Raw genomic sequence first — 144,179 nt, 5'->3', positions numbered from 1 at the left:
CGTTTGCTGCCCTTCATTCTGAGGATCGTTCATTCTTGTCCGGTTAACTCCGCCCACAGTTTTCGAGATATCGACTCCGTTCAAAGTTTGTTTCGTAGAGCTGCCCTGTGGGATGCGGGCTTGTATACAGCTTTTGGAAAAGTTGCATAGTTTTCGCACAGTAACCATTTGAAGTTTCATCTTTACTCCCATAGGAATGAATGGAAAAATGTCCATAAACTTTTGTCAAACTTTCAAACTGCTGTCACACGGTCAGTTTTCGAGCTAGAGACACCAGAATTCAAACGGGCAGACCCGAGGGTCCACGGTCCCACCACGTAAAATTAAGAGCCGATAGCCCACCCGCTTCATGACCTTTGACCCCGTTTTCCATTCACGGCCTACAGAACTCCACAGAGTCCAATGTAAACTGCTGTGGGAGAGTGCTCTCTTAACATCCCACTACCGACAGCTTAGCAGTAAACTCCTTCACCATAAGCGTCGCCTAGTGACCCACGTGGGTTTGCCGTATCGAGGACCTCGCTTTAAGCGGCAGGGGTTTAGGCGGCGCAACATCTCGCGTTTCCTCCTGGAAATGCAGACCTCTAGTGTTACGTTTGCTGCCCTTCATTCTGAGGATCGTTCGTTCTTGTCCGGTTAACTCCGCCCACAGTTTTCGAGATATCGACTCCGTTCAAAGTTTGTTTCGTAGAGCTGCCCTGTGGGATGCGGGCTTGTATACAGCTTTTGGAAAAGTTGCATAGTTTTTGCACAGTAAGCATTTGAAGTTTCATCTTTTCTCCCATAGGAATGAATGGAAAAATGTCCATAAACTTTTGTCAAACTTTCAAACTGCTGTCACACGGTCAGTTTTCGAGCTAGAGACACCAGAACTCAAACGGGCAGACCCGAGAGTCCACGGTCCCACCACGTGAAATTATAGGCCGATACCCCGCCCGCTTCATGACCTTTGACCCCGTTTTCCATTCACGGCCTACAGAGCTCCATAGAGTCCAATGTAAACTGCTGTGGGAGAGTGCTCTCTTAACATCCCACTACCGACAGCTTAGCAGTAAACTCCTTCACCATAAGCGTCGCCTAGTGACCCACGCGGGTTTACCGTATCGAGGACCTCGCTTTAAGCGGGAAAGACGCGGATCGGGGGACGGGGGTTTCGGCGGCGCAACATCTCGCGTTTCCTCCTGGTGTTACGTTTGCTGCCCTTCATTCTGAGGATCGTTCGTTCTTGTCCGGTTAACTCCGCCAACAGTTTTCGAGATATCGACTCCGTTCAAAGTTTGTTTCGTAGAGCTGCCCTGTGGGATGCGGGCTTGTATACAGCTTTTGGAAAAGTTGCATAGTTTTCGCACAGTAAGCATTTGAAGTTTCATCTTTACTCCCATAGGAATGAATGGAAAAATGTCCATAAACTTTTGTCAAACATTCAAACTGCTGTCACACGGTCAGTTTTCGAGCTAGAGACACCAGAATTCAAACGGGCAGACCCGAGAGTCCACGGTCCCGCCACGTGAAATTATAGGCCGATAGCCCACCCGCTTCATGACCTTTCACCCCGTTTTCCTTTCACGGCCTACAGAGCTCCATAGAGTCCAATGTAAACTGCTGTGGGAGAGTGCTCTCTTAATATCCCACTACCAACAGCTTAGCAGTAAACTCCTTCACCATAAGCGTCGCCTAGTGACCCACGCGGGTTTACCGTATCGAGGACCTCGCTTTAAGCGGGAAAGACGCGGATCGGGGGACGGGGGTTTCGGCGGCGCAACATCTCGCGTTTCCTCCTGGAAATGCAGACCTCTAGTGTTACGTTTGCTGCCCTTCATTCTGAGGATCGTTCATTCTTGTCCGGTTAACTCCGCCCACAGTTTTCGAGATATCGACTCCGTTCAAAGTTTGTTTCGTAGAGCTGCCCTGTGGGATGCGGGCTTGTATACAGCTTTTGGAAAAGTTGCATAGTTTTTGCACAGGAAGCCTTTGAACTTTCATCTTTACTCCCATAGGAATGAATGGAAAAATGTCCATAAACTTTTGTCAAACTTTCAAACTGCTGTCACACGCTCAGTTTTCGAGCTAGAGACACCAGAACTCAAACGGGCAGACCCGAGGGTCCAAGGTCCCACCACGTAAAATTATAGGCCGATAGCCCACCCGCTTCATGACCTTTGACCCCGTTTTCCATTCACGGCCTACACAGCTCCATAGAGTCCAATGTAAACTGCTGTGGGACAGTGCTCTCTTAACATCCCACTACCAACAGCTTAGCAGTAAACTCCTTCACCATAAGCGTCGCCTAGTGACCCACGCGGGTTTACCGTATCGAGGACCTCGCTTTAAGCGGTAAAGACGCGGATCGGGGGGCGGGGGTTTAGGCGGCGCAACATCTCGCGTTTCCTCCTGGAAATGCAGACCTCTAGTGTTACGTTTGCTGCCCTTCATTCTGAGGATCGTTCACTCTTGTCCGGTTAACTCCGCCCACAGTTTTCGAGATATGGACTCCGTTCAAAGTTTGTTTCGTAGAGCTTCCCTGTGGGATGCGGGCTTGTATACAGCTTTTTGAAAAGTTACATAGTTTTCGCACAGTAAGCATTTGAAGTTTCATCTTTACTCCCATAGGAATGAATGGGAAAATGTCCATAAACTTTTGTCAAACTTTCAAACTGCTGTCACACGGTCAGTTTTCGAGCTAGAGACACCAGAATTCAAACGGGCAGACCCGAGGGTCCACGGTCCCAGCACGTGAAACTATAGGCCGATAGCCCACCCGCTTCATGACCTTTGACCCCGTTTTCCTTTCACGGCCTACTGAGCTCCATAGAGTCCAATGTAAACTGCTGTGGGAGAGAGCTCTCTTAACATCCCACTACCGACAGCTTAGCAGTAAACTTCTTCACCATAAGCGTCGCCTAGTGACCCACGCGGGTTTACCGTATCGAGGACCTCGCTTTAAGCGGGAAAGACGCGGATCGGGGGACGGGGGTTTAGGCGGCGCAACATCTCGCGTTTCCTCCTGGAAATGCAGACCTCTAGTGTTACGTTTGCTGCCCTTAATTCTGAGGATCGTTCATTCTTGTCCGTTTAACTCCGCCCACAGTTTTCGAGATATCGACTCCGTTCAAAGTTTGTTTCGTAGAGCTGCCCTGTGGGATGCGGGCTTGTATACAGCTTTTGGAAAAGTTGCATAGTTTTCGCACAGGAAGCATTTGAAGTTTCATCTTTACTCTCATAGGAATGAATGGAAAAATGTCCATAAACTTTTGTCAAACTTTCAAACTGCTGTCACACGCTCAGTTTTCGAGCTACAGACACCAGAATTCAAACGGGCAGACCCGAGAGTCCACGGTCCCGCCACGTGAAATTATAGGCCGATACCCCGCCCGCTTCATGACCTTTGACCCCGTTTTCCATTCACAGCCTACAGAGCTCCATAGAGTCCAATGTAAACTGCTGTGGGAGAGTGCTCTCTTAACATCCCACTACCAACAGCTTAGCAGTAAACTCCTTCACCATAAGCGTCGCCTAGTGACCCACGCGGGTTTACCGTATCGAGGACCTCGCTTTAAGCGGGAAAGACGCGGATCGGGGGACGGGGGTTTCGGCGGCGCAACATCTCGCGTTTCCTCCTGGAAATGCAGACCTCTAGTGTTACGTTTGCTGCCCTTCATTCTGAGGATCGTTCATTCTTGTCCGGTTAACTCCGCCCACAGTTTTCGAGATATCGACTCCGTTCAAAGTTTGTTTCGTAGAGCTGCCCTGTGGGATGCGGGCTTGTATACAGCTTTTGGAAAAGTTGCATAGTTTTTGCACAGGAAGCCTTTGAACTTTCATCTTTACTCCCATAGGAATGAATGGAAAAATGTCCATAAACTTTTGTCAAGCTTTCAAACTGCTGTCACACGCTCAGTTTTCGAGCTAGAGACACCAGAACTCAAACGGGCAGACCCGAGGGTCCAAGGTCCCACCACGTAAAATTATAGGCCGATAGCCCACCCGCTTCATGACCTTTGACCCCGTTTTCCATTCACGGCCTACACAGCTCCATAGAGTCCAATGTAAACTGCTGTGGGACAGTGCTCTCTTAACATCCCACTACCAACAGCTTAGCAGTAAACTCCTTCACCATAAGCGTCGCCTAGTGACCCACGCGGGTTTACCGTATCGAGGACCTCGCTTTAAGCGGTAAAGACGCGGATCGGGGGGCGGGGGTTTAGGCGGCGCAACATCTCGCGTTTCCTCCTGGAAATGCAGACCTCTAGTGTTACGTTTGCTGCCCTTCATTCTGAGGATCGTTCACTCTTGTCCGGTTAACTCCGCCCACAGTTTTCGAGATATGGACTCCGTTCAAAGTTTGTTTCGTAGAGCTTCCCTGTGGGATGCGGGCTTGTATACAGCTTTTTGAAAAGTTACATAGTTTTCGCACAGTAAGCATTTGAAGTTTCATCTTTACTCCCATAGGAATGAATGGGAAAATGTCCATAAACTTTTGTCAAACTTTCAAACTGCTGTCACACGGTCAGTTTTCGAGCTAGAGACACCAGAATTCAAACGGGCAGACCCGAGGGTCCACGGTCCCAGCACGTGAAACTATAGGCCGATAGCCCACCCGCTTCATGACCTTTGACCCCGTTTTCCTTTCACGGCCTACTGAGCTCCATAGAGTCCAATGTAAACTGCTGTGGGAGAGAGCTCTCTTAACATCCCACTACCGACAGCTTAGCAGTAAACTTCTTCACCATAAGCGTCGCCTAGTGACCCACGCGGGTTTACCGTATCGAGGACCTCGCTTTAAGCGGGAAAGACGCGGATCGGGGGACGGGGGTTTAGGCGGCGCAACATCTCGCGTTTCCTCCTGGAAATGCAGACCTCTAGTGTTACGTTTGCTGCCCTTAATTCTGAGGATCGTTCATTCTTGTCCGTTTAACTCCGCCCACAGTTTTCGAGATATCGACTCCGTTCAAAGTTTGTTTCGTAGAGCTGCCCTGTGGGATGCGGGCTTGTATACAGCTTTTGGAAAAGTTGCATAGTTTTCGCACAGGAAGCATTTGAAGTTTCATCTTTACTCTCATAGGAATGAATGGAAAAATGTCCATAAACTTTTGTCAAACTTTCAAACTGCTGTCACACGCTCAGTTTTCGAGCTACAGACACCAGAATTCAAACGGGCAGACCCGAGAGTCCACGGTCCCGCCACGTGAAATTATAGGCCGATACCCCGCCCGCTTCATGACCTTTGACCCCGTTTTCCATTCACAGCCTACAGAGCTCCATAGAGTCCAATGTAAACTGCTGTGGGAGAGTGCTCTCTTAACATCCCACTACCAACAGCTTAGCAGTAAACTCCTTCACCATAAGCGTCGCCTAGTGACCCACGCGGGTTTACCGTATCGAGGACCTCGCTTTAAGCGGGAAAGACGCGGATCGGGGGACGGGGGTTTCGGCGGCGCAACATCTCGCGTTTCCTCCTGGAAATGCAGACCTCTAGTGTTACGTTTGCTGCCCTTCATTCTGAGGATCGTTCATTCTTGTCCGGTTAACTCCGCCCACAGTTTTCGAGATATCGACTCCGTTCAAAGTTTGTCTCGTAGAGCTTCCCTGTGGGATGCGGGCTTGTATACAGCTTTTGGAAAAGTTGCATAGTTTTCGCACAGTAAGCATTTGAAATTTCGTGTTTTCTCCCATAGGAATGAATGGAAAAATGTCCATAAACTTTTGTCAAACTTTCAAACTGCTGTCACACGCTCAGTTTTCGAGCTAGAGACACCAGAATTCAAACGGGCAGACCCGAGAGTCCACGGTCCCGCCACGTGAAATTATGGGCCGATAGCTCACCCGCTTCATGACCTTTGACCCCGTTTTCCATTCACGGCCTACAGAGCTCCACAGAGTCCAATGTAAACTGCTGTGGGACAGTGCTCTCTTAACATCCCACTACCAACAGCTTAGCAGTAAACTCCTTCACCATAAGCGTCGCCTAGTGACCCACGCGGGTTTACCGTATCGAGGACCTCGCTTTAAGCGGTAAAGACGCGGATCGGGGGGCGGGGGTTTAGGCGGCGCAACATCTCGCGTTTCCTCCTGGAAATGCAGACCTCTAGTGTTACGTTTGCTGCCCTTCATTCTGAGGATCGTTCACTCTTGTCCGGTTAACTCCGCCCACAGTTTTCGAGATATGGACTCCGTTCAAAGTTTGTTTCGTAGAGCTTCCCTGTGGGATGCGGGCTTGTATACAGCTTTTTGAAAAGTTACATAGTTTTCGCACAGTAAGCATTTGAAGTTTCATCTTTACTCCCATAGGAATGAATGGGAAAATGTCCATAAACTTTTGTCAAACTTTCAAACTGCTGTCACACGGTCAGTTTTCGAGCTAGAGACACCAGAATTCAAACGGGCAGACCCGAGGGTCCACGGTCCCAGCACGTGAAACTATAGGCCGATAGCCCACCCGCTTCATGACCTTTGACCCCGTTTTCCTTTCACGGCCTACTGAGCTCCATAGAGTCCAATGTAAACTGCTGTGGGAGAGAGCTCTCTTAACATCCCACTACCGACAGCTTAGCAGTAAACTTCTTCACCATAAGCGTCGCCTAGTGACCCACGCGGGTTTACCGTATCGAGGACCTCGCTTTAAGCGGGAAAGACGCGGATCGGGGGACGGGGGTTTAGGCGGCGCAACATCTCGCGTTTCCTCCTGGAAATGCAGACCTCTAGTGTTACGTTTGCTGCCCTTAATTCTGAGGATTGTTTATTCTTGTCCGTTTAACTCCGCCCACAGTTTTCGAGATATCGACTCCGTTCAAAGTTTGTTTCGTAGAGCTGCCCTGTGGGATGCGGGCTTGTATACAGCTTTTGGAAAAGTTGCATAGTTTTCGCACAGGAAGCATTTGAAGTTTCATCCTTACTCTCATAGGAATGAATGGAAAAATGTCCATAAACTTTTGTCAAACTTTCAAACTGCTGTCACACGCTCAGTTTTCGAGCTACAGACACCAGAATTCAAACGGGCAGACCCGAGAGTCCACGGTCCCGCCACGTGAAATTATAGGCCGATACCCCGCCCGCTTCATGACCTTTGACCCCGTTTTCCATTCACAGCCTACAGAGCTCCATAGAGTCCAATGTAAACTGCTGTGGGAGAGTGCTCTCTTAACATCCCACTACCAACAGCTTAGCAGTAAACTCCTTCACCATAAGCGTCGCCTAGTGACCCACGCGGGTTTACCGTACCGAGGACCTCGCTTTAAGCGGGAAAGACGCGGATCGGGGGGCGGGGGTTTAGGCGGCGCAACATCTCGCGTTTCCTCCTGGAAATGCAGACCTCTAGTGTTACGTTTGCTGCCCTTCATTCTGAGGATCGTTCACTCTTGTCCGGTTAACTCCGCCCACAGTTTTCGAGATATGGACTCCGTTCAAAGTTTGTTTCGTAGAGCTTCCCTGTGGGATGCGGGCTTGTATACAGCTTTTTGAAAAGTTACATAGTTTTCGCACAGTAAGCATTTGAAGTTTCATCTTTACTCCCATAGGAATGAATGGGAAAATGTCCATAAACTTTTGTCAAACTTTCAAACTGCTGTCACACGGTCAGTTTTCGAGCTAGAGACACCAGAACTCAAACGGGCAGACCCGAGGGTCCACGGTCCCACCACGTAAAATTATGGGCCGATAACCCACCCGCTTCATGACCTTTGACCCCGTTTTCCTTTCACGGCCTACAGAGCTCCATAGAGTCCAATGTAAACTGCTGTGGGAGAGTGCTCTCTTAACATCCCACTACCGACAGCTTAGCAGTAAACTCCTTCACCATAAGCGTCGCCTAGTGACCCACGCGGGTTTACCGTATCGAGGACCTCGCTTTAAGCGGGAAAGACGCGGATCGGGGGAAGGGGGTTTAGGCGGCGCAACATCTCGCGTTTCCTCCTGGAAATGCAGACCTCTAGTGTTACGTTTGCTGCCCTTCATTCTGAGGATCGTTCGTTCTTGTCCGGTTAACTCCGCCCACAGTTTTCGAGATATCGACTCCGTTCAAAGTTTCATTCGTAGAGCTTCCCTGTGGGATGCGGGCTTGTATACAGCTTTTGGAAAAGTTACATAGTTTTCGCACAGTAAGCATTTGAAGTTTCATCTTTACTCCCATAGGAATGAATGGAAAAATTTCCATAAACTTTTGTCAAACTTTAAAACTGCTGTCACACGGTCAGTTTTCGAGCTAGAGACACCAGAATTCAAACGGGTAGACCCGAGGGTCCACGGTCCCACCACGTAAAATTATGGGCCGATAGCCCGCCCGCTTCATGACCTTTGACCCCGTTTTCCTTTCACGGCCTACACAGCTCCATAGAGTCCAATGTAAACTGCTGTGGGAGAGTGCTCTCTTAACATCCCACTACGGACAGCTTAGCAGTAAACTCCTTCACCATAAGCGTCGCCTAGTGACCCACGCGGGTTTACCGTATCGAGGACCTCGCTTTAAGCGGGAAAGACGCGGATCGGGGGACGGGGGTTTAGGCGGCGCAACATCTCGCGTTTCCTCCTGGAAATGCAGACCTCTAGTGTTACGTTTGCTGCCCTTCATTCTGAGGATCGTTTGTTCTTGTCCGGTTAACTCCGCCCACAGTTTTCGAGATATCGACTCCGTTCAAAGTTTCATTCGTAGAGCTTCCCTGTGGGATGCGGGCTTGTATACAGCTTTTGGAAAAGTTGCATAGTTTTCGCACAGTAAGCATTTGAATTTCATCTTTTCTCTCATAGGAATGAATGGAAAAATGTCCATAAACTTTTGTCAAACTTTCAAATTGCTGTCACACGGTCATTTTTCGAGCTACAGACACCAGAATTCAAACGGTCAGACCCGAGGGTCCACGGTCCCACCACCTGAAATTATAGGCCGATAGCCCACCCGCTTCATGACCTTTGACCCCGTTTTCCATTCACGACCTACAGAGCTCAATAGAGTCCAATGTAAACTGCTGTGGGAGAGTGCTCTCTTAACATCCCACTACCAACGGCTTAGCAGTAAACTCCTTCACCATAAGCGTCGCCTAGTGACCCACGCGGGTTTACCGTACCGAGCACCTCGCTTTAAGTGGGAAAGACGCGGATCGGGGGGCGGGGGTTTAGGCGGCGCAACATCTCGCGTTTCCTCCTGGAAATGCAGACCTCTAGTGTTACGTTTGCTGCCCTTCATTCTGAGGATCGTTCACTCTTGTCCGGTTAACTCCGCCCACAGTTTTCGAGATATGGACTCCGTTCAAAGTTTGTTTCGTAGAGCTTCCCTGTGGGATGCGGGCTTGTATACAGCTTTTTGAAAAGTTACATAGTTTTCGCACAGTAAGCATTTGAAGTTTCATCTTTACTCCCATAGGAATGAATGGGAAAATGTCCATAAACTTTTGTCAAACTTTCAAACTGCTGTCACACGGTCAGTTTTCGAGCTAGAGACACCAGAACTCAAACGGGCAGACCCGAGGGTCCACGGTCCCACCACGTAAAATTATGGGCCGATAACCCACCCGCTTCATGACCTTTGACCCCGTTTTCCTTTCACGGCCTACAGAGCTCCATAGAGTCCAATGTAAACTGCTGTGGGAGAGTGCTCTCTTAACATCCCACTACCGACAGCTTAGCAGTAAACTCCTTCACCATAAGCGTCGCCTAGTGACCCACGCGGGTTTACCGTATCGAGGACCTCGCTTTAAGCGGGAAAGACGCGGATCGGGGGAAGGGGGTTTAGGCGGCGCAACATCTCGCGTTTCCTCCTGGAAATGCAGACCTCTAGTGTTACGTTTGCTGCCCTTCATTCTGAGGATCGTTCGTTCTTGTCCGGTTAACTCCGCCCACAGTTTTCGAGATATCGACTCCGTTCAAAGTTTCATTCGTAGAGCTTCCCTGTGGGATGCGGGCTTGTATACAGCTTTTGGAAAAGTTACATAGTTTTCGCACAGTAAGCATTTGAAGTTTCATCTTTACTCCCATAGGAATGAATGGAAAAATTTCCATAAACTTTTGTCAAACTTTAAAACTGCTGTCACACGGTCAGTTTTCGAGCTAGAGACACCAGAATTCAAACGGGTAGACCCGAGGGTCCACGGTCCCACCACGTAAAATTATAGGCCGATAGCCCGCCCGCTTCATGACCTTTGACCCCGTTTTCCTTTCACGGCCTACACAGCTCCATAGAGTCCAATGTAAACTGCTGTGGGAGAGTGCTCTCTTAACATCCCACTACCGACAGCTTAGCAGTAAACTCCTTCACCATAAGCGTCGCCTAGTGACCCACGCGGGTTTACCGTATCGAGGACCTCGCTTTAAGCGGTAAAGACGCGGATCGGGGGGCGGGGGTTTAGGCGGCGCAACATCTCGCGTTTCCTCCTGGAAATGCAGACCTCTAGTGTTACGTTTGCTGCCCTTCATTCTGAGGATCGTTCATTCTTGTCCGGTTAACTCCGCCCACAGTTTTCGAGAAATCGACTCCGTTCAAAGTTTCATTCGTACAGCTTCCCTGTGGGATGCGGGCTTGTATACAGCTTTTGGAAAAGTTACATAGTTTTAGCACAGTAAGCATTTGAAGTTTCAACTTTTCTCCCATAGGAATGAATGGAAAAATGTCCATAAACTTTTGTCAAACATTCAAACTGCTGTCACACGGTCAGTTTTCGAGCTAGAGACACCAGAACTCAATCGGGCAGACCCGAGGGTCCACGGTCCCACCACGTAAAATTATGGGCCGATAGCCCACCCGCTTCTTGACCTTTGACCCCGTTTTCCATTCACGGCCTACAGAGCTCCATAGAGTCCAATGTAAACTGCTGTGGGACAGTGCTCTATTAACATCCCACTACCGACAGCTTAGCAGTAAACTCCTTCACCATAAGCGTCGCCTAGTGACCCACGCGGGTTTACCGTATCGAGGACCTCGCTTTAAGCGGGAAAGACGCGGATCGGGGGGCGGGGGTTTAGGCGGCGCAACATCTCGCGTTTCCTCCTGGAAATGCAGACCTCTAGTGTTACGTTTGCTGCCCTTCATTCTGAGGATCGTTCATTCTTGTCCGGTTAACTCCGCCCACAGTTTTCGAGATATCGACTCCGTTCAAAGTTTGTCTAGTAAAGCTGCCCTGTGGGATGCGGGCTTGTATACAGCTTTTGGAAAAGTTACATAGGTTTCGCACAGTAAGCATTTGAAGTTTCATCTTTACTCCCATAGGAATGAATGGGAAAATGTCCATAAACTTTTGTCAAACTTTCAAACTGCTGTCACACGGTCAGTTTTCGAGCTAGAGACACCAGAATTCAAACGGGCAGACCCGAGGGTCCACGGTCCCAGCACGTGAAACTATATGCCGATAGCCCACCCGCTTCATGACCTTTGACCCCGTTTTCCTTTCACGGCCTACTGAGCTCCATAGAGTCCAATGTAAACTGCTGTGGGAGAGAGCTCTCTTAACATCCCACTACCGACAGCTTAGCAGTAAACTCCTTCACCATAAGCGTCGCCTAGTGACCCACGCGGGTTTACCGTATCGAGGACCTCGCTTTAAGCGGGAAAGACGCGGATCGGGGGACGGGGGTTTAGGCGGCGCAACATCTCGCGTTTCCTCCTGGAAATGCAGACCTCTAGTGTTACGTTTGCTGCCCTTCATTCTGAGGATCGTTCATTCTTGTCCGGTTAACTCCGCCCACAGTTTTCGAGATATCGACTCCGTTCAAAGTTTGTTTCGTAGAGCTTCCCTGTGGGATGCGGGCTTGTATACAGCTTTTGGAAAAGTTACATAGTTTTCGCACAGTAAGCATTTGAAGTTTCATCTTAACTCCCATAGGAATGAATGGAAAAATGTCCATAAACTTTTGTCAAACTTTCAAACTGCTGTCACACGGTCAGTTTTCGAGCTAGAGACACCAGAACTCAAACGGGCAGACCCGAGAGTCCACGGTCCCACCACGTGAAATTATAGGCCGATACCCCGCCCGCTTCATGACCTTTGACCCCGTTTTCCATTCACGGCCTACAGAGCTCCATAGAGTCCAATGTAAACTGCTGTGGGAGAGTGCTCTCTTAACATCCCACTACCGACAGCTTAGCAGTAAACTCCTTCACCATAAGCGTCGCCTAGTGACCCACGCGGGTTTACCGTATCGAGGACCTCGCTTTAAGCGGGAAAGACGCGGATCGGGGGACGGGGGTTTCGGCGGCGCAACATCTCGCGTTTCCTCCTGGAAATGCAGACCTCTAGTGTTACGTTTGCTGCCCTTCATTCTGAGGATCGTTCATTCTTGTCCGGTTAACTCCGCCCACAGTTTTCGAGATATAGACTCCGTTCAAAGTTTGTCTCGTAGAGCTGCCCTGTGGGATGCGGGCTTGTATACAGCTTTTGGAAAAGTTACATAGTTTTCGCACAGTATGCATTTGAAGTTTCATCTTTTCTCCCATAGGAATGAATGGAAAAATGTCCATAAACTTTTGTCAAACTTTAAAACTGCTGTCACACGGTCAGTTTTCGAGCTAGAGACGCCAGAATTCAAACGGGCAGACCCGAGAGTCCACGGTCCCACCACGTGAATTTATGGGCCGATAGCCCACCCGCTTCATGACCTTTGACCCCGTTTTCCTTTCACGGCCTACAGAGCTCCATAGAGTCCAATGTAAACTGCTGTGGGAGAGTGCTCTCTTAACATCCCACTACCGACAGCTTAGCAGTAAACTCCTTCACCATAAGCGTCGCCTAGTGACCCACGCGGGTTTACCGTATCGAGGACCTCGCTTTAAGCGGGAAAGACGCGGATCGGGGGGCGGGGGTTTAGGCGGCGCAACATCTCGCGTTTCCTCCTGGAAATGCAGACCTCTAGTTATGTTGCGCAAGCTGCTTCAGCAGCGCGCAATATACTGTTCTTCTTAAGTCATATTATTATTATTTTTATTATTATTATTATTATTTTTATTATTCCGCGTTTCCTTGTCCGCCTAACTAGTCCCGCAGCTTTCGAGCTATCGTCTCCGTTCCACCTGGAAATCGTGCGTCCTATAGCGACGATGTGGGCTTGTATACAGCTTTCCGATACCCGCACTCGTTCGTCCGCTACACTCGTTTATCGCTCCGTTTTTCCCCAGTCATTTCTATGGAATTAATTTTCAAAGTGCTCTAACTCGGTCATTTTTCAAGCTACGGACACGGGATTTCAGACGGTCGGACCCGGGCGTACCGGCTCCCATCACTTCCGTTTTCGGAATTTTTGCACTCATCCTTCCCTTTCTTTTCCTCCTTCAAAATCCCTCCATTCATTTCAATGGGAGGCTCTTAGAGTGGGGGTGATGTCATCCACTGTAGTTTCAGTGGCCAAAGCCGTTTTTTCACTTTTCAGCCGAACAAATCGCCATAACTTCCTTATAGTTTCACCTAGAAACTTCATTTAAATTTTAAATGGTAGAGAAACTTGTCCTTTCTAAGACCTCTAAATTTGAACATTATTGAAAATACGGTTTTTGAGTTATGAATTTTTGTTCAGCACTAGGGACGGTTTCGGCTCCCATAGGGTTCAATGTATTTTTGGAGCAGCTCAGAGTGCGGTTTCTAAAATGTTCTCCTGTTTTTAACTCGTCATAACATGCTCAATTCTCACTTAATCTGCAAATTTTTTATACCATATCGATCCCCAGACTCTCCTTGTCGCAACGGTATATACGGTTAAGTGATGTGGGGAAAACTTTCCGAGCTATAAGCATTTGTTCGGAGGGTGGGTACGCTCCCATAGGAACCCATTGAAATTATTTTTTTTCTTTTTCAATTTTCTGCCGAACATTTCACCATAACTTCCTTATACTTTCACCTACAGACTTCATTTAAATTTTAAATGGTAGAGAAATGTCCCCTTTCTCAAACTTGTAAGTTTCAGACCGTTTGATAATACCGTTCTTGAGTTATGAATTTTTGTTTGACACTTGGGAGGGTTTTCCTCCCATAGAGCTCAATGTATTTTAAGAGCGGCTCGGCACGCAGATTTTCAAAACTTTGCCTGTTTTTAACTCGTAATTACACCATCAAATCTCGCTCAAAGTGCAAAAATTTTTACACCATCTCGAGCACCAGACTCTCCTTGTCGCTACGGTATGCTTCGTTCATTTTTGGACCTGGAAAAGTTTTGGAGATATTTGAGGTTTTTTGGAGGGTGCCCCACCGGTCGAAATTCATTGAATCATGAGTCTGTCAGTTGTATTCTGTGAGCGTGCGTGTGAGAGAGAGAGAGGGGGGAGGGGGAGGGGCAGAGGCAGACACTGACGGGGAGGGCTGTGAGGGCCACAGAAATACACAGGCAGTCTGTAACACTTTAAAGGTCATTTTTAAGGGGGACGTCTTAATTATCCAGGGTTTCTTAAGGTGGAATTTTTAAATAATACCTCATTCACAATATACTGGCTGTCTTCAACATTTTAAGACGCGGATCGGGGGGCAGGGGTTTAGGCGGCGCAACATCTCGCGTTTCCTCCTGGAAATGCAGACCTCTAGTGTTACGTTTGCTGCCCTTCATTCTGAGGATCGTTCATTCTTGTCCGGTTAACTCCGCCCACAGTTTTCGAGATATCGACTCCGTTCAAAGTTTGTTTCGTAGAGCTTCCCTGTGGGATGCGGGCTTGTATACAGCTTTTGGAAAAGTTACATAGTTTTCGCACAGTAAGCATTTGAAGTTTCATCTTAACTTCCATAGGAATGAATGGAAAAATGTCCATAAACTTTTGTCAAACTTTCAAACTGCTGTCACACGGTCAGTTTTCGAGCTAGAGACACCAGAACTCAAACGGGCAGACCCGAGAGTCCACGGTCCCACCACGTGAAATTATAGGCCGATACCCCGCCCGCTTCATGACCTTTGACCCCGTTTTCCATTCACGGCCTACAGAGCTCCATAGAGTCCAATGTAAACTGCTGTGGGAGAGTGCTCTCTTAACATCCCACTACCGACAGCTTAGCAGTAAACTCCTTCACCATAAGCGTCGCCTAGTGACCCACGCGGGTTTACCGTATCGAGGACCTCGCTTTAAGCGGGAAAGACGCGGATCGGGGGACGGGGGTTTCGGCGGCGCAACATCTCGCGTTTCCTCCTGGAAATGCAGACCTCTAGTGTTACGTTTGCTGCCCTTCATTCTGAGGATCGTTCATTCTTGTCCGGTTAACTCCGCCCACAGTTTTCGAGATATCGACTCCGTTCAAAGTTTGTTTCGTAGAGCTTCCCTGTGGGATGCGGGCTTGTATACAGCTTTTGGAAAAGTTACATAGTTTTCGCACAGTAAGCATTTGAAGTTTCATCTTAACTCCCATAGGAATGAATGGAAAAATGTCCATAAACTTTTGTCAAACTTTCAAACTGCTGTCACACGGTCAGTTTTCGAGCTAGAGACACCAGAACTCAAACGGGCAGACCCGAGAGTCCACGGTCCCACCACGTGAAATTATAGGCCGATACCCCGCCCGCTTCATGACCTTTGACCCCGTTTTCCATTCACGGCCTACAGAGCTCCATAGAGTCCAATGTAAACTGCTGTGGGAGAGTGCTCTCTTAACATCCCACTACCGACAGCTTAGCAGTAAACTCCTTCACCATAAGCGTCGCCTAGTGACCCACGCGGGTTTACCGTATCGAGGACCTCGCTTTAAGCGGGAAAGACGCGGATCGGGGGACGGGGGTTTCGGCGGCGCAACATCTCGCGTTTCCTCCTGGAAATGCAGACCTCTAGTTATGTTGCGCCTGCTGCTGTAAGCAGCGGCGCGATATATTGTTATCCGTAAGTCATATTATTATGTTGCGCCTGCTGCTTTAAGCAGCGGCGCAATATATTGTTCTTCTTAAGTCATATTATTATTATTTTTATTCTTATTATTCCGCGTTTCCTTGTCCGCCTAACTAGTCCCGCAGCTTTCGAGCTATCGACTCCGTTCCACCTGGAAATCGTGCGTCCTATAGCGACGATGTGGGCTTGTATACAGCTTTCCGATACCCGCACTCGTTCGTCCGCTACACTCGTTTATCGCTCCGTTTTTCCCCAGTCATTTCTATGGAATTAATTTTCAAAGTGCTCTAACTCGGTCATTTTTCAAGCTACGGACACGGGATTTCAGACGGTCGGACCCGGGCGTACCGGCTCCCATCACTTCCGTTTTCAGATTTTTTGCACTCATCCTTCCCTTTCTATTCCTCCTTCAAAATCCCTCCATTCATTTCAATGGGAGGCCCTTAGAGTGGGGGTGATGTCATCCACTGTAGTTTCAGTGGCCAAAGCCGTTTTTTCACTTTTCAGCCGAACAAATCGCCATAACTTCCTCATACTTTCACCTACAAACTTCATTTAAATTTTAAATGGTAGAGAAACTTGTCCTTTCTAAGACCTCTAAATTTGAACATTATTGAAAATACGGTTTTTGAGTTATGAATTTTTGTTCGGCACTAGGGAGGGTTTCGGCTCCCATAGGGTTCAATGTATTTTTGGAGCAGCTCAGAGTGCCGTTTCTAAAAATTTCTCCTGTTTTTAACTCGTCATAACATGCTCAATTCTCACTTAATCTGCAATTTTTTTATACCACATCGATCCCCAGACTCTCCTTGTCGCAACGGTATATACAGTTAAGTGATGTGGGGAAAACTTTCCGAGCTATAAGCATTTGTTCGGAGGGTGGGTACGCTCCCATAGGAACCCATTGAAATTTTTTTTTTTCTTTTTCAATTTTCTGCCGAACATTTCACCATAACTTCCTTATACTTTCACCTACAGACTTCATTTAAACTTTAAATGGTAGAGAAATTTCCCCTTTCTCACACTTGTAAGTTTCAGACCGTTTGAGAATACCGTTCTTGAGTTATGAATTTTTGTTTGACACTTGGGAGGGTTTTCCTCCCATAGAGCTCAATGTATTTTAAGAGCGGCTCGGCACGCAGATTTTCAAAACTTTGCCTGTTTTTAACTCGTAATTACACCATCAAATCTCGCTCAAAGTGCAAAAATGTTTACACCATCTCGAGCACCAGACTCTCCTTGTCGCTACGGTATGCTTCGTTCATTTTTGGACCTGGAAAAGTTTTTGAGATATTTGAGGTTTTTTGGAAGGTGCGCCACGGGTCGAAATTCATTGAATCATGAGTCTGTCAGTTGTATTCTGTGAGCGTGCGTGTGAGAGAGAGAGAGGGGGGAGGGGGAGGGGCAGAGGCAGAGACTGACAGGGAGAGCTGTGAGGGCCACAGAAATACACAGGCAGTCTGTAACACTTTAAAGGTCATTTTTAAGGGGGACATCTTAATTATCCAGGGTTTCTTAAGGTGGAATTTTTTAAGAATACCTCATTTACAATATACTGCCTGTCTTTTCGACATTTTAAGCTTTATTTAAAGTGGTCATTTTTAAAGGTGGACGTGTCAATACAACTGTGGGTTTCTTAAGGTGGAATTTTTATTAAGGTGGTATTTAAAATGTATTGGCCATCTTTTTTTGCTTTTAAGACTCTTTTGGCCTGTGATGTGGACATTTCAATACAATTCTGGGTTTCTTAAGGTGGAATTGTTTTTAAAGGTGGAATTCAAAATGTATCGTTTTCCATTCACGGCCTACAGAGCTCCATAGAGTCCAATGTAAACTGCTGTGGGACAGTGCTCTCTTAACATCCCACTACCGACAGCTTAGCAGTAAACTCCTTCACCATAAGCGTCGCCTAGTGACCCACGCGGGTTTACCGTATCGAGGACCTCGCTTTAAGCGGGAAAGACGCGGATCGGGGGACGGGGGTTTAGGCGGCGCAACATCTCGTGTTACGTTTGCTGCCCTTCATTCTGAGGATCGTTCATTCTTGTCCGGTTAACTCCGCCCACAGTTTTCGAGATATCGACTCCGTTCAAAGTTTGTTTCGTAGAGCTGCCCTGTGGGATGCGGGCTTGTATACAGCTTTTGGAAAAGTTGCATAGTTTTTGCACAGTAAGCCTTTGAAGTTTCATCTTTTCTCCCATAGGAATGAATGGAAAAATGTCCATAAACTTTTGTCAAACTTTCAAACTGCTGTCACACGGTCAGTTTTCGAGCTACAGACACCAGAACTCAAACGGGCAGACCCGAGGGTCCACGGTCCCGCCACGTAAAGTTATGGGCCGATAGCCCACCCGCTTCATGACCTTTGACCCCGTTTTCCTTTCACGGCCTACAGAGCTCCATAGAGTCCAATGTAAACTGCTGTGGGAGAGTGCTCTCTTAACATCCCACTACCAACAGCTTAGCAGTAAACTCCTTCAGCATAAGCGTCGCCTAGTGACCCACGCGGGTTTACCGTATCGAGGACCTCGCTTTAAGCAGGAAAGACGCGGATCGGGGGGCGGGGGTTTAGGCGGCGCAACATCTCGCGTTTCCTCCTGGTGTTACGTTTGCTGCCCTTCATTCTGAGTATCGTTCGTTCTTGTCCGGTTAACTCCGCCCACAGTTTTCGAGATATCGACTCCGTTCAAAGTTTCATTCGTACAGCTTCCATGTGGGATGCGGGCTTGTATACAGCTTTTGGAAAAGTTACATAGTTTTTGCACAGTAAGCATTTGAAGTTTCATCTTTACTCTCATAGGAATGAATGGAAAAATGTCCATAAACTTTTGTCAAACTTTCAAACTGCTGTCACACATTCAGTTTTCGAGCTACAGACACCAGAATTCAAACGGGCAGACCCGAGAGTCCACGGTCCCGCCACGTGAAATTATAGGCCGATACCCCGCCCGCTTCATGACCTTTGACCCCGTTTTCCATTCACGGCCTACACAGCTCCATAGAGTCCAATGTAAACTGCTGTGGGTGACTGCTCTCTTAACATCCCACTACCAACAGCTTAGCAGTAAACTCCTTCACCATAAGCGTCGCCTAGTGACCCACGCAGGTTTACCGTATCGAGGACCTCGCTTTAAGCGGGAAAGACGCGGATCGGGGGGCAGGGGTTTAGGCGGCGCAACATCTCGCGTTTCCTCCTGGAAATGCAGACCTCTAGTGTTACGTTTGCTGCCCTTCATTCTGAGGATCGTTCATTCTTGTCCGGTTAACTCCGCCCACAGTTTTCGAGATATCGACTCCGTTCAAAGTTTGTTTCGTAGAGCTTCCCTGTGGGATGCGGGCTTGTATACAGCTTTTGGAAAAGTTGCATAGTTTTAGCACAGTAAGCATTTGAAGTTTCAACTTTTCTCCCATAGGAATGAATGGAAAAATGTCCATAAACTTTTGTCAAACTTTCAAAGTGCTGTCACACGGTCAGTTTTCGAGCTAGAGACACCAGAACTCAAACGGGCAGACCCGAGGGTCCACGGTCCCACCACGTAAAATTATGGGCCGATAGGCCACCCGCTTCATGACCTTTGACCCCGTTTTCCATTCACGGCCTACAGAGCTCCATAGAGTCCAATGTAAACTGCTGTGGGACAGTGCTCTATTAACATCCCACTACCGACAGCTTAGCAGTAAACTCCTTCACCATAAGCGTCGCCTAGTGACCCACGCGGGTTTACCGTATCGAGGACCTCGCTTTAAGCGGGAAAGACGTGGATCGGGGGGCAGGGGTTTAGGCGGCGCAACATCTCGCGTTTCCTCCTGGAAATGCAGACCTCTAGTGTTACGTTTGCTGCCCTTCATTCTGAGGATCGTTCATTCTTGTCCGGTTAACTCCGCCCACAGTTTTCGAGATATCGACTCCGTTCAAAGTTTGTTTCGTAGAGCTTCCCTGTGGGATGCGGGCTTGTATACAGCTTTTGGAGAAGTTACATAGTTTTTGCACAGTAAGCATTTGAAGTTTCATCTTTACTCTCATAGGAATGAATGGAAAAATGTCCATAAACTTTTGTCAAACTTTCAAACTGCTGTCACACGCTCAGTTTTCGAGCTACAGACACCAGAATTCAAACGGGCAGACCCGAGAGTCCACGGTCCCGCCACGTGAAATTATAGGCCGATACCCCGCCCGCTTCATGACCTTTGACTCCGTTTTCCATTCACAGCCTACAGAGCTCCATAGAGTCCAATGTAAACTGCTGTGGGAGAGAGCTCTCTTAACATCCCACTACCGACAGCTTAGCAGTAAACTTCTTCACCATAAGCGTCGCCTAGTGACCCACGCGGGTTTACCGTATCGAGGACCTCGCTTTAAGCGGGAAAGACGCGGATCGGGGGACGGGGGTTTAGGCGGCGCAACATCTCGCGTTTCCTCCTGGAAATGCAGACCTCTAGTTATTATTATTATCATTCTTATTATTCCGCGTTTCCTTGTCCGCCTAACTAGTCCCGCAGCTTTCGAGCTATCGACTCCGTTCCACCTGGAAATCGTGCGTCCTATAGCGACGATGTGGGCTTGTATACAGCTTTCCGATACCCGCACTCGTTCGTCCGCTACACTCGTTTATCGCTCCGTTTTTCCCCAGTCATTTCTATGGAATTAATTTTCGAACTGCTCTAACTCGGTCAATTTTCAAGCTACGGACACGAGATTTCAGACGGTCGGACCCGGGCGCACCGTGACCCGTCACTTCCGTTTTCGGACCTCTCGCACTCATCCCTCTCTTTCTATTCCTCCTTGAATATCCCTCCATTCACTTGTATGGAAGACATTTAGAGTGGGTGACATCATAGACACTCTGGGTTCACTGGCCAAAACCGTTTTTTCACTTTTCAGCCGAACAATTCACCATAACGTTCTCATACTTTCACCTAAAAACTTCATTTAAATTTTAAATGATAGAGAAACTTGTCCTTTCTAGCATCTGTAAATTTGAACGTAATCGATAATACGGTTTTTGAGTTATGAATTTTTGTTCGGCACTAGGGAGGGTTTTGGCTCCCATAGAGTTCAATGTATTTTTGGAGCGGCTCAGAGTGCGGTTTCTAAATTTTTCTCCTGTTTTTAACTCGTCATAACACGGTCAATTCTTGCTCAAACTGCTAATTTTTTATACCAGCTTCTTCCTTAGACTCTCCTTGTCGCAACGGTATATGCAGTTTAGCCATTTGGGATATCATTTCTGAGCTATAAGCATTTGTTCGGAGGGTGGGTACGCTCCCATAGGAATACATTGAAATGAATATGCCTGTCCTTTTTCGATATTCAACTTTTAGCCGAACATTTTGCCATAACTTCCTTATACTTTCACCTACAGACTTCATTTTACTTTCAAATGGTAGAGAAACTTCTCCTTTCTAAAATATGTAGATTTGAAATCATTTGAAGATACGGTTCTGGAGTTATGAAGATTTGTTTGGCAGTAGGACGTTTCGGCTCCCATAGAGTTCAATGTATTTTCAGAAAGCCAAATTTTCTCAAATTTGCCCTTTTTTAACTCATTTTTACACCATCAATTCTCGCTCAAACTGAAAAAATTTTTACACCATCTCGAGCGCCAGACTCTCCTTGTCGCTACGGTATGCTTCGTTCAATTTTGGTTGGGAAAAGTTTTCGAGCTACGGGTGATTTTTTGGAGGGTGCTCCCCGGTCGAAATTCATTGAATCATGAGTCTGTCAGTTGTATTCTGTGAGCGTGCGTGTGAGAGAGAGACAGAGGGGGGAGGGGGAGGGGCAGAGTCAGAGACTGACGGGGAGAGCTGTGAGGGCCACAGAAATACACAGGCAGTCTGTAACACTTTAAAGGTCATTTTTAAGGGGGACGTCTTAATTATCCAGGGTTTCTTAAGGTGGAATTTTTTAAGAATACCTCATTCACAATATACTGCCTGTCTTTTCGACATTTTAAGCTTTATTTCAAGTGGTCATTTTTAAAGGTGGACGTGTCAATACAACTGTGGGTTTCTTAAGGTGGAATTTTTATTAAGGTGGTATTTAAAATGTATTGGCCATCTTTTTTGCTTTTAAGACTCTTTTGGCCTGTGATGTGGACATTTCAATACAATTCTGGGTTTCTTAAGGTGGAATTGTTTTTAAAGGTGGAATTCAAAATTTATCGTTTTCTATTCACGCCCTACTGAGCTCCATAGAGTCCAATGTAAACTGCTGTGGGAGAGTGCTCTCTTAACATCCCACTACCAACAGCTTAGCAGTAAACTCCTTCACCATAAGCGTCGCCTAGTGACCCACGCGGGTTTTCCCTACCTACGACTTCGCTTTAAGCGGGAAAGACGCGGATCGGGGGACGGGGGTTTTGGCGGCGCAACATCTCGCGTTTCCTCCTGGAAATGCAGACCTCTAGTGTTACGTTTGCTGCCCTTCATTCTGAGGATCGTTCGTTCTTGTCCGGTTAACTCCGCCCACAGTTTTCGAGATATCGACTCCGTTCAAAGTTTGTTTCGTAGAGCTTCCCTGTGGGATGCGGGCTTGTATACAGCTTTTGGAAAAGTTGCATAGTTTTCGCACAGTAAGCATTTGAAGTTTCATCCTTACTCCCATAGGAATGAATGGAAAAATGTCCATAAACTTTTGTCAAACTTTTAAACTGCTGTCACACGGTCAGTTTTCGAGCTAGAGACACCAGAACTCAAACGGGCAGACCCGAGGGTCCACGGTCCCACCACGTGAAACTATAGGCCGATAGCCCACCCGCTTCATGACCTTTAACCCCGTTTTCCTTTCACGGCCTACACAGCTCCATAGAGTCCAATGTAAACTGCTGTGGGAGAGTGCTCTCTTAACATGCCACTACCGACAGCTTAGCAGTAAACTCCTTCACCATAAGCGTCGCCTAGTGACCCACGCGGGTTTACCGTATCGAGGGCCTCGCTTTAAGCGGGAAAGACGCGGATCGGGGGACGGGGGTTTAGGCGGCGCAACATCTCGCGTTTCCTCCTGGAAATGCAGACCTCTAGTGTTACGTTTGCTGCCCTTCATTCTGAGGATCGTTCATTCTTGTCCGGTTAACTCCGCCCACAGTTTTCGAGATATCGACTCCGTTCAAAGTTTGTTTCGTAGAGCTGCCCTGTGGGATGCGGGCTTGTATACAGCTTTTGGAAAAGTTGCATAGTTTTCGCACAGGAAGCATTTGAAGTTTCATCTTTACTCCCATAGGAATGAATGGAAAAATGTCCATAAACTTTTGTCAAACTTTCAAACTGCTGTCACACGGTCAGTTTTCGAGCTAGAGACACCAGAACTCAAACGGGCAGACCCGAGGGTCCACGGTCCCACCACGTGAAATTATGGGCCGATAGCCCACCCGCTTCATGACCTTTGACCCCGTTTTCCATTCACGGCCTACAGAGCTCCATAGACTCCAATGTAAACTGCTGTGGGAGAGAGCTCTCTTAACATCCCACTACCAACAGCTTAGCAGTAAACTCCTTCACCATGAGCGTCGCCTAGTGACCCACGCGGGTTTACCGTATCGAGGACCTCGCTTTAAGCGGGAAAGACGTGGATCGGGGGGCAGGGGTTTAGGCGGCGCAACATCTCGCGTTTCCTCCTGGAAATGCAGACCTCTAGTGTTACGTTTGCTGCCCTTCATTCTGAGGATCGTTCATTCTTGTCCGGTTAACTCCGCCCACAGTTTTCGAGATATCGACTCCGTTCAAAGTTTCATTCGTAGAGCTTCCCTGTGGGATGCGGGCTTGTATACAGCTTTTGGAAAAGTTGCATAGTTTTCGCACAGTAAGCATTTGAAGTTTCGTGTTTTCTCCCATAGGAGAGAATGGAAAAATGTCCATAAACTTTTGTCAAACTTTCAAACTGCTGTCACACGGTCAGTTTTCGAGCTAGACACACCAGAATTCAAACGGGCAGACCCGAGAGTCCACGGTCCCGCCACGTGAAATTATGGGCCGATAGCCCACCCGCTTCATGACCTTTGACCCCGTTTTCCATTCACGGCCTACAGAGCTCCATAGAGTCCAATGTAAACTGCTGTGGGAGAGTGCTCTCTTAACATCCCACTACCAACAGCTTAGCAGGTAACTCCTTCACCATAAGCGTCGCCTAGTGACCCACGCGGGTTTACCGTATCGAGGACCTCCCTTTAAGCGGGAAAGACGCGGATCGGGGGACGGGGGTTTAGGCGGCGCAACATCTCGCGTTTCCTCCTGGAAATGCAGACCTCTAGTGTTACGTTTGCTGCCCTTCATTCTGAGGATCGTTCGTTCTTGTCCGGTTAACTCCGCCCACAGTTTTCGAGATATCGACTCCGTTCAAAGTTTCATTCGTAGAGCTTCCCTGTGGGATGCGGGCTTGTATACAGCTTTTGGAAAAGTTGCATAGTTTTAGCACAGTAAGCATTTGAAGTTTCATCTTTTGTCCCATAGGAATGAATGGAAATATGTCCATAAACTTTTGTCAAACTTTCAAACTGCTGTCACACGCTCAGTTTTCGAGCTAGAGACACCAGAATTCAAACGGGCAGACCCGAGAGTCCAAGGTCCCACCACGTGAAATTATAGGCCGATACCCCGCCCGCTTCATGACCTTTGACCCCGTTTTCCATTCACGGCCTACAGAGCTCCATAGAGTCCAATGTAAACTGCTGTGGGAGAGTGCTCTCTTAACATCCCACTACCGACAGCTTAGCAGTAAACTCCTTCACCATAAGCGTCGCCTAGTGACCCACGCGGGTTTACCGTATCGAGGACCTCGCTTTAAGCGGGAAAGACGCGGATCGGGGGGCAGGGGTTTAGGCGGCGCAACATCTCGCGTTTCCTCCTGGAAATGCAGACCTCTAGTGTTACGTTTGCTGCCCTTCATTCTGAGGATCGTTCGTTCTTGTCCGGTTAACTCCGCCCACAGTTTTCGAGATATCGACTCCGATCAAAGTTTCATTCGTAGAGCTTCCCTGTGGGATGCGGGCTTGTATACAGCTTTTGGAAAAGTTGCATAGTTTTAGCACAGTAAGCATTTGAAGTTTCATCTTTTGTCCCATAGGAATGAATGGAAATATGTCCATAAACTTTTGTCAAACTTTCAAACTGCTGTCACACGCTCAGTTTTCGAGCTAGAGACACCAGAATTCAAACGGGCAGACCCGAGAGTCCAAGGTCCCACCACGTGAAATTATAGGCCGATACCCCGCCCACTTCATGACCTTTGACCCCGTTTTCCATTCACGGCCTACAGAGCTCCATAGAGTCCAATGTAAACTGCTGTGGGAGAGTGCTCTCTTAACATCCCACTACCGACAGCTTAGCAGTAAACTCCTTCACCATAAGCGTCGCCTAGTGACCCACGCGGGTTTACCGTATCGAGGACCTCCCTTTAAGCGGGAAAGACGCGGATCGGGGGACGGGGGTTTAGGCGGCGCAACATCTCGCGTTTCCTCCTGGAAATGCAGACCTCTAGTGTTACGTTTGCTGCCCTTCATTCTGAGGATCGTTCATTCTTGTCCGGTTAACTCCGCCCACAGTTTTCGAGATATCGACTCCGTTCAAAGTTTGTTTCGTAGAGCTTCCCTGTGGGATGCGGGCTTGTATACAGCTTTTGGAAAAGTTGCATAGTTTTTGCACAGGAAGCATTTGAACTTTCATCTTTACTCCCATAGGAATGAATGGAAAAATGTCCATAAACTTTTGTCAAACTTTCAAACTGCTGTCACACGCTCAGTTTTCGAGCTAGAGACACCAGAACTCAAACGGGCAGACCCGAGGGTCCAAGGTCCCACCACGTGAAATTATAGGCCGATAGCCCACCCGCTTCATGACCTTTGACCCCGTTTTCCATTCACGGCCTACACAGCTCCATAGAGTCCAATGTAAACTGCTGTGGGACAGTGCTCTCTTAACATCCCACTACCAACAGCTTAGCAGTAAACTCCTTCAGCATAAGCGTCGCCTAGTGACCCACGCGGGTTTACCGTATCGAGGACCTCGCTTTAAGCGGTAAAGACGCGGATCGGGGGGCGGGGGTTTAGGCGGCGCAACATCTCGCGTTTCCTCCTGGAAATGCAGACCTCTAGTGTTACGTTTGCTGCCCTTCATTCTGAGGATCGTTCGTTCTTGTCCGGTTAACTCCGCCCACAGTTTTCGAGATATCGACTCCGTTCAAAGTTTCATTCGTAGAGCTTCCCTGTGGGATGCGGGCTTGTATACAGCTTTTGGAAAAGTTGCATAGTTTTAGCACAGTAAGCATTTGAAGTTTCATCTTTTCTCCCATAGGAAATAATGGAAATATGTCCATAAACTTTTGTCAAACTTTCAAACTGCTGTCACACGCTCAGTTTTCGAGCTAGAGACACCAGAATTCAAACGGGCAGACCCGAGAGTCCAAGGTCCCACCACGTGAAATTATAGGCCGATACCCCGCCCGCTTCATGACCTTTGACCCCGTTTTCCATTTACGGCCTACAGAGCTCCATAGAGTCCAATGTAAACTGCTGTGGGAGAGTGCTCTCTTAACATCCCACTACCGACAGCTTAGCAGTAAACTCCTTCACCATAAGCGTCGCCTAGTGACCCACGCGGGTTTACCGTATCGAGGACCTCGCTTTAAGCGGGAAAGACGCGGATCGGGGGGCGGGGGTTTAGGCGGCGCAACATCTCGCGTTTCCTCCTGGAAATGCAGACCTCTAGTGTTACGTTTGCTGCCCTTCATTCTGAGGATCGTTCATTCTTGTCCGGTTAACTCCGCCCACAGTTTTCGAGATATAGACTCCGTTCAAAGTTTGTCTCGTAGAGCTGCCCTGTGGGATGCGGGCTTGTATACAGCTTTTGGAAAAGTTACATAGTTTTCGCACAGTATGCATTTGAAGTTTCATCTTTTCTCCCATAGGAATGAATGGAAAAATGTCCATAAACTTTTGTCAAACTTTAAAACTGCTGTCACACGGTCAGTTTTCGAGCTAGAGACGCCAGAATTCAAACGGGCAGACCCGAGAGTCCACGGTCCCACCACGTGAATTTATGGGCCGATAGCCCACCCGCTTCATGACCTTTGACCCCGTTTTCCTTTCACGGCCTACAGAGCTCCATAGAGTCCAATGTAAACTGCTGTGGGAGAGTGCTCTCTTAACATCCCACTACCGACAGCTTAGCAGTAAACTCCTTCACCATAAGCGTCGCCTAGTGACCCACGCGGGTTTACCGTATCGAGGACCTCGCTTTAAGCGGGAAAGACGCGGATCGGGGGGCGGGGGTTTAGGCGGCGCAACATCTCGCGTTTCCTCCTGGAAATGCAGACCTCTAGTTATGTTGCGCAAGCTGCTTCAGCAGCGCGCAATATACTGTTCTTCTTAAGTCATATTATTATTATTTTTATTATTATTATTATTATTTTTATTATTCCGCGTTTCCTTGTCCGCCTAACTAGTCCCGCAGCTTTCGAGCTATCGTCTCCGTTCCACCTGGAAATCGTGCGTCCTATAGCGACGATGTGGGCTTGTATACAGCTTTCCGATACCCGCACTCGTTCGTCCGCTACACTCGTTTATCGCTCCGTTTTTCCCCAGTCATTTCTATGGAATTAATTTTCAAAGTGCTCTAACTCGGTCATTTTTCAAGCTACGGACACGGGATTTCAGACGGTCGGACCCGGGCGTACCGGCTCCCATCACTTCCGTTTTCGGAATTTTTGCACTCATCCTTCCCTTTCTTTTCCTCCTTCAAAATCCCTCCATTCATTTCAATGGGAGGCTCTTAGAGTGGGGGTGATGTCATCCACTGTAGTTTCAGTGGCCAAAGCCGTTTTTTCACTTTTCAGCCGAACAAATCGCCATAACTTCCTTATAGTTTCACCTAGAAACTTCATTTAAATTTTAAATGGTAGAGAAACTTGTCCTTTCTAAGACCTCTAAATTTGAACATTATTGAAAATACGGTTTTTGAGTTATGAATTTTTGTTCAGCACTAGGGACGGTTTCGGCTCCCATAGGGTTCAATGTATTTTTGGAGCAGCTCAGAGTGCGGTTTCTAAAATGTTCTCCTGTTTTTAACTCGTCATAACATGCTCAATTCTCACTTAATCTGCAAATTTTTTATACCATATCGATCCCCAGACTCTCCTTGTCGCAACGGTATATACGGTTAAGTGATGTGGGGAAAACTTTCCGAGCTATAAGCATTTGTTCGGAGGGTGGGTACGCTCCCATAGGAACCCATTGAAATTATTTTTTTTCTTTTTCAATTTTCTGCCGAACATTTCACCATAACTTCCTTATACTTTCACCTACAGACTTCATTTAAACTTTAAATGGTAGAGAAATTTCCCCTTTCTCACACTTGTAAGTTTCAGACCATTTGAGAATACCGTTCTTGAGTTATGAATTTTTGTTTGACACTTGGGAGGGTTTTCCTCCCATAGAGCTCAATGTATTTTAAGAGCGGCTCGGCACGCAGATTTTCAAAACTTTGCCTGTTTTTAACTCGTAATTACACCATCAAATCTCGCTCAAAGTGCAAAAATTTTTACACCATCTCGAGCACCAGACTCTCCTTGTCGCTACGGTATGCTTCGTTCATTTTTGGACCTGGAAAAGATTTGGAGATATTTGAGGTTTTTTGGAGGGTGCCCCACCGGTCGAAATTCATTGAATCATGAGTCTGTCAGTTGTATTCTGTGAGCGTGCGTGTGAGAGACAGAGAGGGGGGAGGGGGAGGGGCAGAGTCAGAGACTGAGGGGAAGAGCTGTGAGGGCCACAGAAATACACAGGCAGTCTGTAACACTTTAAAGGTCATTCTTAAGGGGGACGTCTTAATTATCCAGGGTTTCTTAAGGTGGAATTTTTAAAGAATACCTCATTCACAATATACTGGCTGTCTTTTCGACATTTTAAGCTTTATTTAAAGTGGTCATTTTTAAAGGTGGACGTGTCAATACAACTGTGGGTTTCTTAAGGTGGAATTTTTATTAAGGTGGTATTTAAAATGTATTGGCCATCTTTTTTTGCTTTTAAGACTCTTTTGGCCTGTGATGTGGACATTTCAATACAATTCTGGGTTTCTTAAGGTGGAATTGTTTTTAAAGGTGGAATTCAAAATGTATCGTTTTCCATTCACGGCCTACAGAGCTCCATAGAGTCCAATGTAAACTGCTGTGGGAGACTGCTCTCTTAACATCCACTACCGACAGCTTAGCAGTAAACTCCTTCACCATAAGCGTCGCCTAGTGACCCACGCGGGTTTACCGTATCGAGGACCTCGCTTTAAGCGGGAAAGACGCGGATCGGGGGGCAGGGGTTTAGGCGGCGCAACATCTCGCGTTTCCTCCTGGAAATGCAGACCTCTAGTGTTACGTTTGCTGCCCTTCATTCTGAGGATCGTTCATTCTTGTCCGGTTAACTCCGCCCACAGTTTTCGAGATATCGACTCCGTTCAAAGTTTGTTTCGTAGAGCTTCCCTGTGGGATGCGGGCTTGTATACAGCTTTTGGAAAAGTTGCATAGTTTTCGCACAGTAAGCATTTAAAGTTTCATCTTTACTCCCGTAGGAATGAATAGAAAAATGTCCATAAACTTTTGTCAAACTTTCAAACTGCTGTCACACGCTCAGTTTTCGAGCTAGAGACACCAGAAGTCAAACGGGCAGACCCGAGGGTCCACGGTCCCACCACGTAAACTTATGGGCCGATAGCCCACCTGCTTCATGACCTTTGACCCCGTTTTCCTTTCACGGCCTACTGAGCTCCATAGAGTCCAATGTAAACTGCTGTGGGAGACTGCTCTCTTAACATCCCACTACCAACAGCTTAGCAGTCAACTCCTTCACCATAGCGTGGCCTAGTGACCCACGAGGGTTTCCGTACCGAGGACCTCGCTTTAAGCGGAAAAGACGCGGATCGGGGGACGGGGGTTTAGGCGGCGCAACATCTCGCGTTTCCTCCTGGAAATGCAGACCTCTAGTGTTACGTTTGCTGCCCTTAATTCTGAGGATCGTTCATTCTTGTCCGGTTAACTCCGCCCACAGTTTTTGAGATATCGACTCCGTTCAAAGTTTCATTCGTAGAGCTTCCCTGTGGGATGCGGGCTTGTATACAGCTTTTGGAAAAGTTACATAGTTTTCGCACAGGAAGCATTTGAAGTTTCGTGTTTTCTCCCATAGGAATGAATGGAAAAATGTCCATAAACTTTTGTCAAACTTTCAAACTGCTGTCACACTGTCAGTTTTCCAGCTACAGACACCAGAACTCAAACGGGCAGACCCGAGGGTCCACGGTCCCACCACGTGAAATTATAGGCCGATAGCCCACCCGCTTCATGACCTTTGACCCCGTTTTCCTTTCACGGCCTACAGAGCTCCTTAGAGTCCAATGTAAACTGCTGTGGGAGAGAGCTCTCTTAACATCCCACTACCGACAGCTTAGCAGTAAACTCCTTCACCATAAGCGTCGCCTAGTGACCCACGTGGGTTTACCGTACCGAGGACCTCGCTTTAAGCGGGAAAGACGCGGATCGGGGGACGGGGGTTTAGGCGGCGCAACGTCTCGCGTTTCCTCCTGGAAATGCAGACCTCTAGTGTTACGTTTGCTGCCCTTCATTCTGAGGATCGTTCATTCTTGTCCGGTTAACTCCGCCCACAGTTTTCGAGATATCGACTCCGTTCAAAGTTTGTCTCGTAGAGCTGCCCTATGGGATGCGGGCTTGTATACAGCTTTTGGAAAAGTTGCATAGTTTTCGCACAGTAAGCATTTAAAGTTTCATCTTTACTCCCGTAGGAATGAATAGAAAAATGTCCATAAACTTTTGTCAAACTTTCAAACTGCTGTCACACGCTCAGTTTTCGAGCTAGAGACACCAGAAGTCAAACGGGCAGACCCGAGGGTCCACGGTCCCACCACGTAAACTTATGGGCCGATAGCCCACCTGCTTCATGACCTTTGACCCCGTTTTCCTTTCACGGCCTACTGAGCTCCATAGAGTCCAATGTAAACTGCTGTGGGAGACTGCTCTCTTAACATCCCACTACCAACAGCTTAGCAGTCAACTCCTTCACCATAGCGTGGCCTAGTGACCCACGAGGGTTTCCGTACCGAGGACCTCGCTTTAAGCGGAAAAGACGCGGATCGGGGGACGGGGGTTTAGGCGGCGCAACATCTCGCGTTTCCTCCTGGAAATGCAGACCTCTAGTGTTACGTTTGCTGCCCTTAATTCTGAGGATCGTTCATTCTTGTCCGGTTAACTCCGCCCACAGTTTTTGAGATATCGACTCCGTTCAAAGTTTCATTCGTAGAGCTTCCCTGTGGGATGCGGGCTTGTATACAGCTTTTGGAAAAGTTACATAGTTTTCGCACAGGAAGCATTTGAAGTTTCATCTTTACTCCCATAGGAATGAATGGAAAAATGTCCATAAACTTTTGTCAAACTTTAAAACTGCTGTCACACGGTCAGTTTTCGAGCTAGAGACACCAGAACTCAAACGGGCAGACCCGAGGGTCCACGGTCCCAGCACGTGAAACTATGGGCCGATAGCCCACCCGCTTCATGACCTTTGACCCCGTTTTCCTTTCACGGCCTACAGAGCTCCATAGAGTCCAATGTAAACTGCTGTGGGAGAGTGCTCTCTTAACATCCCACTACCGACAGCTTAGCAGTAAACTCCTTCACCATAAGCGTCGCCTAGTGACCCACGCGGGTTTACCGTATCGAGGACCTCGCTTTAAGCGGGAAAGACGCGGATCGGGGGACGGGGGTTTCGGCGGCGCAACATCTCGCGTTTCCTCCTGGAAATGCAGACCTCTAGTTATGTTGCGCCTGCTGCTTTAAGCAGCGGCGCAATATATTGTTATCCGTAAGTCATATTATTATTATTATTCTTATTATTCCGCGTTTCCTTGTCCGTCTAACTAGTCCCGCAGCTTTCGAGCTATCGACTCCGTTCCACCTGGAAATCGTGCGTCCTATAGCGACGATGTGGGCTTGTATACAGCTTTCCGATACCCGCACTCGTTCGTCCGCTACACTCGTTTATCGCTCCGTTTTTCCCCAGTCATTTCTATGGAATTAATTTTCAAAGTGCTCTAACTCGGTCATTTTTCAAGCTACGGACACGGGATTTCAGACGGTCGGACCCGGGCGTACCGGCTCCCATCACTTCCGTTTTTGGAATTTTTGCACTCATCCTTCCCTTTCTTTTCCTCCTTCAAAATCCCTCCATTCATTTCAATGGGAGGCTCTTAGAGTGGGGGTGATGTCATCCACTGTAGTTTCAGTGGCCAAAAGCCGTTTTTTCACTTTTCAGCCGAACAAATCACCATAACTTCCTTATAGTTTCACCTAGAAACTTCATTTAAATTTTAAAAGGTAGAGAAACTTGTCCTTTCTAAGACCTCTAAATTTGAACATTATTGAAAATACGGTTTTTGAGTTATGAATTTTTGTTCGGCACTAGGGAGGGTTTCGGCTCCCATAGGGTTCAATGTATTTTTGGAGCAGCTCAGAGTGCGGTTTCTAAAATTTTCTCCTGTTTTTAACTCGTCATAACATGCTCAATTCTCACTTAATCTGCAAATTTTTTATACCATATCGATCCCCAGACTCTCCTTGTCGCAACGGTATATATGGTTAAGTGATGTGGGGAAAACTTTCCGAGCTATAAGCATTTGTTCGGAGGGTGGGTACGCTCCCATAGGAACCCATTGAAATTATTTTTTGTCTTTTTCAATTTTCTGCCGAACATTTCACCATAACTTCCTTATACTTTCACCTACAGACTTCATTTAAACTTTAAATGGTAGAGAAATTTCCCCTTTCTCACACTTGTAAGTTTCAGACCGTTTGAGAATACCGTTCTTGAGTTATGAATTTTTGTTTGACACTTGGGAGGGTTTTCCTCCCATAGAGCTCAATGTATTTTAAGAGCGGGTCGGCACGCAGATTTTCAAAACTTTGCCTGTTTTTAACTCGTAATTACACCATCAAATCTCGCTCAAAGTGCAAAAATTTTTACACCATCTCGAGCACCAGACTCTCCTTGTCGCTACGGTATGCTTCGTTCATTTTTGGACCTGGAAAAGTTTTTGAGATATTTGAGGTTTTTTGGAAGGTGCGCCACCGGTCGAAATTCATTGAATCATGAGTCTGTCAGTTGTATTCTGTGAGCGTGCGTGTGAGAGAGAGAGAGGGGGGAGGGGGAGGGGCAGAGTCAGAGACCGAGGGGGAGAGGTATGAAGGACATAGGCAGTGTCTAACACTTTAAAGGTCATTTTTAAGGGGGACGTCTTAATTATCCAGGGTTTCTTAAGGTGGAATTTTTAAAGAATACCTCATTCACAATATACTGGCTGTCTTTTCGACATTTTAAGCTTTATTTAAAGTGGTCATTTTTAAAGGTGTACGTGTCAATACAACTGTGGGTTTCTTAAGGTGGAATTTTTATTAAGGTGGTATTTAAAATGTATTGGCCATCTTTTTTTGCTTTTAAGACTCTTTTGGCCTGTGATGTGGACATTTCAATACAATTCTGGGTTTCTTAAGGTGGAATTGTTTTTAAAGGTGGAATTCAAAATGTATCGTTTTCCATTCACGGCCTACAGAGCTCCATAGAGTCCAATGTAAACTGCTGTGGGAGAATGCTCTCTTAACATCCCACTACCAACAGCTTAGCAGTAAACTCCTTCACCATAAGCGTCGCCTAGTGACCCACGCGGGTTTACCGTATCGAGGACCTCGCTTTAAGCGGGAAAGACGCGGATCGGGGGGCAGGGGTTTAGGCGGCGCAACATCTCGCGTTTCCTCCTGGTGTTACGTTTGCTGCCCTTCATTCTGAGGATCGTTCATTCTTGTCCGGTTAACTCCGCCCACAGTTTTCGAGATATAGACTCCGTTCAAAGTTTGTTTCGTAGAGCTTCCCTGTGGGATGCGGGCTTGTATACAGCTTTTGGAAAAGTTGCATAGTTTTTGCACAGTAAGCATTTGAAGTTTCATCTTTACTCCCATAGGAATGAATGGAAAAATGTCCATAAACTTTTGTCAAACTTTAAAACTGCTGTCACACGCTCAGTTTTCGAGCTAGAGACACCAGAACTCAAACGGGCAGACCCGAGGGTCCACGGTCCCACCACGTAAAATTATGAGCCAATAGCCCACCCGCTTCATGACCTTTGACCCCGTTTTCCTTTCACGGCCTACAGAGCTCCATAGAGTCCAATGTAAACTGCTGTGGGAGAGTGCTCTCTTAACATCCCACTACCAACAGCTTAGCAGTAAACTCCTTCACCATAAGCGTCGCCTAGTGACCCACGCGGGTTTACCGTATCGAGGACCTCGCTTTAAGCGGGAAAGACGCGGATCGGGGGGCAGGGGTTTAGGCGGCGCAACATCTCGCGTTTCCTCCTGGAAATGCAGACCTCTAGTTATGTTGCGCCTGCTGCTTTAAGCAGCGGCGCAATATATTGTTCTTCTTAAGTCATATTATTATTTTTATTATTTTTATTATTCCGCGTTTCCTTGTCCGCCTAACTAGTCCCGCAGCTTTCGAGCTATCGACTCCGTTCCACCTGGAAATCGTGCGTCCTATAGCGACGATGTGGGCTTGTATACAGCTTTCCGATACCCGCACTCGTTCGTCCGCTACACTCGTTTATCGCTCCGTTTTTCCCCAGTCATTTCTATGGAATTAATTTTCAAAGTGCTCTAACTCGGTCATTTTTCAAGCTACGGACACGGGATTTCAGACGGTCGGACCCGGGCGTACCGGCTCCCGTCACTTCCGTTTTCGGAATTTTTGCACTCATCCTTCCCTTTCTATCACTCCTTCAAAATCCCTCCATTCATTTCAATGGGAGGCTCTTAGAGTGGGTGACATCATACACTGTAGATTCCTTCTCAGAAAACGGGTTTTTCACTTTTCAGCTGAACAAATCGCCATAACTTCCTCGTACTTTCACCTAGAAACTTCATTTAAATTTTAAATGGTAGAGAAACTTGTCCTTTCTAATACCTCTAAATTTGAATATTATTGAAAATACGGTTTTTGAGTTATGCCTTTTTGTTCGGCACTAGGGACGGTTTCGGCTCCCATAGGGTTCAATGTATTTTTGGAGCGGCTCAGAGTGCGCTTTCTAAAATTTTCTCCTGTTTTTAACTCGTCATAACATGCTCAATTCTCACTTAATCTGCAATTTTTTATATCATATCGATCCCCAGACTCTCCTTGTCGCAACGGTATATACGGTTAAGTGATGTGGGGAAAACTTTCCGAGCTATAAGCATTTGTTCGGAGGGTGGGTACGCTCCCATAGGAACCCATTGAAATTTTTTTTTTTCTTTTTCAATTTTCTGCCGAACATTTCACCATAACTTCCTTATACTTTCACCTACAGACTTCATTTAAACTTTAAATGGTAGAGAAATTTCCCCTTTCTCACACTTGTAAGTTTCAGACCGTTTGAGAATACCGTTCTTGAGTTATGAATTTTTTTTCCACACTTGGGAGGGTTTTCCTCCCATAGAGCTCAATGTATTTTAAGAGCGGGTCTGCACGCAGATTTTCAAAACTTTGCCTGTTTTTAACTCGTAATTACACCATCAATTCTCGCTCAAAGTGCAAAAATTTTTACACCATCTCGAGCACCAGACTCTCCTTGTCGCTACGGTATGCTTCGTTCAATTTTGGTTGGGAAAAGTTTTCGAGCTACGGGTGATTTTTTGGAGGGTGCTCCACCGGTCGAAATTCATTGAATCATGAGTCTGTCAGTTGTATTCTGTGAGCGTGCGTGTGAGAGAGAGAGAGGGGGGAGGGGCAGTGGCAGAGGCAGAGACCGAGGGGGAGAGGTATGAAGGACAGACATACATAGGCAGTGTCTAACACTTTAAAGGTCATTTTAAGGGGGACGTCTTAATTATCCAGGGTTTCTTAAGGTGGAATTTTTTTTTAGAATACCTCGTTCACAATATACTGGCTGATCATTTCAACATTTTAACCTTTATTTCAAGTGGTCATTTTTAAAGGTGGACGTCTCAATACAATTGTGGGTTTCTTAAGGTGGAATTTTATTAAGGTGGTATTTAAAATGTATTGGCCATCTTTTTGGCTTTGAAGACTCTTTTGGCCTGCAATGTGGACATCTCAATACAATTCTGGGTTTCTTAAGGTGGAATTGTTTTTAAAGGTGGAATTCAAAATGTATCGTTTTCCATTCACGCCCTACAGAGCTCCATAGTGTCCAATGTAAACTGCTGTGGGAGAGTGCTCTCTTAACATCCCACTACCAACAGCTTAGCAGTAAACTCCTTCACCATAAGCGTCGCCTAGTGACCCACGCGGGTTTACCGTATCGAGGACCTCGCTTTAAGCAGGAAAGACGCGGATCGGGGGGCAGGGGTTTAGGCGGCGCAACATCTCGCGTTTCCTCCTGGAAATGCAGACCTCTAGTTATGTTGCGCCTGCTGCTTTAAGCAGCGGCGCAATATATTGTTATCCGTAAGTCATATTATTATTATGTTGCGCCTGCTGCTTTAAGCAGCGGCGCAATATATTGTTATCCGTAAGTCATATTATTATTATTTTTATCATTATTTTTATTATTCCGCGTTTCCTTGTCCGCTTAACTAGTCCCGCAGCTTTCGAGCTATCGACTCCGTTCCACCTGGAAATCGTGCGTCCTATAGCGACGATGTGGGCTTGTATACAGCTTTCCGATACCCACACTCGTTCGTCCGCTACACTCGTTTTTCGCTCTGTTTTTCCCCAGTCATTTCTATGGAATTAATTTTCAAAGTGCTCTAACTCGGTCATTTTTCAAGCTACGGACACGGGATTTCAGACGGTCGGACCCGGGCGTACCGGCTCCCATCACTTCCGTTTTCGGAATTTTTGCACTCATCCTTCCCTTTCTTTTCCTCCTTCAAAATCCCTCCATTCATTTCAATGGGAGGCTCTTAGAGTGGGGGTGATGTCATCCACTGTAGTTTCAGTGGCAAAAAGCCGTTTTTTCACTTTTCAGCCGAACAAATCGCCATAACTTCCTCATAGTTTCACCTAGAAACTTCATTTAAATTTTAAATGGTAGAGAAACTTGTCCTTTCTGAGACCTCTAAATTTGAACATTATTGAAAATACGGTTTTTGAGTTATGAATTTTTGTTCGGCACTAGGGACGGTTTCGGCTCCCATAGGGTTCAATGTATTTTTGGAGCAGCTCAGAGTGCGGTTTCTAAAATTTCCTCCTGTTTTTAACTCGTCATAACATGCTCAATTCTCACTTAATCTGCAAATGTTTTATACCATATCGATCCCCAGACTCTCCTTGTCGCAACGGTATATACGGTTAAGTGGTGTGAGGAAAACTTTCCGAGCTATAAGCATTTGTTCGGAGGGTGGGTACGCTCCCATAGGAACCCATTGAAATTATTTTTTTTCTTTTTCAATTTTCTGCCGAACATTTCACCATAACTTCCTTATACTTTCACCTACAGACTTCATTTAAATTTTAAATGGTAGAGAAATTTCCCCTTTCTCAAACTTGTAAGTTTCAGACCGTTTGAGAATACCGTTCTTGAGTTATGAATTTTTGTTTGACACTTGGGAGGGGTTTCCTCCCATAGAGCTCAATGTATTTTAAGAGCGGGTCGGCACGCAGATTTTCAAAACTTTGCCTGTTTTTAACTCGTAATTACACCATCAAATCTCGCTCAAAGTGCAAAAATTTTTACACCATCTCGAGCACAAGACTCTCCTTGTCGCTACGGTATGCTTCGTTCAATTTTGGTTGGGAAAAGTTTTCGAGCTACGGGTGATTTTTTGGAGGGTGCTCCCCGGTCGAAATTCATTGAATCATGAGTCTGTCAGTTGTATTCTGTGAGCATGCGTGTGAGAGAGACAGAGGGGGGAGGGGGAGGGGCAGAGGCAGAGACTGAGGGGAAGAGCTGTGAGGGCCACAGAAATACACAGGCAGTCTGTAACACTTTAAAGGTCATTTTTAAGGGGGACGTCTTAATTATCCAGGGTTTCTTAAGGTGGAATTTTTAAAGAATACCTCATTCACAATATACTGGCTGTCTTTTCGACATTTTAAGCTTTATTTCAAGTGGTCATTTTTAAAGGTGGACGTGTCAATACAACTGTGGGTTTCTTAAGGTGGAATTTTTATTAAGGTGGTATTTAAAATGTATTGGCCATCTTTTTTTGCTTTTGGCCTGTGATGTGGACATTTCAATACAATTCTGGGTTTCTTAAGGTGGAATTGTTTTTAAAGGTGGAATTCAAAATTTATCGTTTTCTATTCACGCCCTACTGAGCTCCATAGAGTCCAATGTAAACTGCTGTGGGAGAGTGCTCTCTTAACATCCCACTACCAACAGCTTAGCAGTAAACTCCTTCACCATAAGCGTCGCCTAGTGACCCACGCGGGTTTACCGTATCGAGGACCTCGCTTTAAGCGGGAAAGACGCGGATCGGGGGACGGGGGTTTAGGCGGCGCAACATCTCGTGTTACGTTTGCTGCCCTTCATTCTGAGGATCGTTCATTCTTGTCCGGTTAACTCCGCCCACAGTTTTCGAGATATCGACTCCGTTCAAAGTTTCATTCGTAGAGCTTCCCTGTGGGATGCGGGCATGTATACAGCTTTTGGAAAAGTTGCATAGTTTTCGCACAGTAAGCATTTGAAATTTCATCTTTTCTCTCATAGGAATGAATGGAAAAATGTCCATAAACTTTTGTCAAACTTTCAAATTGCTGTCACACGGTCATTTTTCGAGCTACAGACACCAGAATTCAAACGGTCAGACCCGAGGGTCCACGGTCCCACCACCTGAAATTATAGGCCGATAGCCCACCCGCTTCATGACCTTTGACCCCGTTTTCCATTCACGGCCTACTGAGCTCCATAGAGTCCAATGTAAACTGCTGTGGGAGAGTGCTCTCTTAACATCCCACTACCGACAGCTTAGCAGTAAACTCCTTCACCATAAGCGTCGCCTAGTGACCCACGCGGGTTTACCGTATCGAGGACCTCGCTTTAAGCGGGAAAGACGCGGATCGGGGGGCGGGGGTTTAGGCGGCGCAACATCTCGCGTTTCCTCCTGGAAATGCAGACCTCTAGTGTTATGTTTGCTGCCCTTCATTCTGAGGATCGTTCATTCTTGTCCGGTTAACTCCGCCCACAGTTTTCGAGATATCGACTCCGTTCAAAGTTTCATTCGTAGAGCTTCCCTGTGGGATGCGGGCTTGTATACAGCTTTTGGAAATGTTACATAGTTTTCGCACAGTAACCATTTGAAGTTTCATCTTTACTCCCATAGGAATGAATGGAAAAATGTCCATAAACTTTTGTCAATCTTTCAAACTGCTGTCACACGGTCAGTTTTCGAGCTAGAGACACCAGAACTCAAACGGGCAGACCCGAGGGTCCACGGTCCCTCCACGTAAAATTATGGGTCGATAGCCCACCCGCTTCATGACCTTTGACCCCGTTTTCCATTCACGGCCTACACAGCTCCATAGAGTCCAATGTAAACTGCTGTGGGAGAGTGCTCTCTTAACATCCCACTACCGACAGCTTAGCAGTAAACTCCTTCACCATAAGCGTCGCCTAGTGACCCACGCGGGTTTACCGTATCGAGGACCTCGCTTTAAGCGGGAAAGACGCGGATCGGGGGGCGGGGGTTTAGGCGGCGCAACATCTCGCGTTTCCTCCTGGAAATGCAGACCTCTAGTTATGTTGCGCAAGCTGCTTCAGCAGCGCGCAATATACTGTTCTTCTTAAGTCATATTATTATTATTATTATTATTCTTATTATTCCGCGTTTCCTTGTCCGCCTAACTAGTCCCGCAGCTTTCGAGCTATCGACTCCGTTCCACCTGGAAATCGTGCGTCGTATAGCGACGATGTGGGCTTGTATACAGCTTTCCGATACCCGCACTCGTTCGTCCGCTACACTCGTTTATCGCTCCGTTTTTCCCCAGTCATTTCTATGGAATTAATATTCGAACTGCTCTAACTCGGTCAATTTTCAAGCTACGGACACGAGATTTCAGACGGTCGGACCCGGGCGCATCGTGACCCGTCACTTCAGTTTTTGGACCTCTCGCACTCATCCTTCTCTTTCTATTCCTCCTTGAATATCCCTCCATTCACTTGTATGGAAGACATTTAGAGTGGGTGACATCATAGACACTCTGGGTTCACTGGCCAAAACCGTTTTTTCACTTTTCAGCCGAACAATTCGCCATAACGTCCTCATACTTTCACCTAGAAACTTCATTTAAATTTTAAATGGTAGATAAACTTGTCCTTTCTAGCATCTGTAAATTTGAACATAATCGAAAATACGGTTTTTGAGTTATGAATTTTTGTTCGGCACTAGGGAGGGTTTTGGCTCCCATAGAGTTCAATGTATTTTTGGAGCGGCTCAGAGTGCGGTTTCTAAATTTTTCTCCTGTTTTTAACTTGTCATAACACGGTCAATTCTCGCTCAAACTGCTAATTTTTTATACCAGCTTCTTCCTTAGACTCTCCTTGTCGCAACGGTATATGCAGTTTAGCCATTTGGGATATCATTTCTGAGCTATAAGCATTTGTTCGGAGGGTGGGTACGCTCCCATAGGAATACATTGAAATGAATATGCCTGTCCTTTTTCGATATTCAACTTTTAGCCGAACATTTTGCCATAACTTCCTTATACTTTCACCTACAGACTTCATTTTACTTTCAAATGGTAGAGAAACTTCTCCTTTCTAAAATATGTAGATTTGAAATCATTTGAAGATACGGTTCTGGAGTTATGAAGATTTGTTTGGCAGTAGGACGTTTCGGCTCCCATAGAGTTCAATGTATTTTCAGAAAGCCAAATTTTCTCAAATTTGCCCTTTTTTAACTCATTTTTACACCATCAATTCTCGCTCAAACTGAAAAAATTTTTACACCATCTCGAGCGCCAGACTCTCCTTGTCGCTACGGTATGCTTCGTTCAATTTTGGTTGGGAAAAGTTTTCGAGCTACGGGTCATTTTTTGAAGGGTCCCCCCGGTCGAAATTCATTGAATCCTGAGTCTGTCAGTTGTATTCTGTGAGCGTGCGTGTGAGAGAGAGAGAGGGGGGAGGGGGAGGGGGAGGGGCAGAGGCAGACACTGACCGGGAGAGGTGTGAGGGCCACAGAAATACACAGGCAGTCTGTAACACTTTAAAGGTCATTTTTAAGGGGGACGTCTTAATTATCCAGGGTTTCTTAAGGTGGAATTTTTAAAGAATACCTCATTCACAATATCCTGGCTGTCTTTTCGACATTTTAAGCTTTATTTCAAGTGGTCATTTTTAAAGGTGGACGTGTCAATACAACTGTGGGTTTCTTAAGGTGGAATTTTTATAAAGGTGGTATTTAGAATGTATTGGCCATCTTTTTTTGCTTTTAAGACTCTTTTGGCCTGTGATGTGGACATTTCAATACAATTCTGGGTTTCTTAAGGTGGAATTGTTTTTAAAGGTGGAATTCAAAATGTATCGTTTTCTATTCACACCCTACAGAGCTCCATAGCGTCCAATGTAAACTGCTGTGGGAGAGTGCTCTCTTAACATCCCACTACCGACAGCTTAGCAGTAAACTCCTTCACCATAAGCGTCGCCTAGTGACCCACGCGGGTTTACCGTATCGAGGACCTCGCTTTAAGCGGTAAAGACGCGGATCGGGGGGCGGGGGTTTAGGCGGCGCAACATCTCGCGTTTCCTCCTGGAAATGCAGACCTCTAGTTATTTTTATTATTATTTTTATTATTCCGCGTTTCCTTGTCCGCTTAACTAGTCCCGCAGCTTTCGAGCTATCGACTCCGTTCTACCTGGAAATCGTGCGTCCTATAGCGACGATGTGGGCTTGTATACAGCTTTCCGATACCCGCACTCGTTCGTCCGCTACACTCGTTTTTCGCTCTGTTTTTCCCCAGTCATTTCTATGGAATTAATTTTCAAAGTGCTCTAACTCGGTCATTTTTCAAGCTACGGACACGGGATTTCAGACGGTCGGACCCGGGCGTACCGGCTCCCATCACTTCCGTTTTCGGAATTTTTGCACTCATCCTTCCCTTTCTTTTCCTCCTTCAAAATCCCTCCATTCATTTCAATGGGAGGCTCTTAGAGTGGGGGTGATGTCATCCACTGTAGTTTCAGTGGCAAAAAGCCGTTTTTTCACTTTTCAGCCGAACAAATCGCCATAACTTCCTCATAGTTTCACCTAGAAACTTCATTTAAATTTTAAATGGTAGAGAAACTTGTCCTTTCTGAGACCTCTAAATTTGAACATTATTGAAAATACGGTTTTTGAGTTATGAATTTTTGTTCGGCACTAGGGACGGTTTCGGCTCCCATAGGGTTCAATGTATTTTTGGAGCAGCTCAGAGTGCGGTTTCTAAAATTTTCTCCTGTTTTTAACTCGTCATAACATGCTCAATTCTCACTTAATCTGCAAATGTTTTATACCATATCGATCCCCAGACTCTCCTTGTCGCAACGGTATATATGGTTAAGTGATGTGAGGAAAACTTTCCGAGCTATAAGCATTTGTTCGGAGGGTGGGTACGCTCCCATAGGAACCCATTGAAATTATTTTTTTTCTTTTTCAATTTTCTGCCGAACATTTCACCATAACTTCCTTATACTTTCACCTACAGACTTCATTTAAATTTTAAATGGTAGAGAAATTTCCCCTTTCTCACACTTGTAAGTTTCAGACCGTTTGAGAATACCGTTCTTGAGTTATGAATTTTTGTTTGACACTTGGGAGGGTTTTCCTCCCATAGAGCTCAATGTATTTTAAGAGCGGCTCGGCACGCAGATTTTCAAAACTTTGCCTGTTTTTAACTCGTAATTACACCATCAAATCTCGCTCAAAGTGCAAAAATTTTTACACCATCTCGAGCACCAGACTCTCCTTGTCGCTACGGTATGCTTCGTTCATTTTTGGACCTGGAAAAGTTTTTGAGATATTTGAGGTTTTTTGGAAGGTGCGCAACCGGTCGAAATTCATTGAATCCTGAGTCTGTCAGTTGTATTCTGTGAGCGTGCGTGTGAGAGAGAGAGAGGGGGGAGGGGGAGGGGCAGAGGCAGAGACTGACGGGGAAGAGGTGTGAGGGCCACAGAAATACACAGGCAGTCTGTAACACTTTAAAGGTCATTTTTAAGGGGGACGTCTTAATTATCCAGGGTTTCTTAAGGTGGAATTTTTTAAGAATACCTCATTCACAATATACTGCCTGTCTTTTCGACATTTTAAGTTTTATTTAAAGTGGTCATTTTTAAAGGTGGACGTGTCAATACAACTGTGGGTTTCTTAAGGTGGAATTTTTATTAAGGTGGTATTTAAAATGTATTGGCCATCTTTTTTGCTTTTAAGATTCTTTTGGCCTGTGATGTGGACATTTCAATACAATTCTGGGTTTCTTAAGGTGGAATTGTTTTTAAAGGTGGAATTCAAAATGTATCGTTTTCTATTCACGCCCTACTGAGCTCCATAGAGTCCAATGTAAACTGCTGTGGGAGAGTGCTCTCTTAACACCCCACTACCAACAGCTTAGCAGTAAACTCCTTCACCATAAGCGTCGCCTAGTGACCCACGCGGGTTTACCGTATCGAGGACCTCGCTTTAAGCGGGAAAGACGCGGATCGGGGGACGGGGGTTTAGGCGGCGCAACATCTCGCGTTTCCTCCTGGAAATGCAGACCTCTAGTGTTACGTTTGCTGCCCTTCATTCTGAGGATCTTCATTCCTTGTCCGGTTAACTCCGCCCACAGTTTTCGAGATATCGACTCCGTTCAAAGTTTGTTTCGTAGAGCTTACCTGTGGGATGCGGGCTTGTATACAGCTTTTGGAAAAGTTGCATAGTTTTTGCACAGTAAGCATTTGAAGTTTCATCTTTACTCCCATAGGAATGAATGGGAAAATGTCCATAAACTTTTGTCAAACTTTCAAACTGCTGTCACACGCTCAGTTTTCGAGCTAGAGACACCAGAATTCAAACGGGCAGACCCGAGAGTCCAAGGTCCCACCACGTGAAACTATAGGCCGATAGCCCACCCGCTTCATGACCTTTGACCCCGTTTTCCATTCACGGCCTACACAGCTCCATAGAGTCCAATGTAAACTGCTGTGGGAGAGTGCTCTCTTAACATCCCACTACCGACAGCTTAGCAGTAAACTCCTTCACCATAAGCGTCGCCTAGTGACCCACGCGGGTTTACCGTATCGAGGACCTCGCTTTAAGCGGGAAAGACGCGGATCGGGGGGCGGGGGTTTAGGCGGCGCAACATCTCGCGTTTCCTCCTGGAAATGCAGACCTCTAGTTATGTTGCGCCTGCTGCTTTAAGCAGCAGCGCGCAATATATTGTTCTTCTTAAGTCATATTATTATGTTGCGCCAGCTGCTTTAGCAGCGCGCAATATATTGTTCTTCTTAAGTCATATTATTATTATTTTTATTCTTATTATTCCGCGTTTCCTTGTCCGCCTAACTAGTCCCGCAGCTTTCGAGCTATCGACTCCGTTCCACCTGGAAATCGTGCGTCCTATAGCGACGATGTGGGCTTGTATACAGCTTTCCGATACCCGCACTCGTTCGTCCGCTACACTCGTTTATCGCTCCGTTTTTCCCCAGTCATTTCTATGGAATTAATTTTCAAAGTGCTCTAACTCGGTCATTTTTCAAGCTACGGACACGGGATTTTAGACGGTCGGACCCGGGCGTACCGGCTCCCATCACTTCCGTTTTCGGAATTTTTGCACTCATCCTTCCCTTTCTATACCTCCTTCAAAATCCCTCCATTCATTTCAATGGGAGGCCCTTAGAGTGGGGGTGATGTCATCCACTGTAGTTTCAGTGGCCAAAGCCGTTTTTTCACTTTTCAGCCTAACAAATCGCCATAACTTCCTCATACTTTCACCTAGAAACTTCATTTAAATTTTAAATGGTAGAGAAACTTGTCCTTTCTAAGACCTCTAAATTTGAACATTATTGAAAATACGGTTTTTGAGTTATGAATTTTTGTTCGGCACTAGGGAGGGTTTCGGCTCCCATAGGGTTCAATGTATTTTTGGAGCAGCTCAGAGTGCGGTTTCTAAAAATTTCTCCTGTTTTTAACTCGTCATAACATGATCAATTCTCACTTAATCTGCAATTTTTTTATACCACATCGATCCCCAGACTCTCCTTGTCGCAACGGTATATACGGTTAAGTGATGTGGGGAAAACTTTCCGAGCTATAAGCATTTGTTCGGAGGGTGGGTACGCTCCCATAGGAACCCATTGAAATTTTTTTTTTTCTTTTTCAATTTTCTGCCGAACATTTCACCATAACTTCCTTATACTTTCACCTACAGACTTCATTTAAACTTTAAATGGTAGAGAAATTTCCCCTTTCTCACACTTGTAAGTTTCAGACCGTTTGAGAATACCGTTCTTGAGTTATGAATTTTTGTTTGACACTTGGGAGGGTTTTCCTCCCATAGAGCTCAATGTATTTTAAGAGCGGGTCTGCACGCAGATTTTCAAAACTTTGCCTGTTTTTAACTCGTAATTACACCATCAAATCTCGCTCAAAGTGCAAAAATTTTTACACCATCTCGAGCACAAGACTCTCCTTGTCGCTACGGTATGCTTCGTTCAATTTTGGTTGGGAAAAGTTTTCGAACTACGGGTGATTTTTTGGAGGGTGCTCCCCGGTCGAAATTCATTGAATCGTGAGTCTGTCAGTTGTATTCTGTGAGCGTGCGTGTGAGAGAGACAGAGGGGGGAGGGGGAGGGGCAGAGGCAGACACTGACGGGGAGAGCTGTGAGGGCCACAGAAATACACAGGCAGTCTGTAACACTTTAAAGGTCATTTTTAAGGGGGACGTCTTAATTATCCAGGGTTTCTTAAGGTGGAATTTTTTAAGAATACCTCATTCACAATATACTGGCTGTCTTTTCAACATTTTAAGACGCGGATCGGGGGGCGGGGGTTTAGGCGGCGCAACATCTCGCGTTTCCTCCTGGAAATGCAGACCTCTAGTGTTACGTTTGCTGCCCTTCATTCTGAGGATCGTTCGTTTTTGTCCGGTTAACTCCGCCCACAGTTTTTCGAGATATCGACTCCGTTCAAAGTTTGTTTCGTAGAGCTTCCCTGTGGGATGCGGGCTTGTATACAGCTTTTGGAAAAGTTACATAGTTTTCGCACAGTAACCATTTGAAGTTTCATCTTTACTCCCATAGGAATGAATGGAAAAATGTCCATAAACTTTTGTCAAACTTTCAAAGTGCTGTCACACGGTCAGTTTTCGAGCTACAGACACCAGAATTCAAACGGGTAGACCCGAGGGTCCACGGTCCCACCACGTAAAATTATGGGCCGATAGCCCGCCCGCTTCATGACCTTTGACCCCGTTTTCCTTTCACGGCCTACACAGCTCCATAGAGTCCAATGTAAACTGCTGTGGGAGAGTGCTCTCTTAACATCCCACTACCGACAGCTTAGCAGTAAACTCCTTCACCATAAGCATCGCCTAGTGACCCACGCGGGTTTACCGTATCGAGGACCTCGCTTTAAGCGGGAAAGACGCGGATCGGGGGGCAGGGATTTAGGCGGCGCAACATCTCGCGTTTCCTCCTGGAAATGCAGACCTCTAGTTATGTTGCGCCTGCTGCTTTAAGCAGCGGCGCAATATATTGTTATCCGTAAGTCATATTATTATTATTTTTATTATTATTTTTATTATTCCGCGTTTCCTTGTCCGCTTAACTAGTCCCGCAGCTTTCGAGCTATCGACTCCGTTCCACCTGGAAATCGTGCGTCCTATAGCGACGATGTGGGCTTGTATACAGCTTTCCGATACCCGCACTCGTTCGTCCGCTACACTCGTTTTTCGCTCTGTTTTTCCCCAGTCATTTCTATGGAATTAATTTTCAAAGTGCTCTAACTCGGTCATTTTTCAAGCTACGGACACGGGATTTCAGACGGTCGGACCCGGGCGTACCGGCTCCCATCACTTCCGTTTTCGGAATTTTTGCACTCATCCTTCCCTTTCTTTTCCTCCTTCAAAATCCCTCCATTCATTTCAATGGGAGGCTCTTAGAGTGGGGGTGATGTCATCCACTGTAGTTTCAGTGGCAAAAAGCCGTTTTTTCACTTTTCAGCCGAACAAATCGCCATAACTTCCTCATAGTTTCACCTAGAAACTTCATTTAAATTTTAAATGGTAGAGAAACTTGTCCTTTCTGAGACCTCTAAATTTGAACATTATTGAAAATACGGTTTTTGAGTTATGAATTTTTGTTCGGCACTAGGGACGGTTTCGGCTCCCATAGGGTTCAATGTATTTTTGGAGCAGCTCAGAGTGCGGTTTCTAAAATTTTCTCCTGTTTTTAACTCGTCATAACATGCTCAATTCTCACTTAATCTGCAAATGTTTTATACCATATCGATCCCCAGACTCTCCTTGTCGCAACGGTATATACGGTTAAGTGATGTGAGGAAAACTTTCCGAGCTATAAGCATTTGTTCGGAGGGTGGGTACGCTCCCATAGGAACCCATTGAAATTATTTTTTTTCTTTTTCAATTTTCTGCCGAACATTTCACCATAACTTCCTTATACTTTCACCTACAGACTTCATTTAAATTTTAAATGGTAGAGAAATTTCCCCTTTCTCACACTTGTAAGTTTCAGACCGTTTGAGAATACCGTTCTTGAGTTATGAATTTTTGTTTGACACTTGGGAGGGTTTTCCTCCCATAGAGCTCAATGTATTTTAAGAGCGGCTCGGCACGCAGATTTTCAAAACTTTGCCTGTTTTTAACTCGTAATTACACCATCAAATCTCGCTCAAAGTGCAAAAATTTTTACACCATCTCGAGCACCAGACTCTCCTTGTCGCTACGGTATGCTTCGTTCATTTTTGGACCTGGAAAAGTTTTTGAGATATTTGAGGTTTTTTGGAAGGTGCGCAACCGGTCGAAATTCATTGAATCCTGAGTCTGTCAGTTGTATTCTGTGAGCGTGCGTGTGAGAGAGAGAGAGGGGGGAGGGGGAGGGGCAGAGGCAGAGACTGACGGGGAAGAGGTGTGAGGGCCACAGAAATACACAGGCAGTCTGTAACACTTTAAAGGTCATTTTTAAGGGGGACATCTTAATTATCCAGGGTTTCTTAAGGTGGATTTTTTTAAGAATACCTCATTCACAATATACTGCCTGTCTTTTCGACATTTTAAGCTTTATTTAAAGTGGTCATTTTTAAAGGTGGACGTGTCAATACAACTGTGGGTTTCTTAAGGTGGAATTTTTATTAAGGTGGTATTTAAAATGTATTGGCCATCTTTTTTGCTTTTAAGATTCTTTTGGCCTGTGATGTGGACATTTCAATACAATTCTGGGTTTCTTAAGGTGGAATTGTTTTTAAAGGTGGAATTCAAAATGTATCGTTTTCTATTCACGCCCTACTGAGCTCCATAGAGTCCAATGTAAACTGCTGTGGGAGAGTGCTCTCTTAACATCCCACTACCAACAGCTTAGCAGTAAACTCCTTCACCATAAGCGTCGCCTAGTGACCCACGCGGGTTTACCGTATCGAGGACCTCGCTTTAAGCGGGAAAGACGCGGATCGGGGGACGGGGGTTTAGGCGGCGCAACATCTCGCGTTTCCTCCTGGAAATGCAGACCTCTAGTGTTACGTTTGCTGCCCTTCATTCTGAGGATCTTCATTCCTTGTCCGGTTAACTCCGCCCACAGTTTTCGAGATATCGACTCCGTTCAAAGTTTGTTTCGTAGAGCTTACCTGTGGGATGCGGGCTTGTATACAGCTTTTGGAAAAGTTGCATAGTTTTTGCACAGTAAGCATTTGAAGTTTCATCTTTACTCCCATAGGAATGAATGGGAAAATGTCCATAAACTTTTGTCAAACTTTCAAACTGCTGTCACACGCTCAGTTTTCGAGCTAGAGACACCAGAATTCAAACGGGCAGACCCGAGAGTCCAAGGTCCCACCACGTGAAACTATAGGCCGATAGCCCACCCGCTTCATGACCTTTGACCCCGTTTTCCATTCACGGCCTACACAGCTCCATAGAGTCCAATGTAAACTGCTGTGGGAGAGTGCTCTCTTAACATCCCACTACCGACAGCTTAGCAGTAAACTCCTTCACCATAAGCGTCGCCTAGTGACCCACGCGGGTTTACCGTATCGAGGACCTCGCTTTAAGCGGGAAAGACGCGGATCGGGGGGCGGGGGTTTAGGCGGCGCAACATCTCGCGTTTCCTCCTGGAAATGCAGACCTCTAGTTATGTTGCGCCTGCTGCTTTAAGCAGCAGCGCGCAATATATTGTTCTTCTTAAGTCATATTATTATGTTGCGCCAGCTGCTTTAGCAGCGCGCAATATATTGTTCTTCTTAAGTCATATTATTATTATTTTTATTCTTATTATTCCGCGTTTCCTTGTCCGCCTAACTAGTCCCGCAGCTTTCGAGCTATCGACTCCGTTCCACCTGGAAATCGTGCGTCCTATAGCGACGATGTGGGCTTGTATACAGCTTTCCGATACCCGCACTCGTTCGTCCGCTACACTCGTTTATCGCTCCGTTTTTCCCCAGTCATTTCTATGGAATTAATTTTCAAAGTGCTCTAACTCGGTCATTTTTCAAGCTACGGACACGGGATTTTAGACGGTCGGACCCGGGCGTACCGGCTCCCATCACTTCCGTTTTCGGAATTTTTGCACTCATCCTTCCCTTTCTATACCTCCTTCAAAATCCCTCCATTCATTTCAATGGGAGGCCCTTAGAGTGGGGGTGATGTCATCCACTGTAGTTTCAGTGGCCAAAGCCGTTTTTTCACTTTTCAGCCTAACAAATCGCCATAACTTCCTCATACTTTCACCTAGAAACTTCATTTAAATTTTAAATGGTAGAGAAACTTGTCCTTTCTAAGACCTCTAAATTTGAACATTATTGAAAATACGGTTTTTGAGTTATGAATTTTTGTTCGGCACTAGGGAGGGTTTCGGCTCCCATAGGGTTCAATGTATTTTTGGAGCAGCTCAGAGTGCGGTTTCTAAAAATTTCTCCTGTTTTTAACTCGTCATAACATGATCAATTCTCACTTAATCTGCAATTTTTTTATACCACATCGATCCCCAGACTCTCCTTGTCGCAACGGTATATACGGTTAAGTGATGTGGGGAAAACTTTCCGAGCTATAAGCATTTGTTCGGAGGGTGGGTACGCTCCCATAGGAACCCATTGAAATTTTTTTTTTTCTTTTTCAATTTTCTGCCGAACATTTCACCATAACTTCCTTATACTTTCACCTACAGACTTCATTTAAACTTTAAATGGTAGAGAAATTTCCCTTTTCTCACACTTGTAAGTTTCAGACCGTTTGAGAATACCGTTCTTGAGTTATGAATTTTTGTTTGACACTTGGGAGGGTTTTCCTCCCATAGAGCTCAATGTATTTTAAGAGCGGGTCTGCACGCAGATTTTCAAAACTTTGCCTGTTTTTAACTCGTAATTACACCATCAAATCTCGCTCAAAGTGCAAAAATTTTTACACCATCTCGAGCACAAGACTCTCCTTGTCGCTACGGTATGCTTCGTTCAATTTTGGTTGGGAAAAGTTTTCGAACTACGGGTGATTTTTTGGAGGGTGCTCCCCGGTCGAAATTCATTGAATCGTGAGTCTGTCAGTTGTATTCTGTGAGCGTGCGTGTGAGAGAGAGAGAGGGGGGAGGGGGAGGGGCAGAGGCAGAGACTGACGGGGAAGAGGTGTGAGGGCCACAGAAATACACAGGCAGTCTGTAACACTTTAAAGGTCATTTTTAAGGGGGACGTCTTAATTATCCAGGGTTTCTTAAGGTGGAATTTTTTAAGAATACCTCATTCACAATATACTGGCTGTCTTTTCAACATTTTAAGACGCGGATCGGGGGGCGGGGGTTTAGGCGGCGCAACATCTCGCGTTTCCTCCTGGAAATGCAGACCTCTAGTGTTACGTTTGCTGCCCTTCATTCTGAGGATCGTTCGTTTTTTTCCGGTTAACTCCGCCCACAGTTTTTCGAGATATCGACTCCGTTCAAAGTTTGTTTCGTAGAGCTTCCCTGTGGGATGCGGGCTTGTATACAGCTTTTGGAAAAGTTACATAGTTTTCGCACAGTAACCATTTGAAGTTTCATCTTTACTCCCATAGGAATGAATGGAAAAATGTCCATAAACTTTTGTCAAACTTTCAAAGTGCTGTCACACGGTCAGTTTTCGAGCTACAGACACCAGAATTCAAACGGGTAGACCCGAGGGTCCACGGTCCCACCACGTAAAATTATGGGCCGATAGCCCGCCCGCTTCATGACCTTTGACCCCGTTTTCCTTTCACGGCCTACACAGCTCCATAGAGTCCAATGTAAACTGCTGTGGGAGAGTGCTCTCTTAACATCCCACTACCGACAGCTTAGCAGTAAACTCCTTCACCATAAGCATCGCCTAGTGACCCACGCGGGTTTACCGTATCGAGGACCTCGCTTTAAGCGGGAAAGACGCGGATCGGGGGGCAGGGATTTAGGCGGCGCAACATCTCGCGTTTCCTCCTGGAAATGCAGACCTCTAGTTATGTTGCGCCTGCTGCTTTAAGCAGCGGCGCAATATATTGTTATCCGTAAGTCATATTATTATTATTTTTATTATTATTTTTATTATTCCGCGTTTCCTTGTCCGCTTAACTAGTCCCGCAGCTTTCGAGCTATCGACTCCGTTCCACCTGGAAATCGTGCGTCCTATAGCGACGATGTGGGCTTGTATACAGCTTTCCGATACCCGCACTCGTTCGTCCGCTACACTCGTTTTTCGCTCTGTTTTTCCCCAGTCATTTCTATGGAATTAATTTTCAAAGTGCTCTAACTCGGTCATTTTTCAAGCTACGGACACGGGATTTCAGACGGTCGGACCCGGGCGTACCGGCTCCCATCACTTCCGTTTTCGGAATTTTTGCACTCATCCTTCCCTTTCTTTTCCTCCTTCAAAATCCCTCCATTCATTTCAATGGGAGGCTCTTAGAGTGGGGGTGATGTCATCCACTGTAGTTTCAGTGGCAAAAAGCCGTTTTTTCACTTTTCAGCCGAACAAATCGCCATAACTTCCTCATAGTTTCACCTAGAAACTTCATTTAAATTTTAAATGGTAGAGAAACTTGTCCTTTCTGAGACCTCTAAATTTGAACATTATTGAAAATACGGTTTTTGAGTTATGAATTTTTGTTCGGCACTAGGGACGGTTTCGGCTCCCATAGGGTTCAATGTATTTTTGGAGCAGCTCAGAGTGCGGTTTCTAAAATTTCCTCCTGTTTTTAACTCGTCATAACATGCTCAATTCTCACTTAATCTGCAAATGTTTTATACCATATCGATCCCCAGACTCTCCTTGTCGCAACGGTATATACGGTTAAGTGATGTGAGGAAAACTTTCCGAGCTATAAGCATTTGTTCGGAGGGTGGGTACGCTCCCATAGGAACCCATTGAAATTATTTTTTTTCTTTTTCAATTTTCTGCCGAACATTTCACCATAACTTCCTTATACTTTCACCTACAGACTTCATTTAAATTTTAAATGGTAGAGAAATTTCCCCTTTCTCAAACTTGTAAGTTTCAGACCGTTTGAGAATACCGTTCTTGAGTTATGAATTTTTGTTTGACACTTGGGAGGGGTTTCCTCCCATAGAGCTCAATGTATTTTAAGAGCGGGTCGGCACGCAGATTTTCAAAACTTTGCCTGTTTTTAACTCGTAATTACACCATCAAATCTCGCTCAAAGTGCAAAATTTTTTACACCATCTCGAGCACAAGACTCTCCTTGTCGCTACGGTATGCTTCGTTCAATTTTGGTTGGGAAAAGTTTTCGAGCTACGGGTGATTTTTTGGAGGGTGCTCCCCGGTCGAAATTCATTGAATCATGAGTCTGTCAGTTGTATTCTGTGAGCATGCGTGTGAGAGAGACAGAGGGGGGAGGGGGAGGGGCAGAGGCAGAGACTGAGGGGAAGAGCTGTGAGGGCCACAGAAATACACAGGCAGTCTGTAACACTTTAAAGGTCATTTTTAAGGGGGACGTCTTAATTATCCAGGGTTTCTTAAGGTGGAATTTTTAAAGAATACCTCATTCACAATATACTGGCTGTCTTTTCGACATTTTAAGCTTTATTTCAAGTGGTCATTTTTAAAGGTGGACGTGTCAATACAACTGTGGGTTTCTTAAGGTGGAATTTTTATTAAGGTGGTATTTAAAATGTATTGGCCATCTTTTTTTGCTTTTGGCCTGTGATGTGGACATTTCAATACAATTCTGGGTTTCTTAAGGTGGAATTGTTTTTAAAGGTGGAATTCAAAATTTATCGTTTTCTATTCACGCCCTACTGAGCTCCATAGAGTCCAATGTAAACTGCTGTGGGAGAGTGCTCTCTTAACATCCCACTACCAACAGCTTAGCAGTAAACTCCTTCACCATAAGCGTCGCCTAGTGACCCACGCGGGTTTACCGTGTCGAGGACCTCGCTTTAAGCGGGAAAGACGCGGATCGGGGGGCAGGGGTTTAGGCGGCACAACATCTCGCGTTTCCTCCTGGTGTTACGTTTGCTGCCCTTCATTCTGAGGATCGTTCATTCTTGTCCGGTTAACTCCGCCCACAGTTTTCGAGATATCGACTCCGTTCAAAGTTTGTTTCGTAGAGCTGCCCTGTGGGATGCGGGCTTGTATACAGCTTTTGGAAAAGTTGCATAGTTTTTGCACAGGAAGCCTTTGAACTTTCATCTTTACTCCCATAGGAATGAATGGAAAAATGTCCATAAACTTTTGTCAAACTTTCAAACTGCTGTCACACGCTCAGTTTTCGAGCTAGAGACACCAGAACTCAAACGGGCAGACCCGAGGGTCCAAGGTCCCACCACGTAAAATTATAGGCCGATAGCCCACCCGCTTCATGACCTTTGACCCCGTTTTCCATTCACGGCCTACACAGCTCCATAGAGTCCAATGTGAACTGCTGTGGGACAGTGCTCTCTTAACATCCCACTACCAACAGCTTAGCAGTAAACTCCTTCACCATAAGCGTCGCCTAGTGACCCACGCGGGTTTACCGTATCGAGGACCTCGCTTTAAGCGGTAAAGACGCGGATCGGGGGGCGGGGGTTTAGGCGGCGCAACATCTCGCGTTTCCTCCTGGAAATGCAGACCTCTAGTGTTACGTTTGCTGCCCTTCATTCTGAGGATCGTTCATTCTTGTCCGGTTAACTCCGCCCACAGTTTTCGAGATATCGACTCCGTTCAAAGTTTGTTTCGTAGAGCTTCCCTGTGGGATGCGGGCTTGTATACAGCTTTTGGAAAAGTTGCATAGTTTTCGCACAGTAAGCCTTTGAAGTTTCATCTTTAACTCCCATAGGAATGAATGGGAAAATGTCCATAAACTTTTGTCAAACTTTAAAACTGCTGTCACACAGTCAGTTTTCGAGCTAGAGACACCAGAATTCAAACGGGCACACCCGAGAGTCCACGGTCCCACCACGTGAATTTATGGGCCGATAGCCCACCCGCTTCATGACCTTTGACCCCGTTTTCCTTTCACGGCCTACAGAGCTCCATAGAGTCCAATGTAAACTGCTGTGGGAGAGTGCTCTCTTAACATCCCACTACCGACAGCTTAGCAGTAAACTCCTTCACCATAAGCGTCGCCTAGTGACCCACGCGGGTTTACCGTATCGAGGACCTCGCTTTAAGCGGGAAAGACGCGGATCGGGGGGCGGGGGTTTAGGCGGCGCAACATCTCGCGTTTCCTCCTGGAAATGCAGACCTCTAGTGTTACGTTTGCTGCCCTTCATTCTGAGGATCGTTCATTCTTGTCCGGTTAACTCCGCCCACAGTTTTCGAGATATCGACTCCGTTCAAAGTTTGTTTCGTAGAGCTTCCCTGTGGGATGCGGGCTTGTATACAGCTTTTGGAAAAGTTGCATAGTTTTCGCACAGTAAGCCTTTGAAGTTTCATCTTTTCTCCCATAGGAATGAATGGGAAAATGTCCATAAACTTTTGTCAAACTTTAAAACTGCTGTCACACAGTCAGTTTTCGAGCTAGAGACACCAGAATTCAAACGGGCACACCCGAGAGTCCACGGTCCCACCACGTGAATTTATGGGCCGATAGCCCACCCGCTTCATGACCTTTGACCCCGTTTTCCTTTCACGGCCTACAGAGCTCCATAGAGTCCAATGTAAACTGCTGTGGGAGAGTGCTCTCTTAACATCCCACTACCGACAGCTTAGCAGTAAACTCCTTCACCATAAGCGTCGCCTAGTGACCCACGCGGGTTTACCGTATCGAGGACCTCGCTTTAAGCGGGAAAGACGCGGATCGGGGGGCGGGGGTTTAGGCGGCGCAACATCTCGCGTTTCCTCCTGGAAATGCAGACCTCTAGTGTTATTACGTTTGCTGCCCTTCATTCTGAGGATCGTTCATTCTTGTCCGGTTAACTCCGCCCACAGTTTTCGAGATATCGACTCCGTTCAAAGTTTGTTTCGTAGAGCTTCCCTGTGGGATGCGGGCTTGTATACAGCTTTTGGAAAAGTTGCATAGTTTTCGCACAGTAAGCCTTTGAAGTTTCATCTTTTCTCCCATAGGAATGAATGGGAAAATGTCCATAAACTTTTGTCAAACTTTAAAACTGCTGTCACACAGTCAGTTTTCGAGCTAGAGACACCAGAATTCAAACGGGCACACCCGAGAGTCCACGGTCCCACCACGTGAATTTATGGGCCGATAGCCCACCCGCTTCATGACCTTTGACCCCGTTTTCCTTTCACGGCCTACAGAGCTCCATAGAGTCCAATGTAAACTGCTGTGGGAGAGTGCTCTCTTAACATCCCACTACCGACAGCTTAGCAGTAAACTCCTTCACCATAAGCGTCGCCTAGTGACCCACGCGGGTTTACCGTATCGAGGACCTCGCTTTAAGCGGGAAAGACGCGGATCGGGGGGCGGGGGTTTAGGCGGCGCAACATCTCGCGTTTCCTCCTGGAAATGCAGACCTCTAGTGTTACGTTTGCTGCCCTTCATTCTGAGGATCGTTCATTCTTGTCCGGTTAACTCCGCCCACAGTTTTCGAGATATCGACTCCGTTCAAAGTTTGTTTCGTAGAGCTTCCCTGTGGGATGCGGGCTTGTATACAGCTTTTGGAAAAGTTGCATAGTTTTCGCACAGTAAGCCTTTGAAGTTTCATCTTTTCTCCCATAGGAATGAATGGGAAAATGTCCATAAACTTTTGTCAAACTTTAAAACTGCTGTCACACAGTCAGTTTTCGAGCTAGAGACACCAGAATTCAAACGGGCACACCCGAGAGTCCGCGGTCCCACCACGTGAATTTATGGGCCGATAGCCCACCCGCTTCATGACCTTTGACCCCGTTTTCCTTTCACGGCCTACAGAGCTCCATAGAGTCCAATGTAAACTGCTGTGGGAGAGTGCTCTCTTAACATCCCACTACCGACAGCTTAGCAGTAAACTCCTTCACCATAAGCGTCGCCTAGTGACCCACGCGGGTTTACCGTATCGAGGACCTCGCTTTAAGCGGGAAAGACGCGGATCGGGGGGCGGGGGTTTAGGCGGCGCAACATCTCGCGTTTCCTCCTGGAAATGCAGACCTCTAGTGTTACGTTTGCTGCCCTTCATTCTGAGGATCGTTCATTCTTGTCCGGTTAACTCCGCCCACAGTTTTCGAGATATCGACTCCGTTCAAAGTTTCATTCGTAGAGCTTCCCTGTGGGATGCGGGCTTGTATACAGCTTTTGGAAAAGTTAAATAGTTTTCGCACAGTAAGCATTTGAAGTTTCATATTTTCTCCCATAGAAATGAATGAAAAAATGTCCATAAACTTTTGTCAAACTTTCAAACTGCTGTCACACGGTCAGTTTTCGAGCTAGAGACACCAGAACTCAAACGGGCAGACCCGAGGGTCCACGGTCCCTCCACGTAAAATTATGGGCCGATAGCCCACCCGCTTCATGACCTTTGACCCCGTTTTCCATTCACGGCCTACAGAGCTCCATAGAGTCCAATGTAAACTGCTGTGGGAGAGTGCTCTCTTAACATCCCACTACCGACAGCTTAGCAGTAAACTCCTTCACCATAAGCGTCGCCTAGTGTTACGTTTGCTGCCCTTCATTCTGAGGATCGTTCATTCTTGTCCGGTTAACTCCGCCCACAGTTTTCGCGATATCGACTCCGTTCAAAGTTTGTTTCGTAGAGCTGCCCTGTGGGATGCGGGCTTGTATACAGCTTTTGGAAAAGTTGCATAGTTTTTGCACAGGAAGCCCTTGAACTTTCATCTTTACTCCCATAGGAATGAATGGAAAAATGTCCATAAACTTTTGTCAAACTTTAAAACTGCTGTCACACGGTCAGTTTTCGAGCTAGACACACCAGAATTCAAACGGGCAGACCCGAGGGTCCACAGTCCCACCACGTAAAATTATGGGCCGATAGCCCAACCACGTCATGACCTTTGACCCCATTTTCCATTCATGGCCTACACAGCTCCATAGAGTCCAATGTAAACTGCTGTGGGAGAGTGCTCTCTTAACATCCCACTACCAACAGCTTAGCAGTAAACTCCTTCACCATAAGCGTCGCCTAGTGACCCACGTGGGTTTACCGTGTCGAGGACCTCGCTTTAAGCGGGAAAGACGCGGATCGGGGGGCAGGGGTTTAGGCGGCGCAACATCTCGCGTTTCCTCCTGGAAATGCAGACCTCTAGTGTTACGTTTGCTGCCCTTCATTCTGAGGATCGTTCATTCTTGTCCGGTTAACTCCGCCCACAGTTTTCGAGATATCGACTCCGTTCAAAGTTTCATTCGTAGAGCTGCCCCGTGGGATGCGGGCTTGTATACAGCTTTTGGAAAAGTTGCATAGTTTTCGCACAGTAAGCATTTGAAGTTTCGTGTTTTCTCCCATAGGAATGAATGGAAAAATGTCCATAAACTTTTGTCAAACTTTCAAACTGCTGTCACACGCTCAGTTTTCGAGCTAGAGACACCAGAATTCGAACGGGCAGACCCGAGAGTCCACGGTCCCACCACGTGAAATTATGGGCCGATAGCCCACCCGCTTCATGACCTTTGACCCCGTTTTCCATTCACGGCCTACAGAGCTCCATAGAGTCCAATGTAAACTGCTGTGGGAGAGTGCTCTCTTAACATCCCACTACCAACAGCTTAGCAGTAAACTCCTTCACCATAAGCGTCGCCTAGTGACCCACGCGGGTTTACCGTATCGAGGACCTTGCTTTAAGCGGGAAAGACGCGGATCGGGGGGCAGGGATTTAGGCGGCGCAACATCTCGCGTTTCCTCCTGGAAATGCAGACCTCTAGTGTTACGTTTGCTGCCCTTCATTCTGAGGATCGTTCATTCTTGTCCGGTTAACTCGGCGCACAGTTTTCGAGATATCGACTCCGTTCAAAGTTTGTTTCGTAGAGCTGCCCTGTGGGATGCGGGCTTGTATACAGCTTTTGGAAAAGTTGCATAGTTTTCGCACAGTAACCATTTGAAGTTTCATCTTTACTCCCATAGGAATGAATGGAAAAATGTCCATAAACTTTTGTCAAACTTTCAAACTGCTGTCACACGGTCAGTTTTCGAGCTAGAGACACCAGAATTCAAACGGGCAGACCCGAGGGTCCACGGTCCCACCACGTAAAATTAAGAGCCGATAGCCCACCCGCTTCATGACCTTTGACCCCGTTTTCCATTCACGGCCTACAGAGCTCCACAGAGTCCAATGTAAACTGCTGTGGGAGAGTGCTCTCTTAACATCCCACTACCGACAGCTTAGCAGTAAACTCCTTCACCATAAGCGTCGCCTAGTGACCCACGTGGGTTTGCCGTATCGAGGACCTCGCTTTAAGCGGGAAAGACGCGGATTGGGGGGCGGGGGTTTAGGCGGCGCAACATCTCGTGTTACGTTTGCTGCCCTTCATTCTGAGGATCGTTCGTTCTTGTCCGGTTAACTCCGCCCACAGTTTTCGAGATATCGACTCCGTTCAAAGTTTGTTTCGTAGAGCTTCCATGTGGGATGCGGGCTTGTATACAGCTTTTGGAAAAGTTACATAGTTTTCGCACAGTAAGCCTTTGAAGTTTCATCTTTTCTCCCATAGGAATGAATGGAAAAATGTCCATAAACTTTTGTCAAACTTTCAAACTGCTGTCACACGGTCAGTTTTGGAGCTAGAGACACCAGAACTCAAACGGGCAGACCCGAGGGTCCACGGTCCCCCCACCTGAAATTATAGGCCGATAGCCCACCCGCTTCATGACCTTTGACCCCGTTTTCCATTCACGGTCTACACAGCTCCATAGAGTCCAATGTAAACTGCTGTGGGAGAGTGCTCTCTTTACATCCCACTACCGACAGCTTAGCAGTAAACTCCTTCACCATAAGCGTCGCCTAGTGACCCACGCGGGTTTACCGTATCGAGGACCTCGCTTTAAGCGGGAAAGACGCGGATCGGGGGACGGGGGTTTAGGCGGCGCAACATCTCGCGTTTCCTCCTGGAAATGCAGACCTCTAGTGTTACGTTTGCTGCCCTTCATTCTGAGGATCGTTCATTCTTGTCCGGTTAACTCCGCCCACAGTTTTCGAGATATCGACTCCGTTCAAAGTTTCATTCGTAGAGCTGCCCTGTGGGATGCGGGCTTGTATACAGCTTTTGGAAAAGTTGCATAGTTTTCGCACAGTAAGCATTTGAAGTTTCGTGTTTTCTCCCATAGGAATGAATGGAAAAATGTCCATAAACTTTTGTCAAACTTTCAAACTGCTGTCACACGCTCAGTTTTCGAGCTAGAGACACCAGAATTCAAACGGGCAGACCCGAGAGTCCACGGTCCCACCACGTGAAATTATGGGCCGATAGCCCACCCGCTTCATGACCTTTGACCCCGTTTTCCATTCACGGCCTACAGAGCTCCATAGAGTCCAATGTAAACTGCTGTGGGAGAGTGCTCTCTTAACATCCCACTACCAACAGCTTAGCAGTAAACTCCTTCACCATAAGCGTCGCCTAGTGACCCACGCGGGTTTACCGTATCGAGGACCTTGCTTTAAGCGGGAAAGACGCGGATCGGGGGGCAGGGATTTAGGCGGCGCAACATCTCGCGTTTCCTCCTGGAAATGCAGACCTCTAGTGTTACGTTTGCTGCCCTTCATTCTGAGGATCGTTCATTCTTGTCCGGTTAACTCCGCCCACAGTTTTCGAGATATCGACTCCGTTCAAAGTTTGTTTCGTAGAGCTGCCCTGTGGGAAGCGGGCTTGTATACAGCTTTTGGAAAAGTTGCATAGTTTTCGCACAGTAACCATTTGAAGTTTCATCTTTACTCCCATAGGAATGAATGGAAAAATGTCCATAAACTTCAATACTTTAAGCAGCGGCGCAATATATTGTTATCCGTAAGTCATATTATTATTATTTTTATTATTATTTTTATTATTCCGCGTTTCCTTGTCCGCTTAACTTGTCCCGCAGCTTTCGAGCTATCGACTCCGTTCCACCTGGAAATCGTGCGTCCTATAGCGACGATGTGGGCTTGTATACAGCTTTCCGATACCCGCACTCGTTCGTCCGCTACACTCGTTTTTCGCTCTGTTTTTCCCCAGTCATTTCTATGGAATTAATTTTCAAAGTGCTCTAACTCGGTCATTTTTCAAGCTACGGACACGGGATTTCAGACGGTCGGACCCGGGCGTACCGGCTCCCATCACTTCCGTTTTCGGAATTTTTGCACTCATCCTTCCCTTTCTTTTCCTCCTTCAAAATCCCTCCATTCATTTCAATGGGAGGCTCTTAGAGTGGGGGTGATGTCATCCACTGTAGTTTCAGTGGCAAAAAGCCGTTTTTTCACTTTTCAGCCGAACAAATCGCCATAACTTCCTCATAGTTTCACCTAGAAACTTCATTTAAATTTTAAATGGTAGAGAAACTTGTCCTTTCTGAGACCTCTAAATTTGAACATTATTGAAAATACGGTTTTTGAGTTATCAATTTTTGTTCGGCACTAGGGACGGTTTCGGCTCCCATAGGGTTCAATGTATTTTTGGAGCAGCTCAGAGTGCGGTTTCTAAAATTTTCTCCTGTTTTTAACTCGTCATAACATGCTCAATTCTCACTTAATCTGCAAATTTTTTATACCATATCGATCCCCAGACTCTCCTTGTCGCAACGGTATATACGGTTAAGTGATGTGAGGAAAACTTTCCGAGCTATAAGCATTTGTTCGGAGGGTGGGTACGCTCCCATAGGAACCCATTGAAATTATTTTTTTTCTTTTTCAATTTTCTGCCGATCATTTCACCATAACTTCCTTATACTTTCACCTACAGACTTCATTTAAATTTTAAATGGTAGAGAAATTTCCCCTTTCTCAAACTTGTAAGTTTCAGACCGTTTGAGAATACCGTTCTTGAGTTATGAATTTTTGTTTGACACTTGGGAGGGTTTTCCTCCCATAGAGCTCAATGTATTTTAAGAGCGGGTCGGCACGCAGATTTTCAAAACTTTGCCTGTTTTTAACTCGTAATTACACCATCAAATCTCGCTCAAAGTGCAAAAATTTTTACACCATCTCGAGCACAAGACTCTCCTTGTCGCTACGGTATGCTTCGTTCAATTTTGGTTGGGAAAAGTTTTCGAGCTACGGGTGATTTTTTGGAGGGTGCTCCCCGGTCGAAATTCATTGAATCATGAGTCTGTCAGTTGTATTCTGTGAGCATGCATGTGAGAGAGACAGAGGGGGGAGGGGGAGGGGCAGAGGCAGAGACTGAGGGGAAGAGCTGTGAGGGCCACAGAAATACACAGGCAGTCTGTAACACTTTAAAGGTCATTTTTAAGGGGGACGTCTTAATTATCCAGGGTTTCTTAAGGTGGAATTTTTAAAGAATACCTCATTCACAATATACTGGCTGTCTTTTCGACATTTTAAGCTTTATTTAAAGTGGTCATTTTTAAAGGTGGACGTGTCAATACAACTGTGGGTTTCTTAAGGTGGAATTTTTATTAAGGTGGTATTTAAAATGTATTGGCCATCTTTTTTTGCTTTTGGCCTGTGATGTGGACATTTCAATACAATTCTGGGTTTCTTAAGGTGGAATTGTTTTTAAAGGTGGAATTCAAAATTTATCGTTTTCTATTCACGCCCTACTGAGCTCCATAGAGTCCAATGTAAACTGCTGTGGGAGAGTGCTCTCTTAACATCCCACTACCAACAGCTTAGCAGTAAACTCCTTCACCATAAGCGTCGCCTAGTGACCCACGCGGGTTTACCGTATCGAGGACCTCGCTTTAAGCGGGAAAGACGCGGATCGGGGGACGGGGGTTTAGGCGGCGCAACATCTCGTGTTACGTTTGCTGCCCTTCATTCTGAGGATCGTTCGTTCTTGTCCGGTTAACTCCGCCCACAGTTTTCGAGATATCGACTCCGTTCAAAGTTTCATTCGTAGAGCTTCCCTGTGGGATGCGGGCTTGTATACAGCTTTTGGAAAAGTTACATAGTTTTCGCACAGTAAGCATTTGAAGTTTCATCTTTACTCCCATAGGAATGAATGGAAAAATTTCCATAAACTTTTGTCAAACTTTAAAACTGCTGTCACACGGTCAGTTTTCGAGCTAGAGACACCAGAATTCAAACGGGTAGACCCGAGGGTCCACGGTCCCACCACGTAAAATTATGGGCCGATAGCCCGCCCGCTTCATGACCTTTGACCCCGTTTTCCATTCACGGCCTACACAGCTCCACATAGTCCAATGTAAACTGCTGTGGGACAGTGCTCTCTTAACATCCCACTACCAACAGCTTAGCAGTAAACTCCTTCACCATAAGCGTCGCCTAGTGACCCACGCGGGTTTACCGTGTCGAGGACCTCGCTTTAAGCGGGAAAGACGCGGATCGGGGGGCAGGGGTTTAGGCGGCACAACATCTCGCGTTTCCTCCTGGTGTTACGTTTGCTGCCCTTCATTCTGAGGATCGTTCATTCTTGTCCGGTTAACTCTGCCCACAGTTTTCGAGATATCGACTCCGTTCAAAGTTTGTTTCGTAGAGCTGCCCTGTGGGATGCGGGCTTGTATACAGCTTTTGGAAAAGTTGCATAGTTTTTGCACAGGAAGCCTTTGAACTTTCATCTTTACTCCCATAGGAATGAATGGAAAAATGTCCATAAACTTTTGTCAAACTTTCAAACTGCTGTCACACGCTCAGTTTTCGAGCTAGAGACACCAGAACTCAAACGGGCAGACCCGAGGGTCCAAGGTCCCACCACGTAAAATTATAGGCCGATAGCCCACCCGCTTCATGACCTTTGACCCCGTTTTCCATTCACGGCCTACACAGCTCCATAGAGTCCAATGTGAACTGCTGTGGGACAGTGCTCTCTTAACATCCCACTACCAACAGCTTAGCAGTAAACTCCTTCACCATAAGCGTCGCCTAGTGACCCACGCGGGTTTACCGTATCGAGGACCTCGCTTTAAGCGGTAAAGACGCGGATCGGGGGGCGGGGGTTTAGGCGGCGCAACATCTCGCGTTTCCTCCTGGAAATGCAGACCTCTAGTGTTACGTTTGCTGCCCTTCATTCTGAGGATCGTTCATTCTTGTCCGGTTAACTCCGCCCACAGTTTTCGAGATATCGACTCCGTTCAAAGTTTGTTTCGTAGAGCTTCCCTGTGGGATGCGGGCTTGTATACAGCTTTTGGAAAAGTTGCATAGTTTTCGCACAGTAAGCCTTTGAAGTTTCATCTTTTCTCCCATAGGAATGAATGGGAAAATGTCCATAAACTTTTGTCAAACTTTAAAACTGCTGTCACACAGTCAGTTTTCGAGCTAGAGACACCAGAATTCAAACAGGCACACCCGAGAGTCCACGGTCCCACCACGTGAATTTATGGGCCGATAGCCCACCCGCTTCATGACCTTTGACCCCGTTTTCCTTTCACGGCCTACAGAGCTCCATAGAGTCCAATGTAAACTGCTGTGGGAGAGTGCTCTCTTAACATCCCACTACCGACAGCTTAGCAGTAAACTCCTTCACCATAAGCGTCGCCTAGTGACCCACGCGGGTTTACCGTATCGAGGACCTCGCTTTAAGCGGGAAAGACGCGGATCGGGGGGCGGGGGTTTAGGCGGCGCAACATCTCGAGTTTCCTCCTGGAAATGCAGACCTCTAGTGTTACGTTTGCTGCCCTTCATTCTGAGGATCGTTCGTTCTTGTCCGGTTAACTCCGCCCACAGTTTTCGAGATATCGACTCCGTTCAAAGTTTCATTCGTACAGCTTCCCTGTGGGATGCGGGCTTGTATACAGCTTTTGGAAAAGTTACATAGTTTTAGCACAGTAAGCATTTGAAGTTTCAACTTTTCTCCCATAGGAATGAATGGAAAAATGTCCATAAACTTTTGTCAAACATTCAAAGTGCTGTCACACGGTCAGTTTTCGAGCTAGAGACACCAGAACTCAAACGGGCAGACCCGAGGGTCCACGGTCCCACCACGTAAAATTATGGGCCGATAGGCCACCCGCTTCATGACCTTTGACCCCGTTTTCCATTCACGGCCTACACAGCTCCATAGAGTCCAATGTAAACTGCTGTGGGAGAGTGCTCTCTTAACATCCCACTACCAACAGCTTAGCAGTAAACTCCTTCACCATAAGCGTCGCCTAGTGACCCACGCGGGTTTACCGTACCGAGGACCTCGCTTTAAGCGGGAAAGACGCGGATCGGGGGGCAGGGGTTTCGGCGGCGCAACATCTCGCGTTTCCTCCTGGAAATGCAGACCTCTAGTTATGTTGCGCCTGCTGCTGTAAGCAGCGGCGCGATATATTGTTATCCGTAAGTCATATTATTATTATTTTTATTATTATTTTTATTATTCCGCGTTTCCTTGTCCGCTTAACTAGTCCCGCAGCTTTTGAGCTATCGACTCCGTTCCACCTGGAAATCGTGCGTCCTATAGCGACGATGTGGGCTTGTATACAGCTTTCCGATACCCGCACTCGTTCGTCCGCTACACTCGTTTTTCGCTCTGTTTTTCCCCAGTCATTTCTATGGAATTAATTTTCAAAGTGCTCTAACTCGGTCATTTTTCAAGCTACGGACACGGGATTTCAGACGGTCGGACCCGGGCGTACCGGCTCCCATCACTTCCGTTTTCGGAATTTTTGCACTCATCCTTCCCTTTCTTTTCCTCCTTCAAAATCCCTCCATTCATTTCAATGGGAGGCTCTTAGAGTGGGGGTGATGTCATCCACTGTAGTTTCAGTGGCAAAAAGCCGTTTTTTCACTTTTCAGCCGAACAAATCGCCATAACTTCCTCATAGTTTCACCTAGAAACTTCATTTAAATTTTAAATGGTAGAGAAACTTGTCCTTTCTGAGACCTCTAAATTTGAACATTATTGAAAATACGGTTTTTGAGTTATGAATTTTTGTTCGGCACTAGGGACGGTTTCGGCTCCCATAGGGTTCAATGTATTTTTGGAGCAGCTCAGAGTGCGGTTTCTAAAATTTTCTCCTGTTTTTAACTCGTCATAACATGCTCAATTCTCACTTAATCTGCAAATTTTTTATACCATATCGATCCCCAGACTCTCATTGTCGCAACGGTATATACGGTTAAGTGATGTGAGGAAAACTTTCCGAGCTATAAGAATTTGTTCGGAGGGTGGGTACGCTCCCATAGGAACCCATTGAAATTATTATTTTTCTTTTTCAATTTTCTGCCGAACATTTCACCATAACTTCCTTATACTTTCACCTACAGACTTCATTTAAATTTTAAATGGTAGAGAAATTTCCCCTTTCTCAAACTTGTAAGTTTCAGACCGTTTGAGAATACCGTTCTTGAGTTATGAATTTTTGTTTGACACTTGGGAGGGTTTTCCTCCCATAGAGCTCAATGTATTTTAAGAGCGGGTCGGCACGCAGATTTTCAAAACTTTGCCTGTTTTTAACTCGTAATTACACCATCAAATCTCGCTCAAAGTGCAAAAATTTTTACACCATCTCGAGCACAAGACTCTCCTTGTCGCTACGGTATGCTTTGTTCATTTTTGGTTGGGAAAAGTTTTCGAGCTACGGGTGATTTTTTGGAGGGTGCTCCCCGGTCGAAATTCATTGAATCATGAGTCTGTCAGTTGTATTCTGTGAGCATGCGTGTGAGAGAGACAGAGGGGGGAGGGGGAGGGGCAGAGGCAGAGACTGAGGGGAAGAGCTGTGAGGGCCACAGAAATACACAGGCAGTCTGTAACACTTTAAAGGTCATTTTTAAGGGGGACGTCTTAATTATCCAGGGTTTCTTAAGGTGGAATTTTTAAAGAATACCTCATTCACAATATACTGGCTGTCTTTTCGACATTTTAAGCTTTATTTAAAGTGGTCATTTTTAAAGGTGGACGTGTCAATACAACTGTGGGTTTCTTAAGGTGGAATTTTTATTAAGGTGGTATTTAAAATGTATTGGCCATCTTTTTTTGCTTTTGGCCTGTGATGTGGACATTTCAATACAATTCTGGGTTTCTTAAGGTGGAATTGTTTTTAAAGGTGGAATTCAAAATTTATCGTTTTCTATTCACGCCCTACTGAGCTCCATAGAGTCCAATGTAAACTGCTGTGGGAGAGTGCTCTCTTAACATCCCACTACCAACAGCTTAGCAGTAAACTCCTTCACCATAAGCGTCGCCTAGTGACCCACGCGGGTTTACCGTATCGAGGACCTCGCTTTAAGCGGGAAAGACGCGGATCGGGGGACGGGGGTTTAGGCGGCGCAACATCTCGCGTTTCCTCCTGGAAATGCAGACCTCTAGTGTTACGTTTGCTGCCCTTCATTCTGAGGATCTTCATTCCTTGTCCGGTTAACTCCGCCCACAGTTTTCGAGACATCGACTCCGTTCAAAGTTTCATTCGTAGAGCTTCCTTGTGGGATGCGGGCTTGTATACAGCTTTTGGAAAAGTTGCATAGTTTTCGCACAGTAAGCATTTGAAGTTTCATCTTTTCTCCCATAGGAATGAATGGAAAAATGTCCATAAACTTTTGTCAAACTTTCAAACTGCTGTCACACGCTCAGTTTTCGAGCTAGAGACACCAGAACTCAAACGGGCAGACCCGAGAGTCCACGGTCCCCCCACGTGAAATTATGGGCCGATAGCCCACCCGCTTCATGACCTTTGACCCCGTTTTCCATTCACGGCCTACAGAGCTCCATAGAGTCCAATGTAAACTGCTGTGGGAGACTGCTCTCTTAACATCCCACTACCGACAGCTTAGCAGTAAACTCCTTCACCATAAGCGTGGCCTAGTGACCCACGCGGGTTTACCGTATCGAGGACCTCGCTTTAAGCGGGAAAGACGCGGATCGGAGGGCAGGGGTTTAGGCGGCGCAACATCTCGCGTTTCCTCCTGGAAATGCAGACCTCTAGTTATGTTGCGCCTGCTGCTTTAAGCAGCGGCGCAATATATTGTTATCCGTAAGTCATATTATTATTATTTTTATTATTATTTTTATTATTCCGCGTTTCCTTGTCCGCTTAACTAGTCCCGCAGCTTTCGAGCTATCGACTCCGTTCCACCTGGAAATCGTGCGTCCTATAGCGACGATGTGGGCTTGTATACAGCTTTCCGATACCCGCACTCGTTCGTCCGCTACACTCGTTTTTCGCTCTGTTTTTCCCCAGTCATTTCTATGGAATTAATTTTCAAAGTGCTCTAACTCGGTCATTTTTCAAGCTACGGACACGGGATTTCAGACGGTCGGACCCGGGCGTACCGGCTCCCATCACTTCCGTTTTCGGAATTTTTGCACTCATCCTTCCCTTTCTTTTCCTCCTTCAAAATCCCTCCATTCATTTCAATGGGAGGCTCTTAGAGTGGGGGTGATGTCATCCACTGTAGTTTCAGTGGCAAAAAGCCGTTTTTTCACTTTTCAGCCGAACAAATCGCCATAACTTCCTCATAGTTTCACCTAGAAACTTCATTTAAATTTTAAATGGTAGAGAAACTTGTCCTTTCTGAGACCTCTAAATTTGAACATTATTGAAAATACGGTTTTTGAGTTATGAATTTTTGTTCGGCACTAGGGACGGTTTCGGCTCCCATAGGGTTCAATGTATTTTTGGAGCAGCTCAGAGTGCGGTTTCTAAAATTTTCTCCTGTTTTTAACTCGTCATAACATGCTCAATTCTCACTTAATCTGCAAATGTTTTATACCATATCGATCCCCAGACTCTCCTTGTCGCAACGGTATATACGGTTAAGTGATGTGAGGAAAACTTTCCGAGCTATAAGCATTTGTTCGGAGGGTGGGTACGCTCCCATAGGAACCCATTGAAATTATTTTTTTTCTTTTTCAATTTTCTGCCGAACATTTCACCATAACTTCCTTATACTTTCACCTACAGACTTCATTTAAATTTTAAATGGTAGAGAAATTTCCCCTTTCTCACACTTGTAAGTTTCAGACCGTTTGAGAATACCGTTCTTGAGTTATGAATTTTTGTTTGACACTTGGGAGGGTTTTCCTCCCATAGAGCTCAATGTATTTTAAGAGCGGCTCGGCACGCAGATTTTCAAAACTTTGCCTGTTTTTAACTCGTAATTACACCATCAAATCTCGCTCAAAGTGCAAAAATTTTTACACCATCTCGAGCACCAGACTCTCCTTGTCGCTACGGTATGCTTCGTTCATTTTTGGACCTGGAAAAGTTTTTGAGATATTTGAGGTTTTTTGGAAGGTGCGCAACCGGTCGAAATTCATTGAATCCTGAGTCTGTCAGTTGTATTCTGTGAGCGTGCGTGTGAGAGAGAGAGAGGGGGGAGGGGGAGGGGCAGAGGCAGAGACTGACGGGGAAGAGGTGTGAGGGCCACAGAAATACACAGGCAGTCTGTAACACTTTAAAGGTCATTTTTAAGGGGGACGTCTTAATTATCCAGGGTTTCTTAAGGTGGAATTTTTTAAGAATACCTCATTCACAATATACTGCCTGTCTTTTCGACATTTTAAGCTTTATTTAAAGTGGTCATTTTTAAAGGTGGACGTGTCAATACAACTGTGGGTTTCTTAAGGTGGAATTTTTATTAAGGTGGTATTTAAAATGTATTGGCCATCTTTTTTGCTTTTAAGATTCTTTTGGCCTGTGATGTGGACATTTCAATACAATTCTGGGTTTCTTAAGGTGGAATTGTTTTTAAAGGTGGAATTCAAAATGTATCGTTTTCTATTCACGCCCTACTGAGCTCCATAGAGTCCAATGTAAACTGCTGTGGGAGAGTGCTCTCTTAACATCCCACTACCAACAGCTTAGCAGTAAACTCCTTCACCATAAGCGTCGCCTAGTGACCCACGCGGGTTTACCGTATCGAGGACCTCGCTTTAAGCGGGAAAGACGCGGATCGGGGGACGGGGGTTTAGGCGGCGCAACATCTCGCGTTTCCTCCTGGAAATGCAGACCTCTAGTGTTACGTTTGCTGCCCTTCATTCTGAGGATCTTCATTCCTTGTCCGGTTAACTCCGCCCACAGTTTTCGAGATATCGACTCCGTTCAAAGTTTGTTTCGTAGAGCTTACCTGTGGGATGCGGGCTTGTATACAGCTTTTGGAAAAGTTGCATAGTTTTTGCACAGTAAGCATTTGAAGTTTCATCTTTACTCCCATAGGAATGAATGGGAAAATGTCCATAAACTTTTGTCAAACTTTCAAACTGCTGTCACACGCTCAGTTTTCGAGCTAGAGACACCAGAATTCAAACGGGCAGACCCGAGAGTCCAAGGTCCCAACACGTGAAACTATAGGCCGATAGCCCACCCGCTTCATGACCTTTGACCCCGTTTTCCATTCACGGCCTACACAGCTCCATAGAGTCCAATGTAAACTGCTGTGGGAGAGTGCTCTCTTAACATCCCACTACCGACAGCTTAGCAGTAAACTCCTTCACCATAAGCGTCGCCTAGTGACCCACGCGGGTTTACCGTATCGAGGACCTCGCTTTAAGCGGGAAAGACGCGGATCGGGGGGCGGGGGTTTAGGCGGCGCAACATCTCGCGTTTCCTCCTGGAAATGCAGACCTCTAGTTATGTTGCGCCTGCTGCTTTAAGCAGCAGCGCGCAATATATTGTTCTTCTTAAGTCATATTATTATGTTGCGCCAGCTGCTTTAGCAGCGCGCAATATATTGTTCTTCTTAAGTCATATTATTATTATTTTTATTCTTATTATTCCGCGTTTCCTTGTCCGCCTAACTAGTCCCGCAGCTTTCGAGCTATCGACTCCGTTCCACCTGGAAATCGTGCGTCCTATAGCGACGATGTGGGCTTGTATACAGCTTTCCGATACCCGCACTCGTTCGTCCGCTACACTCGTTTATCGCTCCGTTTTTCCCCAGTCATTTCTATGGAATTAATTTTCAAAGTGCTCTAACTCGGTCATTTTTCAAGCTACGGACACGGGATTTTAGACGGTCGGACCCGGGCGTACCGGCTCCCATCACTTCCGTTTTCGGAATTTTTGCACTCATCCTTCCCTTTCTATACCTCCTTCAAAATCCCTCCATTCATTTCAATGGGAGGCCCTTAGAGTGGGGGTGATGTCATCCACTGTAGTTTCAGTGGCCAAAGCCGTTTTTTCACTTTTCAGCCTAACAAATCGCCATAACTTCCTCATACTTTCACCTAGAAACTTCATTTAAATTTTAAATGGTAGAGAAACTTGTCCTTTCTAAGACCTCTAAATTTGAACATTATTGAAAATACGGTTTTTGAGTTATGAATTTTTGTTCGGCACTAGGGAGGGTTTCGGCTCCCATAGGGTTCAATGTATTTTTGGAGCAGCTCAGAGTGCGGTTTCTAAAAATTTCTCCTGTTTTTAACTCGTCATAACATGATCAATTCTCACTTAATCTGCAATTTTTTTATACCACATCGATCCCCAGACTCTCCTTGTCGCAACGGTATATACGGTTAAGTGATGTGGGGAAAACTTTCCGAGCTATAAGCATTTGTTCGGAGGGTGGGTACGCTCCCATAGGAACCCATTGAAATTTTTTTTTTTCTTTTTCAATTTTCTGCCGAACATTTCACCATAACTTCCTTATACTTTCACCTACAGACTTCATTTAAACTTTAAATGGTAGAGAAATTTCCCCTTTCTCACACTTGTAAGTTTCAGAACGTTTGAGAATACCGTTCTTGAGTTATGAATTTTTGTTTGACACTTGGGAGGGTTTTCCTCCCATAGAGCTCAATGTATTTTAAGAGCGGGTCTGCACGCAGATTTTCAAAACTTTGCCTGTTTTTAACTCGTAATTACACCATCAAATCTCGCTCAAAGTGCAAAAATTTTTACACCATCTCGAGCACAAGACTCTCCTTGTCGCTACGGTATGCTTCGTTCAATTTTGGTTGGGAAAAGTTTTCGAACTACGGGTGATTTTTTGGAGGGTGCTCCCCGGTCGAAATTCATTGAATCGTGAGTCTGTCAGTTGTATTCTGTGAGCGTGCGTGTGAGAGAGAGAGAGGGGGGAGGGGGAGGGGCAGAGGCAGAGACTGACGGGGAAGAGGTGTGAGGGCCACAGAAATACACAGGCAGTCTGTAACACTTTAAAGGTCATTTTTAAGGGGGACGTCTTAATTATCCAGGGTTTCTTAAGGTGGAATTTTTTAAGAATACCTCATTCACAATATACTGGCTGTCTTTTCAACATTTTAAGACGCGGATCGGGGGGCGGGGGTTTAGGCGGCGCAACATCTCGCGTTTCCTCCTGGAAATGCAGACCTCTAGTGTTACGTTTGCTGCCCTTCATTCTGAGGATCGTTCGTTTTTGTCCGGTTAACTCCGCCCACAGTTTTTCGAGATATCGACTCCGTTCAAAGTTTGTTTCGTAGAGCTTCCCTGTGGGATGCGGGCTTGTATACAGCTTTTGGAAAAGTTGCATAGTTTTCGCACAGTAAGCATTTGAAGTTTCATCTTTTCTCCTATAGGAATGAATGGAAAAATGTCCATAAACTTTTGTCAAACTTTCAAACTGCTGTCACACGCTCAGTTTTCGAGCTAGAGACACCAGAACTCAAACGGGCAGACCCGAGAGTCCACGGTCCCCCCACGTGAAATTATGGGCCGATAGCCCACCCGCTTCATGACCTTTGACCCCGTTTTCCATTCACGGCCTACAGAGCTCCATAGAGTCCAATGTAAACTGCTGTGGGAGACTGCTCTCTTAACATCCCACTACCGACAGCTTAGCAGTAAACTCCTTCACCATAAGCGTGGCCTAGTGACCCACGCGGGTTTACCGTATCGAGGACCTCGCTTTAAGCGGGAAAGACGCGGATCGGGGGGCAGGGGTTTAGGCGGCGCAACATCTCGCGTTTCCTCCTGGAAATGCAGACCTCTAGTGTTACGTTTGCTGCCCTTCATTCTGAGGATCGTTCATTCTTGTCCGGTTAACTCCGCCCACAGTTTTCGAGATATCGACTCCGTTCAAAGTTTCATTCGTACAGCTTCCCTGTGGGATGCGGGCTTGTATACAGCTTTTGGAAAAGTTGCATAGTTTTCGCACAGTAAGCATTTGAAGTTTCGTGTTTTCTCCCATAGGAATGAATGGAAAAATGTCCATAAACTTTTGTCAAACTTTCAAACTGCTGTCACACGCTCAGTTTTCGAGCTAGAGACACCAGAATTCAAACGGGCAGACCCGAGCGTCCACGGTCCCGCCACGGGAAATTATGGGCCGATAGCCCACCCGCTTCATGACCTTTGACCCCGTTTTCCATTCACGGCCTACAGAGCTCCATAGAGTCCAATGTAAACTGCTGTGGGAGAGTGCTCTCTTAACATCCCACTACCGACAGCTTAGCAGTAAACTCCTTCACCATAAGCGTCGCCTAGTGACCCACGCGGGTTTACCGTATCGAGGACCTCGCTTTAAGCGGGAAAGACGCGGATCGGGGGACGGGGGTTTCGGCGGCGCAACATCTCGCGTTTCCTCCTGGAAATGCAGACCTCTAGTTATGTTGCGCCTGCTGCTTTAAGCAGCGGCGCAATATATTGTTATCCGTAAGTCATATTATTATTATTTTTATTATTATTTTTATTATTCCGCGTTTCCTTGTCCGCTTAACTAGTCCCGCAGCTTTCGAGCTATCGACTCCGTTCCACCTGGAAATCGTGCGTCCTATAGCGACGATGTGGGCTTGTATACAGCTTTCCGATACCCGCACTCGTTCGTCCGCTACACTCGTTTTTCGCTCTGTTTTTCCCCAGTCATTTCTATGGAATTAATTTTCAAAGTGCTCTAACTCGGTCATTTTTCAAGCTACGGACACGGGATTTCAGACGGTCGGACCCGGGCGTACCGGCTCCCATCACTTCCGTTTTCGGAATTTTTGCACTCATCCTTCCCTTTCTTTTCCTCCTTCAAAATCCCTCCATTCATTTCAATGGGAGGCTCTTAGAGTGGGGGTGATGTCATCCACTGTAGTTTCAGTGGCAAAAAGCCGTTTTTTCACTTTTCAGCCGAACAAATCGCCATAACTTCCTCATAGTTTCACCTAGAAACTTCATTTAAATTTTAAATGGTAGAGAAACTTGTCCTTTCTGAGACCTCTAAATTTGAACATTATTGAAAATACGGTTTTTGAGTTATGAATTTTTGTTCGGCACTAGGGACGGTTTCGGCTCCCATAGGGTTCAATGTATTTTTGGAGCAGCTCAGAGTGCGGTTTCTAAAATTTTCTCCTGTTTTTAACTCGTCATAACATGCTCAATTCTCACTTAATCTGCAAATTTTTTATACCATATCGATCCCCAGACTCTCCTTGTCGCAACGGTATATACGGTTAAGTGATGTGAGGAAAACTTTCCGAGCTATAAGCATTTGTTCGGAGGGTGGGTACGCTCCCATAGGAACCCATTGAAATTATTTTTTTTCTTTTTCAATTTTCTGCCGATCATTTCACCATAACTTCCTTATACTTTCACCTACAGACTTCATTTAAATTTTAAATGGTAGAGAAATTTCCCCTTTCTCAAACTTGTAAGTTTCAGACCGTTTGAGAATACCGTTCTTGAGTTATGAATTTTTGTTTGACACTTGGGAGGGTTTTCCTCCCATAGAGCTCAATGTATTTTAAGAGCGGGTCGGCACGCAGATTTTCAAAACTTTGCCTGTTTTTAACTCGTAATTACACCATCAAATCTCGCTCAAAGTGCAAAAATTTTTACACCATCTCGAGCACAAGACTCTCCTTGTCGCTACGGTATGCTTCGTTCAATTTTGGTTGGGAAAAGTTTTCGAGCTACGGGTGATTTTTTGGAGGGTGCTCCCCGGTCGAAATTCATTGAATCATGAGTCTGTCAGTTGTATTCTGTGAGCATGCGTGTGAGAGAGACAGAGGGGGGAGGGGGAGGGGCAGAGGCAGAGACTGAGAGGAAGAGCTGTGAGGGCCACAGAAATACACAGGCAGTCTGTAACACTTTAAAGGTCATTTTTAAGGGGGACGTCTTAATTATCCAGGGTTTCTTAAGGTGGAATTTTTAAAGAATACCTCATTCACAATATACTGGCTGTCTTTTCGACATTTTAAGCTTTATTTAAAGTGGTCATTTTTAAAGGTGGACGTGTCAATACAACTGTGGGTTTCTTAAGGTGGAATTTTTATTAAGGTGGTATTTAAAATGTATTGGCCATCTTTTTTTGCTTTTGGCCTGTGATGTGGACATTTCAATACAATTCTGGGTTTCTTAAGGTGGAATTGTTTTTAAAGGTGGAATTCAAAATTTATCGTTTTCTATTCACGCCCTACTGAGCTCCATAGAGTCCAATGTAAACTGCTGTGGGAGAGTGCTCTCTTAACATCCCACTACCAACAGCTTAGCAGTAAACTCCTTCACCATAAGCGTCGCCTAGTGACCCACGCGGGTTTACCGTATCGAGGACCTCGCTTTAAGCGGGAAAGACGCGGATCGGGGGACGGGGGTTTAGGCGGCGCAACATCTCGTGTTACGTTTGCTGCCCTTCATTCTGAGGATCGTTCGTTCTTGTCCGGTTAACTCCGCCCACAGTTTTCGAGATATCGACTCCGTTCAAAGTTTCATTCGTAGAGCTTCCCTGTGGGATGCGGGCTTGTATACAGCTTTTGGAAAAGTTACATAGTTTTCGCACAGTAAGCATTTGAAGTTTCATCTTTACTCCCATAGGAATGAATGGAAAAATTTCCATAAACTTTTGTCAAACTTTAAAACTGCTGTCACACGGTCAGTTTTCGAGCTAGAGACACCAGAATTCAAACGGGTAGACCCGAGGGTCCACGGTCCCACCACGTAAAATTATGGGCCGATAGCCCGCCCGCTTCATGACCTTTGACCCCGTTTTCCATTCACGGCCTACACAGCTCCACATAGTCCAATGTAAACTGCTGTGGGACAGTGCTCTCTTAACATCCCACTACCAACAGCTTAGCAGTAAACTCCTTCACCATAAGCGTCGCCTAGTGACCCACGCGGGTTTACCGTGTCGAGGACCTCGCTTTAAGCGGGAAAGACGCGGATCGGGGGGCAGGGGTTTAGGCGGCACAACATCTCGCGTTTCCTCCTGGTGTTACGTTTGCTGCCCTTCATTCTGAGGATCGTTCATTCTTGTCCGGTTAACTCTGCCCACAGTTTTCGAGATATCGACTCCGTTCAAAGTTTGTTTCGTAGAGCTGCCCTGTGGGATGCGGGCTTGTATACAGCTTTTGGAAAAGTTGCATAGTTTTTGCACAGGAAGCCTTTGAACTTTCATCTTTACTCCCATAGGAATGAATGGAAAAATGTCCATAAACTTTTGTCAAACTTTCAAACTGCTGTCACACGCTCAGTTTTCGAGCTAGAGACACCAGAACTCAAACGGGCAGACCCGAGGGTCCAAGGTCCCACCACGTAAAATTATAGGCCGATAGCCCACCCGCTTCATGACCTTTGACCCCGTTTTCCATTCACGGCCTACACAGCTCCATAGAGTCCAATGTGAACTGCTGTGGGACAGTGCTCTCTTAACATCCCACTACCAACAGCTTAGCAGTAAACTCCTTCACCATAAGCGTCGCCTAGTGACCCACGCGGGTTTACCGTATCGAGGACCTCGCTTTAAGCGGTAAAGACGCGGATCGGGGGGCGGGGGTTTAGGCGGCGCAACATCTCGCGTTTCCTCCTGGAAATGCAGACCTCTAGTGTTACGTTTGCTGCCCTTCATTCTGAGGATCGTTCATTCTTGTCCGGTTAACTCCGCCCACAGTTTTCGAGATATCGACTCCGTTCAAAGTTTGTTTCGTAGAGCTTCCCTGTGGGATGCGGGCTTGTATACAGCTTTTGGAAAAGTTGCATAGTTTTCGCACAGTAAGCCTTTGAAGTTTCATCTTTTCTCCCATAGGAATGAATGGGAAAATGTCCATAAACTTTTGTCAAACTTTAAAACTGCTGTCACACAGTCAGTTTTCGAGCTAGAGACACCAGAATTCAAACGGGCACACCCGAGAGTCCACGGTCCCACCACGTGAATTTATGGGCCGATAGCCCACCCGCTTCATGACCTTTGACCCCGTTTTCCTTTCACGGCCTACAGAGCTCCATAGAGTCCAATGTAAACTGCTGTGGGAGAGTGCTCTCTTAACATCCCACTACCGACAGCTTAGCAGTAAACTCCTTCACCATAAGCGTCGCCTAGTGACCCACGCGGGTTTACCGTATCGAGGACCTCGCTTTAAGCGGGAAAGACGCGGATCGGGGGGCGGGGGTTTAGGCGGCGCAACATCTCGAGTTTCCTCCTGGAAATGCAGACCTCTAGTTATGTTGCGCCTGCTGCTTTAAGCAGCGGCGCAATATATTGTTATCCGTAAGTCATATTATTATTATTTTTATTATTATTTTTATTATTCCGCGTTTCCTTGTCCGCTTAACTAGTCCCGCAGCTTTCGAGCTATCGACTCCGTTCCACCTGGAAATCGTGCGTCCTATAGCGACGATGTGGGCTTGTATACAGCTTTCCGATACCCGCACTCGTTCGTCCGCTACACTCGTTTTTCGCTCTGTTTTTCCCCAGTCATTTCTATGGAATTAATTTTCAAAGTGCTCTAACTCGGTCATTTTTCAAGCTACGGACACGGGATTTCAGACGGTCGGACCCGGGCGTACCGGCTCCCATCACTTCCGTTTTCGGAATTTTTGCACTCATCCTTCCCTTTCTTTTCCTCCTTCAAAATCCCTCCATTCATTTCAATGGGAGGCTCTTAGAGTGGGGGTGATGTCATCCACTGTAGTTTCAGTGGCAAAAAGCCGTTTTTTCACTTTTCAGCCGAACAAATCGCCATAACTTCCTCATAGTTTCACCTAGAAACTTCATTTAAATTTTAAATGGTAGAGAAACTTGTCCTTTCTGAGACCTCTAAATTTGAACATTATTGAAAATACGGTTTTTGAGTTATGAATTTTTGTTCGGCACTAGGGACGGTTTCGGCTCCCATAGGGTTCAATGTATTTTTGGAGCAGCTCAGAGTGCGGTTTCTAAAATTTTCTCCTGTTTTTAACTCGTCATAACATGCTCAATTCTCACTTAATCTGCAAATTTTTTATACCATATCGATCCCCAGACTCTCCTTGTCGCAACGGTATATACGGTTAAGTGATGTGAGGAAAACTTTCCGAGCTATAAGCATTTGTTCGGAGGGTGGGTACGCTCCCATAGGAACCCATTGAAATTATTTTTTTTCTTTTTCAATTTTCTGCCGATCATTTCACCATAACTTCCTTATACTTTCACCTACAGACTTCATTTAAATTTTAAATGGTAGAGAAATTTCCCCTTTCTCAAACTTGTAAGTTTCAGACCGTTTGAGAATACCGTTCTTGAGTTATGAATTTTTGTTTGACACTTGGGAGGGTTTTCCTCCCATAGAGCTCAATGTATTTTAAGAGCGGGTCGGCACGCAGATTTTCAAAACTTTGCCTGTTTTTAACTCGTAATTACACCATCAAATCTCGCTCAAAGTGCAAAAATTTTTACACCATCTCGAGCACAAGACTCTCCTTGTCGCTACGGTATGCTTCGTTCAATTTTGGTTGGGAAAAGTTTTCGAGCTACGGGTGATTTTTTGGAGGGTGCTCCCCGGTCGAAATTCATTGAATCATGAGTCTGTCAGTTGTATTCTGTGAGCATGCGTGTGAGAGAGACAGAGGGGGGAGGGGGAGGGGCAGAGGCAGAGACTGAGGGGAAGAGCTGTGAGGGCCACAGAAATACACAGGCAGTCTGTAACACTTTAAAGGTCATTTTTAAGGGGGACGTCTTAATTATCCAGGGTTTCTTAAGGTGGAATTTTTAAAGAATACCTCATTCACAATATACTGGCTGTCTTTTCGACATTTTAAGCTTTATTTAAAGTGGTCATTTTTAAAGGTGGACGTGTCAATACAACTGTGGGTTTCTTAAGGTGGAATTTTTATTAAGGTGGTATTTAAAATGTATTGGCCATCTTTTTTTGCTTTTGGCCTGTGATGTGGACATTTCAATACAATTCTGGGTTTCTTAAGGTGGAATTGTTTTTAAAGGTGGAATTCAAAATTTATCGTTTTCTATTCACGCCCTACTGAGCTCCATAGAGTCCAATGTAAACTGCTGTGGGAGAGTGCTCTCTTAACATCCCACTACCAACAGCTTAGCAGTAAACTCCTTCACCATAAGCGTCGCCTAGTGACCCACGCGGGTTTACCGTATCGAGGACCTCGCTTTAAGCGGGAAAGACGCGGATCGGGGGACGGGGGTTTAGGCGGCGCAACATCTCGTGTTACGTTTGCTGCCCTTCATTCTGAGGATCGTTCGTTCTTGTCCGGTTAACTCCGCCCACAGTTTTCGAGATATCGACTCCGTTCAAAGTTTCATTCGTAGAGCTTCCCTGTGGGATGCGGGCTTGTATACAGCTTTTGGAAAAGTTACATAGTTTTCGCACAGTAAGCATTTGAAGTTTCATCTTTACTCCCATAGGAATGAATGGAAAAATTTCCATAAACTTTTGTCAAACTTTAAAACTGCTGTCACACGGTCAGTTTTCGAGCTAGAGACACCAGAATTCAAACGGGTAGACCCGAGGGTCCACGGTCCCACCACGTAAAATTATGGGCCGATAGCCCGCCCGCTTCATGACCTTTGACCCCGTTTTCCATTCACGGCCTACACAGCTCCACATAGTCCAATGTAAACTGCTGTGGGACAGTGCTCTCTTAACATCCCACTACCAACAGCTTAGCAGTAAACTCCTTCACCATAAGCGTCGCCTAGTGACCCACGCGGGTTTACCGTGTCGAGGACCTCGCTTTAAGCGGGAAAGACGCGGATCGGGGGGCAGGGGTTTAGGCGGCACAACATCTCGCGTTTCCTCCTGGTGTTACGTTTGCTGCCCTTCATTCTGAGGATCGTTCATTCTTGTCCGGTTAACTCCGCCCACAGTTTTCGAGATATCGACTCCGTTCAAAGTTTGTTTCGTAGAGCTGCCCTGTGGGATGCGGGCTTGTATACAGCTTTTGGAAAAGTTGCATAGTTTTTGCACAGGAAGCCTTTGAACTTTCATCTTTACTCCCATAGGAATGAATGGAAAAATGTCCATAAACTTTTGTCAAACTTTCAAACTGCTGTCACACGCTCAGTTTTCGAGCTAGAGACACCAGAACTCAAACGGGCAGACCCGAGGGTCCAAGGTCCCACCACGTAAAATTATAGGCCGATAGCCCACCCGCTTCATGACCTTTGACCCCGTTTTCCATTCACGGCCTACACAGCTCCATAGAGTCCAATGTGAACTGCTGTGGGACAGTGCTCTCTTAACATCCCACTACCAACAGCTTAGCAGTAAACTCCTTCACCATAAGCGTCGCCTAGTGACCCACGCGGGTTTACCGTATCGAGGACCTCGCTTTAAGCGGTAAAGACGCGGATCGGGGGGCGGGGGTTTAGGCGGCGCAACATCTCGCGTTTCCTCCTGGAAATGCAGACCTCTAGTGTTACGTTTGCTGCCCTTCATTCTGAGGATCGTTCATTCTTGTCCGGTTAACTCCGCCCACAGTTTTCGAGATATCGACTCCGTTCAAAGTTTGTTTCGTACAGCTTCCCTGTGGGATGCGGGCTTGTATACAGCTTTTGGAAAAGTTACATAGTTTTCGCACAGTAAGCATTTGAAGTTTCGTGTTTTCTCCCATAGGAATGAATGGAAAAATGTCCATAAATTTTTGTCAAACTTTCAAACTGCTGTCACACGGTCAGTTTTCGAGCTAGAGACACCAGAACTCAAACGGGCAGACCCGAGGGTCCACGGTCCCACCACGTGAATTTATGGGCCGATAGCCCACCCGCTTCATGACCTTTGACCCCGTTTTCCTTTCACGGCCTACAGAGCTCCATAGAGTCCAATGTAAACTGCTGTGGGAGAGTGCTCCCTTAACATCCCACTACCGACAGCTTAGCAGTAAACTCCTTCACCATAAGCGTCGCCTAGTGACCCACGCGGGTTTACCGTATCGAGGACCTCGCTTTAAGCGGGAAAGACGCGGATCGGGGGGCGGGGGTTTAGGCGGCGCAACATCTCGCGTTTCCTCCTGGAAATGCAGACCTCTAGTGTTACGTTTGCTGCCCTTCATTCTGAGGATCGTTCATTCTTGTCCGGTTAACTCCGCCCACAGTTTTCGAGATATCGACTCCGTTCAAAGTTTGTTTCGTAGAGCTTCCCTGTGGGATGCGGGCTTGTATACAGCTTTTGGAAAAGTTACATAGTTTTCGCACAGTAAGCGTTTGAAGTTTCACCTTATGTCCCATAGGAATGAATGGAAAAATTTCCATAAACTTTTGTCAAACTTTAAAACTGCTGTCACACGGTCAGTTTTCGAGCTAGAGACACCAGAACTCAAACGGGCAGACCCGAGGGTCCACGGTCCCAGCACGTGAAACTATGGGCCGATAGCCCACCCGCTTCATGACCTTTGACCCCGTTTTCCATTCACGGCCTACACAGCTCCATAGAGTCCAATGTAAACTGCTGTGGGTGACTGCTCTCTTAACATCCCACTACCAACAGCTTAGCAGTAAACTCCTTCACCATAAGCGTCGCCTAGTGACCCACGCGGGTTTACCGTATCGAGGACCTCGCTTTAAGCGGGAAAGACGCGGATCGGGGGGCAGGGGTTTAGGCGGCGCAACATCTCGCGTTTCCTCCTGGAAATGCAGACCTCTAGTGTTACGTTTGCTGCCCTTCATTCTGAGGATCGTTCATTCTTGTCCGGTTAACTCCGCCCACAGTTTTCGAGATATCGACTCCGTTCAAAGTTTCATTCGTAGAGCTTCCCTGTGGGATGCGGGCTTGTATACAGCTTTTGGAAAAGTTGCATAGTTTTCGCACAGTAAGCATTTGAAGTTTCGTGTTTTCTCCCATAGGAATGAATGGAAAAATGTCCATAAACTTTTGTCAAACTTTCAAACTGCTGTCACACGCTCAGTTTTTGAGCTAGAGACACCAGAATTCAAACGGGCAGACCCGAGAGTCCACGGTCCCACCACGTGAAATTATGGGCCGATAGCCCACCCGCTTCATGACCTTTGACCCCGTTTTCCATTCACGGCCTACAGAGCTCCATAGAGTCCAATGTAAACTGCTGTGGGAGAGTGCTCTCTTAACATCCCACTACAAACAGCTTAGCAGTAAACTCCTTCACCATAAGCGTCGCCTAGTGACCCACGCGGGTTTACCGTGTCGAGGACCTCGCTTTAAGCGGGAAAGACGCGGATCGGGGGGCAGGGGTTTAGGCGGCGCAACATCTCGCGTTTCCTCCTGGAAATGCAGACCTCTAGTGTTACGTTTGCTGCCCTTCATTCTGAGGATCGTTCATTCTTGTCCGGTTAACTCCGCCCACAGTTTTCGAGATATCGACTCCGTTCAAAGTTTGTCTCGTAGAGCTGCCCTGTGGGATGCGGGCTTGTATACAGCTTTTGGAAAAGTTACATAGGTTTCGCACAGTAAGCATTTGAACTTTCATCTTTACTCCCATAGGAATGAATGGAAAAATGTCCATAAACTTTTGTCAAATATTAAAACTGCTGTCACACGGTCAGTTTTCGAGCTACAGACACCAGAATTCAAACGGGCAGACCCGAGGGTCCACGGTCCCACCACGTGAATTTATGGGCCGATAGCCCACCCGCTTCATGACCTTTGACCCCGTTTTCCTTTCACGGCCTACAGAGCTCCATAGAGTCCAATGTAAACTGCTGTGGGAGAGTGCTCTCTTAACATCCCACTACCGACAGCTTAGCAGTAAACTCCTTCACCATAAGCGTCGCCTAGTGACCCACGCGGGTTTACCGTATCGAGGACCTCGCTTTAAGCAAGAAAGACGCGGATCGGGGGGCGGGGGTTTAGGCGGCGCAACATCTCGCGTTTCCTCCTGGAAATGCAGACCTCTAGTGTTACGTTTGCTGCCCTTCATTCTGAGGATCGTTCGTTCTTGTCCGGTTAACTCCGCCCACAGTTTTCGAGATATCGACTCCGTTCAAAGTTTGTTTCGTAGAGCTGCCCTGTGGGATGCGGGCTTGTATACAGCTTTTGGAAAAGTTGCATAGTTTTTGCACAGTAAGCATTTGAAGTTTCATCTTTTCTCCCATAGGAATGAATGGAAAAATGTCCATAAACTTTTGTCAAACTTTCAAACTGCTGTCACACGCTCAGTTTTCGAGCTAGAGACACCAGAATTCAAACGGGCAGACCCGAGAGTCCACGGTCCCGCCACGTGAAATTATGGGCCGATAGCCCACCCGCTTCATGACCTTTGACCCCGTTTTCCATTCACGGCCTACAGAGCTCCATAGAGTCCAATGTAAACTGCTGTGGGAGAGTGCTCTCTTAACATCCCACTACCGACAGCTTAGCAGTAAACTCCTTCAGCATAAGCGTCGCCTAGTGACCCACGCGGGTTTACCGTATCGAGGACCTCGCTTTAAGCGGGAAAGACGCGGATCGGGGGACGGGGGTTTAGGCGGCGCAACATCTCGCGTTTCCTCCTGGAAATGCAGACCTCTAGTGTTACGTTTGCTGCCCTTCATTCTGAGGATCGTTCATTCTTGTCCGGTTAACTCCGCCCACAGTTTTCCAGATATCGACTCCGTTCAAAGTTTCATTCGTAGAGCTGCCCTGTGGGATGTGGGCTTGTATACAGCTTTTGGAAAAGTTACATAGTTTTCGCACAGTAAGCCTTTGAAGTTTCATCTTTTCTCCCATAGGAATGAATGGGAAAATGTCCATAAACTTTTGTCAAACTTTAAAACTGCTGTCACACAGTCAGTTTTCGAGCTAGAGACACCAGAATTCAAACGGGCACACCCGAGAGTCCACGGTCCCACCACGTGAATTTATGGGCCGATAGCCCACCCGCTTCATGACCTTTGACCCCGTTTTCCTTTCACGGCCTACACAGCTCCATAGAGTCCAATGTAAACTGCTGTGGGAGAGTGCTCTCTTAACATCCCACTACCGACAGCTTAGCAGTAAACTCCTTCACCATAAGCGTCGCCTAGTGACCCACGCTGGTTTACCGTATCGAGGGCCTCGCTTTAAGCGGGAAAGACGCGGATCGGGGGACGGGGGTTTAGGCGGCGCAACATCTCGCGTTTCCTCCTGGAAATGCAGACCTCTAGTGTTACGTTTGCTGCCCTTCATTCTGAGGATCGTTCATTCTTGTCCGGTTAACTCCGCCCACAGTTTTCGAGATATCGACTCCGTTCAAAGTTTCATTCGTAGAGCTTCCCTGTGGGATGCGGGCTTGTATACAGCTTTTGGAAAAGTTGCATAGTTTTCGCACAGTAAGCATTTGAAGTTTCATCTTTTCTCCCATAGGAATGAATGGAAAAATGTCCATAAACTTTTGTCAAACTTTCAAACTGCTGTCACACGCTCAGTTTTCGAGCTAGAGACACCAGAACTCAAACGGGCAGACCCGAGAGTCCAAGGTCCCACCATGTGAAATTATAGGCCGATAGCCCACCCGCTTCATGACCTTTGACCCCGTTTTCCATTCACGGCCTACACAGCTCCACATAGTCCAATGTAAACTGCTGTGGGACAGTGCTCTCTTAACATCCCACTACCAACAGCTTAGCAGTAAACTCCTTCACCATAAGCATCGCCTAGTGACCCACGCGGGTTTACCGTGTCGAGGACCTCGCTTTAAGCGGGAAAGACGCGGATCGGGGGGCAGGGGTTTAGGCGGCGCAACATCTCGCGTTTCCTCCTGGAAATGCAGACCTCTAGTGTTACGTTTGCTGCCCTTCATTCTGAGGATCGTTCATTCTTGTCCGGTTAACTCCGCCCACAGTTTTCGAGATATCGACTCCGTTCAAAGTTTGTTTCGTAGAGCTTCCCTGTGGGATGCGGGCTTGTATACAGCTTTTGGAAAAGTTGCATAGTTTTCGCACAGTAAGCCTTTGAAGTTTCATCTTTTCTCCCATAGGAATGAATGGGAAAATGTCCATAAACTTTTGTCAAACTTTAAAACTGCTGTCACACAGTCAGTTTTCGAGCTAGAGACACCAGAATTCAAACGGGCACACCCGAGAGTCCACGGTCCCACCACGTGAATTTATGGGCCGATAGCCCACCCGCTTCAGGACCTTTGACCCCGTTTTCCTTTCACGGCCTACAGAGCTCCATAGAGTCCAATGTAAACTGCTGTGGGAGAGTGCTCTCTTAACATCCCACTACCGACAGCTTAGCAGTAAACTCCTTCACCATAAGCGTCGCCTAGTGACCCACGCGGGTTTACCGTATCGAGGACCTCGCTTTAAGCGGGAAAGACGCGGATCGGGGGGCGGGGGTTTAGGCGGCGCAACATCTCGAGTTTCCTCCTGGAAATGCAGACCTCTAGTGTTACGTTTGCTGCCCTTCATTCTGAGGATCGTTCATTCTTGTCCGGTTAACTCCGCCCACAGTTTTCGAGATATCGACTCCGTTCAAAGTTTGTTTCGTAGAGCTTCCCTGTGGGATGCGGGCTTGTATACAGCTTTTGGAAAAGTTGCATAGTTTTCGCACAGTAAGCCTTTGAAGTTTCATCTTTTCTCCCATAGGAATGAATGGGAAAATGTCCATAAACTTTTGTCAAACTTTAAAACTGCTGTCACACAGTCAGTTTTCGAGCTAGAGACACCAGAATTCAAACGGGCACACCCGAGAGTCCACGGTCCCACCACGTGAATTTATGGGCCGATAGCCCACCCGCTTCATGACCTTTGACCCCGTTTTCCTTTCACGGCCTACAGAGCTCCATAGAGTCCAATGTAAACTGCTGTGGGAGAGTGCTCTCTTAACATCCCACTACCGACAGCTTAGCAGTAAACTCCTTCACCATAAGCGTCGCCTAGTGACCCACGCGGGTTTACCGTATCGAGGACCTCGCTTTAAGCGGGAAAGACGCGGATCGGGGGGCGGGGGTTTAGGCGGCGCAACATCTCGCGTTTCCTCCTGGAAATGCAGACCTCTAGTGTTACGTTTGCTGCCCTTCATTCTGAGGATCGTTCATTCTTGTCCGGTTAACTCCGCCCACAGTTTTCGAGATATCGACTCCGTTCAAAGTTTGTTTCGTAGAGCTTCCCTGTGGGATGCGGGCTTGTATACAGCTTTTGGAAAAGTTGCATAGTTTTCGCACAGTAAGCCTTTGAAGTTTCATCTTTTCTCCCATAGGAATGAATGGGAAAATGTCCATAAACTTTTGTCAAACTTTAAAACTGCTGTCACACAGTCAGTTTTCGAGCTAGAGACACCAGAATTCAAACGGGCACACCCGAGAGTCCACGGTCCCACCACGTGAATTTATGGGCCGATAGCCCACCCGCTTCATGACCTTTGACCCCGTTTTCCTTTCACGGCCTACAGAGCTCCATAGAGTCCAATGTAAACTGCTGTGGGAGAGTGCTCTCTTAACATCCACCTACCGACAGCTTAGCAGTAAACTCCTTCACCATAAGCGTCGCCTAGTGACCCACGCGGGTTTACCGTATCGAGGACCTCGCTTTAAGCGGGAAAGACGCGGATCGGGGGGCGGGGGTTTAGGCGGCGCAACATCTCGCGTTTCCTCCTGGAAATGCAGACCTCTAGTTATGTTGCGCCTGCTGCTTTAAGCAGCGGCGCAATATATTGTTCTTCTTAAGTCATATTATTATTATTTTTATTCTTATTATTCCGCGTTTCCTTGTCCGCCTAACTAGTCCCGCAGCTTTCGAGCTATCGACTCCGTTCCACCTGGAAATCGTGCGTCCTATAGCGACGATGTGGGCTTGTATACAGCTTTCCGATACCCGCACTCGTTCGTCCGCTACACTCGTTTATCGCTCCGTTTTTCCCCAGTCATTTCTATGGAATTAATTTTCAAAGTGCTCTAACTCGGTCATTTTTCAAGCTACGGACACGGGATTTCAGACGGTCGGACCCGGGCGTACCGGCTCCCATCACTTCCGTTTTCGGAATTTTTGCACTCATCCTTCCCTTTCTATCACTCCTTCAAAATCCCTCCATTCATTTCAATGGGAGGCTCTTAGAGTGGGTGACATCATACACTGTAGATTCCTTCTCAGAAAACGGGTTTTTCACTTTTCAGCCGAACAAATTGCCATAACTTCCTCATACTTTCACCTAGAAACTTCATTTAAATTTTAAATGGTAGAGAAATTTGTCCTTTCTAAGACCTCTAAATTTGAACATTATTGAAAATACGGTTTTTGAGTTATGAATTTTTGTTCGGCACTAGGGAGGGTTTCGGCTCCCATAGGGTTCAATGTATTTTTGGAGCAGCTCAGAGTGCGGTTTCTAAAATTTTCTCCTGTTTTTAACTCGTCATAACATGCTCAATTCTCACTTAATCTGCAAATTTTTTATACCATATCGATCCCCAGACTCTCCTTGTCGCAACGGTATATACGGTTAAGTGATGTGAGGAAAACTTTCCGAGCTATAAGCATTTGTTCGGAGGGTGGGTACGCTCCCATAGGAACCCATTGAAATTATTTTTTTTCTTTTTCAATTTTCTGCCGAACATTTCACCATAACTTCCTTATACTTTCACCTACAGACTTCATTTAAACTTTAAATGGTAGAGAAATTTCCCCTTTCTCACACTTGTAAGTTTCAGACCGTTTGAGAATACCGTTCTTGAGTTATGAATTTTTGTTCCACACTTGGGAGGGTTTTCCTCCCATAGAGCTCAATGTATTTTAAGAGCGGCTCGGCACGCAGATTTTCAAAACTTTGCCTGTTTTTAACTCGTAATTACACCATCAAATCTCGCTCAAAGTGCAAAAATTTTTACACCATCTCGAGCACCAGACTCTCCTTGTCGCTACGGTATGCTTCGTTCATTTTTGGACCTGGAAAAGTTTTTGAGATATTTGAGGTTTTTTGGAAGGTGCGCCACCGGTCGAAATTCATTGAATCATGAGTCTGTCAGTTGTATTCTGTGAGCGTGCGTGTGAGAGAGACAGAGGGGGGAGGGGGAGGGGCAGAGGCAGAGACTGAGGGGAAGAGCTGTGAGGGCCACAGAAATACACAGGCAGTCTGTAACACTTTAAAGGTCATTTTTAAGGGGGACATCTTAATTATCCAGGGTTTCTTAAGGTGGAATTTTTTAAGAATACCTCATTCACAATATACTGCCTGTCTTTTCGACATTTTACGCTTTATTTAAAGTGGTCATTTTTAAAGGTGGACGTGTCAATACAACTGTGGGTTTCTTAAGGTGGAATTTTTATTAAGGTGGTATTTAAAATGTATTGGCCATCTTTTTTTGCTTTTAAGACTCTTTTGGCCTGTGATGTGGACATTTCAATACAATTCTGGGTTTCTTAAGGTGGAATTGTTTTTAAAGGTGGAATTCAAAATGTATCGTTTTCCATTCACGGCCTACACAGCTCCATAGAGTCCAATGTAAACTGCTGTGGGAGAGTGCTCTCTTAACATCCCACTACCGACAGCTTAGCAGTAAACTCCTTCACCATAAGCGTCGCCTAGTGACCCACGCGGGTTTACCGTATCGAGGACCTCGCTTTAAGCGGGAAAGACGCGGATCGGGGGACGGGGGTTTAGGCGGCGCAACATCTCGCGTTTCCTCCTGGAAATGCAGACCTCTAGTGTTACGTTTGCTGCCCTTCATTCTGAGGATCGTTCATTCTTGTCCGGTTAACTCCGCCCACAGTTTTCGAGATATCGACTCCGTTCAAAGTTTCATTCGTAGAGCTTCCCTGTGGGATGCGGGCTTGTATACAGCTTTTGGAAAATTTGCATAGTTTTCGCACAGTAAGCATTTGAAGTTTCATCTTTTCTCCCATAGGAATGAATGGAAAAATGTCCATAAACTTTTGTCAAACTTTCAAACTGATGTCACACGGTCAGTTTTCGAGCTAGAGACACCAGAATTCAAACGGGCAGACCCGAGAGTCCACGGTCCCACCACGTGAATTTATGGGCCGATAGCCCACCCGCTTCATGACCTTTGACCCCGTTTTCCTTTCACGGCCTACAGAGCTCCATAGAGTCCAATGTAAACTGCTGTGGGAGAGTGCTCTCTTAACATCCCACTACCGACAGCTTAGCAGTAAACTCCTTCACCATAAGCGTCGCCTAGTGACCCACGCGGGTTTACCGAATCGAGGGCCTCTCTTTAAGCGGGAAAGACGCGGATCGGGGGACGGGGGTTTAGGCGGCGCAACATCTCGCGTTTCCTCCTGGAAATGCAGACCTCTAGTGTTACGTTTGCTGCCCTTCATTCTGAGGATCGTTCGTTCTTGTCCGGTTAACTCCGCCCACAGTTTTTGAGATATCGACTCCGTTCAAAGTTTCATTCGTAGAGCTTCCCTGTGGGATGCGGGCTTGTATACAGCTTTTGGAAAATTTGCATAGTTTTCGCACAGTAAGCATTTGAAGTTTCATCTTTTCTCCCATAGGAATGAATGGAAAAATGTCCATAAACTTTTGTCAAACTTTCAAACTGATGTCACACGGTCAGTTTTCGAGCTAGAGACACCAGAATTCAAACGGGCAGACCCGAGAGTCCACGGTCCCACCACGTGAATTTATGGGCCGATAGCCCACCCGCTTCATGACCTTTGACCCCGTTTTCCTTTCACGGCCTACAGAGCTCCATAGAGTCCAATGTAAACTGCTGTGGGAGAGTGCTCTCTTAACATCCCACTACCGACAGCTTAGCAGTAAACTCCTTCACCATAAGCGTCGCCTAGTGACCCACGCGGGTTTACCGTATCGAGGGCCTCTCTTTAAGCGGGAAAGACGCGGATCGGGGGACGGGGGTTTAGGCGGCGCAACATCTCGCGTTTCCTCCTGGAAATGCAGACCTCTAGTGTTACGTTTGCTGCCCTTCATTCTGAGGATCGTTCGTTCTTGTCCGGTTAACTCCGCCCACAGTTTTCGAGATATCGACTCCGTTCAAAGTTTCATTCGTAGAGCTTCCCTGTGGGATGCGGGCTTGTATACAGCTTTTGGAAAAGTTGCATAGTTTTAGCACAGTAAGCATTTGAAGTTTCATCTTTTGTCCCATAGGAATGAATGGAAATATGTCCATAAACTTTTGTCAAACTTTCAAACTGCTGTCACACGCTCAGTTTTCGAGCTAGAGACACCAGAACTCAAACGGGCAGACCCGAGGGTCCACGGTCCCACCACGTAAAATTATGGGCCGATAGCCCACCCGCTTCATGACCTTTGACCCCGTTTTCCTTTCACGGCCTACAGAGCTCCATAGAGTTCAATGTAAACTGCTGTGGGAGAGTGCTCTCTTAACATCCCACTACCAACAGCTTAGCAGTAAACTCCTTCACCATAAGCGTCGCCTAGTGACCCACGCGGGTTTACCGTATCGAGGGCCTCGCTTTAAGCGGTAAAGACGCGGTTCGGGGGGCAGGGGTTTAGGCGGCGCAACATCTCGCGTTTCCTCCTGGAAATGCAGACCTCTAGTTATGTTGCGCCTGCTGCTTTAAGCAGCGGCGCAATATATTGTTATCCGTAAGTCATATTATTATTATTTTTATTATTATTTTTATTATTCCGCGTTTCCTTGTCCGCTTAACTAGTCCCGCAGCTTTCGAGCTATCGACTCCGTTCCACCTGGAAATCGTGCGTCCTATAGCGACGATGTGGGCTTGTATACAGCTTTCCGATACCCGCACTCGTTCGTCCGCTACACTCGTTTTTCGCTCTGTTTTTCCCCAGTCATTTCTATGGAATTAATTTTCAAAGTGCTCTAACTCGGTCATTTTTCAAGCTACGGACACGGGATTTCAGACGGTCGGACCCGGGCGTACCGGCTCCCATCACTTCCGTTTTCGGAATTTTTGCACTCATCCTTCCCTTTCTTTTCCTCCTTCAAAATCCCTCCATTCATTTCAATGGGAGGCTCTTAGAGTGGGGGTGATGTCATCCACTGTAGTTTCAGTGGCAAAAAGTCGTTTTTTCACTTTTCAGCCGAACAAATCGCCATAACTTCCTCATAGTTTCACCTAGAAACTTCATTTAAATTTTAAATGGTAGAGAAACTTGTCCTTTCTGAGACCTCTAAATTTGAACATTATTGAAAATACGGTTTTTGAGTTATGAATTTTTGTTCGGCACTAGGGACGGTTTCGGCTCCCATAGGGTTCAATGTATTTTTGGAGCAGCTCAGAGTGCGGTTTCTAAAATTTTCTCCTGTTTTTAACTCGTCATAACATGCTCAATTCTCACTTAATCTGCAAATTTTTTATACCATATCGATCCCCAGACTCTCCTTGTCGCAACGGTATATACGGTTAAGTGATGTGAGGAAAACTTTCCGAGCTATAAGCATTTGTTCGGAGGGTGGGTACGCTCCCATAGGAACCCATTGAAATTATTTTTTTTCTTTTTCAATTTTCTGCCGAACATTTCACCATAACTTCCTTATACTTTCACCTACAGACTTCATTTAAATTTTAAATGGTAGAGAAATTTCCCCTTTCTCAAACTTGTAAGTTTCAGACCGTTTGAGAATACCGTTCTTGAGTTATGAATTTTTGTTTGACACTTGGGAGGGTTTTCCTCCCATAGAGCTCAATGTATTTTAAGAGCGGGTCGGCACGCAGATTTTCAAAACTTTGCCTGTTTTTAACTCGTAATTACACCATCAAATCTCGCTCAAAGTGCAAAAATTTTTACACCATCTCGAGCACAAGACTCTCCTTGTCGCTACGGTATGCTTCGTTCAATTTTGGTTGGGAAAAGTTTTCGAGCTACGGGTGATTTTTTGGAGGGTGCTCCCCGGTCGAAATTCATTGAATCATGAGTCTGTCAGTTGTATTCTGTGAGCATGCGTGTGAGAGAGACAGAGGGGGGAGGGGGAGGGGCAGAGGCAGAGACTGAGGGGAAGAGCTGTGAGGGCCACAGAAATACACAGGCAGTCTGTAACACTTTAAAGGTCATTTTTAAGGGGGACGTCTTAATTATCCAGGGTTTCTTAAGGTGGAATTTTTAAAGAATACCTCATTCACAATATACTGGCTGTCTTTTCGACATTTTAAGCTTTATTTAAAGTGGTCATTTTTAAAGGTGGACGTGTCAATACAACTGTGGGTTTCTTAAGGTGGAATTTTTATTAAGGTGGTATTTAAAATGTATTGGCCATCTTTTTTTGCTTTTGGCCTGTGATGTGGACATTTCAATACAATTCTGGGTTTCTTAAGGTGGAATTGTTTTTAAAGGTGGAATTCAAAATTTATCGTTTTCTATTCACGCCCTACTGAGCTCCATAGAGTCCAATGTAAACTGCTGTGGGAGAGTGCTCTCTTAACATCCCACTACCAACAGCTTAGCAGTAAACTCCTTCACCATAAGCGTCGCCTAGTGACCCACGCGGGTTTACCGTATCGAGGACCTCGCTTTAAGCGGGAAAGACGCGGATCGGGGGACGGGGGTTTAGGCGGCGCAACATCTCGTGTTACGTTTGCTGCCCTTCATTCTGAGGATCGTTCGTTCTTGTCCGGTTAACTCCGCCCACAGTTTTCGAGATATCGACTCCGTTCAAAGTTTCATTCGTAGAGCTTCCCTGTGGGATGCGGGCTTGTATACAGCTTTTGGAAAAGTTACATAGTTTTCGCACAGTAAGCATTTGAAGTTTCATCTTTACTCCCATAGGAATGAATGGAAAAATTTCCATAAACTTTTGTCAAACTTTAAAACTGCTGTCACACGGTCAGTTTTCGAGCTAGAGACACCAGAATTCAAACGGGTAGACCCGAGGGTCCACGGTCCCACCACGTAAAATTATGGGCCGATAGCCCGCCCGCTTCATGACCTTTGACCCCGTTTTCCATTCACGGCCTACACAGCTCCACATAGTCCAATGTAAACTGCTGTGGGACAGTGCTCTCTTAACATCCCACTACCAACAGCTTAGCAGTAAACTCCTTCACCATAAGCGTCGCCTAGTGACCCACGCGGGTTTACCGTGTCGAGGACCTCGCTTTAAGCGGGAAAGACGCGGATCGGGGGGCAGGGGTTTAGGCGGCACAACATCTCGCGTTTCCTCCTGGTGTTACGTTTGCTGCCCTTCATTCTGAGGATCGTTCATTCTTGTCCGGTTAACTCCGCCCACAGTTTTCGAGATATCGACTCCGTTCAAAGTTTGTTTCGTAGAGCTGCCCTGTGGGATGCGGGCTTGTATACAGCTTTTGGAAAAGTTGCATAGTTTTTGCACAGGAAGCCTTTGAACTTTCATCTTTACTCCCATAGGAATGAATGGAAAAATGTCCATAAACTTTTGTCAAACTTTCAAACTGCTGTCACACGCTCAGTTTTCGAGCTAGAGACACCAGAACTCAAACGGGCAGACCCGAGGGTCCAAGGTCCCACCACGTAAAATTATAGGCCGATAGCCCACCCGCTTCATGACCTTTGACCCCGTTTTCCATTCACGGCCTACACAGCTCCATAGAGTCCAATGTGAACTGCTGTGGGACAGTGCTCTCTTAACATCCCACTACCAACAGCTTAGCAGTAAACTCCTTCACCATAAGCGTCGCCTAGTGACCCACGCGGGTTTACCGTATCGAGGACCTCGCTTTAAGCGGTAAAGACGCGGATCGGGGGGCGGGGGTTTAGGCGGCGCAACATCTCGCGTTTCCTCCTGGAAATGCAGACCTCTAGTGTTACGTTTGCTGCCCTTCATTCTGAGGATCGTTCATTCTTGTCCGGTTAACTCCGCCCACAGTTTTCGAGATATCGACTCCCTTCAAAGTTTGTTTCGTAGAGCTGCCCTGTGGGATGCGGGCTTGTATACAGCTTTTGGAAAAGTTACATAGTTTTCGCACAGTAAGCATTTGAACTTTCATCTTTACTCCCATAGGAATGAATGGAAAAATGTCCATAAACTTTTGTCAAACTTTCAAACTGCTGTCACACGGTCAGTTTTCGAGCTAGACACACCAGAACTCAAACGGGCAGACCCGAGAGTCCACGGTCCCACCACGTGAAATTATGGGCCGATAGCCCACCCGCTTCATGACCTTTGACCCCGTTTTCCTTTCACGGCCTACACAGCTCCATAGAGTCCAATGTAAAGTGCTGTGGGAGAGTGCTCTCTTAACATCCCACTACCGACAGCTTAGCAGTAAACTCCTTCACCATAAGCGTCGCCTAGTGACCCACGCGGGTTTACCGTACCGAGGACCTCGCTTTAAGCGGGAAAGACGCGGATCGGGGGGCAGGGGTTTAGGCGGCGCAACATCTCGCGTTTCCTCCTGGAAATGCAGACCTCTAGTGTTACGTTTGCTGCCCTTCATTCTGAGGATCGTTCATTCTTGTTATGTTGCGCCTGCTGCTTTAAGCAGCGGCGCAATATATTGTTCTTCTTAAGTCATATTATTATTATTTTTATTATTATTATTTTTATTATTCCGCGTTTCCTTGTCCGCCTAACTAGTCCCGCAGCTTTCGAGCTATCGACTCCGTTCCACCTGGAAATCGTGCGTCCTATAGCGACGATGTGGGCTTGTATACAGCTTTCCGATACCCGCACTCGTTCGTCCGCTACACTCGTTTATCGCTCCGTTTTTCCCCAGTCATTTCTATGGAATTAATTTTCAAAGTGCTCTAACTCGGTCATTTTTCAAGCTACGGACACGGGATTTCAGATGGTCGGACCCGGGCGTACCGGCTCCCATCACTTCCGTTTTCGGAATTTTTGCACTCATCCTTCCCTTTCTATCACTCCTTCAAAATCCCTCCATTCATTTCAATGGGAGGCTCTTAGAGTGGCTGACATCATACACTGTAGATTCCTTCTCAGAAAACGGGTTTTTCACTTTTCAGCCGAACAAATTGCCATAACTTCCTCATACTTTCACCTAGAAACTTCATTTAAATTTTAAATGGTAGAGAAACTTGTCCTTTCTAAGACCTCTAAATTTGAACATTATTGAAAATACGGTTTTTGAGTTATGAATTTTTGTTCGGCACTAGGGAGGGTTTCGGCTCCCATAGGGTTCAATGTATTTTTGGAGCAGCTCAGAGTGCGGTTTCTAAAATTTTCTCCTGTTTTTAACTCGTCATAACATGCTCAATTCTCACTTAATCTGCAATTTTTTTATACCATATCGATCCCCAGACTCTCCTTGTCGCAACGGTATATACGGTTAAGTGATGTGGGGAAAACTTTCCGAGCTATAAGCATTTGTTCGGAGGGTGGGTACGCTCCCATAGGAACCCATTGAAATTATTTTTTTTCTTTTTCAATTTTCTGCCAAACATTTCACCATAACTTCCTTATACTTTCACCTACAGACTTCATTTAAACTTTAAATGGTAGAGAAATTTCCCCTTTCTCACACTTGTAAGTTTCAGACCATTTGAGAATACCGTTCTTGAGTTATGAATTTTTGTTTGACACTTGGGAGGGTTTTCCTCCCATAGAGCTCAATGTATTTTAAGAGCGGCTCGGCACGCAGATTTTTTCAAACTTTGCCTGTTTTTAACTCGTAATTACACCATCAAATCTCGCTCAAAGTGCAAAAATTTTTACACCATCTCGAGCACCAGACTCTCCTTGTCGCTACGGTATGCTTCGTTCATTTTTGGACCTGGAAAAGTTTTTGAGATATTTGAGGTTTTTTGGAAGGTGCGCCACCGGTCGAAATTCATTGAATCATGAGTCTGTCAGTTGTATTCTGTGAGTGTGCGTGTGAGAGACAGAGGGGGGAGGGGGAGGGGCAGAGGCAGACACTGAGGGGGAGAGCTGTGAGGGCCACAGAAATACACAGGCAGTCTGTAACACTTTAAAGGTCATTTTTAAGGGGGACATCTTAATTATCCAGGGTTTCTTAAGGTGGAATTTTTTAAGAATACCTCATTCACAATATACTGCCTGTCTTTTCGACATTTTAAGCTTTATTTAAAGTGGTCATTTTTAAAGGTGGAGGTGTCAATACAACTGTGGGTTTCTTAAGGTGGAATTTTTATTAAGGTGGTATTTAAAATGTATTGGCCATCTTTTTTTGCTTTTAAGACTCTTTTGGCCTGTGATGTGGACATTTCAATACAATTCTGGGTTTCTTAAGGTGGAATTGTTTTTAAAGGTGGAATTCAAAATGTATCGTTTTCCATTCACGGCCTACAGAGCTCCATAGAGTCCAATGTAAACTGCTGTGGGAGAATGCTCTCTTAACATCCCACTACCGACAGCTTAGCAGTAAACTCCTTCACCATAAGCGTCGCCTAGTGACCCACGCGGGTTTACCGTGTCGAGGACCTCGCTTTAAGCGGGAAAGACGCAGATCGGGGGACGGGGGTTTAGGCGGCGCAACATCTCGCGTTTCCTCCTGGAAATGCAGACCTCTAGTGTTACGTTTGCTGCCCTTCATTCTGAGGATCGTTCATTCTTGTCCGGTTAACTCCGCCCACAGTTTTCGAGATATCGACTCCGTTCAAAGTTTCATTCGTAGAGCTGCCCTGTGGGATGCGGGCTTGTATACAGCTTTTGGAAAAGTTACATAGTTTTCGCACAGTAAGCATTTGAACTTTCATCTTTACTCCCATAGGAATGAATGGAAAAATGTCCATAAACTTTTGTCAAACTTTCAAACTGCTGTCACACGGTCAGTTTTCGAGCTAGACACACCAGAACTCAAACGGGCAGACCCGAGAGTCCACGGTCCCACCACGTGAAATTATGGGCCGATAGCCCACCCGCTTCATGACCTTTGACCCCGTTTTCCTTTCACGGCCTACACAGCTCCATAGAGTCCAATGTAAAGTGCTGTGGGAGAGTGCTCTCTTAACATCCCACTACCGACAGCTTAGCAGTAAACTCCTTCACCATAAGCGTCGCCTAGTGACCCACGCGGGTTTACCGTACCGAGGACCTCGCTTTAAGCGGGAAAGACGCGGATCGGGGGGCAGGGGTTTAGGCGGCGCAACATCTCGCGTTTCCTCCTGGAAATGCAGACCTCTAGTGTTACGTTTGCTGCCCTTCATTCTGAGGATCGTTCATTCTTGTTATGTTGCGCCTGCTGCTTTAAGCAGCGGCGCAATATATTGTTCTTCTTAAGTCATATTATTATTATTTTTATTATTATTATTTTTATTATTCCGCGTTTCCTTGTCCGCCTAACTAGTCCCGCAGCTTTCGAGCTATCGACTCCGTTCCACCTGGAAATCGTGCGTCCTATAGCGACGATGTGGGCTTGTATACAGCTTTCCGATACCCGCACTCGTTCGTCCGCTACACTCGTTTATCGCTCCGTTTTTCCCCAGTCATTTCTATGGAATTAATTTTCAAAGTGCTCTAACTCGGTCATTTTTCAAGCTACGGACACGGGATTTCAGATGGTCGGACCCGGGCGTACCGGCTCCCATCACTTCCGTTTTCGGAATTTTTGCACTCATCCTTCCCTTTCTATCACTCCTTCAAAATCCCTCCATTCATTTCAATGGGAGGCTCTTAGAGTGGCTGACATCATACACTGTAGATTCCTTCTCAGAAAACGGGTTTTTCACTTTTCAGCCGAACAAATTGCCATAACTTCCTCATACTTTCACCTAGAAACTTCATTTAAATTTTAAATGGTAGAGAAACTTGTCCTTTCTAAGACCTCTAAATTTGAACATTATTGAAAATACGGTTTTTGAGTTATGAATTTTTGTTCGGCACTAGGGAGGGTTTCGGCTCCCATAGGGTTCAATGTATTTTTGGAGCAGCTCAGAGTGCGGTTTCTAAAATTTTCTCCTGTTTTTAACTCGTCATAACATGCTCAATTCTCACTTAATCTGCAATTTTTTTATACCATATCGATCCCCAGACTCTCCTTGTCGCAACGGTATATACGGTTAAGTGATGTGGGGAAAACTTTCCGAGCTATAAGCATTTGTTCGGAGGGTGGGTACGCTCCCATAGGAACCCATTGAAATTATTTTTTTTCTTTTTCAATTTTCTGCCAAACATTTCACCATAACTTCCTTATACTTTCACCTACAGACTTCATTTAAACTTTAAATGGTAGAGAAATTTCCCCTTTCTCACACTTGTAAGTTTCAGACCATTTGAGAATACCGTTCTTGAGTTATGAATTTTTGTTTGACACTTGGGAGGGTTTTCCTCCCATAGAGCTCAATGTATTTTAAGAGCGGCTCGGCACGCAGATTTTCAAAACTTTGCCTGTTTTTAACTCGTAATTACACCATCAAATCTCGCTCAAAGTGCAAAAATTTTTACACCATCTCGAGCACCAGACTCTCCTTGTCGCTACGGTATGCTTCGTTCATTTTTGGACCTGGAAAAGTTTTTGAGATATTTGAGGTTTTTTGGAAGGTGCGCCACCGGTCGAAATTCATTGAATCATGAGTCTGTCAGTTGTATTCTGTGAGTGTGCGTGTGAGAGACAGAGGGGGGAGGGGGAGGGGCAGAGGCAGACACTGAGGGGGAGAGCTGTGAGGGCCACAGAAATACACAGGCAGTCTGTAACACTTTAAAGGTCATTTTTAAGGGGGACATCTTAATTATCCAGGGTTTCTTAAGGTGGAATTTTTTAAGAATACCTCATTCACAATATACTGCCTGTCTTTTCGACATTTTAAGCTTTATTTAAAGTGGTCATTTTTAAAGGTGGAGGTGTCAATACAACTGTGGGTTTCTTAAGGTGGAATTTTTATTAAGGTGGTATTTAAAATGTATTGGCCATCTTTTTTTGCTTTTAAGACTCTTTTGGCCTGTGATGTGGACATTTCAATACAATTCTGGGTTTCTTAAGGTGGAATTGTTTTTAAAGGTGGAATTCAAAATGTATCGTTTTCCATTCACGGCCTACAGAGCTCCATAGAGTCCAATGTAAACTGCTGTGGGAGAATGCTCTCTTAACATCCCACTACCGACAGCTTAGCAGTAAACTCCTTCACCATAAGCGTCGCCTAGTGACCCACGCGGGTTTACCGTGTCGAGGACCTCGCTTTAAGCGGGAAAGACGCAGATCGGGGGACGGGGGTTTAGGCGGCGCAACATCTCGCGTTTCCTCCTGGAAATGCAGACCTCTAGTGTTACGTTTGCTGCCCTTCATTCTGAGGATCGTTCATTCTTGTCCGGTTAACTCCGCCCACAGTTTTCGAGATATCGACTCCGTTCAAAGTTTCATTCGTAGAGCTTCCCTGTGGGATGCGGGCTTGTATACAGCTTTTGGAAAAGTTACATAGTTTTTGCACAGTAAGCATTTGAAATTTCATATTTTCTCCCATAGGAATGAATGGAAAAATGTCCATAAACTTTTCTCAAACTTTAAAACTGCTGTCACACGGTCAGTTTTCGAGCTAGAGACACCAGAACTCAAACGGGCAGACCCGAGGGTCCACGGTCCCACCACGTAAAATTATGGGCCGATAGCCCACCCGCTTCATGACCTTTGACCCCGTTTTCCATTCACGGCCTACAGAGCTCCATAGAGTCCAATGTAAACTGCTGTGGGACAGTGCTCTATTAACATCCCACTACCGACAGCTTAGCAGTAAACTCCTTCACCATAAGCGTCGCCTAGTGACCCACGCGGGTTTACCGTATCGAGGACCTCGCTTTAAGCGGGAAAGACGCGGATCGGGGGGCGGGGGTTTAGGCGGCGCAACATCTCGCGTTTCCTCCTGGAAATGCAGACCTCTAGTGTTACGTTTGCTGCCCTTCATTCTGAGGATCGTTCATTCTTGTCCGGTTAACTCCGCCCACAGTTTTCGAGATATCGACTCCGTTCAAAGTTTCATTCGTAGAGCTTCCCTGTGGGATGCGGGCTTGTATACAGCTTTTGGAAAAGTTACATAGTTTTTGCACAGTAAGCATTTGAAGTTTCATCTTTACTCTCATAGGAATGAAGGGAAAAATGTCCATAAACTTTTGTCAAACTTTCAAACTGCTGTCACACGCTCAGTTTTCGAGCTACAGACACCAGAATTCAAACGGGCAGACCCGAGAGTCCACGGTCCCGCCAAGTGAAATTATAGGCCGATACCCCGCCCGCTTCATGACCTTTGACCCCGTTTTCCATTCACGGCCTACAGAGCTCCATAGAGTCCAATGTAAACTGCTGTGGGAGAGTGCTCTCTTAACATCCCACTACCGACAGCTTAGCAGTAAACTCCTTCACCATAAGCGTCGCCTAGTGACCCACGCGGGTTTACCGTATCGAGGACCTCGCTTTAAGCGGGAAAGACGCGGATCGGGGGACGGGGGTTTCGGCGGCGCAACATCTCGCGTTTCCTCCTGGAAATGCAGACCTCTAGTGTTACGTTTGCTGCCCTTCATTCTGAGGATCGTTCGTTCTTGTCCGGTTAACTCCGCCCACAGTTTTCGAGATATCGACTCCGTTCAAAGTTTGTTTCGTAGAGCTTCCCTGTGGGATGCGGGCTTGTATACAGCTTTTGGAAAAGTTACATAGTTTTCGCACAGGAAGCATTTGAAGTTTCATCTTTACTCCCATAGGAATGAATGGAAAAATGTCCATAAACTTTTGTCAAACTTTAAAACTGCTGTTACACGGTCAGTTTTCTAGCTAGAGACACCAGAACTCAAACGGGCAGACCCGAGGGTCCACGGTCCGAGCACGTGAAACTATGGGCCGATAGCCCACCCGCTTCATGACCTTTGACCCCGTTTTCCTTTCACGGCCTACAGAGCTCCATAGAGTCCAATGTAAACTGCTGTGGGAGAGTGCTCTCTTAACATCCCGCTACCGACAGCTTAGCAGTAAACTCCTTCACCATAAGCGTCGCCTAGTGACCCACGTGGGTTTACCGTACCGAGGACCTCGCTTTAAGCGGGAAAGACGCGGATCAGGGGGCAGGGGTTTCGGCGGCGCAACATCTCGCGTTTTCTCCTGGAAATGCAGACCTCTAGTGTTACGTTTGCTGCCCTTAATTCTGAGGATCGTTCATTCTTGTCCGGTTAACTCCGCCCACAGTTTTCGAGATATCGACTCCGTTCAAAGTTTCATTCGTAGAGCTGCCCTGTGGGATGCGGGCTTGTATACAGCTTTTGGAAAAGTTACATAGTTTTCGCACAGGAAGCATTTGAAGTTTCATCTTTACTCCCATAGGAATGAATGGAAAAATGTCCATAAACTTTTGTCAAACATTCAAACTGCTGTCACACGCTCAGTTTTCGAGCTAGAGACACCAGAATTCAAACGGGCAGACCCGAGAGTCCAAGGTCCCACCACGTGAAATTATAGGCCGATAGCCCACCCGCTTCATGACCTTTGACCCCGTTTTCCATTCACGGCCTACAGAGCTCCATAGAGTCCAATGTAAACTGCTGTGGGAGAGTGCTCTCTTAACATCCCACTACCGACAGCTTAGCAGTAAACTCCTTCACCATAAGCGTCGCCTAGTGACCCACGCGGGTTTACCGTACCGAGGACCTCGCTTTAAGCGGGAAAGACGCGGATCGGGGGGCAGGGGTTTCGGCGGCGCAACATCTCGCGTTTCCTCCTGGTGTTACGTTTGCTGCCCTTCATTCTGAGGATCGTTCATTCTTGTCCGGTTAACTCCGCCCACAGTTTTCGAGATATCGACTCCGTTCAAAGTTTGTTTCGTAGAGCTTCCCTGTGGGATGCGGGCTTGTATACAGCTTTTGGAAAAGTTGCATAGTTTTCGCACAGTAAGCATTTGAAGTTTCATCTTTTCTCCCATAGGAATGAATGGGAAAATGTCCATAAACTTTTGTCAAACTTTAAAACTGCTGTCACACAGTCAGTTTTCGAGCTAGAGACACCAGAATTCAAACGGGCACACCCGAGAGTCCACGGTCCCACCACGTGAATTTATGGGCCGATAGCCAACCCGCTTCATGACCTTTGACCCCGTTTTCCTTTCACGGCCTACAGAGCTCCATAGAGTCCAATGTAAACTGCTGTGGGAGAGTGCTCTCTTAACATCCCACTACCGACAGCTTAGCAGTAAACTCCTTCACCATAAGCGTCGCCTAGTGACCCACGCGGGTTTACCGTGTCGAGGACCTCGCTTTAAGCGGGAAAGACGCGGATCGGGGGGCAGGGGTTTAGGCGGCACAACATCTCGCGTTTCCTCCTGGTGTTACGTTTGCTGCCCTTCATTCTGAGGATCGTTCATTCTTGTCCGGTTAACTCCGCCCACAGTTTTCGAGATATCGACTCCGTTCAAAGTTTGTTTCGTAGAGCTGCCCTGTGGGATGCGGGCTTGTATACAGCTTTTGGAAAAGTTGCATAGTTTTTGCACAGGAAGCCTTTGAACTTTCATCTTTACTCCCATAGGAATGAATGGAAAAATGTCCATAAACTTTTGTCAAACTTTCAAACTGCTGTCACACGCTCAGTTTTCGAGCTAGAGACACCAGAACTCAAACGGGCAGACCCGAGGGTCCAAGGTCCCACCACGTAAAATTATAGGCCGATAGCCCACCCGCTTCATGACCTTTGACCCCGTTTTCCATTCACGGCCTACACAGCTCCATAGAGTCCAATGTGAACTGCTGTGGGACAGTGCTCTCTTAACATCCCACTACCAACAGCTTAGCAGTAAACTCCTTCACCATAAGCGTCGCCTAGTGACCCACGCGGGTTTACCGTATCGAGGACCTCGCTTTAAGCGGTAAAGACGCGGATCGGGGGGCGGGGGTTTAGGCGGCGCAACATCTCGCGTTTCCTCCTGGAAATGCAGACCTCTAGTGTTACGTTTGCTGCCCTTCATTCTGAGGATCGTTCATTCTTGTCCGGTTAACTCCGCCCACAGTTTTCGAGATATCGACTCCCTTCAAAGTTTGTTTCGTAGAGCTGCCCTGTGGGATGCGGGCTTGTATACAGCTTTTGGAAAAGTTACATAGTTTTCGCACAGTAAGCATTTGAACTTTCATCTTTACTCCCATAGGAATGAATGGAAAAATGTCCATAAACTTTTGTCAAACTTTCAAACTGCTGTCACACGGTCAGTTTTCGAGCTAGACACACCAGAACTCAAACGGGCAGACCCGAGAGTCCACGGTCCCACCACGTGAAATTATGGGCCGATAGCCCACCCGCTTCATGACCTTTGACCCCGTTTTCCTTTCACGGCCTACACAGCTCCATAGAGTCCAATGTAAAGTGCTGTGGGAGAGTGCTCTCTTAACATCCCACTACCGACAGCTTAGCAGTAAACTCCTTCACCATAAGCGTCGCCTAGTGACCCACGCGGGTTTACCGTACCGAGGACCTCGCTTTAAGCGGGAAAGACGCGGATCGGGGGGCAGGGGTTTAGGCGGCGCAACATCTCGCGTTTCCTCCTGGAAATGCAGACCTCTAGTGTTACGTTTGCTGCCCTTCATTCTGAGGATCGTTCATTCTTGTTATGTTGCGCCTGCTGCTTTAAGCAGCGGCGCAATATATTGTTCTTCTTAAGTCATATTATTATTATTTTTATTATTATTATTTTTATTATTCCGCGTTTCCTTGTCCGCCTAACTAGTCCCGCAGCTTTCGAGCTATCGACTCCGTTCCACCTGGAAATCGTGCGTCCTATAGCGACGATGTGGGCTTGTATACAGCTTTCCGATACCCGCACTCGTTCGTCCGCTACACTCGTTTATCGCTCCGTTTTTCCCCAGTCATTTCTATGGAATTAATTTTCAAAGTGCTCTAACTCGGTCATTTTTCAAGCTACGGACACGGGATTTCAGATGGTCGGACCCGGGCGTACCGGCTCCCATCACTTCCGTTTTCGGAATTTTTGCACTCATCCTTCCCTTTCTATCACTCCTTCAAAATCCCTCCATTCATTTCAATGGGAGGCTCTTAGAGTGGGTGACATCATACACTGTAGATTCCTTCTCAGAAAACGGGTTTTTCACTTTTCAGCCGAACAAATTGCCATAACTTCCTCATACTTTCACCTAGAAACTTCATTTAAATTTTAAATGGTAGAGAAACTTGTCCTTTCTAAGACCTCTAAATTTGAACATTATTGAAAATACGGTTTTTGAGTTATGAATTTTTGTTCGGCACTAGGGAGGGTTTCGGCTCCCATAGGGTTCAATGTATTTTTGGAGCAGCTCAGAGTGCGGTTTCTAAAATTTTCTCCTGTTTTTAACTCGTCATAACATGCTCAATTCTCACTTAATCTGCAATTTTTTTATACCATATCGATCCCCAGACTCTCCTTGTCGCAACGGTATATACGGTTAAGTGATGTGGGGAAAACTTTCCGAGCTATAAGCATTTGTTCGGAGGGTGGGTACGCTCCCATAGGAACCCATTGAAATTATTTTTTTTCTTTTTCAATTTTCTGCCAAACATTTCACCATAACTTCCTTATACTTTCACCTACAGACTTCATTTAAACTTTAAATGGTAGAGAAATTTCCCCTTTCTCACACTTGTAAGTTTCAGACCATTTGAGAATACCGTTCTTGAGTTATGAATTTTTGTTTGACACTTGGGAGGGTTTTCCTCCCATAGAGCTCAATGTATTTTAAGAGCGGCTCGGCACGCAGATTTTCAAAACTTTGCCTGTTTTTAACTCGTAATTACACCATCAAATCTCGCTCAAAGTGCAAAAATTTTTACACCATCTCGAGCACCAGACTCTCCTTGTCGCTACGGTATGCTTCGTTCATTTTTGGACCTGGAAAAGTTTTTGAGATATTTGAGGTTTTTTGGAAGGTGCGCCACCGGTCGAAATTCATTGAATCATGAGTCTGTCAGTTGTATTCTGTGAGTGTGCGTGTGAGAGACAGAGGGGGGAGGGGGAGGGGCAGAGGCAGACACTGAGGGGGAGAGCTGTGAGGGCCACAGAAATACACAGGCAGTCTGTAACACTTTAAAGGTCATTTTTAAGGGGGACATCTTAATTATCCAGGGTTTCTTAAGGTGGAATTTTTTAAGAATACCTCATTCACAATATACTGCCTGTCTTTTCGACATTTTAAGCTTTATTTAAAGTGGTCATTTTTAAAGGTGGAGGTGTCAATACAACTGTGGGTTTCTTAAGGTGGAATTTTTATTAAGGTGGTATTTAAAATGTATTGGCCATCTTTTTTTGCTTTTAAGACTCTTTTGGCCTGTGATGTGGACATTTCAATACAATTCTGGGTTTCTTAAGGTGGAATTGTTTTTAAAGGTGGAATTCAAAATGTATCGTTTTCCATTCACGGCCTACAGAGCTCCATAGAGTCCAATGTAAACTGCTGTGGGAGAATGCTCTCTTAACATCCCACTACCGACAGCTTAGCAGTAAACTCCTTCACCATAAGCGTCGCCTAGTGACCCACGCGGGTTTACCGTGTCGAGGACCTCGCTTTAAGCGGGAAAGACGCAGATCGGGGGACGGGGGTTTAGGCGGCGCAACATCTCGCGTTTCCTCCTGGAAATGCAGACCTCTAGTGTTACGTTTGCTGCCCTTCATTCTGAGGATCGTTCATTCTTGTCCGGTTAACTCCGCCCACAGTTTTCGAGATATCGACTCCGTTCAAAGTTTCATTCGTAGAGCTTCCCTGTGGGATGCGGGCTTGTATACAGCTTTTGGAAAAGTTACATAGTTTTTGCACAGTAAGCATTTGAAGTTTCATATTTTCTCCCATAGGAATGAATGGAAAAATGTCCATAAACTTTTCTCAAACTTTAAAACTGCTGTCACACGGTCAGTTTTCGAGCTAGAGACACCAGAACTCAAACGGGCACACCCGAGGGTCCACGGTCCCACCACGTAAAATTATGGGCCGATAGCCCACCCGCTTCATGACCTTTGACCCCGTTTTCCATTCACGGCCTACAGAGCTCCATAGAGTCCAATGTAAACTGCTGTGGGACAGTGCTCTATTAACATCCCACTACCGACAGCTTAGCAGTAAACTCCTTCACCATAAGCGTCGCCTAGTGACCCACGCGGGTTTACCGTATCGAGGACCTCGCTTTAAGCGGGAAAGACGCGGATCGGGGGGCGGGGGTTTAGGCGGCGCAACATCTCGCGTTTCCTCCTGGAAATGCAGACCTCTAGTGTTACGTTTGCTGCCCTTCATTCTGAGGATCGTTCATTCTTGTCCGGTTAACTCCGCCCACAGTTTTCGAGATATCGACTCCGTTCAAAGTTTCATTCGTAGAGCTTCCCTGTGGGATGCGGGCTTGTATACAGCTTTTGGAAAAGTTACATAGTTTTTGCACAGTAAGCATTTGAAGTTTCATCTTTACTCTCATAGGAATGAAGGGAAAAATGTCCATAAACTTTTGTCAAACTTTCAAACTGCTGTCACACGCTCAGTTTTCGAGCTACAGACACCAGAATTCAAACGGGCAGACCCGAGAGTCCACGGTCCCGCCAAGTGAAATTATAGGCCGATACCCCGCCCGCTTCATGACCTTTGACCCCGTTTTCCATTCACGGCCTACAGAGCTCCATAGAGTCCAATGTAAACTGCTGTGGGAGAGTGCTCTCTTAACATCCCACTACCGACAGCTTAGCAGTAAACTCCTTCACCATAAGCGTCGCCTAGTGACCCACGCGGGTTTACCGTATCGAGGACCTCGCTTTAAGCGGGAAAGACGCGGATCGGGGGACGGGGGTTTCGGCGGCGCAACATCTCGCGTTTCCTCCTGGAAATGCAGACCTCTAGTGTTACGTTTGCTGCCCTTCATTCTGAGGATCGTTCGTTCTTGTCCGGTTAACTCCGCCCACAGTTTTCGAGATATCGACTCCGTTCAAAGTTTGTTTCGTAGAGCTTCCCTGTGGGATGCGGGCTTGTATACAGCTTTTGGAAAAGTTACATAGTTTTCGCACAGGAAGCATTTGAAGTTTCATCTTTACTCCCATAGGAATGAATGGAAAAATGTCCATAAACTTTTGTCAAACTTTAAAACTGCTGTTACACGGTCAGTTTTCTAGCTAGAGACACCAGAACTCAAACGGGCAGACCCGAGGGTCCACGGTCCGAGCTCGTGAAACTATGGGCCGATAGCCCACCCGCTTCATGACCTTTGACCCCGTTTTCCTTTCACGGCCTACAGAGCTCCATAGAGTCCAATGTAAACTGCTGTGGGAGAGTGCTCTCTTAACATCCCGCTACCGACAGCTTAGCAGTAAACTCCTTCACCATAAGCGTCGCCTAGTGACCCACGTGGGTTTACCGTACCGAGGACCTCGCTTTAAGCGGGAAAGACGCGGATCAGGGGGCAGGGGTTTCGGCGGCGCAACATCTCGCGTTTTCTCCTGGAAATGCAGACCTCTAGTGTTACGTTTGCTGCCCTTAATTCTGAGGATCGTTCATTCTTGTCCGGTTAACTCCGCCCACAGTTTTCGAGATATCGACTCCGTTCAAAGTTTCATTCGTAGAGCTGCCCTGTGGGATGCGGGCTTGTATACAGCTTTTGGAAAAGTTACATAGTTTTCGCACAGGAAGCATTTGAAGTTTCATCTTTACTCCCATAGGAATGAATGGAAAAATGTCCATAAACTTTTGTCAAACATTCAAACTGCTGTCACACGCTCAGTTTTCGAGCTAGAGACACCAGAATTCAAACGGGCAGACCCGAGAGTCCAAGGTCCCACCACGTGAAATTATAGGCCGATAGCCCACCCGCTTCATGACCTTTGACCCCGTTTTCCATTCACGGCCTACAGAGCTCCATAGAGTCCAATGTAAACTGCTGTGGGAGAGTGCTCTCTTAACATCCCACTACCGACAGCTTAGCAGTAAACTCCTTCACCATAAGCGTCGCCTAGTGACCCACGCGGGTTTACCGTACCGAGGACCTCGCTTTAAGCGGGAAAGACGCGGATCGGGGGGCAGGGGTTTCGGCGGCGCAACATCTCGCGTTTCCTCCTGGTGTTACGTTTGCTGCCCTTCATTCTGAGGATCGTTCATTCTTGTCCGGTTAACTCCGCCCACAGTTTTCGAGATATCGACTCCGTTCAAAGTTTGTTTCGTAGAGCTTCCCTGTGGGATGCGGGCTTGTATACAGCTTTTGGAAAAGTTGCATAGTTTTCGCACAGTAAGCATTTGAAGTTTCATCTTTTCTCCCATAGGAATGAATGGGAAAATGTCCATAAACTTTTGTCAAACTTTAAAACTGCTGTCACACAGTCAGTTTTCGAGCTAGAGACACCAGAATTCAAACGGGCACACCCGAGAGTCCACGGTCCCACCACGTGAATTTATGGGCCGATAGCCAACCCGCTTCATGACCTTTGACCCCGTTTTCCTTTCACGGCCTACAGAGCTCCATAGAGTCCAATGTAAACTGCTGTGGGAGAGTGCTCTCTTAACATCCCACTACCGACAGCTTAGCAGTAAACTCCTTCACCATAAGCATCGCCTAGTGACCCACGCGGGTTTACCGTATCGAGGACCTCGCTTTAAGCGGGAAAGACGCGGATCGGGGGACGGGGGTTTAGGCGGCGCAACATCTCGCGTTTCCTCCTGGAAATGCAGACCTCTAGTGTTACGTTTGCTGCCCTTCATTCTGAGGATCGTTCATTCTTGTCCGGTTAACTCCGCCCACAGTTTTCGAGATATCGACTCCGTTCAAAGTTTCATTCGTAGAACTGCCCTGTGGGATGCGGGCTTGTATACAGCTTTTGGAAAAGTTGCATAGTTTTCGCACAGTAAGCATTTGAAGTTTCGTGTTTTCTCCCATAGGAATGAATGGAAAAATGTCCATAAACTTTTGTCAAACTTTCAAACTGCTGTCACACGCTCAGTTTTCGAGCTAGAGACACCAGAATTCAAACGGGCAGACCCGAGAGTCCACGGTCCCACCACGTGAAATTATGGGCCGATAGCCCACCCGCTTCATGACCTTTGACCCCGTTTTCCATTCACGGCCTACAGAGCTCCATAGAGTCCAATGTAAACTGCTGTGGGAGAGTGCTCTCTTAACATCCCACTACCAACAGCTTAGCAGTAAACTCCTTCACCATAAGCGTCGCCTAGTGACCCACGCGGGTTTACCGTATCGAGGACCTTGCTTTAAACGGGAAAGACGCGGATCGGGGGGCAGGGATTTAGGCGGCGCAACATCTCGCGTTTCCTCCTGGAAATGCAGACCTCTAGTGTTACGTTTGCTGCCCTTCATTCTGAGGATCGTTCATTCTTGTCCGGTTAACTCCGCCCACAGTTTTCGAGATATCGACTCCGTTCAAAGTTTCATTCGTAGAGCTTCCCTGTGGGATGCGGGCTTGTATACAGCTTTTGGAAAAGTTACATAGTTTTAGCACAGTAAGCATTTGAAGTTTCAACTTTTCTCCCATAGGAATGAATGGAAAAGTGTCCATAAACTTTTGTCAAACTTTTAAACTTCTGTCACACGGTCAGTTTTCGAGCTAGAGACACCAGAACTCAAACGGGCAGACCCGAGGGTCCACGGTCCCACCACGTGAAACTATAGGCCGATAGCCCACCCGCTTCATGACCTTTGACCCCATTTTCCATTCACGGCCTACACAGCTCCATAGAGTCCAATGTAAACTGCTGTGGGAGAGTGCTCTCTTAACATCCCACTACCGACAGCTTAGCAGTAAACTCCTTCACCATAGGCGTCGCCTAGTGACCCACGCGGGTTTACCGTATCGAGGACCTCGCTTTAAGCGTGAAAGACGCGGATCGGGGGGCAGGGGTTTAGGCGGCGCAACATCTCGCGTTTCCTCCTGGAAATGCAGACCTCTAGTGTTACGTTTGCTGCCCTTCATTCTGAGGATCGTTCATTCTTGTCCGGTTAACTCCGCCCACAGTTTTCGAGATATCGACTCCGTTCAAAGTTTCATTCGTAGAGCTTCCCTGTGGGATGCGGGCTTGTATACAGCTTTTGGAAAAGTTACATAGTTTTAGCACAGTAAGCATTTGAAGTTTCAACTTTTCTCCCATAGGAATGAATGGAAAAGTGTCCATAAACTTTTGTCAAACTTTTAAACTGCTGTCACACGGTCAGTTTTCGAGCTAGAGACACCAGAACTCAAACGGGCAGACCCGAGGGTCCACGGTCCCACCACGTGAAACTATAGGCCGATAGCCCACCCGCTTCATGACCTTTGACCCCGTTTTCCATTCACGGCCTACACAGCTCCATAGAGTCCAATGTAAACTGCTGTGGGAGAGTGCTCTCTTAACATCCCACTACCGACAGCTTAGCAGTAAACTCCTTCACCATAGGCGTCGCCTAGTGACCCACGCGGGTTTACCGTATCGAGGACCTCGCTTTAAGCGTGAAAGACGCGGATCGGGGGGCAGGGGTTTAGGCGGCGCAACATCTCGCGTTTCCTCCTGGAAATGCAGACCTCTAGTGTTACGTTTGCTGCCCTTCATTCTGAGGATCTTCATTCCTTGTCCGGTTAACTCCGCCCACAGTTTTCGAGATATCGACTCCGTTCAAAGTTTCATTCGTAGAGCTTCCCTGTGGGATGCGGGCTTGTATACAGCTTTTGGAAAAGTTGCATAGTTTTCGCACAGTAAGCATTTGAAGTTTCATCTTTTCTCCCATAGGAATGAATGGAAAAATGTCCATAAACTTTTGTCAAACTTTCAAACTGCTGTGACACGCTCAGTTTTCGAGCTAGAGACACCAGAACTCAAACGTGCAGACCCGAGAGTCCACGGTCCCGCCACGTGAAATTATAGGCCGATACCCCGCCCGCTTCATGACCTTTGACCCCGTTTTCCATTCACAGCCTACAGAGCTCCATAGAGTCCAATGTAAACTGCTGTGGGAGAGTGCTCTCTTAACATCCCACTACCAACAGCTTAGCAGTAAACTCCTTCACCATAAGCGTCGCCTAGTGACCCACGCGGGTTTACCGTATCGAGGACCTCGCTTTAAGCGGGAAAGACGCGGATCGGGGGACGGGGGTTTCGGCGGCGCAACATCTCGCGTTTCCTCCTGGAAATGCAGACCTCTAGTGTTACGTTTGCTGCCCTTCATTCTGAGGATCGTTCATTCTTGTCCGGTTAACTCCGCCCACAGTTTTCGAGATATCGACTCCGTTCAAAGTTTGTTTCGTAGAGCTGCCCTGTGGGATGCGGGCTTGTATACAGCTTTTGGAAAAGTTGCATAGTTTTCGCACAGTAACCATTTGAAGTTTCATCTTTACTCCCATAGGAATGAATGGAAAAATGTCCATAAACTTTTGTCAAACTTTCAAACTGCTGTCACACGGTCAGTTTTCGAGCTAGAGACACCAGAATTCAAACGGGCAGACCCGAGGGTCCACGGTCCCACCACGTAAAATTAAGAGCCGATAGCCCACCCGCTTCATGACCTTTGACCCCGTTTTCCATTCACGGCCTACAGAGCTCCACAGAGTCCAATGTAAACTGCTGTGGGAGAGTGCTCTCTTAACATCCCACTACCGACAGCTTAGCAGTAAACTCCTTCACCATAAGCGTCGCCTAGTGACCCACGTGGGTTTGCCGTATCGAGGACCTCGCTTTAAGCGGGAAAGACGCGGATCGGGGGGCAGGGGTTTAGGCGGCGCAACATCTAGCGTTTCCTCCTGGAAATGCAGACCTCTAGTGTTACGTTTGCTGCCCTTCATTCTGAGGATCGTTCATTCTTGTCCGGTTAACTCCGCCCACAGTTTTCGAGATATCGACTCCGTTCAAAGTTTGTTTCGTAGAGCTTCCCTGTGGGATGCGGGCTTGTATACAGCTTTTGGAAAAGTTGCATAGTTTTCGCACAGTAACCATTTGAAGTTTCATCTTTACTCCCATAGGAATGAATGGAAAAATGTCCATAAACTTTTGTCAAACTTTCAAACTGCTGTCACACGCTCAGTTTTCGAGCTAGAGACACCAGAATTCAAACGGGCAGACCCGAGAGTCCAAGGTCCCACCACGTGAAATTATAGGCCGATAGCCCACCCGCTTCATGACCTTTGACCCCGTTTTCCATTCACGGCCTACACAGCTCCATAGAGTCCAATGTAAACTGCTGTGGGAGAGTGCTCTCTTAACATCCCACTACCAACAGCTTAGCAGTAAACTCCTTCACCATAAGCGTCGCCTAGTGACCGATGCGGGTTTACCGTACCGACGGCCTCTCTTTAAGCGGGAAAGACGCGGATCGGGGGACGGGGGTTTAGGCGGCGCAACATCTCGCGTTTCCTCCTGGAAATGCAGACCTCTAGTGTTACGTTTGCTGCCCTTCATTCTGAGGATCGTTCATTCTTGTCCGGTTAACTCCGCCCACAGTTTTCGAGATATCGACTCCGTTCAAAGTTTCATTCGTAGAACTGCCCTGTGGGATGCGGGCTTGTATACAGCTTTTGGAAAAGTTGCATAGTTTTCGCACAGTAAGCATTTGAAGTTTCGTGTTTTCTCCCATAGGAATGAATGGAAAAATGTCCATAAACTTTTGTCAAACTTTCAAACTGCTGTCACACGCTCAGTTTTCGAGCTAGAGACACCAGAATTCAAACGGGCAGACCCGAGAGTCCACGGTCCCACCACGTGAAAGTATGGGCCGATAGCCCACCCGCTTCATGACCTTTGACCCCGTTTTCCATTCACGGCCTACAGAGCTCCATAGAGTCCAATGTAAACTGCTGTGGGAGAGTGCTCTCTTAACATCCCACTACCAACAGCTTAGCAGTAAACTCCTTCACCATAAGCGTCGCCTAGTGACCCACGCGGGTTTACCGTATCGAGGACCTTGCTTTAAGCGGGAAAGACGCGGATCGGGGGGCAGGGATTTAGGCGGCCCAACATCTCGCGTTTCCTCCTGGAAATGCAGACCTCTAGTGTTACGTTTGCTGCCCTTCATTCTGAGGATCGTTCATTCTTGTCCGGTTAACTCCGCCCACAGTTTTCGAGATATCGACTCCGTTCAAAGTTTCATTCGTAGAGCTTCCCTGTGGGATGCGGGCTTGTATACAGCTTTTGGAAAAGTTACATAGTTTTAGCACAGTAAGCATTTGAAGTTTCAACTTTTCTCCCATAGGAATGAATGGAAAAGTGTCCATAAACTTTTGTCAAACTTTTAAACTTCTGTCACACGGTCAGTTTTCGAGCTAGAGACACCAGAACTCAAACGGGCAGACCCGAGGGTCCACGGTCCCACCACGTGAAACTATAGGCCGATAGCCCACCCGCTTCATGACCTTTGACCCCATTTTCCATTCACGGCCTACACAGCTCCATAGAGTCCAATGTAAACTGCTGTGGGAGAGTGCTCTCTTAACATCCCACTACCGACAGCTTAGCAGTAAACTCCTTCACCATAGGCGTCGCCTAGTGACCCACGCGGGTTTACCGTATCGAGGACCTCGCTTTAAGCGTGAAAGACGCGGATCGGGGGGCAGGGGTTTAGGCGGCGCAACATCTCGCGTTTCCTCCTGGAAATGCAGACCTCTAGTGTTACGTTTGCTGCCCTTCATTCTGAGGATCGTTCATTCTTGTCCGGTTAACTCCGCCCACAGTTTTCGAGATATCGACTCCGTTCAAAGTTTCATTCGTAGAGCTTCCCTGTGGGATGCGGGCTTGTATACAGCTTTTGGAAAAGTTACATAGTTTTAGCACAGTAAGCATTTGAAGTTTCAACTTTTCTCCCATAGGAATGAATGGAAAAGTGTCCATAAACTTTTGTCAAACTTTTAAACTGCTGTCACACGGTCAGTTTTCGAGCTAGAGACACCAGAACTCAAACGGGCAGACCCGAGGGTCCACGGTCCCACCACGTGAAACTATAGGCCGATAGCCCACCCGCTTCATGACCTTTGACCCCGTTTTCCATTCACGGCCTACACAGCTCCATAGAGTCCAATGTAAACTGCTGTGGGAGAGTGCTCTCTTAACATCCCACTACCGACAGCTTAGCAGTAAACTCCTTCACCATAGGCGTCGCCTAGTGACCCACGCGGGTTTACCGTATCGAGGACCTCGCTTTAAGCGTGAAAGACGCGGATCGGGGGGCAGGGGTTTAGGCGGCGCAACATCTCGCGTTTCCTCCTGGAAATGCAGACCTCTAGTGTTACGTTTGCTGCCCTTCATTCTGAGGATCTTCATTCCTTGTCCGGTTAACTCCGCCCACAGTTTTCGAGATATCGACTCCGTTCAAAGTTTCATTCGTAGAGCTTCCCTGTGGGATGCGGGCTTGTATACAGCTTTTGGAAAAGTTGCATAGTTTTCGCACAGTAAGCATTTGAAGTTTCATCTTTTCTCCCATAGGAATGAATGGAAAAATGTCCATAAACTTTTGTCAAACTTTCAAACTGCTGTGACACGCTCAGTTTTCGAGCTAGAGACACCAGAACTCAAACGTGCAGACCCGAGAGTCCACGGTCCCGCCACGTGAAATTATAGGCCGATACCCCGCCCGCTTCATGACCTTTGACCCCGTTTTCCATTCACAGCCTACAGAGCTCCATAGAGTCCAATGTAAACTGCTGTGGGAGAGTGCTCTCTTAACATCCCACTACCAACAGCTTAGCAGTAAACTCCTTCACCATAAGCGTCGCCTAGTGACCCACGCGGGTTTACCGTATCGAGGACCTCGCTTTAAGCGGGAAAGACGCGGATCGGGGGACGGGGGTTTCGGCGGCGCAACATCTCGCGTTTCCTCCTGGAAATGCAGACCTCTAGTTATGTTGCGCCAGCTGCTTTAGCAGCGCGCAATATATTGTTCTTCTTAAGTCATATTATTATTATTTTTATTCTTATTATTCCGCGTTTCCTTGTCCGCCTAACTAGTCCCGCAGCTTTCGAGCTATCGACTCCGTTCCACCTGGAAATCGTGCGTCCTATAGCGACGATGTGGGCTTGTATACAGCTTTCCGATACCCGCACTCGTTCGTCCGCTACACTCGTTTATCGCTCCGTTTTTCCCCAGTCATTTCTATGGAATTAATTTTCAAAGTGCTCTAACTCGGTCATTTTTCAAGCTACGGACACGGGATTTCAGACGGTCGGACCCGGGCGTACCGGCTCCCATCACTTCCGTTTTCAGATTTTTTGCACTCATCCTTCCCTTTCTATTCCTCCTTCAAAATCCCTCCATTCATTTCAATGGGAGGCTCTTACAGTGGGTGACGTCATACACTGTAGATTCCTTCTCAGAAAACGGGTTTTTCACTTTTCAGTCAAACAAATCACCATAACTTCCTCATACTTTCACCTAGAAACTTCATTTAAATTTTAAATGGTAGAGAAACTTGTCCTTTCTAAGACCTCTAAATTTGAACATTATTGAAAATACGGTTTTTGAGTTATGAATTTTTGTTCGGCACTAGGGAGGGTTTCGGCTCCCATAGGGTTCAATGTATTTTTGGAGCAGCTCAGAGTGCGGTTTCTAAAATTTTCTCCTGTTTTTAACTCGTCATAACATGCTCAATTCTCACTTAATCTGCAAATTTTTTATACCATATCGATCCCCAGACTCTCCTTGTCGCAACGGTATATACGGTTAAGTGATGTGGGGAAAACTTTCCGAGCTATAAGCATTTGTTCGGAGGGTGGGTACGCTCCCTTAGGAACCCATTGAAATTATTTTTTTTCTTTTTCAATTTTCTGCCGAACATTTCACCATAACTTCCTTATACTTTCACCTACAGACTTCATTTAAACTTTAAATGGTAGAGAAATTTCCCCTTTCTCACACTTGTAAGTTTCAGACCGTTTGAGAATACCGTTCTTGAGTTATGAATTTTTGTTTGACACTTGGGAGGGTTTTCCTCCCATAGAGCTCAATGTATTTTAAGAGCGGCTCGGCACGCAGATTTTCAAAACTTTGCCTGTTTTTAACTCGTAATTACACCATCAAATCTCGCTCAAAGTGCAAAAATTTTTACACCATCTCGAGCACCAGACTCTCCTTGTCGCTACGGTATGCTTCGTTCATTTTTGGACCTGGAAAAGTTTTTGAGATATTTGAGGTTTTTTGGAAGGTGCGCAACCGGTCGAAATTCATTGAATCCTGAGTCTGTCAGTTGTATTCTGTGAGCGTGCGTGTGAGAGAGACAGAGGGGGGAGGGGGAGGGGCAGAGGCAGACACTGACGGGGAAGAGGTGTGAGGGCCACAGAAATACACAGGCAGTCTGTAACACTTTAAAGGTCATTTTTAAGGGGGACATCTTAATTATCCAGGGTTTCTTAAGGTGGAATTTTTTAAGAATACCTCATTCACAATATACTGCCTGTCTTTTCGACATTTTAAGCTTTATTTAAAGTGGTCATTTTTAAAGGTGGACGTGTCAATACAACTGTGGGTTTCTTAAGGTGGAATTTTTATTAAGGTGGTATTTAAAATGTATTGGCCATCTTTTTTGCTTTTAAGATTCTTTTGGCCTGTGATGTGGACATTTCAATACAATTCTGGGTTTCTTAAGGTGGAATTGTTTTTAAAGGTGGAATTCAAAATGTATCGTTTTCTATTCACGCCCTACTGAGCTCCATAGAGTCCAATGTAAACTGCTGTGGGAGAGTGCTCTCTTAACATCCCACTACCAACAGCTTAGCAGTAAACTCCTTCACCATAAGCGTCGCCTAGTGACCCACGCGGGTTTACCGTATCGAGGACCTCGCTTTAAGCGGGAAAGACGCGGATCGGGGGACGGGGGTTTAGGCGGCGCAACATCTCGCGTTTCCTCCTGGTGTTACGTTTGCTGCCCTTAATTCTGAGGATCGTTCATTCTTGTCCGGTTAACTCCGCCCACAGTTTTCGAGATATCGACTCCGTTCAAAGTTTCATTCGTAGAGCTTCCCTGTGGGATGCGGGCTTGTATACAGCTTTTGGAAAAGTTACATAGTTTTCGCACAGTAAGCATTTGAAGTTTCGTGTTTTCTCCCATAGGAATGAATGGAAAAATGTCCATAAACTTTTGTCAAACTTTCAAACTGATGTCACACGGTCAGTTTTCGAGCTAGAGACACCAGAACTCAAACGGGCAGACCCGAGGGTCCACGGTCCCTCCACGTGAAATTATGGGCCGATAGCCCACCCGCTTCATGACCTTTGACCACGTTTTCCTTTCACGGCCTACAGAGCTCCATAGAGTCCAATGTAAACTGCTGTGGGAGAGTGCTCTCTTAACATCCCACTACTGACAGCTTAGCAGTAAACTCCTTCACCATAAGCGTCGCCTAGTGACCCACGCGGGTTTACCGTGTCGAGGACCTCGCTTTAAGCGGGAAAGACGCGGATCGGGGGGCGGGGGTTTAGGCGGCGCAACATCTCGCGTTTCCTCCTGGAAATGCAGACCTCTAGTGTTACGTTTGCTGCCCTTCATTCTGAGGATCGTTCATTCTTGTCCGGTTAACTCCGCCCACAGTTTTCGAGATATCGACTCCGTTCAAAGTTTGTTTCGTAGAGCTGCCCTGTGGGATGCGGGCTTGTATACAGCTTTTGGAAAAGTTGCATAGTTTTTGCACAGTAAGCATTTGAAGTTTCATCTTTACTCCCATAGGAATGAATGGAAAAATGTCCATAAACTTTTGTCAAACTTTAAAACTGCTGTCACACGCTCAGTTTTCGAGCTAGAGACACCAGAACTCAAACGGGCAGACCCGAGGGTCCACGGTCCCAACACGTGAAACTATAGGCCGATAGCCCACCCGCTTCATGACCTTTGACCCCGTTTTCCATTCACGGCCTACACAGCTCCATAGAGTCCAATGTAAACTGCTGTGGGACAGTGCTCTCTTAACATCCCACTACCGACAGCTTAGCAGTAAACTCCTTCACCATAAGCGTCGCCTAGTGACCCACGTGGGTTTACAGTACCGAGGACCTCGCTTTAAGCGGGAAAGACGCGGATCGGGGGGCAGGGGTTTCGGCGGCGCAACATCTTGCGTTTCCTCCTGGAAATGCAGACCTCTAGTGTTACGTTTGCTGCCCTTCATTCTGAGGATCGTTCATTCTTGTCCGGTTAACTCCGCCCACAGTTTTCGAGATATCGACTCCGTTCAAAGTTTGTTTCGTAGAGCTGCCCTGTGGGATGCGGGCTTGTATACAGCTTTTGGAAAAGTTGCATAGTTTTCGCACAGTAACCATTTGAAGTTTCATCTTTACTCCCATAGGAATGAATGGAAAAATGTCCATAAACTTTTGTCAAACTTTCAAACTGCTGTCACACGGTCAGTTTTCGAGCTAGAGACACCAGAATTCAAACGGGCAGACCCGAGGGTCCACGGTCCCACCACGTAAAATTAAGAGCCGATAGCCCACCCGCTTCATGACCTTTGACCCCGTTTTCCATTCACGGCCTACAGAGCTCCACAGAGTCCAATGTAAACTGCTGTGGGAGAGTGCTCTCTTAACATCCCACTACCGACAGCTTAGCAGTAAACTCCTTCACCATAAGCGTCGCCTAGTGACCCACGTGGGTTTGCCGTATCGAGGACCTCGCTTTAAGCGGGAAAGACGCGGATCGGGGGGCAGGGGTTTAGGCGGCGCAACATCTAGCGTTTCCTCCTGGAAATGCAGACCTCTAGTGTTACGTTTGCTGCCCTTCATTCTGAGGATCGTTCATTCTTGTCCGGTTAACTCCGCCCACAGTTTTCGAGATATCGACTCCGTTCAAAGTTTGTTTCGTAGAGCTTCCCTGTGGGATGCGGGCTTGTATACAGCTTTTGGAAAAGTTGCATAGTTTTCGCACAGTAACCATTTGAAGTTTCATCTTTACTCCCATAGGAATGAATGGAAAAATGTCCATAAACTTTTGTCAAACTTTCAAACTGCTGTCACACGCTCAGTTTTCGAGCTAGAGACACCAGAATTCAAACGGGCAGACCCGAGAGTCCAAGGTCCCACCACTTGAAATTATAGGCCGATAGCCCACCCGCTTCATGACCTTTGACCCCGTTTTCCATTCACGGCCTACACAGCTCCATAGAGTCCAATGTAAACTGCTGTGGGAGAGTGCTCTCTTAACATCCCACTACCAACAGCTTAGCAGTAAACTCCTTCACCATAAGCGTCGCCTAGTGACCGATGCGGGTTTACCGTACCGACGGCCTCTCTTTAAGCGGGAAAGACGCGGATCGGGGGACGGGGGTTTAGGCGGCGCAACATCTCGCGTTTCCTCCTGGAAATGCAGACCTCTAGTTATGTTGCGCCTGCTGCTTTAAGCAGCGGCGCAATATATTGTTATCCGTAAGTCATATTATTATTATTTTTATTATTATTTTTATTATTCCGCGTTTCCTTGTCCGCTTAACTAGTCCCGCAGCTTTCGAGCTATCGACTCCGTTCCACCTGGAAATCGTGCGTCCTATAGCGACGATGTGGGCTTGTATACAGCTTTCCGATACCCGCACTCGTTCGTCCGCTACACTCGTTTTTCGCTCTGTTTTTCCCCAGTCATTTCTATGGAATTAATTTTCAAAGTGCTCTAACTCGGTCATTTTTCAAGCTACGGACACGGGATTTCAGACGGTCGGACCCGGGCGTACCGGCTCCCATCACTTCCGTTTTCGGAATTTTTGCACTCATCCTTCCCTTTCTTTTCCTCCTTCAAAATCCCTCCATTCATTTCAATGGGAGGCTCTTAGAGTGGGGGTGATGTCATCCACTGTAGTTTCAGTGGCAAAAAGCCGTTTTTTCACTTTTCAGCCGAACAAATCGCCATAACTTCCTCATAGTTTCACCTAGAAACTTCATTTAAATTTTAAATGGTAGAGAAACTTGTCCTTTCTGAGACCTCTAAATTTGAACATTATTGAAAATACGGTTTTTGAGTTATGAATTTTTGTTCGGCACTAGGGACGGTTTCGGCTCCCATAGGGTTCAATGTATTTTTGGAGCAGCTCAGAGTGCGGTTTCTAAAATTTTCTCCTGTTTTTAACTCGTCATAACATGCTCAATTCTCACTTAATCTGCAAATTTTTTATACCATATCGATCCCCAGACTCTCCTTGTCGCAACGGTATATACGGTTAAGTGATGTGAGGAAAACTTTCCGAGCTATAAGCATTTGTTCGGAGGGTGGGTACGCTCCCATAGGAACCCATTGAAATTATTTTTTTTCTTTTTCAATTTTCTGCCGAACATTTCACCATAACTTCCTTATACTTTCACCTACAGACTTCATTTAAATTTTAAATGGTAGAGAAATTTCCCCTTTCTCAAACTTGTAAGTTTCAGACCGTTTGAGAATACCGTTCTTGAGTTATGAATTTTTGTTTGACACTTGGGAGGGTTTTCCTCCCATAGAGCTCAATGTATTTTAAGAGCGGGTCGGCACGCAGATTTTCAAAACTTTGCCTGTTTTTAACTCGTAATTACACCATCAAATCTCGCTCAAAGTGCAAAAATTTTTACACCATCTCGAGCACAAGACTCTCCTTGTCGCTACGGTATGCTTCGTTCAATTTTGGTTGGGAAAAGTTTTCGAGCTACGGGTGATTTTTTGGAGGGTGCTCCCCGGTCGAAATTCATTGAATCATGAGTCTGTCAGTTGTATTCTGTGAGCATGCGTGTGAGAGAGACAGAGGGGGGAGGGGGAGGGGCAGAGGCAGAGACTGAGGGGAAGAGCTGTGAGGGCCACAGAAATACACAGGCAGTCTGTAACACTTTAAAGGTCATTTTTAAGGGGGACGTCTTAAATATCCAGGGTTTCTTAAGGTGGAATTTTTAAAGAATACCTCATTCACAATATACTGGCTGTCTTTTCGACATTTTAAGCTTTATTTAAAGTGGTCATTTTTAAAGGTGGACGTGTCAATACAACTGTGGGTTTCTTAAGGTGGAATTTTTATTAAGGTGGTATTTAAAATGTATTGGCCATCTTTTTTTGCTTTTGGCCTGTGATGTGGACATTTCAATACAATTCTGGGTTTCTTAAGGTGGAATTGTTTTTAAAGGTGGAATTCAAAATGTATCGTTTTCCATTCACGGCCTACAGAGCTCCATAGAGTCCAATGTAAACTGCTGTGGGAGAATGCTCTCTTAACATCCCACTACCGACAGCTTAGCAGTAAACTCCTTCACCATAAGCGTCGCCTAGTGACCCACGCGGGTTTACCGTGTCGAGGACCTCGCTTTAAGCGGGAAAGACGCAGATCGGGGGACGGGGGTTTAGGCGGCGCAACATCTCGCGTTTCCTCCTGGAAATGCAGACCTCTAGTGTTACGTTTGCTGCCCTTCATTCTGAGGATCGTTCATTCTTGTCCGGTTAACTCCGCCCACAGTTTTCGAGATATCGACTCCGTTCAAAGTTTCATTCGTAGAGCTTCCCTGTGGGATGCGGGCTTGTATACAGCTTTTGGAAAAGTTACATAGTTTTTGCACAGTAAGCATTTGAAGTTTCATATTTTCTCCCATAGGAATGAATGGAAAAATGTCCATAAACTTTTCTCAAACTTTCAAACTGCTGTCACACGGTCAGTTTTCGAGCTAGAGACACCAGAACTCAAACGGGCAGACCCGAGGGTCCACGGTCCCACCACGTAAAATTATGGGCCGATAGCCCACCCGCTTCATGACCTTTGACCCCGTTTTCCATTCACGGCCTACAGAGCTCCATAGAGTCCAATGTAAACTGCTGTGGGACAGTGCTCTATTAACATCCCACTACCGACAGCTTAGCAGTAAACTCCTTCACCATAAGCGTCGCCTAGTGACCCACGCGGGTTTACCGTATCGAGGACCTCGCTTTAAGCGGGAAAGACGCGGATCGGGGGGCGGGGGTTTAGGCGGCGCAACATCTCGCGTTTCCTCCTGGAAATGCAGACCTCTAGTGTTACGTTTGCTGCCCTTCATTCTGAGGATCGTTCATTCTTGTCCGGTTAACTCCGCCCACAGTTTTCGAGATATCGACTCCGTTCAAAGTTTCATTCGTAGAGCTTCCCTGTGGGATGCGGGCTTGTATACAGCTTTTGGAAAAGTTACATAGTTTTTGCACAGTAAGCATTTGAAGTTTCATCTTTACTCTCATAGGAATGAAGGGAAAAATGTCCATAAACTTTTGTCAAACTTTCAAACTGCTGTCACACGCTCAGTTTTCGAGCTACAGACACCAGAATTCAAACGGGCAGACCCGAGAGTCCACGGTCCCGCCACGTGAAATTATAGGCCGATACCCCGCCCGCTTCATGACCTTTGACCCCGTTTTCCATTCACGGCCTACAGAGCTCCATAGAGTCCAATGTAAACTGCTGTGGGAGAGTGCTCTCTTAACATCCCACTACCGACAGCTTAGCAGTAAACTCCTTCACCATAAGCGTCGCCTAGTGACCCACGCGGGTTTACCGTATCGAGGACCTCGCTTTAAGCGGGAAAGACGCGGATCGGGGGACGGGGGTTTCGGCGGCGCAACATCTCGCGTTTCCTCCTGGAAATGCAGACCTCTAGTGTTACGTTTGCTGCCCTTCATTCTGAGGATCGTTCGTTCTTGTCCGGTTGACTCCGCCCACAGTTTTCGAGATATCGACTCCGTTCAAAGTTTGTTTCGTAGAGCTTCCCTGTGGGATGCGGGCTTGTATACAGCTTTTGGAAAAGTTACATAGTTTTCGCACAGGAAGCATTTGAAGTTTCATCTTTACTCCCATAGGAATGAATGGAAAAATGTCCATAAACTTTTGTCAAACTTTAAAACTGCTGTTACACGGTCAGTTTTCTAGCTAGAGACACCAGAACTCAAACGGGCAGACCCGAGGGTCCACGGTCCGAGCACGTGAAACTATGGGCCAATAGCCCACCCGCTTCATGACCTTTGACCCCGTTTTCCTTTCACGGCCTACAGAGCTCCATAGAGTCCAATGTAAACTGCTGTGGGAGAGTGCTCTCTTAACATCCCGCTACCGACAGCTTAGCAGTAAACTCCTTCACCATAAGCGTCGCCTAGTGACCCACGTGGGTTTACCGTACCGAGGACCTCGCTTTAAGCGGGAAAGACGCGGATCAGGGGGCAGGGGTTTCGGCGGCGCAACATCTCGCGTTTCCTCCTGGAAATGCAGACCTCTAGTGTTACGTTTGCTGCCCTTAATTCTGAGGATCGTTCATTCTTGTCCGGTTAACTCCGCCCACAGTTTTCGAGATATCGACTCCGTTCAAAGTTTCATTCGTAGAGCTGCCCTGTGGGATGCGGGCTTGTATACAGCTTTTGGAAAAGTTACATAGTTTTCGCACAGGAAGCATTTGAAGTTTCATCTTTACTCCCATAGGAATGAATGGAAAAATGTCCATAAACTTTTGTCAAACATTCAAACTGCTGTCACACGCTCAGTTTTCGAGCTAGAGACACCAGAATTCAAACGGGCAGACCCGAGAGTCCAAGGTCCCACCACGTGAAATTATAGGCCGATAGCCAACCCGCTTCATGACCTTTGACCCCGTTTTCCATTCACGGCCTACAGAGCTCCATAGAGTCCAATGTAAACTGCTGTGGGAGAGTGCTCTCTTAACATCCCACTACCGACAGCTTAGCAGTAAACTCCTTCACCATAAGCGTCGCCTAGTGACCCACGCGGGTTTACCGTACCGAGGACCTCGCTTTAAGCGGGAAAGACGCGGATCGGGGGGCAGGGGTTTCGGCGGCGCAACATCTCGCGTTTCCTCCTGGTGTTACGTTTGCTGCCCTTCATTCTGAGGATCGTTCATTCTTGTCCGGTTAACTCCGCCCACAGTTTTCGAGATATCGACTCCGTTCAAAGTTTGTTTCGTAGAGCTTCCCTGTGGGATGCGGGCTTGTATACAGCTTTTGGAAAAGTTGCATAGTTTTCGCACAGTAAGCATTTGAAGTTTCATCTTTTCTCCCATAGGAATGAATGGGAAAATGTCCATAAACTTTTGTCAAACTTTAAAACTGCTGTCACACAGTCAGTTTTCGAGCTAGAGACACCAGAATTCAAACGGGCACACCCGAGAGTCCACGGTCCCACCACGTGAATTTATGGGCCGATAGCCAACCCGCTTCATGACCTTTGACCCCGTTTTCCTTTCACGGCCTACAGAGCTCCATAGAGTCCAATGTAAACTGCTGTGGGAGAGTGCTCTCTTAACATCCCACTACCGACAGCTTAGCAGTAAACTCCTTCACCATAAGCGTCGCCTAGTGACCCACGCGGGTTTACCGTATCGAGGACCTCGCTTTAAGCGGGAAAGACGCGGATCGGGGGACGGGGGTTTAGGCGGCGCAACATCTCGCGTTTCCTCCTGGAAATGCAGACCTCTAGTGTTACGTTTGCTGCCCTTCATTCTGAGGATCGTTCATTCTTGTCCGGTTAACTCCGCCCACAGTTTTCGAGATATCGACTCCGTTCAAAGTTTCATTCGTAGAACTGCCCTGTGGGATGCGGGCTTGTATACAGCTTTTGGAAAAGTTGCATAGTTTTCGCACAGTAAGCATTTGAAGTTTCGTGTTTTCTCCCATAGGAATGAATGGAAAAATGTCCATAAACTTTTGTCAAACTTTCAAACTGCTGTCACACGCTCAGTTTTCGAGCTAGAGACACCAGAATTCAAACGGGCAGACCCGAGAGTCCACGGTCCCACCACGTGAAATTATGGGCCGATAGCCCACCCGCTTCATGACCTTTGACCCCGTTTTCCATTCACGGCCTACAGAGCTCCATAGAGTCCAATGTAAACTGCTGTGGGAGAGTGCTCTCTTAACATCCCACTACCAACAGCTTAGCAGTAAACTCCTTCACCATAAGCGTCGCCTAGTGACCCACGCGGGTTTACCGTATCGAGGACCTTGCTTTAAGCGGGAAAGACGCGGATCGGGGGGCAGGGATTTAGGCGGCGCAACATCTCGCGTTTCCTCCTGGAAATGCAGACCTCTAGTGTTACGTTTGCTGCCCTTCATTCTGAGGATCGTTCATTCTTGTCCGGTTAACTCCGCCCACAGTTTTCGAGATATCGACTCCGTTCAAAGTTTCATTCGTAGAACTGCCCTGTGGGATGCGGGCTTGTATACAGCTTTTGGAAAAGTTGCATAGTTTTCGCACAGTAAGCATTTGAAGTTTCGTGTTTTCTCCCATAGGAATGAATGGAAAAATGTCCATAAACTTTTGTCAAACTTTCAAACTGCTGTCACACGCTCAGTTTTCGAGCTAGAGACACCAGAATTCAAACGGGCAGACCCGAGAGTCCACGGTCCCACCACGTGAAATTATGGGCCGATAGCCCACCCGCTTCATGACCTTTGACCCCGTTTTCCATTCACGGCCTACAGAGCTCCATAGAGTCCAATGTAAACTGCTGTGGGAGAGTGCTCTCTTAACATCCCACTACCAACAGCTTAGCAGTAAACTCCTTCACCATAAGCGTCGCCTAGTGACCCACGCGGGTTTACCGTATCGAGGACCTTGCTTTAAGCGGGAAAGACGCGGATCGGGGGGCAGGGATTTAGGCGGCGCAACATCTCGCGTTTCCTCCTGGAAATGCAGACCTCTAGTGTTACGTTTGCTGCCCTTCATTCTGAGGATCGTTCATTCTTGTCCGGTTAACTCCGCCCACAGTTTTCGAGATATCGACTCCGTTCAAAGTTTCATTCGTAGAGCTTCCCTGTGGGATGCGGGCTTGTATACAGCTTTTGGAAAAGTTACATAGTTTTAGCACAGTAAGCATTTGAAGTTTCAACTTTTCTCCCATAGGAATGAATGGAAAAGTGTCCATAAACTTTTGTCAAACTTTTAAACTGCTGTCACACGGTCAGTTTTCGAGCTAGAGACACCAGAACTCAAACGGGCAGACCCGAGGGTCCACGGTCCCACCACGTGAAACTATAGGCCGATAGCCCACCCGCTTCATGACCTTTGACCCCATTTTCCATTCACGGCCTACACAGCTCCATAGAGTCCAATGTAAACTGCTGTGGGAGAGTGCTCTCTTAACATCCCACTACCGACAGCTTAGCAGTAAACTCCTTCACCATAGGCGTCACCTAGTGACCCACGCGGGTTTACCGTATCGAGGACCTCGCTTTAAGCGTGAAAGACGCGGATCGGGGGGCAGGGGTTTAGGCGGCGCAACATCTCGCGTTTCCTCCTGGAAATGCAGACCTCTAGTGTTACGTTTGCTGCCCTTCATTCTGAGGATCGTTCATTCTTGTCCGGTTAACTCCGCCCACAGTTTTCGAGATATCGACTCCGTTCAAAGTTTCATTCGTAGAGCTTCCCTGTGGGATGCGGGCTTGTATACAGCTTTTGGAAAAGTTACATAGTTTTAGCACAGTAAGCATTTGAAGTTTCAACTTTTCTCCCATAGGAATGAATGGAAAAGTGTCCATAAACTTTTGTCAAACTTTTAAACTGCTGTCACACGGTCAGTTTTCGAGCTAGAGACACCAGAATTCAAACGGGCAGACTCGAGAGTCCAAGGTCCCACCACGTGAAATTATAGGCCGATAGCCCACCCGCTTCATGACCTTTGACCCCGTTTTCCATTCACGGCCTACACAGCTCCATAGAGTCCAATGTAAACTGCTGTGGGAGAGTGCTCTCTTAACATCCCACTACCAACAGCTTAGCAGTAAACTCCTTCACCATAAGCGTCGCCTAGTGACCGATGCGGGTTTACCGTACCGACGGCCTCTCTTTAAGCGGGAAAGACGCGGATCGGGGGACGGGGGTTTAGGCGGCGCAACATCTCGCGTTTCCTCCTGGAAATGCAGACCTCTAGTTATGTTGCGCCTGCTGCTTTAAGCAGCGGCGCAATATATTGTTATCCGTAAGTCATATTATTATTATTTTTATTATTATTTTTATTATTCCGCGTTTCCTTGTCCGCTTAACTAGTCCCGCAGCTTTCGAGCTATCGACTCCGTTCCACCTGGAAATCGTGCGTCCTATAGCGACGATGTGGGCTTGTATACAGCTTTCCGATACCCGCACTCGTTCGTCCGCTACACTCGTTTTTCGCTCTGTTTTTCCCCAGTCATTTCTATGGAATTAATTTTCAAAGTGCTCTAACTCGGTCATTTTTCAAGCTACGGACACGGGATTTCAGACGGTCGGACCCGGGCGTACCGGCTCCCATCACTTCCGTTTTCGGAATTTTTGCACTCATCCTTCCCTTTCTTTTCCTCCTTCAAAATCCCTCCATTCATTTCAATGGGAGGCTCTTAGAGTGGGGGTGATGTCATCCACTGTAGTTTCAGTGGCAAAAAGCCGTTTTTTCACTTTTCAGCCGAACAAATCGCCATAACTTCCTCATAGTTTCACCTAGAAACTTCATTTAAATTTTAAATGGTAGAGAAACTTGTCCTTTCTGAGACCTCTAAATTTGAACATTATTGAAAATACGGTTTTTGAGTTATGAATTTTTGTTCGGCACTAGGGACGGTTTCGGCTCCCATAGGGTTCAATGTATTTTTGGAGCAGCTCAGAGTGCGGTTTCTAAAATTTTCTCCTGTTTTTAACTCGTCATAACATGCTCAATTCTCACTTAATCTGCAAATTTTTTATACCATATCGATCCCCAGACTCTCCTTGTCGCAACGGTATATACGGTTAAGTGATGTGAGGAAAACTTTCCGAGCTATAAGCATTTGTTCGGAGGGTGGGTACGCTCCCATAGGAACCCATTGAAATTATTTTTTTTCTTTTTCAATTTTCTGCCGAACATTTCACCATAACTTCCTTATACTTTCACCTACAGACTTCATTTAAATTTTAAATGGTAGAGAAATTTCCCCTTTCTCAAACTTGTAAGTTTCAGACCGTTTGAGAATACCGTTCTTGAGTTATGAATTTTTGTTTGACACTTGGGAGGGTTTTCCTCCCATAGAGCTCAATGTATTTTAAGAGCGGGTCGGCACGCAGATTTTCAAAACTTTGCCTGTTTTTAACTCGTAATTACACCATCAAATCTCGCTCAAAGTGCAAAAATTTTTACACCATCTCGAGCACAAGACTCTCCTTGTCGCTACGGTATGCTTCGTTCAATTTTGGTTGGGAAAAGTTTTCGAGCTACGGGTGATTTTTTGGAGGGTGCTCCCCGGTCGAAATTCATTGAATCATGAGTCTGTCAGTTGTATTCTGTGAGCATGCGTGTGAGAGAGACAGAGGGGGGAGGGGGAGGGGCAGAGGCAGAGACTGAGGGGAAGAGCTGTGAGGGCCACAGAAATACACAGGCAGTCTGTAACACTTTAAAGGTCATTTTTAAGGGGGACGTCTTAATTATCCAGGGTTTCTTAAGGTGGAATTTTTAAAGAATACCTCATTCACAATATACTGGCTGTCTTTTCGACATTTTAAGCTTTATTTAAAGTGGTCATTTTTAAAGGTGGACGTGTCAATACAACTGTGGGTTTCTTAAGGTGGAATTTTTATTAAGGTGGTATTTAAAATGTATTGGCCATCTTTTTTTGCTTTTGGCCTGTGATGTGGACATTTCAATACAATTCTGGGTTTCTTAAGGTGGAATTGTTTTTAAAGGTGGAATTCAAAATTTATCGTTTTCTATTCACGCCCTACTGAGCTCCATAGAGTCCAATGTAAACTGCTGTGGGAGAGTGCTCTCTTAACATCCCACTACCAACAGCTTAGCAGTAAACTCCTTCACCATAAGCGTCGCCTAGTGACCCACGCGGGTTTACCGTATCGAGGACCTCGCTTTAAGCGGGAAAGACGCGGATCGGGGGACGGGGGTTTAGGCGGCGCAACATCTCGTGTTACGTTTGCTGCCCTTCATTCTGAGGATCGTTCGTTCTTGTCCGGTTAACTCCGCCCACAGTTTTCGAGATATCGACTCCGTTCAAAGTTTCATTCGTAGAGCTTCCCTGTGGGATGCGGGCTTGTATACAGCTTTTGGAAAAGTTACATAGTTTTCGCACAGTAAGCATTTGAAGTTTCATCTTTACTCCCATAGGAATGAATGGAAAAATTTCCATAAACTTTTGTCAAACTTTAAAACTGCTGTCACACGGTCAGTTTTCGAGCTAGAGACACCAGAATTCAAACGGGTAGACCCGAGGGTCCACGGTCCCACCACGTAAAATTATGGGCCGATAGCCCGCCCGCTTCATGACCTTTGACCCCGTTTTCCATTCACGGCCTACACAGCTCCACATAGTCCAATGTAAACTGCTGTGGGACAGTGCTCTCTTAACATCCCACTACCAACAGCTTAGCAGTAAACTCCTTCACCATAAGCGTCGCCTAGTGACCCACGCGGGTTTACCGTGTCGAGGACCTCGCTTTAAGCGGGAAAGACGCGGATCGGGGGGCAGGGGTTTAGGCGGCACAACATCTCGCGTTTCCTCCTGGTGTTACGTTTGCTGCCCTTCATTCTGAGGATCGTTCATTCTTGTCCGGTTAACTCCGCCCACAGTTTTCGAGATATCGACTCCGTTCAAAGTTTTTTTCGTAGAGCTGCCCTGTGGGATGCGGGCTTGTATACAGCTTTTGGAAAAGTTGCATAGTTTTTGCACAGGAAGCCTTTGAACTTTCATCTTTACTCCCATAGGAATGAATGGAAAAATGTCCATAAACTTTTGTCAAACTTTCAAACTGCTGTCACACGCTCAGTTTTCGAGCTAGAGACACCAGAACTCAAACGGGCAGACCCGAGGGTCCAAGGTCCCACCACGTAAAATTATAGGCCGATAGCCCACCCGCTTCATGACCTTTGACCCCGTTTTCCATTCACGGCCTACACAGCTCCATAGAGTCCTATGTGAACTGCTGTGGGACAGTGCTCTCTTAACATCCCACTACCAACAGCTTAGCAGTAAACTCCTTCACCATAAGCGTCGCCTAGTGACCCACGCGGGTTTACCGTATCGAGGACCTCGCTTTAAGCGGTAAAGACGCGGATCGGGGGGCGGGGGTTTAGGCGGCGCAACATCTCGCGTTTCCTCCTGGAAATGCAGACCTCTAGTGTTACGTTTGCTGCCCTTCATTCTGAGGATCGTTCATTCTTGTCCGGTTAACTCCGCCCACAGTTTTCGAGATATCGACTCCCTTCAAAGTTTGTTTCGTAGAGCTGCCCTGTGGGATGCGGGCTTGTATACAGCTTTTGGAAAAGTTACATAGTTTTCGCACAGTAAGCATTTGAACTTTCATCTTTACTCCCATAGGAATGAATGGAAAAATGTCCATAAACTTTTGTCAAACTTTCAAACTGCTGTCACACGGTCAGTTTTCGAGCTAGACACACCAGAACTCAAACGGGCAGACCCGAGAGTCCACGGTCCCACCACGTGAAATTATGGGCCGATAGCCCACCCGCTTCATGACCTTTGACCCCGTTTTCCTTTCACGGCCTACACAGCTCCATAGAGTCCAATGTAAAGTGCTGTGGGAGAGTGCTCTCTTAACATCCCACTACCGACAGCTTAGCAGTAAACTCCTTCACCATAAGCGTCGTGCTTTAAGCAGCGGCGCAATATATTGTTCTTCTTAAGTCATATTATTATTATTTTTATTCTTATTATTCCGCGTTTCCTTGTCCGCCTAACTAGTCCCGCAGCTTTCGAGCTATCGACTCCGTTCCACCTGGAAATCGTGCGTCCTATAGCGACGATGTGGGCTTGTATACAGCTTTCCGATACCCGCACTCGTTCGTCCGCTACACTCGTTTATCGCTCCGTTTTTCCCCAGTCATTTCTATGGAATTAATTTTCAAAGTGCTCTAACTCGGTCATTTTTCAAGCTACGGACACGGGATTTCAGACGGTCGGACCCGGGCGTACCGGCTCCCATCACTTCCGTTTTCGGAATTTTTGCACTCATCCTTCCCTTTCTATCACTCCTTCAAAATCCCTCCATTCATTTCAATGGGAGGCTCTTAAAGTGGGTGACATCATACACTGTAGATTCCTTCTCAGAAAACGGGTTTTTCACTTTTCAGCCGAACAAATTGCCATAACTTCCTCATACTTTCACCTAGAAACTTCATTTAAATTTTAAATGGTAGAGAAACTTGTCCTTTCTAAGACCTCTAAATTTGAACATTATTGAAAATACGGTTTTTGAGTTATGAATTTTTGTTCGGCACTAGGGAGGGTTTCGGCTCCCATAGGGTTCAATGTATTTTTGGAGCAGCTCAGAGTGCGGTTTCTAAAATTTTCTCCTGTTTTTAACTCGTCATAACATGCTCAATTCTCACTTAATCTGCAAATTTTTTATACCATATCGATCCCCAGACTCTCCTTGTCGCAACGGTATATACGGTTAAGTGATGTGAGGAAAACTTTCCGAGCTATAAGCATTTGTTCGGAGGGTGGGTACGCTCCCATAGGAACCCATTGAAATTATTTTTTTTCTTTTTCAATTTTCTGCCGAACATTTCACCATAACTTCCTTATACTTTCACCTACAGACTTCATTTAAACTTTAAATGGTAGAGAAATTTCCCCTTTCTCACACTTGTAAGTTTCAGACCGTTTGAGAATACCGTTCTTGAGTTATGAATTTTTGTTCCACACTTGGGAGGGTTTTCCTCCCATAGAGCTCAATGTATTTTAAGAGCGGCTCGGCACGCAGATTTTCAAAACTTTGCCTGTTTTTAACTCGTAATTACACCATCAAATCTCGCTCAAAGTGCAAAAATTTTTACACCATCTCGAGCACCAGACTCTCCTTGTCGCTACGGTATGCTTCGTTCATTTTTGGACCTGGAAAAGTTTTTGAGATATTTGAGGTTTTTTGGAAGGTGCGCCACCGGTCGAAATTCATTGAATCATGAGTCTGTCAGTTGTATTCTGTGAGCGTGCGTGTGAGAGAGACAGAGGGGGGAGGGGGAGGGGCAGAGGCAGAGACTGAGGGGAAGAGCTGTGAGGGCCACAGAAATACACAGGCAGTCTGTAACACTTTAAAGGTCATTTTTAAGGGGGACATCTTAATTATCCAGGGTTTCTTAAGGTGGAATTTTTTAAGAATACCTCATTCACAATATACTGCCTGTCTTTTCGACATTTTAAGCTTTATTTAAAGTGGTCATTTTTAAAGGTGGACGTGTCAATACAACTGTGGGTTTCTTAAGGTGGAATTTTTATTAAGGTGGTATTTAAAATGTATTGGCCATCTTTTTTTGCTTTTAAGACTCTTTTGGCCTGTGATGTGGACATTTCAATACAATTCTGGGTTTCTTAAGGTGGAATTGTTTTTAAAGGTGGAATTCAAAATGTATCGTTTTCCATTCACGGCCTACACAGCTCCATAGAGTCCAATGTAAACTGCTGTGGGAGAGTGCTCTCTTAACATCCCACTACCGACAGCTTAGCAGTAAACTCCTTCACCATAAGCGTCGCCTAGTGACCCACGCGGGTTTACCGTATCGAGGACCTCGCTTTAAGCGGGAAAGACGCGGATCGGGGGACGGGGGTTTAGGCGGCGCAACATCTCGCGTTTCCTCCTGGAAATGCAGACCTCTAGTGTTACGTTTGCTGCCCTTCATTCTGAGGATCGTTCATTCTTGTCCGGTTAACTCCGCCCACAGTTTTCGAGATATCGACTCCGTTCAAAGTTTGTTTCGTAGAGCTTCCCTGTGGGATGCGGGCTTGTATACAGCTTTTAGAAAAGTTACATAGTTTTCGCACAGGAAGCATTTGAAGTTTCATCTTTTCTCACATAGGAATGAATGGAAATATGTCCATAAACTTTTGTCAAACATTCAAACTGCTGTCACACGGTCAGTTTTCGAGCTAGAGACACCAGAACTCAAACGGGCAGACCCGAGGGTCCACGGTCCCACCACGTAAAATTATGGGCCGATAACCCACCCGCTTCATGACCTTTGACCCCGTTTTCCTTTCACGGCCTACAGAGCTCCATAGAGTCCAATGTAAACTGCTGTGGGAGAGTCCTCTCTTAACATCCCACTACCGACAGCTTAGCAGTAAACTCCTTCACCATAAGCGTCGCCTAGTGACCCACGCGGGTTTACCGTATCGAGGACCTCGCTTTAAGCGGGAAAGACGCGGATCGGGGGACGGGGGTTTAGGCGGCGCAACATCTCGTGTTTCCTCCTGGAAATGCAGATCTCTAGTGTTACGTTTGCTGCCCTTCATTCTGAGGATCGTTCGTTCTTGTCCGGTTAACTCCGCCCATAGTTTTCGAGATATCGACTCCGTTCAAAGTTTCATTCGTACAGCTTCCCTGTGGGATGCGGGCTTGTATACAGCTTTTGGAAAAGTTACATAGTTTTAGCACAGTAAGCATTTGAAGTTTCGTGTTTTCTCCCTTAGGAATGAATGGATAAATGTCCATAAACTTTTGTCAAACTTTCAAACTGCTGTCACACGCTCAGTTTTCGAGCTAGAGACACCAGAATTCAAACGGGCAGACCCGAGAGTCCACGGTCCCGCCACATGAAATTATGGGCCGATAGCCCACCCGCTTCATGACCTTTGACCCCGTTTTCCATTCACGGCCTACAGAGCTCCACAGAGTCCAATGTAAACTGCTGTGGGAGAGTGCTCTCTTAACATCCCACTACCAACAGCTTAGCAGTAAACTCCTTCACCATAAGCGTCGCCTAGTGACCCACGCGGGTTTACCGTATCGAGGACCTCGCTTTAAGCGGGAAAGACGCGGATCGGGGGGCAGGGGTTTAGGCGGCGCAACATCTCGCGTTTCCTCCTGGAAATGCAGACCTCTAGTTATGTTGCGCCTGCTGCTTTAAGCAGCGGCGCAATATATTGTTATCCGTAAGTCATATTATTATTATTTTTATTATTATTTTTATTATTCCGCGTTTCCTTGTCCGCTTAACTAGTCCCGCAGCTTTCGAGCTATCGACTCCGTTCCACCTGGAAATCGTGCGTCCTATAGCGACGATGTGGGCTTGTATACAGCTTTCCGATACCCGCACTCGTTCGTCCGCTACACTCGTTTTTCGCTCTGTTTTTCCCCAGTCATTTCTATGGAATTAATTTTCAAAGTGCTCTAACTCGGTCATTTTTCAAGCTACGGACACGGGATTTCAGACGGTCGGACCCGGGCGTACCGGCTCCCATCACTTCCGTTTTCGGAATTTTTGCACTCATCCTTCCCTTTCTTTTCCTCCTTCAAAATCCCTCCATTCATTTCAATGGGAGGCTCTTAGAGTGGGGGTGATGTCATCCACTGTAGTTTCAGTGGCAAAAAGCCGTTTTTTCACTTTTCAGCCGAACAAATCGCCATAACTTCCTCATAGTTTCACCTAGAAACTTCATTTAAATTTTAAATGGTAGAGAAACTTGTCCTTTCTGAGACCTCTAAATTTGAACATTATTGAAAATACGGTTTTTGAGTTATGAATTTTTGTTCGGCACTAGGGACGGTTTCGGCTCCCATAGGGTTCAATGTATTTTTGGAGCAGCTCAGAGTGCGGTTTCTAAAATTTTCTCCTGTTTTTAACTCGTCATAACATGCTCAATTCTCACTTAATCTGCAAATGTTTTATACCATATCGATCCCCAGACTCTCCTTGTCGCAACGGTATATACGGTTAAGTGATGTGAGGAAAACTTTCCGAGCTATAAGCATTTGTTCGGAGGGTGGGTACGCTCCCATAGGAACCCATTGAAATTATTTTTTTTCTTTTTCAATTTTCTGCCGAACATTTCACCATAACTTCCTTATACTTTCACCTACAGACTTCATTTAAATTTTAAATGGTAGAGAAATTTCCCCTTTCTCAAACTTGTAAGTTTCAGACCGTTTGAGAATACCGTTCTTGAGTTATGAATTTTTGTTTGACACTTGGGAGGGTTTTCCTCCCATAGAGCTCAATGTATTTTAAGAGCGGGTCGGCACGCAGATTTTCAAAACTTTGCCTGTTTTTAACTCGTAATTACACCATCAAATCTCGCTCAAAGTGCAAAAATTTTTACACCATCTCGAGCACAAGACTCTCCTTGTCGCTACGGTATGCTTCGTTCAATTTTGGTTGGGAAAAGTTTTCGAGCTACGGGTGATTTTTTGGAGGGTGCTCCCCGGTCGAAATTCATTGAATCATGAGTCTGTCAGTTGTATTCTGTGAGCATGCGTGTGAGAGAGACAGAGGGGGGAGGGGGAGGGGCAGAGGCAGAGACTGAGGGGAAGAGCTGTGAGGGCCACAGAAATACACAGGCAGTCTGTAACACTTTAAAGGTCATTTTTAAGGGGGACGTCTTAATTATCCAGGGTTTCTTAAGGTGGAATTTTTAAAAAAGACCTCATTCACAATATACTGGCTGTCTTTTCAACATTTTAAGCTTTATTTAAAGTGGTCATTTTTAAAGGTGGACGTGTCAATACAACTGTGGGTTTCTTAAGGTGGAATTTTTATTAAGGTGGTATTTAAAATGTATTGGCCATCTTTTTTTGCTTTTGGCCTGTGATGTGGACATTTCAATACAATTCTGGGTTTCTTAAGGTGGAATTGTTTTTAAAGGTGGAATTCAAAATTTATCGTTTTCTATTCACGCCCTACTGAGCTCCATAGAGTCCAATGTAAACTGCTGTGGGAGAGTGCTCTCTTAACATCCCACTACCAACAGCTTAGCAGTAAACTCCTTCACCATAAGCGTCGCCTAGTGACCCACGCGGGTTTACCGTATCGAGGACCTCGCTTTAAGCGGGAAAGACGCGGATCGGGGGACGGGGGTTTAGGCGGCGCAACATCTCGTGTTACGTTTGCTGCCCTTCATTCTGAGGATCGTTCATTCTTGTCCGGTTAACTCCGCCCACAGTTTTTGAGATATCGACTCCGTTCAAAGTTTCATTCGTAGAGCTTCCCTGTGGGATGCGGGCTTGTATACAGCTTTTGGAAAAGTTGCATAGTTTTCGCACAGTAAGCATTTGAAGTTTCATCTTTTCTCTCATAGGAATGAATGGAAAAATGTCCATAAACTTTTGTCAAACTTTCAAATTGCTGTCACACGGTCATTTTTCGAGCTACAGACACCAGAATTCAAACGGTCAGACCCGAGGGTCCACGGTCCCACCACCTGAAATTATAGGCCGATAGCCCACCCGCTTCATGACCTTTGACCCCGATTTCCATTCACGGCCTACTGAGCTCCATAGAGTCCAATGTAAACTGCTGTGGGAGAGTGCTCTCTTAACATCCCACTACCGACAGCTTAGCAGTAAACTCCTTCACCATAAGCGTCGCCTAGTGACCCACGCGGGTTTACCGTATCGAGGACCTCGCTTTAAGCGGGAAAGACGCGGATCGGGGGGCGGGGGTTTAGGCGGCGCAACATCTCGCGTTTCCTCCTGGAAATGCAGACCTCTAGTGTTACGTTTGCTGCCCTTCATTCTGAGGATCATTCGTTCTTGTCCGGTTAACTCCGCCCACAGTTTTCGAGATATCGACTCCATTCAAAGTTTGTTTCGTAGAGCTGCCCTGTGGGATGCGGGCTTGTATACAGCTTTTGGAAAAGTTGCATAGTTTTTGAACAGTAAGCATTTGAAGTTTCATCTTTTCTCCCATAGGAATGAATGGAAAAATGTCCATAAACTTTTGTCAAACTTTCAAACTGCTGTCACACGGTCAGTTTTCCAGCTACAGACACCAGAACTCAAACGGGCAGACCCGAGAGTCCACGGTCCCACCACGTGAAATTATAGGCCGATAGCCCACCCGCTTCATGACCTTTGACCCCGTTTTCCATTCACGGCCTACACAGCTCCATAGAGTCCAATGTAAACTGCTGTGGGAGAGTGCTCTCTTAACATCCCACTACCAACAGCTTAGCAGTAAACTCCTTCACCATAAGCGTCGCCTAGTGACCCACGTGGGTTTACCGTATCGAGGACCTCGCTTTAAGCGGGAAAGACGCGGATCGGGGGGCAGGGGTTTAGGCGGCGCAACATCTCGCGTTTCCTCCTGGAAATGCAGACCTCTAGTGTTACGTTTGCTGCCCTTCATTCTGAGGATCGTTCATTCTTGTCCGGTTAACTCCGCCCACAGTTTTCAAGATATCGACTCCGTTCAAAGTTTGTTTCGTAGAGCTTCCCTGTGGGATGCGGGCTTGTATACAGCTTTTAGAAAAGTTACATAGTTTTCGCACAGGAAGCATTTGAAGTTTCATCTTTTCTCACATAGGAATGAATGGAAAAATGTCCATAAACTTTTGTCAAACATTCAAACTGCTGTCACACGGTCAGTTTTCGAGCTAGAGACACCAGAACTCAAACGGGCAGACCCGAGGGTCCACGGTCCCACCACGTAAAATTATGGGCCGATAACCCACCCGCTTCTTGACCTTTGACCCCGTTTTCCTTTCACGGCCTACAGAGCTCCATAGAGTCCAATGTAAACTGCTGTGGGAGAGTGCTCTCTTAACATCCCACTACCGACAGCTTAGCAGTAAACTCCTTCACCATAAGCGTCGCCTAGTGACCCACGCGGGTTTACCGTATCGAGGACCTCGCTTTAAGCGGGAAAGACGCGGATCGGGGGGCGGGGGTTTAGGCGGCGCAACATCTCGCGTTTCCTCCTGGAAATGCAGACCTCTAGTGTTACGTTTGCTGCCCTTCATTCTGAGGATCGTTCGTTCTTGTCCGGTTAACTCCGCCCACAGTTTTCGAGATATCTAATCCGTTCAAAGTTTGTTTCGTAGAGCTGCCCTGTGGGATGCGGGCTTGTATACAGCTTTTGGAAAAGTTGCATAGTTTTTGCACAGTAAGCATTTGAAGTTTCATCTTTTCTCCCATAGGAATGAATGGAAAAATGTCCATAAACTTTTGTCAAACTTTCAAACTGCTGTCACACGCTCAGTTTTCGAGCTAGAGACACCAGAATTCAAACGGGCAGACCCGAGAGTCCACGGTCCCGCCACGTGAAATTATGGGCCGATAGCCCACCCGCTTCATGACCTTTGACCCCGTTTTCCATTCACGGCCTACAGAGCTCCATAGAGTCCAATGTAAACTGCTGTGGGACAGTGCTCTATTAACATCCCACTACCGACAGCTTAGCAGTAAACTCCTTCACCATAAGCGTCGCCTAGTGACCCACGCGGGTTTACCGTATCGAGGACCTCGCTTTAAGCGGGAAAGACGCGGATCGGGGGGCTGGGGTTTAGGCGGCGCAACATCTCGCGTTTCCTCCTGGAAATGCAGACCTCTAGTGTTACGTTTGCTGCCCTTCATTCTGAGGATCGTTCATTCTTGTCCGGTTAACTCCGCCCACAGTTTTCGAGATATCGACTCCGTTCAAAGTTTCATTCGTAGAGCTTCCCTGTGGGATGCGGGCTTGTATACAGCTTTTGGAAAATTTGCATAGTTTTCGCACAGTAAGCATTTGAAGTTTCATCTTTTCTCCCATAGGAATGAATGGAAAAATGTCCATAAACTTTTGTCAAACTTTCAAACTGCTGTCACACGCTCAGTTTTCGAGCTAGAGACACCAGAACTCAAACGGGCAGACCCGAGAGTCCAAGGTCCCACCACGTGAAATTATGGGCCGATAGCCCACCCGCTTCATGACCTTTGACCCCGTTTTCCATTCACGGCCTACACAGCTCCACATAGTCCAATGTAAACTGCTGTGGGACAGTGCTCTTTTAACATCCCACTACCAACAGCTTAGCAGTAAACTCCTTCACCATAAGCGTCGCCTAGTGACCCACGCGGGTTTACCGTGTCGAGGACCTCGCTTTAAGCGGGAAAGACGCGGATCGGGGGGCAGGGGTTTAGGCGGCGCAACATCTCGCGTTTCCTCCTGGAAATCTAGACCTCTAGTGTTACGTTTGCTGCCCTTCATTCTGAGGATCGTTCATTCTTGTCCGGTTAACTCCGCCCACAGTTTTCGAGATATAGACTCCGTTCAAAGTTTGTCTCGTAGAGCTGCCCTGTGGGATGCGGGCTTGTATACAGCTTTTGGAAAAGTTACATAGTTTTCGCACAGGAAGCATTTGAAGTTTCATCTTTTCTCCCATAGGAATGAATGGAAAAATGTCCATAAACTTTTGTCAAACTTTAAAACTGCTGTCACACGGTCAGTTTTCGAGCTAGAGACACCAGAATTCAAACGGGCAGACCCGAGAGTCCAAGGTCCCACCACGTGAAATTATGGGCCGATAGCCCACCCGCTTCATGACCTTTGACCCCGTTTTCCATTCACGGCCTACACAGCTCCACATAGTCCAATGTAAACTGCTGTGGGACAGTGCTCTCTTAACATCCCACTACCAACAGCTTAGCAGTAAACTCCTTCACCATAAGCGTCGCCTAGTGACCCACGCGGGTTTACCGTGTCGAGGACCTCGCTTTAAGCGGGAAAGACGCGGATCGGGGGGCAGGGGTTTAGGCGGCGCAACATCTCGCGTTTCCTCCTGGAAATGCAGACCTCTAGTTATGTTGCGCCTGCTGCTTTAAGCAGCGGCGCAATATATTGTTATCCGTAAGTCATATTATTATTATTTTTATTATTATTTTTATTATTCCGCGTTTCCTTGTCCGCTTAACTAGTCCCGCAGCTTTCGAGCTATCGACTCCGTTCCACCTGGAAATCGTGCGTCCTATAGCGACGATGTGGGCTTGTATACAGCTTTCCGATACCCGCATTCGTTCGTCCGCTACACTCGTTTTTCGCTCTGTTTTTCCCCAGTCATTTCTATGGAATTAATTTTCAAAGTGCTCTAACTCGGTCATTTTTCAAGCTACGGACACGGGATTTCAGACGGTCGGACCCGGGCGTACCGGCTCCCATCACTTCCGTTTTCGGAATTTTTGCACTCATCCTTCCCTTTCTTTTCCTCCTTCAAAATCCCTCCATTCATTTCAATGGGAGGCTCTTAGAGTGGGGGTGATGTCATCCACTGTAGTTTCAGTGGCAAAAAGCCGTTTTTTCACTTTTCAGCCGAACAAATCGCCATAACTTCCTCATAGTTTCACCTAGAAACTTCATTTAAATTTTAAATGGTAGAGAAACTTGTCCTTTCTGAGACCTCTAAATTTGAACATTATTGAAAATACGGTTTTTGAGTTATGAATTTTTGTTTGGCACTAGGGACGGTTTCGGCTCCCATAGGGTTCAATGTATTTTTGGAGCAGCTCAGAGTGCGGTTTCTAAAATTTTCTCCTGTTTTTAACTCGTCATAACATGCTCAATTCTCACTTAATCTGCAAATTTTTTATACCATATCGATCCCCAGACTCTCCTTGTCGCAACGGTATATACGGTTAAGTGATGTGAGGAAAACTTTCCGAGCTATAAGCATTTGTTCGGAGGGTGGGTACGCTCCCATAGGAACCCATTGAAATTATTTTTTTTCTTTTTCAATTTTCTGCCGAACATTTCACCATAACTTCCTTATACTTTCACCTACAGACTTCATTTAAATTTTAAATGGTAGAGGAATTTCCCCTTTCTCAAACTTGTAAGTTTCAGACCGTTTGAGAATACCGTTCTTGAGTTATGAATTTTTGTTTGACACTTGGGAGGGTTTTCCTCCCATAGAGCTCAATGTATTTTAAGAGCGGGTCGGCACGCAGATTTTCAAAACTTTGCCTGTTTTTAACTCGTAATTACACCATCAAATCTCGCTCAAAGTGCAAAAATTTTTACACCATCTCGAGCACCAGACTCTCCTTGTCGCTACGGTATGCTTCGTTCATTTTTGGACCTGGAAAAGTTTTTGAGATATTTGAGGTTTTTTGGAAGGTGCCCCACCGGTCGAAATTCATTGAAACATGAGTCTGTCAGTTGTATTCTGTGAGCGTGCGTGTGAGAGAGAGAGAGGGGGGAGGGGCAGAGGCAGACACTGACGGGGAGAGCTGTGAGGGCCACAGAAATACACAGGCAGCCTGTAACACTTTAAAGGTCATTTTTAAGGGGGACGTCTTAAATATCCAGGGTTTCTTAAGGTGGAATTTTTAAAAAAGACCTCATTCACAATATACTGCCTGTCATTTCAACATTTTAAGACGCGGATCGGGGGACGGGGGTTTCGGCGGCGCAACATCTCGCGTTTCCTCCTGGAAATGCAGACCTCTAGTGTTACGTTTGCTGCCCTTCATTCTGAGGATTGTTCGTTCTTGTCCGGTTAACTCCGCCCACAGTTTTCGAGATATCGACTCCGTTCAAAGTTTGTTTCGTAGAGCTGCCTTGTGGGATGCGGGCTTGTATACAGCTTTTGGAAAAGTTACATAGTTTTCGCACAGGAAGCATTTGAAGTTTCATCTTTACTCCCATAGGAATGAATGGAAAAATGTCCATAAACTTTTGTCAAACTTTAAAACTGCTGTCACACGGTCAGTTTTCGAGCTAGAGACACCAGAACTCAAACGGGCAGACCCGAGGGTCCACGGTCCCAGCACGTGAAACTATGGGCCGATAGCCCACCCGCTTCATGACCTTTGACCCCGTTTTCCATTCACGGCCTACAGAGCTCCATAGAGTCCAATGTAAACTGCTGTGGGAGAGTGCTCTCTTAACATCCCACTACCGACAGCTTAGCAGTAAACTCCTTCACCATAAGCGTCGCCTAGTGACCCACGCGGGTTTACCGTATCGAGGACCTCGCTTTAAGCGGTAAAGACGCGGATCGGGGGGCAGGGGTTTAGGCGGCGCAACATCTCGCGTTTCCTCCTGGAAATGCAGACCTCTAGTTATGTTGCGCCTGCTGCTGTAAGCAGCGGCGCGATATATTGTTATCCGTAAGTCATATTATTATTATTATTATTATTCTTATTATTCCGCGTTTCCTTGTCCGCCTAACTAGTCCCGCAGCTTTCGAGGTATCGACTCCGTTCCACCTGGAAATCGTGCGTCCTATAGCGACGATGTGGGCTTGTATACAGCTTTCCGATACCCGCACTCGTTCGTCCGCTACACTCGTTTATCGCTCCGTTTTTCCCCAGTCATTTCTATGGAATTAATTTTCGAACTGCTCTAACTCGGTCAATTTTCAAGCTACGGACACGAGATTTCAGACGGTCGGACCCGGGCGCACCGTGACCCGTCACTTCCGTTTTCGGACCTCTCGCACTCATCCCTCTCTTTCTATTCCTCCTTGAATATCCCTCCATTCACTTGTATGGAAGACATTTAGAGTGGGTGACATCATAGACACTCTGGGTTCACTGGCCAAAACCGTTTTTTCACTTTTCACCCGAACAATTCACCATAACGTTCTCATACTTTCACCTAAAAACTTCATTTAAATTTTAAATGATAGAGAAACTTGTCCTTTCTAGCATCTGTAAATTTGAACGTAATCGATAATACGGTTTTTGATTTATGAATTTTTGTTCGGCACTAGGGAGGGTTTTGGCTCCCATAGAGTTCAATGTATTTTTGGAGCGGCTCAGAGTGCGGTTTCTAAATTTTTCTCCTGTTTTTAACTCGTCATAACATGGTCAATTCTCGCTCAAACTGCTAATTTTTTATACCAGCTTCTTCCTTGGACTCTCCTTGTCGCAACGGTATATGCAGTTTAGCCATTTGGGATATCTTTTCTGAGCTATAAGCATTTGTTCGGAGGGTGGGTACGCTCCCATAGGAATACATTGAAATGAATATGCCTGTCCTTTTTCGATATTCAACTTTTAGCCGAACATTTTGCCATAACTTCCTTATACTTTCACCTACAGACTTCATTTTACTTTCAAATGGTAGAGAAACTTCCCCTTTCTAAAATATGTAGATTTGAAATCATTTGAAGATACGGTTCTGGAGTTATGAAGATTTGTTTGGCAGTAGGACGTTTCGGCTCCCATAGAGTTCAATGTATTTTCAGAAAGCCAAATTTTCTCAAATTTGCCCTTTTTTAACTCATCTTTACACCATCAATTCTCGCTCAAACTGAAAAAATTTTTACACCATCTCGAGCGCCAGACTCTCCTTGTCGCTACGGTATGCTTCGTTCAATTTTGGTTGGGAAAAGTTTTCGAGCTACGGGTCATTTTTTGAAGGGTGCTCCCCGGTCGAAATTCATTGAATCATGAGTCTGTCAGTTGTATTCTGTGAGCGTGCGTGTGAGAGAGACAGAGGGGGGAGGGGGAGGGGCAGAGGCAGAGACTGAGGGGAAGAGCTGTGAGGGCCACAGAAATACACAGGCAGTCTGTAACACTTTAAAGGTCATTTTTAAGGGGGACGTCTTAATTATCCAGGGTTTCTTAAGGTGGAATTTTTTAAGAATACCTCATTCACAATACACTGGCTGTCTTTTCGACATTTTAAGCTTTATTTCAACTGGTCATTTTTAAAGGTGGACGTGTCAATACAACTGTGTGTTTCTTAAGGTGGTATTTAAAATGTATTGGCCATCTTTTTTTGCTTTTAAGACTCTTTTGGCCTGTGATGTGGACATTTCAATACAATTCTGGGTTTCTTAAGGTGGAATTGTTTTTAAAGGTGGAATTCAAAATGTATCGTTTTCTATTCACGCCCTACAGAGCTCCATAGAGTCCAATGTAAACTCCTGTGGGAGAGTGCTCTCTTAACATCCCACTACCGACAGCTTAGCAGTAAACTCCTTCACCATAAGCGTCGCCTAGTGACCCACGCGGGTTTACCGTATCGAGGACCTCGCTTTAAGCGGGAAAGACGCGGATCGGGGGACGGGGGTTTAGGCGGCGCAACATCTCGCGTTTCCTCCTGGAAATGCAGACCTCTAGTGTTACGTTTGCTGCCCTTCATTCTGAGGATCGTTCATTCTTGTCCGGTTAACTCCGCCCACAGTTTTCGAGATATCGACTCCGTTCAAAGTTTGTTTCGTAGAGCTTCCCTGTGGGATGCGGGCTTGTATACAGCTTTTAGAAAAGTTACATAGTTTTCGCACAGGAAGCATTTGAAATTTCATCTTTTCTCACATAGGAATGAATGGAAAAATGTCCATAAACTTTTGTCAAACATTCAAACTGCTGTCACACGCTCAGTTTTCGAGCTAGAGACACCAGAACTCAAACGGGCAGACCCGAGGGTCCACGGTCCCACCACGTAAAATTATGGGCCGATAACCCACCCGCTTCATGACCTTTGATCCCGTTTTCCTTTCACGGCCTACAGAGCTCCATAGAGTCCAATGTAAACTGCTGTGGGAGAGTGCTCTCTTAACATCCCACTACCGACAGCTTAGCAGTAAACTCCTTCACCATAAGCGTCGCCTAGTGACCCACGCGGGTTTACCGTATCGAGGACCTCGCTTTAAGCGGGAAAGACGCGGATCGGGGGAAGGGGGTTTAGGCGGCGCAACATCTCGCGTTTCCTCCTGGAAATGCAGACCTCTAGTGTTACGTTTGCTGCCCTTCATTCTGAGGATCGTTCATTCTTGTCCGGTTATCTCCGCCCACAGTTTTCGAGATATCGACTCCGTTCAAAGTTTGTTTCGTAGAGCTTCCCTGTGGGATGCGGGCTTGTATACAGCTTTTGGAAAAGTTACATAGTTTTTGCACAGTAAGCATTTGAAGTTTCATCTTTACTCCCATAGGAATGAATGGAAAAATGTCCATAAACTTTTGTCAAACTTTAAAACTGCTGTCACACGCTCAGTTTTCGAGCTAGAGACACCAGAATTCAAACGGGCACACCCGAGAGTCCACGGTCCCACCACGTGAATTTATGGGCCGATAGCCCACCCGCTTCATGACCTTTGACCCCGTTTTCCTTTCACGGCCTACACAGCTCCATAGAGTCCAATGTAAACTGCTGTGGGAGAGTGCTCTCTTAACATCCCACTACCGACAGCTTAGCAGTAAACTCCTTCACCATAAGCGTCGCCTAGTGACCCACGCGGGTTTACCGTATCGAGGACCTCGCTTTAAGCGGGAAAGACGCGGATCGGGGGACGGGGGTTTAGGCGGCGCAACATCTCGCGTTTCCTCCTGGAAATGCAGACCCTCTAGTGTTACGTTTGCTGCCCTTCATTCTGAGGATCGTTCATTCTTGTCCGGTTAACTCCGCCCACAGTTTTCGAGATATCGACTCCGTTCAAAGTTTGTCTCGTAGAGCTGCCCTATGGGATGCGGGCTTGTATACAGCTTTTGGAAAAGTTGCATAGTTTTCGCACAGTAAGCATTTGAAGTTTCGTGT

This window comes from Hoplias malabaricus, unplaced genomic scaffold (assembly GCF_029633855.1).
Source record: "Hoplias malabaricus isolate fHopMal1 unplaced genomic scaffold, fHopMal1.hap1 scaffold_35, whole genome shotgun sequence".
Lineage (NCBI taxonomy): Eukaryota > Metazoa > Chordata > Actinopteri > Characiformes > Erythrinidae > Hoplias > Hoplias malabaricus.
The sequence above is the reverse complement of the archived record's forward strand: the minus strand, read 5'-3'. Positions refer to the sequence as shown.